This window comes from Caretta caretta, chromosome 1, assembly GCF_965140235.1.
Source record: "Caretta caretta isolate rCarCar2 chromosome 1, rCarCar1.hap1, whole genome shotgun sequence".
NCBI lineage: Eukaryota > Metazoa > Chordata > Testudines > Cheloniidae > Caretta > Caretta caretta.
The window spans coordinates 138,259,061-138,403,239 of record NC_134206.1 but is presented as its reverse complement, the minus strand read 5'-3'; the positions used below and the strand labels follow the sequence as shown (position 1 = coordinate 138,403,239).

Here is a 144,179-nt window from a genome sequence, read left to right as displayed (position 1 = left end):
AATCTGACCCCTCAGGTATGGTGAAAAGCTTGAAAAGGTGACCTGAGCATAACATCAAGGCTCAAAAGCCAGAAAGCAAATAAAAGGCACCCTATATTTATTATTTTTTTTAAATCTCCTAGTTTTTATGCCATCTCATGATATATTAATGCTTGAGGTTGGCAGTACAGTTTTTTCAGTAATGGAGACCAGATTTGACGAAGTCACACATTAGATTTAATAAAACATGTATGACAACCCTTTCCGCTCTTAAAAAGGATGTAGATACAGTAAATGGACTGTGTAGAAAATAAACTACAGGCTAGAAGAAGGTAGATTTGAATCTGTCTGTACTTTCCTCTAAAAGCTGGTGTTTACTGCTTGTCTGACATGGGCAGTATGTAAAGCATTATTTCAGCACTCTAAAGAATATAACAAATGAAACACATGGAAAAAAACCTAATATAATTTTTTTAAAAGACCACAGCGGTTAGGGAATGATACCTTTACTCTTTGATGGAAATACATGTTGAGTCTGGGGCTAGTTATGCCCTTTGCAATTTGAATACATTATACAGCAGTTATGGCAAGGGTTTACTATATTTCAGTCTTATTGAATATGTGATGGAATTTTACTGTAATTGATTTCCTCTGTCAGATTGTGACAAACTACCTTTTGGTTAGTCTCTAAGGTGCCACAAGTCCTCCTTTTCTTTTTGTGAATACAGACTAACACAGCTGCTACTCTGATACCTTTGAATAAGAGCTGTAAATTACAGTCCTGGTATGTATGCAGCTGGTTGTTAACAAAACACCTTAATGATTTTGTCCTAATTTCTCAATTTCAATTTTGAGATAAAGGTGGGAAGATGATGCACTTTGAAATCTGTTAAGAATATTTAACAAACTGACCACAGTTTGCCTACTACTTTTTTAGAATTTCTTAAAATGAAAAAGAATTTGCAAAATCTTTCCCATGAATTCCCAGGATGAAAATAAGAGAGTAGAGGGACAAGGGCATAGGAACACTTCCCTCACCCCTGCTCAATGGTCATACCATTCTACCAGCAGATGCCCAGGGTGAGAGAGAGTACTTGTTAGTGCACTTCCAGATGGTGCTTCAGTGGTTGACATAAGATGAATGTGAACTGTTTTTGGCCTCATGCTTTTCTTTCCAGAATCCTCAAAGGTGAAAGCCCATGGTACTCCTCTTGTACTCACAGAGTACTCAATATGTACTGTACAGTCGATCTGTTGCTCTCTGAAAAAAGACTGGGGAGGAAAATGTAAAGATAGCCACACATAGGAACATGCAGAAAATTCTGAATTCTACTTCCTCTGCTCTGTCGTGGGGCTTTGTGCTGTCTGACTAGTTCAGGTTTCAGAGCTGCCTATTCTCCTTCTTTATAGATTCCAAGGCCAGAAGGGACCATTGTGACCATCTAATCTGACCTGCTGTGTAACCCAGACCATAGAACTTCTCCAAAAGAATTCCTAGAGCACATCTTTTAGAAAAACATCCAATCTTGGATTAAAAATGGCCAGTGATGGAGAATCCACTATGACCCTTAGTAAATTGCTCTCATGGTTAATTACCCTCACTGTTAAAAAATGTATGCCTTCTTTCCAGTCTGAATTTGTCTAGCTTCAACTTCCAGCCATTGGATTGTGTCCTACGGTCCGCCGCTAGATTGAAGAGCCAATTATTAAATACTTGTTCCCCAGGTAGGTATTTGGTATTGGTGAATTTGCAGTTCCAACATTAGCCTGGTCTTTCACAGTATCCTGTGGGATTTAAAATGATTGTGGTTAAAAAAGGCTTTATGTAGTTAAAAGAGAGTATTATGGTAAGTGCATTGAGCACAACACAGACCGGTGAATGAGACTAACAGAGAAGTGTAACAATTATTTGGCAGCATCTACATTTTATTTTATGTGAGGCAGATATTGAATACAAAATCTTTACAAAATCTTTATTTAAAGTAAAAACAGTGGAAGGCATTACGTGCTCTCTGCTTTGGCAGTGATATTCAAAAAGAAATAAACAGAACCATCTACACTAGATCAGGGGTTCTTAGAGTACTTTCACTCTAGTATCGATATAGTTGCAAGAGTTTTCTGGGTGCTTTGACAGACAAAGTTCCGGCCCCAGGAGTTTACAATCTAAATTTCAAAAGATACTGCTTAAGTTTATCCCTATTCAAGGGAGCCCTTAAGCATGTGCTTAACTCTCATGGACTTAATGGGACTAAAGAATGTGCTTAAAATTAAATACATGTCTCTGTGCTTTTCCAAATAGGGATGCTTTCCTGAATTAGTAACAATAAGGAACAGCTTAGAGCCACCCCTGCGTTAGGGTTAGGATGGTGGAAGAGTGTGCAGGGAGACATGGCCCAGCCCAACATCAGGCCTGAAGAGCTGAGCCAGCGCAAGGGAATGAGTGTTGTGCTCCATAAAAGGGTAGGTGTCCCACTCTGGTGTGTACGTCAACAGAACCCCCCTGGACTCTGGCTTAAGATCCACTGAATGTGAAAATGGTTGTAGTGTAATACATAGCTTGGTAGTCTTAAAATATATGTGACTAACCTAAGTTAAGTACTTTATAACTATTGATTATACTAATTAGTTTCTTATTGTCTCATATTTAGCTTGTAAACCCTTCAAGTGGAAAGTACCTCATTTATTTGGGAAGAAGCTAGTACATTTAGGGCATGAAAATATAATTTGGAAGGACAGAAAATAAAGAAAATAAGAGAGAAGATCGAGTTGAGGACTCAAACCATCATCCACCTTTAAAACAACCCTCCACTAACATATCTTGTCACAAAGTGACAGTATCTCTCCAGTGAAGTTTCCTTAGCTGAAGTTAAATGCTGGAAGATAATCTTGCGGTATGCCTATCCTTGTATGAAGGTATTTATGCAAATTCTGTATGCTGCCCTCTGACTGCTGATAGTTCAACTTTGTAATAGAAGTATTTTAACACAGGACAGCGTTACTGACACCCGCTTACAATGTACAGAATATCCATTTCAGGGTTAATTGAAGTCTGTGTGGTAATTAATACCTCCAGAACAAAGTAACCCTATCAGTTTTTCTTCTCTAGGATGTACAATTTTTAAGATTATAGGATGCATGTGACTGCTGCCACCTTCTGGCCTATCACATCTCCAACACTTAGGGCTAAACCCCTACTCTACACAGGGAGAACGATTTAATTTCTTGCAGATTCAATCATGGCAAAAGTATGCAGCTGTGAACAGGCTGGAGAGTAGGGTTACATGTGGTTGGGAACAGGCAGAGCTTAAAGTGTTCTGGGTCACCAGAGATCAAGGACCCAGGAGAAAAATGCTAAGAATCAAGCAGGGTTGCTGAGAGGTCACACATTGCAGCCCTTCCTGGGGGAAAGCTCTCTCTGACTGGCTGCTTTCCCTACTTCCCTGCCTGTTAGGGAAGAGCAGCTAATTGGAGCCGCTGCAGGAAGCAGACAGAACTCTACCCACCTCCCCTCAGGAGCCAACAGAACTGATGTGGGGGCAGAATTGATCTGCGGGTTGGGGGCAGAATGAAGTGCTGGGCAGGGGGTGGGCAGCTGTGGGGGTGATGACAGACCCCAACCACTTTAAGCACTGGGGACAGGTGCCACAACCCCAGCTACATGGGATACTAAACACACTAATCAGTCAATAGGTCACTGTGACTATAAACTTCTTTGGCAAGCTTCACACCAGACCAGGCAGCCAGGGCTTCCTGCCGTGGTGTAGTACATGTGCATACATCCTCAGCCAGAGAACTACATTTGAGTGTCCCAGTGTATTATTAAGCAACTTTACCAGCAGTAGTGTTTTACAAACGTGTGACGGCACAAAATGCTTGTTGTAGCTCCAATGGTTCATGCATCACAGCTTCTGGAAGGGGTGGTCCCATTTCCCCTGGAGTACATCTGGTTTTTAATATGGTGGGTGGACAAGCAGTAACATGGACACATGAAGCATGGGATGGAGTATATACAGTGAGCAATAATGAGATAAGTCTAAGTGAGCTGCAATATTTGGAGGCACAGAGGGCCTGGAAATCGAAAGACAGGTCTTGGGGACACCCACACAGAAGCTGGGTGGGAGAAGAGAAGACCCTGTGAGGCTGGGAGCAGAAACAGGAAGAATGAGTAGTGGGTGAATCCCAAAAGGATCGGAGGTTCATTATGAATAAGCACCAAAATGTTTGGGCACTTATTAGAACTACTCAGGTTTCTGGGGTCTGCAAAATGGAGCTGAAAAATCTCAGAAGAACAGGCTTCTGTGTGAGACTATTTCCTGCTTCTCACTGGGATGAAAATATTGCAGAAGTTTTTCCTGCCCTTGGTTTGTCACTTTCATTAGCCATCTGAGGTGGAGGTGCAGAGGCATGCAAAAATATTTTATTTACTCTCTCTCTCTCGATGTGGAAAAAAACCTTTCTGAGATGTCAAATAGCCATTTGATATAGGATTGATTTCCATGAAGGTTTGGAGCAGTGGCTCTTTTATCTGAGAAAGTTTGCCTGCTGTGATGGAGCAAGGCCAGATGGCTATAGAAAAGTAGTGGGAGATAGATATATTAGCTCCAGGCTAAACAAATCCCTGGTACCAGGATAAGTGAAATGGCAGTTGCTCCAGGTCAATTAAGACACCTGGGGCCAATTAAGAACTTTCCAGAAGGCAGGGAGAAGGCTAGGTTGATTGGGACACCTGAAGCCAATCAGGGGCTGGCTGAAAGTAGTTAAAAGCCTCCCAGTTGGTCAGGTGGGTGTGCATGTCAGGAGCTGTGGGAGGAAGTTGTGCTGTTGGAGAGGCTGAGTAGTACACACCATATCAGGCACAAGGAAGGAGACCCTGAGGTAAAGGTGAAGTGGAGCTTGAGGAAGTGAGGGCTGCTGTGGGGGAAGTAGCCCAGGGAATTGTACATGTCATGTTTCTAAAAGGTCAGCTACCATAGCTGATACTATTCAGGTCCCTGGGCTGGAGCCCGGAGTAGAGAGTGGGCCCGGGCTTTCCCCCCCACCTTTGCCCCCTGATTAATCACTGAGACTGGGAGACAACAGAGACTGTGCAAGGAAGAATAACTTCTCCTCACCTCCCTTGCTGGCTTATGATGAAAATGGCTCAGTAGACTGTGACCCTTGTCTCGAGAGAAAGAAGGGTTACGTGGAGGGTCACAGTGGGCCTCTGAGGCTAGCGAAATCCGCCAGGAAACGCGGGACCCACGGAGGCAAGGACAGAGCTTTGTCACACCGCTCACACCATTGCTTAGATAAAACATCTGAGAAGCAGAGACTCAGAGCAGGCACCTAACAAGAAAAGTGCATTGGAGGTGAGTGAGTGAGAGAGGGGAAGAAGCCATAGGAAAAGAACACCAGTTAGCTGCCGCCATGGGAGCATTGTAGTGGGATCCAGCCATCCCAAGGAGAGGTATGGATGCAAAAGACTGGTCTGGCTTATTTTCCATATGTTATACCAATAAAATAAAAACCAGCAGGATCTTATTAAAGGGAAAAAGGCAAAATACCACATTTATTGTGAATACAGAAAGAATCATAGTAAGCAGTTAGTTATAGCTATAACATTCCATTCAATCTCATATTTATTCACACATTCATTCATACAAACACACACACACACACACACACACACACACACACACACACACAGGTTCTGCAAGGTTGTTATCATAGTTACCAGCCTTAGAGTTGCTCATGCCAAGCCACTGGCCAGGTGGCCAGGACATGAGGAGGGAGCAGGGCCTTGTCAGATGCTCATCTGATGCTCCTGGAAGTTGGTTTGCAGAATCAGACCCCAAAGTTCTCACTTTTTAGAGTCTATTTTTATAGGAATTTCTTCCTATGCCAGTCTATGGGAATTGCTTCATCATGCTGTTGCTGAATCAATCAGCAGATAGCACATTCCTGACGGCTCCAAGATGTTATCTTGTTCTTTGGTTCTCCCATTCTTGAGGCTGTTGGGTGGATTCCAGTCTGCCCTCCGGGGGGGTGGGGGGGTCCTCTGGTTATTTCCACTTGACACCTTCTTCAGCCGATGGACACTGGATTCTTAGGCTGGCACCTCCCTGATCATTCAGTTATTATCCACACCAAGCATCCATCCACATGCATCCTCTATCTCTATTTTAATCACAATTGTTAATACAACAAAAGGGCGGGGAGTCTCTGGGTGCTGTTTCTGTTGTTAGAGTATTGCTTTGAGTCTCTCTCTCTGTGAATTGCTTTGAGAATAGACTCTGTCTTAGAATGTACTAACACAATTAGCAGCTTGCAAGTTTCACACATAGAGGGAGAGAAACAGTACCAAAAACCAAGAGACCTCTTAATTAGTAATACCCTGGAATTTAAACTCTGGGGAATCAAACTCATTTGTGATTTTAATACAGAACTTCTTTAATATGATCCAACACATAGGGCTGCTGCAGGTCAAGGAAAGCATGTGGCAACATGTTGCCTATGTTTGGACAATGCAGTTGAGTGGTACAATGCGGATCTCTTGAAAGCTATGAAGAAAACAGGTTTTTTCCTCTATAGCATATGGGAGGGGATGAAGCCATGGGCCATAGTACATCATAGCATATATTAATGATTTCTCTTTGTTCTTGGCCAACAAACTTTTTAGTCTGATCTTACACACCTCAAAATAAATACTTGTAGATGGAAGTGACTGGAGTGCTAAGAGGACAAAGGAAGACATGTAGCAAAAAAGAAACAAAGTGATTATTCAAAAAATGGATTTGAATTAGAGTGAACTAAATGAGCACAAACAGTGCACTAATTAGAAAAAAGGATATCCCTACCACCTCCCTGGCTGTTTGAATATATTCCACAGCAACAATCAAATACTCCACCACTAACATTGGCAGACACTGGTCAGCTTGAAGATGCCAGATTGCGTCTGTACCTTAAAAAGTGAAGGTACATACTGCAGTGCATCAAAGCACTCAGTATGAGCAATACTCTGACATCTTTCTTTGATCGATTTGGGAAGAAAGCAATAGAATTCAGTCATCAGCTGCTTATTTTCTGGTATTCTGTACTTCAGTCAGGCCTTCCTGAATTGTATTAAGCTGTCTGGATGTTGCTGTGTGCTGTTGCTGTGTGCTGTGTTGCCCGTGCAGCTCCTGAGATACGTTTTGAGTACTTTTATACCCCAGCATAACATCTATACAGCCCTGTTAGCGCCTTTTATGTAAATGTGAAAAGAGAATACACTAATTGGAACATATTTCATTTGCGTCGTTTCTCACTCAAGTGTTCAAGAGAATGACATTTTCAGAGTACATTCCTGAGACATTAATTGCACTTTCCAAGCTAGCCACACAGGCAGTACGTTTACTTTAATACTGGAGCTCTGATACAAGGTCAGTTGATGAGAATACTTTATCCAAAGACAGTCATCATATGTGGAAGGAAGGGTACTTTTTGTGTTTAAGTCTCAGGCCTGGGTGCCATTGGATTTGGGCTATCCACTTAGCTAGTCTAATCCATTGATGAACATTATTTCCAACACACCTAGCACAGTGGAATTTTAGGCTATGTCTACACTATGAGCTAGAGGTGTGATTCCCAACTCCTGTAGACTTACTCATGCTAATTGTCATTTGATAATAACGGTGTCGCTTCTGTAGCACGGGCAGCAGCCGCAGCACAGGCTAGCCACTGGTGCTATGTACCGTGGGGTTCGGGCAGGTTTGTACGTGGGGTGGTTAGCCTGTGCCACCGCTGCCCATGTTACCGCGGCTACACTACTGGTTTTAGCCTGCTAGCTCGGATGAGAGATAGCACAAGTCTGTCTGCAGGAGCTGGGGATCACATCCTCATCTCGTCGTGTAGACAGAGTCTAAGTGCTGATTCTAAGTGTCTCTTCCCAGCTTGACTCACTATGTGATCTTTTGACAAACCACTTGATTTCTCTGTGCCTCAGTTTCCTCATCTACACAAATCCCACCCTTGCTGAAGTCCCACATCTGCTGCAATATCCTAAGGAAAGGAGTTGGGGCATTAATTCATTTATGCAAGTCTCATCTTTGCTGTATTGTACTGTGTACTTTTGCTGTGTAACCACGTAGCCTCATTAATGTAACCACGGTTCTGACTCCCTTAGTCCATCCTATTGTTATCTTCCTTCCTGCATCGCGTCTTCAGTTAGGCCTTCACCCTGCAAGTTGTTCTGCACCGGTAGACCACTGTATCTTTGGAGCCCCAGTGACATCATGAGTCAGCCTGCATGGAACAACTTGCAGGATCAACATGCTGGAGTGTGACGATCCCATACACAGTTCTCAAGTTTAATTACTTCTTTAAATCCGCCCCAATCCAAAGAGAATCACTAGACACAATTTGCTCTCCATTTCATATAATAATCAGGAGATTACCAGTATGCTTTAGCTTTGAGAAAAATTGAATATGCAGAGCCTTACAGAATGTTGAGATCAGTGGAAAAACCTCTTCTGTATCCCACTATTTGCAGGTATTTGAGCTGTATATCTTGGCAAGAAGACTTTGCCAAAGGACCAAAAGAACTTGGAAGCCTCTATTTTTAAACCTCAGTCTTAAAAGGGTTATTATCTAGAATGGTCTGAACTAGAAAAGACCAAACTATATTACCTAATTATGGGAGATTTCCATTTAACTGATGCAGGCACTGATATGATTTGGAAATTCATGTCCAGATGTTTGCAACCACTGCTGTCACAAGAAACCGAGTTTAAATTTTTATTCTGATCTTTCATTATGCCCAATCTATTAAAAAAAACATCAAAAAGGAATTTCCTTTAGACTGTCTCAAAGGCAGTGCTGATTGGCATACCTATGGTGAACACATCCTGTTGTTCAGTATGATCTAATATAAACAGATTCTATAATCACTGGCTCAAACCTGCATTTCATTCCCTTAGTTTCTTCACCTGGTCACTACCCAACTTGAACCTTATGGACAACTATAAAGATCTATGTGTTCATGTGGTCCTGGCTGACAACAACATTATTGTTTTTGTCTTGGAAATTGAGCACTGTTCTGACAAGGAGTCTCTGATCATCAGGGACAAACTTGCTCTTATGCTGCAGGGCAAACTGCAGGAATGTATTGCCATGTGACCTCTCTATCAATGAGGTTCTGAGGAGCTATTTGAATTCTGACAAGCCAAAAATCCTTAATAATTTGGCCTTGGTATAAAAACTATGCTCTTGATGTTCTGCTCTCACAGATATAACTCTCTTTTAAAAAAATTAATCAAGCGCAAACAGTTGTTGAGCAAGCACAGAAGGGAATGCAATAACAATTAAGATAGGCTGGAGTTTGCATTTGTTTCGATGGGATTTAGACTTATGTTCACTTGTTTACGTGGATCTCTGCCAATTAGAAACCAGACAGATACTCTGATGTTCATGTTTCCATCTTGTCTCCCACTTCGTTAAGCTGAATTAATTTTTTATATGGCTTTTGGATAATTGGCAAGTAAAATAATTGGGTATTAAAACAATGAAGCGCTAGGTCCTTTTTTTCCTTTTGTCATGGGCATGACAGTGTTTTGAATATATTTATTGTTAATTCATGGAAATGCTTAAGCTATTTAATGTACTATGTCCATTTGCTTCTCAGTAATATCCTATGGATTAAAAAAATAATCCAAAAAGCCTTACCTTCAGAACAGGGCCGACTCTAGGAATTTTGCCGCCCCAAGCAAAAAAATTTTTGCTGCCCACACTTTTCTTTTTTGCCCCCCCTGCCCCCAGCTCTGCCCCAACTCCGCCCCTTCCCAACCCCTTCCCCAAATCCTCAGCTCCACCGCCTCCCCTGGGTGTGCTGCATTCCCCCCACATTGCTTCCAGCGGCTCCCCCTCACAACCCCCCACCCTAGCTCACCTCCGCTCCGCCTGCTCCCCTGAACACGCCGTCTCGGCTTCTCCTCCCTCCCTCCCAGGCTTGCCGTGCCAAACAGCTGTTTCACGCACGGCAAGCCTGGGAGGGGGGAGAAGCGGAGCAGCGGTGGCGCGCTCAGGGGAGCAGGCGGAGGGGGAACGGAGGCGAGCTGGAGCGGCATGGCCAGTGCCGGGATGCTGCCCCTAGAAACGTGCCGCCCCAAGCACCTGCTTGTTTTGCTGGTGCCGAGAGCCGGCCCTGCTTCAGAACCACAAAGGGACCTAGGTAGTGTGTTGCCGAGTGTCACAATACCTAATTTTCAGGCACTTAGAAATCACAAGAACAGCAAGCCTGAGTTAGACACACAGGCTCTCTATACAATGAATGGGGGGCAAGAGAGATACACCTTAGAGTAAAAAGAAAAGGAGGACTTGTGGCACCTTAGAGACTAACCAATTTATTTGAGCATGAGCTTTCGTGAGCTACAGCTCACTTCATCGGATGCATACCGTGGAAACTGCAGCAGACTTTATATACACACAGAGAATATGAAACAATACCTCCTCCCACCCCACTGTCCTGCTGGTAATAGCTTATCTAAAGTGATCATCAAGTTGGGCCATTTCCAGCACAAATCCAGGTTTTCTCACCCCCCACCCCTCCCCACACAAACTCACTCTCCTGCTGGTGATAGCCCATCCAAAGTGACAACTCTCTACACAATGTGCATGATAATCAAGTTGGGCCATTTCCTGCACAAATCCAGGTTCTCTCACCCCCTCATCCCCCTCCCAAAAACCACACACACAAACTCACTATCCTGCTGGTAATAGCTCATCCAAAGTGACCACTCTCCCTACAATGTGCATGATAATCAAGGTGGGCCATTTCCAACACAAATCCAGGTTTTCTCACCCCCCCACCCCCATACACACACAAACTCACTCTCCTGCTGGTAATAGCTCATCCAAACTGACCACTCTCCAAGTTTAAATCCAAGTTAAACCAGAACATCTGGGGGGGGGGGTAGGAAATCCACAAAAGTCAGCAAGCTAAGCAGGGAGCCAGCTACACTAGCCAATGGGAGGGTCTGTTTTAAGCCCTGCCCCCCTCATGAAGATAGGCAACTAAGTCTGGGCTTCAGGGAGGTGTCTGTCTCTGCTAGCAATCCACAACTCAGTGCCCCTCTCCTAGCGTCCGGTGGCTAATTCATGTCTTGTGCGAATGAATGAGGATAGGTCCCATGCTGCATTGATGTCACAATGAGCAAGGATAATTGTCATTCATGGTTTATTTTGGGAGGTAGTTATCTCTAAAGTAAGTAAACCTTGTGGGATTATATCTACTGATCAGAGCAGGTGACTGAGGTTCTTGACTCATGGGGTGAAATCTTGGCCCTGGTGAAGTCAAGAGGAATTTTGCCATTGACTTAAATGGGGTCATGATTTCACCCCGCAGGCTAGTCCCGGCTGTGCCAGTGTCCTTGGGCATATAACTTAACTACTCTGTACCTCGTGTCTCTCATCTGTTAAAGTGGTAAACTGTCAGGGTTAATTAATGAAGGTCTATATTGTCAGATGTTCTTAGCTGCACAAATACCCATACAAGCAGTTATTTCAGCAGGAATATGGGAGAGAAGCACATATGACATTTTCAGCATGTGGTGCCAGGGTACCCATTCAGGGCTCTGTTTTCATGCATGAGGTGGTCTAGACTGGGGTATAATATATGTAAAGCTATGCATAATCATGATTCTCCTCTCAATACCCTCAAAGTCTTATTAAAATGATCCTTTTACTGTATTTTGAGGTCCCTGTTCTGTCACCATGGGAAAACTGGGATATTATCCAGGGGGAAGTGTGAGAATTCAGGAGAAAGACACAGCGTAAGGAGTCACTCAGCCAGCCGAGTTATCTCCTGCACATACTAAGAGTTGCAATGTTTGCCCGCTGCTTGGGGATACAGTTGGTCAGAAGGGCCTAATGTCCCCCGCTGTGCTCATGTGAAGAGTTGATGGACCCATTTCAATGTATGGTACCCTGTAATAACTTGAGAATGGTGATGAAATGCTACTTGACCCACTTGTCCACTGAAGGTAGGGCACGAAGTAATGGGTTTAATTTGCAGCAAGAGAGATTTAAGTTAGATATTAGGAAAAACTTTCTAACTATAAGGGTAGCTAAACTCTGGAATAGGCTTCCAAGGGAGGTTGTAGAGTTCTCATCATTGGAGGTTTTTAAAAACAAGTTGGACAAACACCTGTGAGGGACAGTCAAGGTTGACTGTCTCAGTGCAGGGGGCTGGACTTGACAACTTCTTGAGGTCCCTTCCCACCCTACATTTCTATGATTCTGTGATTTTGACTTTGAGCAACAAAACAAGATGTTTTAATTCATCTTAATTTCTACTTAGAAGCATCTTACACTGTTTCAGCATTTTGGACAGGCCTGCCTCTGTCCACATGTCAGCTGCCAGGGTGCATTAAGTTTAGCAAATGCCTGGTCTTATGTTCCACCTAGTAATGGCCAACATCTTGCTTTGTTCCATTCAGTCTCAAAGTGGTGTTCAATACTGTTTTAAACTAGGAATGTAATTGAACAAGTACTGCAGAACCTCTGTGATTTGATACAACTAAGACTGAGAGACCCATGGTGAATGACTGGAACTTTGTGAATTAGAAAGTAAATAAATGCAAAATGAAAAAAGAAGAATTCATTTCAGTATTTATTTGTGAAAGGTAATTTAATTTTAAATTGTGATAAAATATCCTCTTATATTAATTAAATTTATTTCAGCAAACAATTGAAAACTGTAGCTTCACTCATGCATGGAGTGAGTGGGGGCATATTTGAAGGGGAGACCGAAATAGGAGATATGAATGTGGAGAGGCTTGCCGGGGGGGGGGGGGGGGGCGCAGAGCCAAAGCCCCACCAACGTCCCTACTTCACAGCTCTGACCTCCTCCTTTTCTCCTCCCCACACGCTCCTGCATTGCCCTGACCATTTGCCATCCTCTGCTTCTTAGGGATGTACTCGGGCACAGCTACTGAGGGGCCAGCACACACCTAGATGACAACCCTTATTAGTGTAAGGGTCCATATAAATGGCAAAAGTCACAGGTCTGTGACCGTGGTGACCTTTTGTGGTAGAATTAAAATCAATGGCAAAATTCATGGTTCCGTGACAGTGCTGACCACCATGACAGAATTGTATCATTATTCATTAGCATCAGCGGGGCTGTACAAGATATAAAGATTCAATCTGCCCTTCCCTGAAGTGAATGGAACTTTTGGCTTCAGTGGGAATTAGATTGAGTCGTAAGTGAGTATAGAATTTGGCCTGCCCTTCTCCTTCCATTGATCTAGGAGGGAAATTGTAAAGAGAGGGATTTTAGACTGTCTGTGTTCTTTTATGAATAAGTATCTTTTAAGTGGTTTGTACATTTTTATCCGGGTATAAATATCAGCCTTCCAGCAAGGCGAATGCCTGAGAGAAGATCTACCAGCTGTAAACGAAGATTAAACCCAATACACACAGATATGAGTAGTTATACACTTAATCTGATGAAAACAGAACAACAAATTGCTCTGAATTTATAAACTTCTTCATCTGGTGGTTTGACAGATGAGGGTTTCATTAACTAGCTGGTTGCCAGCATTTCCTTTTCTCATAGATCTGAATTAATGGTTTGAATGTGCCTGTAACAGAACACAATGCAGTGTGTTGTTAGATTTGACAATGCAGATGGGGGTTGGACTAGATGACCTTCTGGGGTCCCTTCCAACCCTGATATTCTATGATTCGTCATCTTTTTTGGTAGTATAGGGGAGGGGCAGCTCTGCTATAATTAAAGGTTGAGACTCACTTACTGTTTAAAAGATTACTATTGTAAGTGCTCCAAAAGCCACATGCTCACTTGGATTCTCTTGAAATTTGCTGAGTTTCTTAACGGTGTAGGGTAGTTACTTGTCCTGATTTTGGGGTCATTTCAGCAAGGGTTTCCCAAGCTACAGCTCTTTCCAAAAATCACATTTACAAAAATCAGCTGGTTCTTAAGCTGTTGTTTTTTTTGTTTTTGTTTTGCCCACACCTGGGGCTCAAGCTGATGATCTGACCCTCCCCAAACTGATCCTACCCTGTTGGGATTTATCTCAGCTAGTCCATGGTATCCATTGTCTTTTTTGGGAAGGAATATTGAAAAGGTTATTGAGAGTAAAGCTTCCCCTCAGTGGGTCAACCCAAACCACTGAACCAAAGAGTGAAATGTGCATGTGGACCACAACTAGGGCCCTGTTGAAGCTAGAAGGTTTGCAGACAATCTGTTGCACTGAATAAGTGGCTCAAGGTAGTGTGCTGTTGCTATTGAACCTGGACTACACTCATGCACGGGGATCTGAAGTCCTACATTTGGCATTTAGAGAATGGGGGTTATGCATGTTCTTTGCTCTCTGCCTAGGTTGTTCTGCAGTGGCTCCTTTTGGAACTTTTGCCCTGACACCCACATTTTTGCTTTAAGACTGATATTTCCAAGTGCTCTAAAACCCACAAGCAGGCTCTGATTTTACTTTTGAAGTATTGTCAAGGAATTTAGCATTACAGTGGGAATAAGCACAAACAAAGGAAAGAAATTCACTGGGTATGATGAGGTGTGGTCCCCACACTGGCCCTGCAAAAGTTGAATTGGGCCAGGTGGGCAAAATCAGCTAATTAGATGGCAAGGGGGGAGGGCGAGCTTTAGGCTCGAGGCAGCTAATTTGAGAGAAGCTCACCTGTGAGGGACAGGTGGGGCATGTACAAAAGACAGGAAATTGGAAGCAGAAGAGGCAGCAGGAAGAAGTCTGCAATCACTCCCTGGGAGAAGCAAGCAAGCAAGCAAGCAAGCGGCGGGGGTGGGGGGCTGCAGAGACAAGTTGCTTAAAGATACTCTCTGGGAGGAGGGATTGAAGAGACTGGCAAACCCAGAGGAGTGGGAAGGGCTATAGGAGGTATAGAGGTGGCTCAGGGAAAGGTAGCAAGGTGCAGGAAACAACCTTGGCTGCTGTGTAGAGGGTCCCTGAGCTGGAACCCGGAGTAGAGGATGGGCCCAGATTACCCTGCCAGCCACTGTGGGAGTGCACTGTGAGGCAGTGGGGAAGGGGAAACCACAACGGTGACCTGGCTGGAGACCTGAGTCATGAAGAGGATGCTGCCATTCCTGAAGCGAGAGAGGGGCTGCAGAGGAGAAACTGATGGGGTGTACCTGCTGGAAGGAGTGTCAGCCTGACTGAGCTAATCCCCAGCACCGTCAGGAGGTGTCGTCGCTCAATGGTGAGCAGAGCAACCCATCACATTGGGTCCATTGGCCAGGGATACATGGACCCTAACACGAGCTGCTTGTAACATTTTCAGATTGCTATAACTCTTGGTGCAGAGGTAGAGAATGGGAAGGTTGGAGCAGTCCAGGGGGATTTGGGAGGTGTTGAAGCAGTGTGTGTGTGTGTGTGTGCAGGGACTGGGTGACAGTTGGGGGGGTGTGGAGAGGGGGGTAATTCTTGTGATTTTTATTTTGAGATATTTGGTGTTTTTATTAAAGCGTGAGCTCCTGGAATCCTCTGATTATGTGAGAATCTCCACAAGTTTCTAGCTCTCATGGCTATTGAGAAGAAATTGAATCCATGATTCAAGTTTACCCCAAAGGCTCAAAACAGCTTTTAAAACTACGGCAAGGTACCCATAGAACCTAGAAATGAAGAGATTGGTTCAGTGAAGTATGCCCCTGTCTATGCAAGATTGTTCCCAATTGTACATTTGTTAGTGTTATGGCCAATCCAATTTTAAAAATTCCACACAATGGAAGACTTCACCACTTCCTTTGGAAAATATTCTCCAATCGAATAGATGTCAGAGTGAGGTAGCTTTTCTGATACGTGGCCTACATTCAATCCCCTTATTCCTAGTTAAATCCCCTTTTCCTCTCTCTCTTTGATGCCATACCCTTAAAATATGCGTACGCTGTTATGAGTTGGTGGATTCCATCACTTGCCATCATTAAATCAAGACTGGGTATAATTTTGGAGTTATAAATATTCACATGAGAGTTGGACCTGGATTCATAGAAATATGGTCTGAAAGTATGCTAGCCTATTATGAATTAAAATATGAGATATGTAGTCTTCCTTCCACATACAGTTTTTCCATCTGTGCAGTCTAGCACAATGCATAATAAAATACGTTATTTGATCTAAATCTCTTTGAGAAGAGACTCCTTCCATTAGCAACATTTCATGGTGAAGAAAAAAATAGCCTGCCTGTATACTTTCAGTCCTTTCGAATGCTCAACAGTAGGGTGGTATTTGCATTTCAGTTTTCTTTTGGCTGACTGTGAAACGAAAACTACTAACTGCACGAGTGAAGTGATCAGTTACCTCGATGTCCGCAATCGAGTGAGCAATCTGTGCACAGGCATCTACCAGAAAAAAAGCTCCCTAATGAGTAAATCTGCCACTTTTGTTTGGGCATGACAGCACTGCAGATCGAACATCAGCTGCTTTGGTCTGGGGGTTCTCATTTCTATGAAGAAAAGGAGTACTTGTGGCACCTTAGAGACTAACCAATTTATTTAAGCATAAGCTCCTGTTGGTAATAGATTGTGTTGTTAAATAAAAGAATGAATGATGAATGCATGGGATTGAGAGACTGAAGCAGGGAAATAATTGGTTAGTAAATGGTGCCAGCCTAATCCTAAGAATTTCAACCTTGATATCGATGGGCCGAAGAATATGCAAAGTGGAGATAACCGGATGACCCCCGGAGGGCGAACCAGAATCCACCCAAAACACATCAAGGAAGAACAAGAGGATAACATCTAGCCATCATGGAGCCGTCATGGATGTACCACCTGCTGATTGAGCTGATTGATGGTCATCTCAATTGTAAATTCAACATGATGAAGCAACTTCCATAGACTTGTATTGAACCAGAGACCTATAAAAATTGGGTCCAGGGACTGTGTTCTTTGAGTCTGGTTCTACGACCATCCTCCAGAAGCATCGGATGCGCATCTGACAACAACTCGGCTCCACTCTCGTGTCCAGGCCGCCTGGCCAGTGACTTGGCACAAGCAACATCTAGGCTGGTAACTATAACAACCTTTGTGTAGAACCTGTGTGTGAATGTCTGTGTGTGTGAATGGATCTATATAGGAATATTTTGTTGTATTTACAATAAACGTGGCAATTTGCCTTGTCCCTCTTACACTAATAAAAATGATACCAACAGGATCTTGTAACAGGGTTGGCCCCAGCAACTGGGGAGCAAGAGCCCGTGACAGAGCAAAGTGCAGCAGATTTGTCACATCTCCTTTAACTGCTTTGAAGCAAGATGCATTAACACCTTATGTGAAAAATGAGAACAACGCAAAGCAAGGATACCACAGCCTGCAATTGTCATGGACAGTCTTGTCTTCCCCACATGAAACCAGGTTTGTGGTTCTTGCATTGGTCTGACCTTGCATATAGTGTTCGCTGAATCCACATACCTTGAGATCGGCGTGAGATTCTAGCATCATTCTTTGCATAGCCCAAATTTCCACCGACTGCAGTGGGAGCTTGAGGTACACAAGAAATATAGACTTGGGCCCATCAATGTATTCTGGAGACAAGTACTCAGATTCTGAAGTGACTGCTACTGTTTATTTCTACATAGCACTTATATGTCTCAATCAGGATCAGCACTGCACTGGGATCGGCTTTGTTCAAACGCACCTGATACAGTCCTCTGCCTCAAAGAGCTTACAAACAAAGAACAAAATGCACAGAGTATAACAACATTAGCAGTGAGGGTAATGGTCATGTTTAAGATAATGCTGTCACACAGGGTAATATGCCTTATTTGACTTGTATAGTTAAGGTTGCACAACATTCTCTATTATGAAAAAGAGGAGGTTATAACATGCTGTGAACTTCCTAAAATGCTCGTGTTTTGGGGCTGAACTTTTTTCTGTGCTTGATCTTTGCTTGAAGTTGAATTTGACTGAAAAGCGTGAGGGGAAAATTCTGTTAGCCTTTGGCATTAGAAAGTGAATAAACTATAATTTTTTGCATTATAAATTCTAACTACACTGAAGTGTGTAGTGATGTGTTTGGGGAGGTAGAAGGGGAAGTACAAATAAAGACCTGGCTCCTTCAACAATTTACACAAACGCTTAATTTGGTGCACTGTCAGTAATCCCATTGCAGGAAATGGGATTACTGCTCACAGCATACAAAATGAAGTGTGTAAAATCTTTGCAGGATCAGATCCAAAATGTTTAAGTCCTTGAAAAATCACTGCTGTGCATTCTTGGTGTAAATCTATTGAGATTTTATCAGATCTTTAACTTCAGTGCCCGTTCTTACCAACCAGCCTGGCAGGCTTAGGGAGTAACCACTGCTGGGATAATTTCATAAGGGAAGATTGGAAGTGCATACACAGATACTATGCTATTAGGATCTTCCTGCAATTCTGGCAGCATTCTGCCATATGTTTTTAAAGTAATTAAGGTCCATAATATTTAAGGCCATACCATTTTCATTGCACAGCTCTGCTTGAAAACTGATGAGCATGACAGAACCTGAAGTTTACATTCTTCTCTGTTACAAGCTGTCATAAACATAAAGGGAAGGGTAAACCCCTTTGAAATCCCTCCTGGCCAGGGGAAAGCTCCTCTCACCTGTAAAGGGTTAAGAAGCTAAAGGTAACCTCGCTGGCACCTGACCAAAATGACCAATGAGGCGACAAGATACTTTCAAAAGCTGGGAGGAGGGAGACAAACAAAGGGTTTGTGTCTGTCTGTATGCTGCTCTTGCCAGAGACAGAACAGGAATGGTGTCTTAGAACTTTTAGTAAGTAATCTAGCTAGGTATGTGTTAGATTATGATTCCTTTAAATGGCTGAGAAAAGCATTGTGCTGAATAGAATAACTATTTCTGTCTGTGCATCTTTTTTGTAACTTAAGGTTTTGCCTAGAGGGGTTCTCTATGTTTTTGAATCTAATTACCCTGTAAGATATCTACCATCCTGATTTTACAGGGGGGATTTCTTTATTTCTATTTACTTCTATTTTTTATTAAAAGTCTTCTTGTAAAAACTGAATGCTTTTTCATTGTTCTCAGATCCAAGGGTTTGGGTCTGTGGTCACCTATGCAAATTGGTGAGGCTTTTTATCCAACATTTCCCAGGAAAGGGGGGGTGCAAGTGTTGGGAGGATTGTTCATTGTTCTTAAGATCCAAGGGTCTGGGTCTGTAGTCACCTAGGCAAATTGGTGAGGCTTTTTACCAAACCTTGTCCAGGAAGTGGGGTGCAAGGTTTTGGGAAGTATTTTGGGGGGACAGACGCGTCCAAACAGCTCTTCCCCAGTAACCAGTAATTGTTTGGTGGTGGTAGCGGCCATTCCAAGGATAACGGGTGTAATATTTTGTACCTTGGGGAAGTTTTGACCTAAGCTGGTAAAGATAAGCTTAGGAGGTTTTTCATGCAGGTCCCCACATCTGTACCCTAGAGTTCAGAGTGGGGGAGGAACCTTGACACAAGCCTATAGCCATCAGTGTAAATGGTATTATGCTGGTGTAACTTCCCTGATTTTTAAACTGAGTTACAGTGGCTTAAAACAGGGGAAATGCAGTGGGGAATCAGGCAAAGCACATTTCAAAAAATAAAGATAACATGAACATTTAGGCAATGTTAAATTTGGGTGGAGTGAGAATCTTAGAGGTAAGTGGACAAGGAATTAAAAAACAAGCTCTTTGTCTATTATGTAGAATTTTACAAAAAATAAAGAGGGTTCAAAGGTGCTTAAGTGCCTTAGGATATAAAGTTCCATTTTCAAAAATGACTCAGGCACTTAGGGTCAGATTTTCAAAGATATTTAGGTGCCTAAAGATGCAGACAGGCTCTTGTGGGATTTTCAAAAGCGCCTAAGTGCCTAACTCGACTCCAATGCGAGTTTGGTGCCTCGCATCTGAAGGACAGGTTTTACAGTTTGTGTACACAATAAATGCCTGGAAACAGTGGGCTCTCATTGGTAGAGAATGACATTCTTCCAATTTTAATATTGATATTATACCAGAGCTAATTTGTACCAGACTGAAGGGAAAAATGATATATATCACAAACAATGTCTTATTTTATGATATTGTGGTTATCTATCAAGTGTTCGTGTCTATCAAGGTAATAAACTGCCTGGTGTTTGAGAATACTGGGTTTCTTTATCTGCAGAAAGGAAACTTTGACCTTATGTTCTACCACTGAAATGAATAATGGATACCACCATTATCCACCAACAATAATCCTCTTTCATCCACCCTACCAAAAGTGCATGGACCTATAGACAAGACAACTAGATGTGATTACTAGCTAAACTTAGCTATTTGAAATTTTTATATGAGATGAGATGCTTATTGTTCATCTCAATTCTTTTGTTCTGACAGTCTTACAATTGTCCTTTACCTCATCTTTCTGTACCCCATTTAGTTAGTAAAAGAGCTGTCTTATTTGGGGAGGGTTTTTTAATGATTATTTCTGTTCTTGGCTGATAGCATGGCTCTTCAATCAGTAATACCGAAGTCTCAGATACACAGGCCTGATTTGCCACAGGAGTAGAACTGGAGTAACAAAGTGGTGAGTCAGCCGAATGTGTTATTGTAGGAATTACTTAGGGCTTATTGCTAAATAAGTCTAATTTAAGTGTCATCATTTATTATTTTTTACTAAATAAAGTGACTAAGTTACACATAGCTTTAGCATGAAAAAAATATTCTCTGACTGTTAACGTTCACCTAACGTTGTTAAATCTAAGCTCAGCACATTGAACTAAGCGGAAATAAACCTTACACACGTATTAACATTTGAAAGGAAAAAGTTGGAAATTGATTTTAAAAGGCTCACAGGATATAAAAAACACCTTTTCAGCTCCAGGTGCCTGGGTCAAAAAGGTACTTCAAGGGCTTGAACAAAATGCTGTTTAGGTAATTTAAGATAGCAGCTGCTATCTTAGGACAAAGATTTTCCTTTGCCAGAAAAGAGATCACATTCTGATATGACTCTCAGAGCCGATAAAATTCATTTATAACAACACTGGAGAAAGTACAAGCAGTAGGTGTCAAACCAGAACCTCAAATTGAATCTTTATAATCTCCTCATACTTGTGTTTGTCCAGAGCTATTTTACTTTTTCCATAGAGAAAGGGAATTACTCATACACAAAGCCACATGAAGATAAAATGACAGTATTTGTTTGGGAAAAAAAGCTGGATTGAAAAAGGTATCATAGTTATCCAGTTAAGATAGCCTAAATAGTGATCCAGAATCTATAAAATATGAAAAAATCCTTTAAAGGGACAATTATTAAGAAGTCAAAAGGGAGTACCCACTTCTCCAGATTAATGATCGTTTTACCATTATCACATCAGTCCTTCACAACAGACTATTCCTTACACAAGTGTGTCTGGAGTCCAATATCTTAGCTCAAAATGGTGAAGCACTGTCTGAGGGATCTTTGACCCTTCACCACTCAAGTCTTCCAAGATGATCAGATACAGCCAACACCTTTATACTCTCTTGAGAAACATTAAAAGGAAAGCTAATCCAGCCAGCACTTAAGCATTTGCATAACTTTAAGTATGCCAATAGTCAAATGATATGACTGGGTCACAGATGGGTCACCTTTGTCTGGCTTGTCCTCATCTGTCTCTCCATGAACACAAGTCAATGCCATACCTTTCATTTTGTTGCAAGCACATTCTTTCAATTTCTGGCCAAAGAGTTTTATCGTGGGATTGGCCCAGCGAGTTTTTGGTCTGCCCATTGGTCATTTGTGGTCTCTGGGGATCCAGTCACTGATGTGAGTTGCCACCTTTTGTCTTGCCTGTGGACTACATGACCTGCCCATCTCTGCTTCGCATCGTACATTGCCTGCACTACATTGGTCACCTCTGTACACCTTCTGATCTCCTCATTCAGTATATGATCATGGAGCCATATCTTACACATTCGCCATTCCGTTGCTCTCTGGGTGACAGTGAATTTTTCTTCCTCCACTTTCGTTGTTGACTAGCTTTCCGCTCCGTTCTTCCACATTGCTGGCAGAACAGTAGAGTTAGGCAGTTCTTTCCTTTTCTTCCCGGGCAGTTCGTCATCCGATAGAGACGTCTTTATTTTGTTAAACCTTGCCCACCCTGCCTTTCTTGTCCTACTGCATTCCCCTTTGAATGAGTTGTCGCTGTTCAGCTGCTGACCCAGGTAAATATATTTGTCAACCTCCTCGATTACTTTCCCATTTACAGTGATAATTCCTGCTGCACAATGCTCATTCCACATCCACTTCATCTCTGACTTGTTCACTTCCAACCTGATATCCTGTGAGAGTGTTTGCAGTTGCCGCAATTTGTTCTCCAGTTCTGCTGTGTCCTTTTCCAATATTACACAGTTGTCAGCGAAGAGAAGATGCGTTAACTGTTTTCCGTCAATTCTAATTCCTTCTTCCCAGTTCAATTTCTTGAACAGCAACTCCAGTACTGCTGCAAACAGCTTCGGTGAAATTGTGTCGCCTCATCTGGCTCCTTTACGTAGAATAATAGTGCATAGGACACTGAATAATGTTATCTCTGTCGAACAATTGCGGTTAATTTCTTCCAGCAGGTCAATGTACCTCGGGTCAATTCTGATTTCATTGAGTACAGCGTTAATCCACTGATTAGAATGCTTTTTTTGTAGTCAACAAATGCAAGGCACAATGGTACTTTGTATTCCTTGCATTTTTAGATGAGCTGCCAAACTAAATGGATGCAATCAATTTTCAAATACCCTGAGCGGAAACCAGCTTGTTCTCTACTTTCATGCATTTCAAGATCCTTCTTAATCTGAGTATGATGCGGGTGAAGACCTTATACACTTGTGAGAGGAGTGTAATCAAGTGGTAGTTGCTCAATTCTTCTGGATCGCCTTTCTTCATCAGTAGTATTTTTGATTTCTTCCATGCCTCTGTAACACACTTGCTATTGATGTAGATGGTGAACCGTTGTGCCAGCGCTTTGAAGAGAGTATCTTCCCCTGCTCTGAGATATTCTGGCCAAATATCATCCCCTCCTGGGCTCTTCCCTTTCTTTATATTACAAACTGCATATTCGATTTCTTCCCACATAACATTGGGAACTTCTTCCGCAGCCTGCTGCTTTGACAGTGTATGCTGGACATTGATATGTGAGGAGTAGAGATCATTGTAGAATTTTGTACATATTTCGTTCATCTTAATGATGTAGTGACAATAGCAGAATGCATTATTTGCACAGGCTCCGACCATTGTATGTTGCGCTCAAAACTATGTGACAATGGCTACAAAGACTGAGTCAAGAGAAGCCAGAAACAGAGGCGAAAATGGCAGAGATGGATGACCATGGTCATATTACTGGTGTCAACTCTATAGTAGAAATCAGGTTCTCAGGTTGGCTTTTAAATCATGCTAGTTATCCAGAGGAAAGTCTTGTGAGTTAGCACCTGGGTTACCATTGAAAGTTCTCTTGCTGATCAACTTCTAATTGTGCATTTTCCCTTTTGTGGATGTTTTAAGAAACACAAAATGATCAGCATTACAAACATCATCTGGGGGCCTGGTTGGTTTTTTGACAATGGGATATAGAGCTTTTCACCTCAAGGGCTGCAGCTTAAATATGGTACACATTGTTGGTGTTGGAATGATAACCTGTTGCCACCATCTTGTGGCTTTTCAGTGGTCTTTGTTGAATTAAGTCCATGGGAGTTTTTCTATCAACTTGAATAGGACCAGGCTGTTGGTGCTCCAGTCTAGTTCGTTGTGGGACAGGATTCCACCTCACAAAATCATCACTGCAAACAACACTCTTTTTGACAGTAGGGAGACCAAAATTTGAATAGGCATGGACTTGTGACTACCTGCTCCCCTCAGATGTGGTCACCTGAGATCGGGGCTGGTGGGGGGTAGAAGGAGGAAACAGTGTTGGAGGGCAGTGTGGGGAAGCTTGCATGATTACTCTCTTGTACTCGTTCTGTGGATAAATAAAGGATTTCATTCTCTAAAGCTGTCAGGCCAGAACTTTTCATTAGCTCTAAATTTACCTTAAGATGTTTTTACAAGATTTTCTTTTGCTAACAGTCTTCCCACTGGCATGAGTCAAGAGCCACATATAAAGCATTCTCATTTCTATGTTGTGTAATGTAAAGAGCTTCCAAGTTAAGCCACTTATTTAAAAGACAGACAAACCATTGTACATAATGTACAATCAATTATATTAGTGTGGGAAGGAGCACAGTATCTTCATGTGGTTATATCCTCCCTGAAGGACTGAATCTGACTTAGCTTAAGCCTCAGTAGTCTATTTCTCAGAATACACTCTTTCATAATGCTGGGAGAACATTTTCAGGTCCCTTTTAAATCCTTCATAACCACACAGGTTTAAATGAAATTGGAGTTGGCACTTCTTTCCTTTTGAATTGATCATTAAATGAGATTCTTTTCAGTCCTCAGCCATTAACAGCTCTTACTGATGGGTAAGATATCCCATTATTGACTCCAAGCATACAGCAGTTCTGAGATACTCTTGCTGATATGCTTGTTGAAATCCTGTTCAGGTTTCTAAAGAAAATTCTTTGAAAGTCAACTTGTGGAATTAAAGTTACACTGGTAATGTCGATAAATCAGACAAAGGGAGTTCTAGAGCTCAGTGATTAGAGATACAGAAAAAGCAAATGAGCTTTCTTATAGCCTATAACTCCCATGATCTTTCTGGGAGCTACACCCCTCTAAATGCCTTGATGCTGGGCTGAAAGAGTAACGTCTGCATGCTGGCCCTAGAGACTGTCCTTAAAAGGGCCATCATAGGAAAGGCGAATGAATAATAAATAGTATGAGGAGGCAGAGCAATGGAAGAATTACTGTTTTAAGGCTATTTTTCGTGTTCGTATATATGCAGAAAACATGTAGAAAATGAGATTTATGTAATATTATGTAGTCCTAAAGCCTATGGGCCCGACCTCCTCTCAGACCTGTATCACCCAAGAATAAGAGACTTAACAATTCAGTGGTTAATCAGTATATAATTTTTAGAGGTAGCCTGTGTTTGTTTGAATTTTCCTGTAAGGCAGCAATCCTTCTATTCTGCTTTAGATTTCACAGAAGAAAAGTTTTGGAAGATTATCATTTGTTTTTTTTACTGTTGCTACTTCCTGCAACTAGCTGTGAGAAATGATGTATATTTAACTTTGTTTGAGTTGATAAATATGTCAGAAGTCTAGAAACATGTGCTGTGCAAGTGGAATTAAGATTGCTTTCTGAGTAGTATCTTGGCTGAGGTACCATTCATCACTTTCTTGAAAGTACAAAATATGTGTATTTTAGATCTCACCTCCATGTATTATCCAATTGACCATTTTCCTCTTTGCTATTCTTTGTTCTCTAAATACTAGATAGATCACTTCTCAGCCTTTAACAAGGAAAGTTCTAGGGATTGATAGATTAAATCCTATTTCTTGTCTCACTGAAAAGAAAATATTTAGTTGTTCATCACAAAAGACATATCAGCCAGAGAATTTTACATAGGCAGATAAGTATTCTCATAAGATTTAAACCAATGACATATACTAGATTTATTGTAATCTCTTCCAAGGTTGCACCTAAAACGTAGTAAGCACAGAAATTGGCCTCTCTCTCTCTGACACACACATCCACACCGAGTGTGTGTGCGTGTGTGTGTCAGAGATATCCACACCGTGTGTGTATCTCTCTCTGACACACACACACACACACACACACACACACACACACACACACACTCGGTGTGGTTACCACTTCAGGTACTTACCTACCTGACCAATGGGAGGTGATATATTTTAATATGCCTGTAAAAGGGCTTGCCAGGGTTCGACCCTCTCTGGGTCACTGCACATAGCTGAGGATTGGGGAATTAGTTTGGCCATGGAAGTCTTCCCTGGCCGCTCTTGTGGAGGCAGAAAATAAGTACAGTTACACCGGGGCCTAGGTGGGGGGGGGGGGCAATAATGAGTCAGGAGCTCAGGCCCTCAGGCAGGGCTGAGCAGTGACCGTATAAACAGTAGTGAGCCCAGGCCTCCAAACAGTCTGGGAGAGGGGGAGCCTGCCACCCACGAGTTGGGTGGCAGGGGGGACACAGGCCCTGCCACTCCACTGTGTCCCAGCCTGGGTCCCTAACAGTTGTAGAAGATCCGCTGTTGTGTCAGTGGGGATCCTGGCCACAACACACTGACATGGGCTCTGGCAATGCTACAGCCAGATTAGGGTAGGCTGCCCCCGGGCTACTTCCTGACTCCCCCTCTTGTGGTGCCTGAGTCACGGCGGTGTACTCTGGGGGGTCCAGCATCATGGGTTTCTTGGGGTAGCGGGTGAGTGGCAGGCCTGGCAACTCCTCCAGGTAGCGGGCACAGGGCAGGTCGGGCCAGTCCTGGCGTGCACCTTGGGCCGCAGGGGCTTCCCAGTTGCGGGCTAGGCTGGAGGTGTCTGGCTGGCCCTCTAGTGAGCTTTGAGGGCAAGCCTTTATACTGTTGGATCATATTAAAGAAGTTCTGTATTAAAATCACAAATGAGTTTGATACCCTGGAATTTAAACTATGGGGAATTACTAATTAAGAGGCCTCTTGGTTTTTGGTATCTTATTTTTACTGTTTCTCTCCCTTTCTGTGTGAAACTTGCAAGCTGCTAATTGTGTTAGTACGTCCTAAGACAGAGTCTGTTCTCAAAGCAATACTTTGTAACAACAACTACTCACAGAGAGACTCAAAGCAATACTCTAACAGAAACAGCGCCCAGAGACTCCCCGCCCTTTTGTTGTATTTATCTTACTTTGTTAACAATTGTGATTAAAATAGAGATAGAGGGTGTATGTGGATGGATGCTTGGTGTGGATAATAACTGAATGATCAGGGAGGTGCCAGCCTACGAATCCAGTGTCGATCGGCCGACGAAGGCGTCAAATGGAAACAACCAGAGGACCCCCGGAGGGCAGACTGCAATCCACCCAACAGCCTCAAGGATGGGAGAACTGAAGAACAAGATAACCTCTGGCAGCACGGAGCCATCAGGCATGTGCCATCTGCTGACTGATTCAGCAACAGCATGATGAAGCAATTCCCATAGACTGGCATAGGAAGAAATTCCTGTAAAAATGGACTCTAGAAAGTGAGAACTTTGGGGTCTGATTCTGCAAACCAACTTCCAGGAGCCTCAGATGTGCATCTGACAAGGCCCTGCTCCCTCCTCATGTCCAGGCCACCTGGCCAGTGGCTTGGCAAGAGCAACTCTAAGGCTGGTAACCATGATAACAACCTTGCAGAACCTGTGTGTGTGTGTGTGTGTGTGTGTATGAATGAATGTGTGAATAAATATGGAATGTTATAGCTATAACTAACTGTTTACTATGATTCTTTCTGTATTCACAATAAATGTGGCATTTTGCCTTTTTCCCCTTTAATAAGATCCTGCTGGTTTTTATTTTATTGGTATAACAATACTTCTGGGTCACCACCTGACCCTCTGAGGGGCGGGCTCAGAGCTCCCTAGCTCTGCTCATCCCGGCCTCCGGATGGGCTCACCCCTCTCCGGGGTGGCAGGTAGCCACACCGGCTGACTACACACCCTGCCCCCAAGTCTGGCTCCCGCTCGTTGGGGCCAGGCTCTTCCGTCCCTCCTAGACGGGACAGGAAGTCTGCGTTCGCATGGTCCTTACCAGCCCTATCCCGGATGGTGAAAGCATAGGGCTGTAAGGCCAGATACCACTGCAGTAATCGATTGTTGTTTTTCATTCTTGTTAACCATTGGAGGGGGGCATGGTCCATGACTAGTGTAAACAGAGCCCCAAGGAGGTAGTACCGTAGGGCGTCACAGGCACCCACTTCACGGCGAGTGCTTCCTTCTCGATTACAGCGTAGTTCTTCTTGCGGGGGAATAATTTTCGGCTGAGGTATAAGACCGGGTGGAAGTGACTGTGGTGTATTAAAAACTGTTAAAATTGTAGTCTATCACTTTAAATTTTCATGATATTTTCCTGGTCCTACCTCAAGCTAGGGAGCTCTGCAGGGAAGCGCATGATCTGGGTGTAGCAGCAATCAGTCTGCAAAAAGCCAGCCTAAAGCAAGGTGGGGTGAGTGTTGCCTTTCTGCTTTAGAGATCAACTGCTGGTTTTGGCTCTTCTGTGTTAAGGCTCTGGAATCTAAGAAATAGAGCAGTGTTACATTGCAACCTTCTAGACAGATGGAAACATAAAATACTCTAACTTCTGTTTGTGTGCCATGAACATAAGTGATGAGGAGCTGAGGAAACCGCAGCGGGGACCTAAACACCCATGTGGTGTGGAGCACAGCTCTGGGTGGGTTTGTTGTGCATAGACATAGTTGGAATTTCAGAATAGGTTATGGTGGTGGATCTTTGACATGTAATCGTCCATGGAGAGGCATGCACTGAGATTACTGCAACCCAGGGAAGAGCTTTCCTCCTCTACAGAACCCAGATGATGCAGTTCATTTACTTGGATTGTGTTCATGGATAAGTATTTGCCCCCTAAAATTATGTTCTGTTACTGAATTCTCTAATCACAAGGTTTGAGATTATTGCAGTTCTCTATATTTTAGCTTGAACTTTAATGGAGTTTTTTCCTGTAACTTTAAGAATTGGTTTCTCAGTTTTATCTCCATTTCTAATATTGTTTTCTGGTCTATGCGGGTACTGCAGAAAACACTTTCTATATAATCCAGTGTATTTCTTGGTGAATGGAACACTTTTTTAGTTCTGTTAGACTTTATGTACTGTACCATAGTTTCTTCAAATTAGAGTAACCATGATGTACTCTATTGGCTAGCCCTGGGAGAGTATGGGGCTAATTAAACATCACAAGACTACTGAACTTAGTAAAATAATCAGCCAGAAGAAAACATGCTGCCCATCTATTACTGTGCGTTTGCTCCATCCACTTCAACTCTAAATGTACAAACACTGACCATGTGAACTGGAGACTACTAGTATGAATGTCTGCACACAGGTCTCCCTTGTCCTTGGTCTGTGAAGTCAGTGGGATTCCACATGGGAGCAGGGGGTCTGCACCAGCAAATTCCAGTGCTGTAGTAGGGCAACAGCATAAACCAAAGGCTTGATCCAGTGCCCACCAAAGTCAAAGGAGACTTCAATTGAATTCAATGGCCATTGGATTAGGTCCAAGTGGATGTGATATAAATAGTAAACCCCTCTTGATGGGAAGATTTCACCACTGAGCATCCTGTCTCATTTCAAATTCTTTCCTGGCTGACTAACCTACAGACAACCACAAAAAATCTTGCTTGCTATGTCAGGAGGATACTGAGTGGGGAGCACACTGAGCATGCTCATTTCTTCCTCTTAGCTAATGGAGGAATAATGCTACCTCCCTCATATCTGGCTGGGCTTTCCCTCTGGGAAGAGGCACTCTTTGCTGATCACATAATGCTGCTTTGCATCACTGCTATGGAGAGAAAAGTACATACCTGGAGTGGTGAGTAAACTCCTTACCTATGTGGACTGGCATGGGGAAGCTATAAACAATCACTGGAGTCCATTCATGCTCTGCTGTGTTTGAGCTTGTTGTTCTCTAGAACAGTTTTAAGGTATCTGAAGTATCATCTAGCCATGTCCCCACTTAATCGCCATGCAGAGAGCCTTAAACATCCTACCACCTGAATTCTAGCAGAGGCCCATCCTGACTTTCCCTTTTCCACCAGCAATGCTGTTGCTGCAAACAACTGGACACTTTCCCTATCTCTTGGATATCTATAACGCAGCCAGAGGGATGTGTAAGTAACTGAATTGTGGATGTGGAGAAGGAGTAGGGGCTTTGTAGGAGTACTGTGGCTACTTTCTACTTTCTATATTGAATTCTTGCGTATTTGTCCTCTGAGCCACTCCCTAGGTATGATCTCACCTGCCCTTTACAGGAGTCATAAAATGTCATGCCAAGTTTATCATCTCTTTTACATAATCAAGGACCTTTGATTTTAAAATTCAACATTTTGATTATTTCAGTTGATATATTACAGTGAATTAAATGTCAAGTACTCTAGGTCTCATAATAGCACCTGAAAGGAGCTGGCAGACGGGTAGCCACTTAATAAGCACAGGGCCGGCTTGTTTGTAATTACTGTTTTAATGCGTACTATCTAAGGAATTAAATGCTATGGTGATGGGTGCTATGGGAACCCTTGGTGATACAAAGATTAAAATTCCAGTTAAGGCCAGATCCTCAGTTGGTGTCGTTTCACTGAAGTCAGTGGAGCTTTGCTATTTACAGCAGCTGAGGATCTGCCGCTTGGGGTTTTTGTTTTTGTTTGGTTTAATAGTTAACCTGCCACCAGTGCCGAAGAATGCTCTTTTTCCTTTTTTGGCAATCTGTTCCAGAAAGTGTCTAATCAAAGTCTTCAGTCTTGCAAAAGAGAGTTAACAGAGTCAGCTTCAGCCCCTGAGTTGCCACATGACGCCAAGCTATTTTCTTTTTCCAGTTGCTTAGAGCACCTATGCTATCTCCCATAGCTCTTTCCATTAGTCAAGTAGTTGTGGCTTCCTCTTACCTACCCTGAACGGACACTGAAACTGGGACTACAGAGGCAGTTGCTCCTGAGTAGGGAAAACAAGCAGTGCCTGCCCTCTCTGGGTTGCCTGCGGGAGTCCAGTCATTGAGAGCAGGTTGGTGAGGGCAAGGAAGGTGAGAACTTGGGAAACATGGCCCTGCCTCCTCACAAAAGTACTAACTGTAACAGTATATTTCTCTAGGAGGAAGAGGAATACATAGGGTACTCTTCTTCCCCCACCATCCCGGGAAAGTTTACAGGTTCATTCCCTTCTCCTTCCTCCTGAGCCTGCAGGCCAGAGAAAATGACGAAATGAGGCCAAGTGCAGCCCCGCTCCTGGAGAGGCTCTGCCTCTGTGCTGCCCCCTGCCTTTCTTGTATTGCCTCCAGCAGCATTAAGATCATCAAGAGAAGACACAGCAATCTGAATTTAGGTTGGCAGGAGGGTGGCAACCCAATCTGGGGCTGAGAGGGGAAACAAGGAAGAGGAAACCACTCTAAGAGCTTGTCTTCAGTGACTTATTAGCTCATGGTATAGCTCAAGTTTGACCGCTAACCTGGCTCCCACCCACGCACACAAATCTCTAGCTCAGGGTAAGTGGAGATTTAAGTTTGAGCTACATTGCCTGCTGGGGGGAGGGGGTTAGAGCACAAGTGCTGCTGATGCTCCTGCTAGTCATTAGAACTGGTCGGAAAAATTCCCATGAGATAGTTTTTCATCAGAATTTACTGAATCGTTGAAATCAAAATGTTCTGTGGAGACTATTCGCTGCTGATGAAGTTTCCTGAGACGCAGGCAGCTTTCGAAACTTCGAATGGAAACCTGCCTGGTTTCCTGCCAGTTTACCCACCCAGCTCCTTAGCAGCCTGAGTGTATCTGAGCCTGGGACCCCGGGGTTTCCAGAGTCTGGCTCCAGGGTAGACACCCAGCCAGACTGCTCAGGAGTCATGGATCCTATGGCTTTCCCTTTCTGGAGAATTTTGAAGGTTTTGGTTTTTGTTCCTAATTGGAGTGAAACCAAATTTCAAAGTCCTGAAACCCGCCATGAAGCAGAATGACCTGTCTCTGCCCAGGTCTAGTATTAATGCACTGGGGGTGTGGCATCTTGAGTTACAACAACTCATCAGCGGCTAAGTCAGTCTCTGGGTATAGCTTGAATGTTATTTCGCAGTAAATATCACTCTCACTTGAGCTAGGGGAGATCCAGCAGAGTACTAACTTGAACAGATGGTTGCAGTGAAGACAAGTCCTAAGTGCAGGAGGAAGAGAAGAATATAGGAGTAGAAGCAAGGGAGAGGAGGAGCACAGCAATAAAACAGCTGTATACAAGAAATAGGAGATAAATCCCCATTCAGATCATCGTTTGGGCCCAGATTTTAAACTTCCCACTGAACTGAGGGTTACTGGAGTTTGGACGTCTGACTTGGACCTTTATAGCGAGAAGCCCTAGATACAAAATTTTGATCTGCATTTTGAACCTTAGCTCAAAATATTGCAGATAATTTCTAGCCCTATAAAGAAAATCTTATGGCTTCAGAAACAGGCTTGAGTAGAAAATTTGGCATTCTGCCTTCTGGAGTCTACATTCTCTTGTGTCTGCTATCTTCTGTAGATTTGCCACAGACCCCAACCATTTTAGGCTCTCTTTGGCTTTCTTTCTATCTCCCTATCTGCCTGTGTCAATTTCTCTAGTTCTTTGTTAGGCATCAAATCATTACTTGGGTTTAAGAGAAAAAGAAAAAAAAAAGAGAGGACATATGAGCCATATCCATCCCTGGAGAAACTTCACTAAGGTCGGTGGAGTTAAACAACTGCTGAATTTGGCCATATGGGTTGTCATAAATATAAAGGGAAGGGTAAACCCCTTTGAAATCCCTCCTGGCCAGGGGAAAGCTCCTCTCACCTGTAAAGGGTTAAGAAGCTAAAGGTAACCTCGCTGGCACCTGACCAAAATGACCAATGAGGAGACAAGATACTTTCAAAAGCTGGGAGGAGGGAGAGGGACAAAGGGTCTGTGTCTGTCTGTGTGCTGCTCTTGCCAGAGACAGAACAGGAATGGAGTCTTAGAACTTTTAGTAAGTAATCTAGCTAGGTATGTGTTAGATTATGATTTCTTTAAATGGCTGAGAAAAGAATTGTGCTGAATAGAATAACTATTTCTGTCTGTATATCTTTTTTGTAACTTAAGGTTTTGCCTAGAGGGGTTCTCTATGTTTTGAATCTAATTACCCTGTAAGATATCTACCATCCTGATTTTACAGGGGGGATTTCTTTATTTCTATTTACTTCTATTTTTTATTAAAAGTCTTCTTGTAAAAACTGAATGCTTTTTCATTGTTCTCAGATCCAAGGGTTTGGGTCTGTGGTCACCTATGCAAATTGGTGAGGCTTTTTATCCAACATTTCCCAGGAAAGGGGGGGTGCAAGTGTTGGGAGGATTGTTCATTGTTCTTAAGATCCAAGGGTCTTTTAAAAAGGAAAAGGAAATTTTTTTTCTTTGGAAAGAAAGTCCAGAAAGCAGCTTTGAAACTGAAAGCAGCTTGGTTTCTCTCTCCTTTGTGGCCAAGCAGAGACAAAAGGGGATTATCTTGTGAATTGCAGGTTTTTTTGCCTGGAGGCAGGGTACTTAACTCCTGCAGGGAAATTCACAGTCTTCCAACCCATTGTTTTTTTTTTCTTTTCTTCCTAAAAGTAAATAGGGGGTGTGTGTTCTACCCATTTGCTTTTTCTTTGGGCTGGGTAAGCAGGTTTCCAAGCAGTTGGAGGTTTTTTGCTTTAATTTGGGCCCAGAGCAGAGACAAGGGAATTGTCTTTTTCTATAGGCTGACAATCACTATCAGAGAATAGGTATTCTATTCCAGCACAGCAAAATTTTACAGCCAAGTTTTGTTTGTTTATTTCTAAACCTCGGGTGTAAAGTTAGTTAAAAACAGAGAGGTTAGAATGACCAAATCCTCAGCTCGACTACAGCTGGAATTAGCCAAATTTCAGGCTGAGGAAAGACAAAGGGAACATGAAAGACAGATAGAACTCATGCAGCTGAAGAAGGAACAAGAAATGGAGGCAAGGAAGCATGTGGAGGAGGAGAGGGAAAAAGAGAGGAAGCATGTGGAGGAGATGGAGAGGATAAAGGCCCAGCAGAATATACCAACAAACCCTAGCAATCCTTCTCCAGGTACCACTTCCCATCCCAGAAAGTTCCCCACCTACAAGGCAGGTGATGATACTGAGGCCTTCTTAGAAAACTTCGAAAGGGCCTGCCTTGGGTACAACATCTCTACTGACCAATACATGGTAGAGCTGAGGCCGCAGCTCAGTGGACCCTTAGCTGAGGTGGCAGCTGAAATGCCTAAAGAACACATGAACAAGTATGAACTGTTTAAATCCAAGGCGAGAGTCAGAATGGGGATAACACCCGAGCAGTCTCGTCGGAGGTTCAGAGCCCTAAGGTGGAAACCAGACATGTCATTTACCCGACATGCCTACCACATTGTGAAACATTGGGATGGCTGGATATCAGGAGCAAGTGTTGAATCTCCAGTAAATTTGCCCTTCCTAATGCAAATGGAACAATTCTTAGAGGGTGTTCCTGAGGAAATAGAAAGATACATCCTAGATGGGAAACCCAAAACTGTAATTGAGGCAGGAGAGATTGGAGCCAGATGGGTGGAGGTGGCAGAGAAGAAGAAAACTGGTCGCAGTTGGAGCGGAGACCAGAAGGGACCACCCCAGACCACACCCTATTACCGGGGGCCGCCCAAAGCCCCACCTACCTCCCAAAGAGCCCTCCAGACCCCTTATCGTCCCACCACCCCGTTCTCCAGCAACCCTCCTCGCCCCAGTGACCCGTCAGCTGGACGATGTTTTAAGTGTAACGAGCTGGGGCATGTAAAGGCCAACTGCCCCAAGAACCCCAACAGATTACAGTTCATTGCACCGGAATCACACCAGAGGTCCACAGGCCCAGATACCTCCCAGATACCCTTGGAGCGGAGGGAAACTGTGAGTGTGGGCGGGAAGAAGGTCACCGCGTGGAGGGACACCGGAGCACAAGTGTCAGCTATCCATGCTTCCTTAGTGGACCCCAATTTAATCAACCCAGAGATCCAAGTGACGATTCAACCCTTCAAGTCCAACTCTTTCAATTTGCCTACAGCCAAGTTGCCTGTCCAGTACAAGGGCTGGTCAGGAATGTGGACTTTTGCAGTCTATGATGATTATCCCATCCCCATGCTGTTGGGGGAAGACTTGGCCAATCATGTGAAGCAGGCCAAGAGGGTGGGAATGGTCACCCGCAGCCAGGCTAAACAAGCCGTGAGGCCTAGCTCTGTTCCGGAAACTTCTATCAGGACCCAGTCAGAGGTGATGGACCTGGACCCCAGGCCAATGTCTGCAACAGCAGTAGTGGATCCAGTCCCAGAGACCCAGACGGAACCAGTCCCAGAACCGGAACCAGCCGAACAACCAACACCAGACCCCGTGTCAGCACTGAATCCAGTACTTGCAACCTCAACACCAGAGGGCCCCACCGAACCTGAACTGGCAGCAGCCGATAACCCGACCCAAGAGGCTCAGCCGGAGCCTGAATCCCAACATAGTGCACCAGCGGAGAGCGGTTCACAGTCAACAGAAACAGCTCCATCCCCTATATCGCTTCCAGAGGGACCAAGCCTAGGTCCACAATCCCATGAGGAACTGATGTCTCCAGCATCAAGGGAACAGTTCCAGACCGAACAGGAAGCAGATGAAAGCCTCCAGAGAGCTTGGACGGCGGCACGGAGCAACCCACCGCCTCTCAGCTCTTCTAATCGATCCAGGTTTGTTGTAGAAAGAGGACTTTTATACAAGGAAACTCTTTCTGGTGGACACCAGGAAGACTGGCATCCTCAGAGACAGTTGGTAGTTCCAACTAAATACCGGGCCAAGCTCTTGAGCTTAGCCCATGATCACCCTAGTGGCCATGCTGGGGTGAACAGGACCAAAGACCGTTTGGGGGGGTCATTCCACTGGGAGGGAATGGGCAAGGATGTTTCTACCTATGTCCAGTCTTGTGAGGTGTGCCAAAGAGTGGGAAAACCCCAAGACCAGGTCAAAGCCCCTCTCCAGCCACTCCCCATCATTGAAGTTCCATTTCAGCGAGTAGCTGTGGATATTCTGGGTCCTTTTCCGAAAAAGACACCCAGAGGAAAGCAGTACATACTGACTTTCATGGATTTTGCCACCCGATGGCCGGAAGCAGTAGCTCTAAGCAACACCAGGGCTAAAAGTGTGTGCCAGGCACTAGCAGACATTTTTGCCAGGGTAGGTTGGCCCTCCGACATCCTCACCGATGCAGGGACTAATTTCCTGGCAGGAACTATGAAAAACCTTTGGGAAGCTCATGGGGTAAATCACTTGGTTGCCACTCCTTACCATCATCAAACAAATGGCATGGTGGAGAAGTTTAATGGAACTTTGGGGGCCATGATACGTAAATTCGTAAATGAGCACTCCAATGATTGGGACCTAGTGTTGCAGCAGTTGCTCTTTGCCTACAGAGCTGTACCACATCCCCGTTTAGGGTTTTCCCCATTTGAACTTGTATATGGCCGTGAGGTTAAGGGGCCATTGCAGTTGGTGAAGCAGCAATGGGAGGGATTTACACCTTCTCCAGGAACTAACATTCTGGACTTTGTAACCAACCTACAGAACACCCTCCGAACCTCTTTAGCCCTTGCTAGAGAAAACTTACAGGATGCTCAAAAAGAGCAAAAAGCCTGGTATGATAAACATGCCAGAGAGCGTTCCTTCAAAGTAGGAGACCAGGTCATGGTCTTAAGGGCGCTCCAGGCCCATAAAATGGAAGCATCGTGGGAAGGGCCATTCACGGTCCAGGAGCGCCTGGGAGCTGTTAATTATCTCATAGCATTCCCCACCTCCAACCGGAAGCCTAAGGTGTACCATATTAATTCTCTAAAGCCCTTTTATTCCAGAGAATTAAAGGTTTGTCAGTTTACAGCCCAGGGAGGAGACGACGCTGAGTGGCCTGAAGGTGTTTACTACGAAGGGAAATGTGCTGGTGGTGTGGAAGAGGTGAACCTCTCCATGACCCTTGGGCGTATGCAGCGACAGCAGATTCAGGAGCTGTGCACTAGCTACGCGCCAACGTTCTCAGCCACCCCAGGACTGACTGAACGGGCATACCACTCCATTGACACAGGTAATGCTCACCCAATTAGGGTCCAACCTTACCGGGTGTCTCCTCAAGCTAAAACTGCTATAGAACGGGAGATCCAGGATATGTTACAGATGGGTGTAATCCGCCCCTCTGAAAGTGCATGGGCATCTCCAGTGGTTCTAGTTCCCAAACCAGATGGGGAAATACGTTTTTGCGTGGACTACCGTAAGATAAATGCTGTAACTCGCCCAGACAACTATCCCATGCCACGCACAGATGAACTATTAGAGAAACTGGGACGAGCCCAGTTCATCTCTACCTTGGACTTAACCAAGGGGTACTGGCAGGTACCGCTAGATGAATCTGCCAAGGAAAGGTCAGCCTTCATCACACATCTCGGGCTGTATGAATTTAATGTACTCCCTTTTGGGCTGCGAAATGCACCCGCCACTTTCCAAAGACTTGTAGATGGTCTCCTAGCGGGATTAGGAGAATATGCAGTCGCCTACCTTGACGATGTGGCCATATTTTCGGATTCCTGGGCAGACCACCTGGAACATCTACAAAAAGTCCTTGAGCGCATAAGGGAGGCAGGACTGACTGTTAAGGCTAAGAAGTGTCAAATAGGCCTAAACAGAGTGACTTACCTTGGACACCAGGTGGGTCAAGGAACTATCAGCCCCCTACAGGCCAAAGTGGATGCTATCCAAAAGTGGCCTGTCCCAAAGTCAAAGAAACAGGTTCAATCCTTCTTAGGCTTGGCCGGTTATTACATAGAATCATAGAATCATAGAATATAAGGGTTGGAAGGGACCCCAGAAGGTCATCTAGTCCAACCCCCTGCTCAAAGCAGGACCAATTCCCAGTTAAATCATCCCAGCCAGGGCTTTGTCAAGCCTGACCTTAAAAACCTCTAAGGAAGGAGATTCTACCACCTCCCTAGGTAACGCATTCCAGTGTTTCACCACCCTCTTAGTGAAAAAGTTTTTCCTAATATCCAATCTAAACCTCCCCCACTGTAACTTGAGACCATTACTCCTCGTTCTGTCATCTGATACCATTGAGAACAGTCTAGAGCCATCCTCTTTGGAACCCCCTTTCAGGTAGTTGAAAACAGCTATCAAATCCCCCCTCATTCTTCTCTTCTGCAGGCTAAACAATCCCAGCTCCCTCAGCCTCTCCTCATAACTCATATGTTCCAGACCCCTAATCATTTTTGTTGCCCTTCGCTGGACTCTCTCCAATTTATCCACATCCTTCTTGAAGTGTGGGGCCCAAAACTGGACACAGTACTCCAGATGAGGCCTCACCAATGTCGAATAGAGGGGAACGATCACGTCCCTCGATCTGCTCGCTATGCCCCTACTTATACATCCCAAAATGCCATTGGCCTTCTTGGCAACAAGGGCACACTGCTGACTCATATCCAGCTTCTCGTCCACTGTCACCCCTAGGTCCTTTTCCGCAGAACTGCTGCCTAGACATTCGGTCCCTAGTCTGTAGCTGTGCATTGGGTTCTTCCGTCCTAAGTGCAGGACCCTGCACTTATCCTTATTGAACCTCATCAGATTTCTTTTGGCCCAATCCTCCAATTTGTCTAGGTCCTTCTGTATCCTATCCCTCCCCTCCAGCGTATCTACCACTCCTCCCAGTTTAGTATCATCCGCAAATTTGCTGAGAGTGCAATCCACACCATCCTCCAGATCATTTATGAAGATATTGAACAAAACCGGCCCCAGGACCGACCCTTGGGGCACACCACTTGATACCGGCTGCCAACTAGACATGGAGCCATTGATCACTACCCGTTGAGCCCGACAATCTAGCCAGCTTTCTACCCACCTTGTAGTGCATTCATCCAGCCCATACTTCCTTAACTTGCTGACAAGAATACTGTGGGAGACCGTGTCAAAAGCTTTGCTAAAGTCAAGAAACAATACATCCACTGCTTTCCCTTCATCCACAGAACCAGTAATCTCATCATAGAAGGCGATTAGATTAGTCAGGCATGACCTTCCCTTGGTGAATCCATGCTGGCTGTTCCTGATCACTTTCCTCTCATGTAAGTGCTTCAGGATTGATTCTTTGAGGACCTGCTCCATGATTTTTCCAGGGACTGAAGTGAGGCTGACTGGCCTGTAGTTCCCAGGATCCTCCTTCTTCCCTTTTTTAAAGATTGGCACTACATTAGCCTTTTTCCAGTCATCCGGGACTTCCCCGGTTCGCCACGAGTTTTCAAAGATAATGGCCAATGGCTCTGCAATCACAGCCGCCAGTTCCTTCAGCACTCTCGGATGCAACTCGTCCGGCCCCATGGACTTGTGCACGTCCAGCTTTTCTAAAAAGTCCCTAACCACCACCTCTATCTCCACAGAGGGCTGGCCATCTCTTCCCCATTTTGTGATGCCCAGCGTAGCAGTCTGGGAGCTGACCTTGTTAGTGAAAACAGAGGCAAAAAAAGCATCGAGTACATTAGCTTTTTCCACATCCTCTGTCACTAGTTTGCCTCCCTCATTCAGTAAGGGGCCCACACATTCCTTGGCTTTCTTCTTGTTGCCAACATACCTGAAGAAACCCTTCTTGTTACTCTTGACATCTCTGGCTAGCTGCAGCTCCAGGTGCGATTTGGCCCTCCTGATAACATTCCTACATGCCCGAGCAATATTTTTATACTCTTCCCTGGTCATATGTCCAACCTTCCACTTCTTGTAAGCTTCTTTTTTATGTTTAAGATCCGCTAAGATTTCACCATTAAGCCAAGCTGGTCGCCTGCCATATTTACTATTCTTTCGACTCATCGGGATGGTTTGTACCGCACTACAGCCAAATCGCTGCCCCACTGACAGACCTAACCAAAAAGAAACAGCCAAATGCTGTTCAGTGGACCGGAAAGTGTCAGAAGGCCTTTAACAAGCTTAAAGCGACACTCATGTCTGACCCTGTACTAAGGGCCCCAGACTTTGACAAACCGTTCCTAGTAACCACAGATGCGTCCGAGCGTGGTGTGGGAGCAGTTTTAATGCAGAAAGGACCTGATCAAGAATTCCACCCTGTAGTGTTTCTCAGCAAAAAACTGTCTGAGAGGGAAAGCAACTGGTCAGTCACTGAAAAAGAATGTTACGCCATTGTCTACGCTCTGGAAAAGCTACGCCCATATGTTTGGGGACGGCGTTTCCACCTGCAAACCGACCATGCTGCACTGAAGTGGCTTCACACCGTCAAGGAAACTAACAAAAAACTTCTTCGGTGGAGTTTAGCTCTCCAAGATTTTGATTTCGACATCCAACACATCTCAGGAGCTTCTAACAAAGTGGCTGATGCACTCTCCCGTGAAAGTTTCCCAGAATCAACTGGTTAAAATCGTCCTTGAGATGTGGAAAATATTGTTAGTCTTTATGTACTTGGTAGTATATTTAGAGATGCATGTGTCTTATTAACTCTGTTTTCCTAGAGCTCCAGGAAGAAATCCCAGCCAGTGTTTCACCCTAGCTGAGATTTGGGGGGCGTGTCATAAATATAAAGGGAGGGTAAACCCCTTTGAAATCCCTCCTGGCCAGGGGAAAGCTCCTCTCACCTGTAAAGGGTTAAGAAGCTAAAGGTAACCTCGCTGGCACCTGACCAAAATGACCAATGAGGAGACAAGATACTTTCAAAAGCTGGGAGGAGGGAGAGGGACAAAGGGTCTGTGTCTGTCTGTGTGCTGCTCTTGCCAGAGACAGAACAGGAATGGAGTCTTAGAACTTTTAGTAAGTAATCTAGCTAGGTATGTGTTAGATTATGATTTCTTTAAATGGCTGAGAAAAGAATTGTGCTGAATAGAATAACTATTTCTGTCTGTATATCTTTTTTGTAACTTAAGGTTTTGCCTAGAGGGGTTCTCTATGTTTTGAATCTAATTACCCTGTAAGATATCTACCATCCTGATTTTACAGGGGGGATTTCTTTATTTCTATTTACTTCTATTTTTTATTAAAAGTCTTCTTGTAAAAACTGAATGCTTTTTCATTGTTCTCAGATCCAAGGGTTTGGGTCTGTGGTCACCTATGCAAATTGGTGAGGCTTTTTATCCAACATTTCCCAGGAAAGGGGGGGTGCAAGTGTTGGGAGGATTGTTCATTGTTCTTAAGATCCAAGGGTCTGGGTCTGTAGTCACCTAGGCAAATTGGTGAGGCTTTTTACCAAACCTTGTCCAGGAAGTGGGGTGCAAGGTTTTGGGAAGTATTTTGGGGGGAAAGACGCGTCCAAACAGCTCTTCCCCAGTAACCAGTATTAGTTTGGTGGTGGTAGCGGCCATTCCAAGGATAACGGGTGTAATATTTTGTACCTTGGGGAAGTTTTGACCTAAGCTGGTAAAGATAAGCTTAGGAGGTTTTTCATGCAGGTCCCCACATCTGTACCCTAGAGTTCAGAGTGGGGGAGGAACCTTGACATGGGTTTTAAGCCTGGGTTGTTTCTTGCACCTCCTAATGCCCACAAAATATCTGTTCCAACTGAGCTCTAAGAATGTCTCATGCCTAAGAATGCCATTCTTCCCCACTCCCCATCAGGAGTCCTCAAAATTTCTTTTTGGGAAGAGTTGGAATCTAAACAATGTCCAGAAGGCAGATAGAGGGCCTTCTTGCAAGATAGCACATATGGTACTCCTGAGGGAATACTGTCCCGCCCCCCCTTGAAAAATTCTGCACACAATATTTTAAAATTCTGCAAATTTTCCTTGTCAGATTAATGTGGCAGCTTCAGGATGGCATTGGGAGCACAGACTGGCTGCACAGAGATGGGAGATCAACCTGCAGCCTCCTGTCCCAGCACATGGATTCAGCAGTGAGGCTGCACCGAGCCCTGACACAGCGTAAGGGCCAGGCCTGCCCCAGAAACACCCCGGGTCCCTGCCCATCCATACCAGGTGTGGACAGGCAGGCTCAGCACAGCAGGATCCACATGTGGAGGGGCTTAGTGTAGGGGGATCCAAGTGTGAGTTGAGAGGGTTCTCTGTGGGGCAATCTGGGCTTGGGTGGCTGAGTGGGGGGTCCAGGTGTGTGGGGGATCCGGATGCACAGGGGCTTGTTGGTGGGGGTTCCGAATGCAGGGTGAATGGGACTCTGCATGGGGATCCAGGTAAAGGTGCTTGGAGCTCAGCCAGGGGGTTCTGGATGTGGAGGTATAGGGCTTGGCGGGGGGGTTGGGGGGGTTAGTTGTGGAGGACTCAGTGTGGGGGTCCAGTTACTGGGTGAGTGGGGCTTGGTGGGGTGGGGGGCTCATCAAGGTGGTGCAGGGGGAGTGGGACTTGTTGGGGTGGGGGTTCAAGTGTGGGGTCTCAGCAGGCACTGGGCGGGGTAGGAGCCACCAGTCGGGGCATCCCCAGCCTTGCCCCCACAGTGATTTACCTCTCTGCCAGCTGCTCCTGGTGCCTGAAACAACGTGCCTGTGCTGTTCAGGGGAGGCTCATGACTGCTCTTTCAGCTTCCCCTTGCTTCCCCGCCCATCATTTTTCTGAGGGGAAGCAAAGAAATCTGCAGGGGACATGAATTCTGTGAAGACGCAGTGGCGCAGAATTCCCCCAGGAATAATATTTAGTTCTGAGATTTGGCCAGCAGGAAGCACTTATATACAGCTGTCACATTACGAATATTGATAATTTGATTTATAATTTGATAATCAATAAATCAATATTGATTTATAATTAAGAGTACTTAGTACTTATATAGTGCTTATTGTCTGCAGATCTCAAAGCCCTTAACAATATCTAAAAGATATACTTTGTGAATTATTCTGGGGAAGTTCTATGGCCTATGTTACACAGGAGGTCAAACTAGATGATCAAACAGTCCCTTCTGGCTTTGGAATCTGTGAAAAAGTTGGCTAAGCATTATTATCCCTGGGATCTGGTCTACATTACACAGTTAGGTCAATATAAGGCAGCTTCTCCACAAGAGGCATAGGGCTTATATGGGTGTAGTTAGAGAGAAGCAGGGTCTGTGTAGACACTATTACTTACATCAGAGCTGTGAAATTGACAAGAAAGCCGGGCAGCTAGAGCCCAACTGCCCCCCGAACTGCTCCCCTGGAGAGTTGGGTGTCTGGATCCCACTCTGGGCTGGGAGCTAGGGTGAGAATGGTCCCCACCCAAGGCAGCTGGTCCCTGCTCCTGATGGGAGGCCGGGGGGAGAAGTCTGGGGGGGCTTCACATCTCCACACCTTTCTGGGAAGGTTGGAAGGTTGTCTGCCTTGTCCATTTTATGGCTCCAGCATAGAGCCATAAAATAGACAAGGTTGCCTGGCTCCCAGCGGGGGCCGGTGGGGAAGCCAGGGCTGCTGGACCCCATACCCCGGGGGCAAGAAGCCCCTCAGTGGCTTCTGCCCCTGCTCCCAGCTGGGGCTGTGGGGAGAAGCCGGGATCTCAGCTCTCTACATTGCCCCTCTTAGGACAGTGGAAGCGCTCCTGGTGAGGACGTGCACCACCGACCCAAGGAGGGTAGTGTGGGCACGCATCATCGCAGTAATTAAGTTAACCTAATATTAAGTTGACTTAAGTTTTTAGTGTAGACATGCCCCCAGTTTTACAGACGGAGAAACAGGTGAACAGGATCTATAATTTGTCTAGGGTCACACAGTGAATCCATGGCTGATCATTTATGCGCATGTTGGAGAATAAAGGGCATTATTTAAATATAAATAATAAAGCAACATCTTCAGGGATGTCTGTACCTTTTTTTTCCCCCTTCAGACAACGTCATGATCAAATAATTGTATCCAAGTGTTTTTAACACCGTGGGTTGCCCTATGTGTCATTTTAAGATAAGATTTTACAGCAACTTCCTTCATTTCTCTCAAAAGCACTGTTACTTTGAAGACAAATCAGCTGTTATTACTCTGATCCCCTCACAACCAAAAATTCGATAACATGATTTTCTTCTCTTCCTCTAAACAGAAGAAAACTCTCATTTTAACTTTCTGACTTGCCCCCCCTAGTGTCAACTCATGTTCATATCCCCCATGTTCGGAATACAAAGCCTGACCATGACCGTAACTTAGCAGTTGTGATTTAACCTAGAAGTGTCTCTGCTATGTATTAATCCTATTTTACCCTCTAAAGAGAAATAATTAAAAAAAAGGGAGCTGTCCCTTTTTAAAATGGGCCAAATTTTGCTCTGAGCTGCACCCCAACTTTACTTTAGTCAGTGTAGTTGCATCATTGTCAATGAGGGCTTGATCCAATGAGCACTGAAGTCAGTGGAAAGATGTTGAGTTTGGATTGTTCCCTGAGGGCAGGACCTGAGCCTGGTAGCTTCTCGTCTGTAGGTCCTTTTCATGTACGGAGTGTTCGTTGAGGTCAGTGGGAGTCCTTGACACAGACTGAGAATAGATTATGTCTGAAACTAGGTTATGGCTCACACAGGAATTGTTTTAACCACCAATCAGGGACAGGCACATATCATCTAGGAAACAGATCAGAGCAGGCCAGTGCCCTAATGTGCTGAAGGAAGCTGAAGCTCTCCAAGTGCAGATGCTTAACTTGGTTACTATGAGAGCCCAGCATTCAATTTTCCTGACTAGGCAATGGCTGTTTGAATTCAGTAACAAGTCTAGCCCCAATTATGCAAGCATTTAACTTTAAACATATGACTTTTCAGTTCCATGTAAGTCAATGGGACTGCTCTTGCAAGTAACGTTAAGCGTGTAAGTAACTGCTTGCAGGATCAGGGCCTTAGTTGCTTGCTGATGAGACGTTAAGTCCTCTGTTTCATGATCACAGTCTGGATTTGGTAGTTACAGCTAGGTTACCCACAGAAATAAAATGACAACAATTATCAAAGGTTTTATGGTCTGTACAAAAGTAAGAAAAACCAGGATGTAGCCTCAGCAGGGATTAGGGAAAATGTGTGTGTTCCCCAAGCAGGAAGGAGAGAGTGCTTCAAAATCAAAGAGGGAAGATAGAGAGGTAAAATCTGTTGTGGCAAGGAAAAGTAGCCAAGGTCCCTGAAGACTATTTGAGGGTGACAGACTGAAATTTAAAGCTCTGTACTTGTGTTTGTGAGCTGGAGAAAATAGCATGACTGGTGTGATGGAAATTAGAGCTGGTAGGGAGATTTTTATGACAAAACATCTTTTAATCAGAAAATGTTGATTTGTCAAAACCCAAAACTTTTCACGGAAGTGTATCACTTTTAACCAAAATTTTGTTGGGAAGGTCTTCTGGTGGAGGATGGAATTTTGGGTCAAAAACAGAGGCTGTCTACACTGCACAGTTAACCTGGTTGAATGGCACCTGGGCTAGCCTATCTCAGGTGTGAGCGTTCCCATAGCAAAGCACCACCTGTGAACTCTGTCCTCAATGATTCTGCACTTCTCTGTGCATCTGGGGATGTATTAAATCTTCTTCTTTTTGCCAGGTGCTCTAGGATTTTTTCCCAGTCAACTGTCAATTGCAGGAAACCTTGTCTGTGCTTCAAGGGGAATTATGGGAAAGAGATTGGCACTCAAGTGAGTTGGCTTGTCTCACTGCCTAATGGGTGGATTCCATCCACTTCTAAAGTGGAACCTGCATGCTAACCCACTGCCACATCTGGGCCAGCTAGCTAGGCCAGCTAGCTTACCTCCAAACCCAGGTCAGAGGTTTTTCCTGTGTGGATAGGTTCAACTTATCCTTGTTGAACCTCATCAGATTTCTTTTGTCCCATTCCTCCAATTTGTCTAGGTCACTCTGGATCCTATCCCTACCCTCCAGTGTATCTACGTCTCCCCCCAGCTTAGTGTCATTCACAAACGTGATGAGGGTGCAATTAATCCCATCATCCAGATCATTAATAAAGAGGTTGTACAAAACCAACTCCAGGACTGGCACTCCCCTCCAAGTGGGGCACTCCACTTGATACTGGCTGCCAATTAGACATTGAGCCTTTGATCACTACCTTTTGAGTCCGATGATCTGGCCAGCTTTCTATCCACCTTATACTCCATTCATCCAGCCCATACTTCTTTAACTTGCTGGCAAGAATACTGTGGGAGACTGTATCAAAAGCTTTGCTGAAGTCAAGGTACATCATGTCCACTGCTTTTCCCATATCCTCAGAGCCAGTTATCTCATCACAGAAGGCAATTGGGTTGGTCAGGCATGAATTGCCCTTGGTGAATCCATGTTGACTGTTCCTGATCATCTTCCTCTCTTCCAAGTGCTTCAAAATGGATTCCTTGAGGACCCACTCCATGATTTTTCTGGGGACAGAGGTGAGGCTGACCAGTCTGTAGTTCCCCAGATTCTCCTTTTCCCCTTTTTTTTGTATTTGCCTTTTTCCAAATGTCTGGAACCTCCCTTGATTGCCACGAATTTTCAAAGATAATGGCCAATGGCTCTGCAATCACATCAGCCAACTCCCTCAGCACCCTCGGATGCATTGCATCTCGCCCCCTGGACTTGTGCATGTCCAGCTTTTCTAAATAGTCCTTAACCTGTTCTTTCACCACTGAGGGCTGCTCACCTCCTCCCCATACTGTGCTGCCCAGTGCAGCAGTCTGGGAGCTGAGCTTGTCTGTGAAGACCGAGGCAAAAAAAGCATTGAGTACTTCAGCTTTTTCCACATCATCTGTCACTAAGTTGCCTCCCCCATTCAGGAAGGGGCCCACACTTTCCCTGACTTTCTTGTTGCTAACATACCTGTTACCCTTCACATCCCTTGCTAGCTGCAACTCCAATTGTGCTTTGGCCTTCCTGATTACATCCCTGCATGCTTGAGCAATATTTTTATACTCCTCCCTAGTCATCGGTCCAAATTTCCACTTCTTGTAAGCTTTCTTTTTGTGTTTAAGCTCACTGAAGATTTCACTGTTAAGCCAAGCTGGTCGCCTGCCATATTTGCTATTCTTTCTGCACATCAGGATGGTTTGTTCCTGTGCCCTCAATAAGGCTTCTTTAAAATACAGCCAGCTCTCTTGGACTCCTTTCCCCCTCATATTAGCCTCCCAGGGGATCCTGCCCATCAGTTCCCTGAGGGAGTCAGTCTGCTTTTCTGAAGTCCAGGGTTCATATTCAGCTGCTCTCCTTTTTTCCTTTTTTCAGGATCCTGAACTCTACCATCTCATGACAGGTTTCAGAGGAACAGCCGTGTTAGTCTGTATTCGCAAAAAGAAAAGGAGTACTTGTGGCACCTTAGAGACTAACCAATTTATTTGAGCATGAGCTTTCGTGAGCTACAGCTCACTTCATCAGATGTTTACCATGGAAACTGCAGCAGACTTTATATACACACAGAGAATATGAAACAATACCTCCTCCCACCCCACTGTCCTGCTGGTAATAGCTTATCTAAAGTGATCAGCAGGTGGGCCATTTCCAGCACAAATCCAGGTTTTCTCACCCTCCACCCCCCCACACACAAACTCACTCTCCTGCTGGTGCTAGCCCATCCAAAGTGACAACTCTTTACATAGTCAAGTCGGGCTATTTCCTGCATAGATCCAGGTTTTCTCACATCCCCCCCCACCCCCATACACACACAAACTCACTCTCCTGCTGGTAATAGCTCATCTAAACTGACCACTCTCCAAGTTTAAATCCAAGTTAAACCAGAACATATGGGGGGGGGGGGGTTAGGAAAAAACAAGAGGAAACAGGCTACCTTGCATAATGACTTAGCCACTCCCAGTCTCTATTTAAGCCTAAATTAATAGTATCCAATTTGCAAATGAATTCCAATTCAGCAGTTTCTCGCTGGAGTCTGGATTTGAAGTTTTTTTGTTTTAAGATAGCGACCTTCATGTCTGTGATTGCGTGACCAGAGAGATTGAAGTGTTCTCCGACTGGTTTATGAATGTTATAATTCTTGACATCTGATTTGTGTCCATTTATTCTTTTACGTAGAGACTGTCCAGTTTGACCAATGTACATGGCAGAGGGGCATTGCTGGCACATGATGGCATATATCACATTGGTGGATGTGCAGGTGAACGAGCCTCTGATAGTGTGGCTGATGTTATTAGGCCCTGTGATGGTGTCCCCTGAATAGATATGTGGGCACAGTTGGCAACGGGCTTTGTTGCAAGGATAAGTTCCTGGGTTAGTGGTTCTGTTGTGTGGTATGTGGTTGTTGGTGAGTATTTGCTTCAGGTTGCGGGGCTGTCTGTAGGCAAGGACTGGCCTGTCTCCCAAGACTTGTGAGAGTGTTGGGTCATCCTTTAGGATAGGTTGTAGATCCTTAATAATGCGTTGGAGGGGTTTTAGTTGGGGGCTGAAGGTGACCGCTAGTGGCGTTCTGTTATTTTCTTTGTTAGGCCTGTCCTGTAGTAGGTAACTTCTGGGAACTCTTCTGGCTCTATCAATCTGTTTCTTTACTTCTGCAGGTGGGTATTGTAGTTGTAAGAAAGCTTGACAGAGATCTTGTAGGTGTTTGTCTCTGTCTGAGGGGTTGGAGCAAATGCGGTTGTATCGCAGAGCTTGGCTGTAGACGATGGATCGTGTGGTATGGTCAGGGTGAAAGCTGGAGGCATGCAGGTAGGAATAGCGGTCAGTAGGTTTCCGGTATAGGGTGGTGTTTATGTGGCCATTGTTTATTAGCACTGTAGTGTCCAGGAAGTGGATCTCTTGTGTGGACTGGACCAGGCTGAGGTTGGTGGTGGGATGGAAATTGTTGAAATCATGGTGGAATTCCTCAAGGGCTTCTTTTCCATGGGTCCAGATGATGAAGATGTCATCAATATAGCGCAAGTAGAGCAGGGGCTTTAGGGGACGAGAGCTGAGGAAGCGTTGTTCTAAATCAGCCATAAAAATGTTGGCATACTGTGGGGCCATGCGGGTACCCATAGCAGTGCCGCTGATCTGAAGGTATACATTGTCCCCAAATGTGAAATAGTTATGGGTAAGGACAAAGTCACAAAGTTCAGCCACCAGGTTAGCCGTGACATTATCGGGGATAGTGTTCTTCCGCCGACGTGCACGGGCTGAAATTGTGGAAAAGCAGCATCACTTGCCCCATAACCTCAGCCATGCGGAACGCAATGCCATCCACAGCCTCAGAAACAACTCTGACATCATAATCAAAAAGGCTGACAAAGGAGGTGCTGTTGTCATCATGAATAGGTCGGAATATGAACAAGAGGCTGCTCGGCAGCTCTCCAACACGAGTTTCTACAAGCCATTACCCTATGATCCCACTGAGAGTTACCAAAAGCAACTACAGCATTTGCTCAAGAAACTTCCTGAAAAAGCACAAGATCAAATCCGCACAGACACACCCCTGGAACCCCGACCTGGGATATTCTATCTACTACCCAAGATCCATAAACCTGGAAATCCTGGGCGCCCCATCATCTCAGGCATTGGCACCCTGACAGCAGGATTGTCTGGCTATGTAGACTCCCTCCTCAGGCCCTACGCTACCAGCACTCCCAGCTACCTTCGAGACACCACTGACTTCCTGAGGAAACTTCAATCCATCGGTGATCTTCCTGATAACACCATCCTGGCTACTATGGATGTAGAAGCCCTCTACACCAACATTCCACACAAAGATGGACTACAAGCCGTCAAGAACACTATCCCCGATAGCACTACAGTGCTAATAAACAATGGCCACATAAACACCACCCTATACCGGAAACCTACTGACCGCTATTCCTACCTGCATGCCTCCAGCTTTCACCCTGACCATACCACACGATCCATCGTCTACAGCCAAGCTCTGCGATACAACCGCATTTGCTCCAACCCCTCAGACAGAGACAAACACCTACAAGATCTCTGTCAAGCTTTCTTACAACTACAATACCCACCTGCAGAAGTAAAGAAACAGATTGATAGAGCCAGAAGAGTTCCCAGAAGTTACCTACTACAGGACAGGCCTAACAAAGAAAATAACAGAACGCCACTAGCGGTCACCTTCAGCCCCCAACTAAAACCCCTCCAACGCATTATTAAGGATCTACAACCTATCCTAAAGGATGACCCAACACTCTCACAAGTCTTGGGAGACAGGCCAGTCCTTGCCTACAGACAGCCCCGCAACCTGAAGCAAATACTCACCAACAACCACATACCACACAACAGAACCACTAACCCAGGAACTTATCCTTGCAACAAAGCCCGTTGCCAACTGTGCCCACATATCTATTCAGGGGACACCATCACAGGGCCTAATAACATCAGCCACACTATCAGAGGCTCGTTCACCTGCACATCCACCAATGTGATATATGCCATCATGTGCCAGCAATGCCCCTCTGCCATGTACATTGGTCAAACTGGACAGTCTCTACGTAAAAGAATAAATGGACACAAATCAGATGTCAAGAATTATAACATTCATAAACCAGTCGGAGAACACTTCAATCTCTCTGGTCACGCAATCACAGACATGAAGGTCGCTATCTTAAAACAAAAAAACTTCAAATCCAGACTCCAGCGAGAAACTGCTGAATTGGAATTCATTTGCAAATTGGATACTATTAATTTAGGCTTAAATAGAAACTGGGAGTGGCTAAGTCATTATGCAAGGTAGCCTGTTTCCTCTTGTTTTTTCCTAACCCCCCCCCCCCCCCCCCCCATATGTTCTGGTTTAACTTGGATTTAAACTTGGAGAGTGGTCAGTTTAGATGAGCTATTACCAGCAGGAGAGTGAGTTTGTGTGTGTATGGGGGTGGGGGGGATGTGAGAGAACCTGGATCTATGCAGGAAATAGCCCGACTTGACTATGTAAAGAGTTGTCACTTTGGATGGGCTAGCACCAGCAGGAGAGTGAATTTGTGTGGGGGGGTGGAGGGTGAGAAAACCTGGATTTGTGCTGGAAATGGCCCACCTGCTGATCACTTTAGATAAGCTATTACCAGCAGGACAGTGGGGTGGGAGGAGGTATTGTTTCATATTCTCTGTGTGTATATAAAGTCTGCTACAGTTTCCATGGTAAACATCTGATGAAGTGAGCTGTAGCTCACGAAAGCTCATGCTCAAATAAATTGGTTAGTCTCTAAGGTGCCACAAGTACTCCTTTTCTTTTTACCATCTCATGGTCACTCTACCCAAGTTGCCATTCACTTCTACTTCCCTGTTTGTGAGCAGCAGGTCAAGAGGAGCACGGCCCCTAGTTGGTTCCTCCTGCACTTGCACCAGGAAGTTGTCCGCAACACTCTCCAAAAACTTCCTGAATTGTCTGTGCACTGCTGTATTGCTCTCCCAGCAGATGTCAGGGTGATTGAAGTCTCCCATGAGAACCAGGGCCTGTGATCTGGAAACTTCTGTTAGTTGTCCAAAGAAAGCCTCATCTACCTCATCCTCCTGGTCTGGTGGTCTATAGCAGAGACCCACCACGACACCACCCTTGTTGCTCTTACTTCAAAACTTAACCCAAAGACTCTCAACAGGCTTTTCACCCGTTTCATACTGGAGCTCTGTGCAGTCATACTGCTCTCATACAGTGCAACTCCTCCACCTTTTCTCCCGTGCCTGTCCTTTCTGAGCAGTTTATACCCCTCCAGTGACAGTGCACCAAGTCTCTGTTATTCCGATCACATCATAGTTACTTGATTGTTCCAGGACTTCCAATTCTTCCTGCTTGTTTCCCATGCTGCTTGCATTTGTGTACAGGCACCTAAGATAACTAGCTGATTGCCCTACTTTCTCAGGACTAATCAGGAGGCCTCCACTGTTGCACCCTCCTCCTTGTGTTTCCTCCCGGTATCCCAATTCCCACAGGGCTTAGGTCTCCATCTCCCAGTAAACCTAGTTTAAAGCCCTCTTCAGTAGGTTAGCAAGCCTGCCTGTGAAGATGCTCTTCCCTCTCTTTGTTAGGTGGATCCCATCTCTCCTTAGCAAACCTTCTTCCTGGAACATCATCCCATGGTCAAAGAATCCAAAGCCCTCTCTCCAACACCACCAGTGTAACCACACATTTACTTCCACAATTCGAGGGTCCCTACCTGGCCCTTTTCCTTCATCAGGAAGGATGGACGAGAACATGACTTGTGCCTCAGACTCCTTTATCCTTCTTCCCAGAGCCACATAGTCTGCAGTTATGTTGTGGGCAGGGGAAAAGACTGGCTATTACCTAACCACCAATAATTTGGGGATGTTGCCTTAATTGGCATCAGAGCTGTCGTGTCAATGTTGGGTGTGATTTGATCCTCCCTACATTAGCCATTTGGCTGTAACATAAATACATCAGTTGGCATTGAAACTGATAATGCCCTGTTGATTGGGGGCTCATATCTAAACAAGACTCCTGCCTTTCCAAATTATTACATAGAGCCTGTAAGGAATTGTTGGTTTATTTGACATGGTTTATCAACCTGATAATTAGATTCATTTGATTTGATATTAACTCTTAATTTGATTTATATATTTTTTTTATGCATTTGCTTAGTTATTTAATTTAATTAGATATAAACAGATGCCTTTGTGGTTTGGATATTTCTTCCCCAGGCATCAGGGTTCTAGATCTGAGGAATCCTGAAGGAAATAGAAAAGGCAATTCTGTGACTCACCTAGGGTGGTTCATAAAAATGCCCTATAGTCCTTCCATGACTGGTGCCTCAACAGGAACACTTTTTTCCCCAAAAGCAGACTTCTGCATTGATTATTTCTTTCCATAAGCAAAGTGAGTTCCAGCACCTCTGAGGGCTCGGGGGTATATTCCAGTTGTCCAACCTAAAGGTTGATCAATTCTAAGTAGAGCTGGCTGATAGTTTTTTTTTTTTTTTTGGCGGAGGGGGGAGGGTGTTGGTGGTGGTGGTGGTTTGGGTTGAAATCCCAAATTGGGACAGAAATCCAGCAGTTTGAATTTTTTCATATAACTGCAATATTTCATTTTGGAAATACGGAAATGTTCCTGAAGTCTGAATGCTTCAGTATTTCAGAAACAAAGTGTGCTTCCATACTCCCTGGGAGTCCCAGCTGTGCAGCAGCCCATCTGGTGAGCTGCTAAGGAGCTGACAAGCTGGGGGAGACCCTGTCTTCTAAGCTGCCTTCTGCCAAGGAGCCTGGAAAGCCCTAGCTTCCCACCAGGAGAGCTGCAGGGAAAGTGGGCGGGCAAGAGACTAGGCATGTTTCCTATGAAATTTCATCAAAGTGACATATTTTCATCAAAATTGAAACATTTTGTGGGATCAGAATTTTCTGAGGGGAAAACATTTAGTTGGGAAATTTCCAACCAGCTCTAAGTTGATACTGCTCAGATAGGTCTTCTTCATTTTCAGTTACTTATAAAATGGTATCTGCTAATGTGCAACTTTTGGTGCTCAACGTCCAATGAAGCTATTCACATGCTTGAGTACCTTACAGAACTGTGGCCTTTTCTAGCAGCCTAAATATAGATTTAGGGCCTAATTTTAGACACCAAGTTTTGAAAATTTTATTTGTCATCTGCAGTGTTTAAATATCAACATCTCAACAGTGACCCTAATAGAAGCTAGTGGCTGGCAAAGGTGTGTGGGTTGATTAGGACAGTGAGTCACTAATCAGCCAAACTAATCCTTTAATAGCTTAGCAACAATCCCAGGTGCTAACTCTTAGAAATGCCACTGATTCAGTGAGAATGAAAAATGAGCCAATTCTCATTTCAGTCTGAGGGCTGAAGGGATGTGTACCTCCCCCCCCTCCCCCGGAACGCTATCTGTAACAAATACAAATACTGACGACTGTTTACCCAGGCATATTAAAGCTTGTCAAATGTCATAGAAATAATATTAAAAACAGTAAAACAACAAGTTAAGTTTACATTGATACCATCAGGTACAAAGTCATATCACTATTTCTTTGCAGTCTTTTGGTCAAAATTTCTGCTTTATTTTGCCTGTGGTTGCTGTGTTACATAGAAGTTTCACATCATATTAGTTTTTGCTTGTATATAGGGAGATTGTGAGTTAGTTAGAGATGGGTGGGATCTGGAGGAGAGGCAAAAGAGGGAGGCAGGCCATCAATGGGGAGAGAAGACGCATAGGGGAAGAATGGCAGCTTTCAAGGCACAAGGAATTTTGCATCTAGGAAACAAGGGAAGGATAGGGGGAAATAAAGCCCCAATATTTTCTGGATTTTTAAAAGTTTTCAGTTTCATTTTTTGTCAAAAACAAACAAACTTTTTTTGATAGAAAATGTAGAAAAATGAAGAAAATTCCACAAAAAATGATTATCATTTTTCAATCACCTGCTTCCTTACTTCCATGCAGGGGTTAGACCTTTTTCTTTCATTCTGAAATCTCGCAGCAGCAGGTGAGGGAGCTGGGGAGTCTCTCAGTTTTTGCTGAAGTCTCTGCAGGTCATGTGTGCGTTCAAGGAGAACTTTTCAACAAAAATCCAGACTCTTTAAAAGGTGTTTATTTTACTTTTTCATAGTTTTGTACACTTTCAGGATTATAATATCCTCAAATTATTTTTATATATACTATTGCCTAGGTCATTCATGACTAATATGCTTAGATACCATGGTACCCAGTCTAGATAAGACAAGAAGCACTCTATAGAAAGCAAGCCAGATAGATGATTTCTCCAATAAAGAAGTAATGGTTCTTTCCCTGATGATTTCCCTGTCTTCTGTGTCATCAGCTCTTTTGCTTATTATTCTACCTTCTCATCAGTCTTAGCAATTAAATCTGGTTTTGTCCCTTGAAAATTTTTAAGGCATCTGCAGATTCCTTTTGGTAATCACTGGGCCAAATTCTACCTACCTTTAAAACACTAGACCCAATGGCTTTACTGAATTGGTGCCTACACGTCTTAGGTTCTGGGGCGGAAATACACCCTTCAGTTCTTGAGTCGGTGTTCCAATTATGTTTTTATTAACTAGAGATGGGCAGGAAAGGGTTTTTCTGGCCTGGGGAAATTAAAAATTTGTTGAAGCTGACCCTTTCCCCTTGAAAGTTTCAGTTTTGAAGAATCAGCATTTTTGACAGAAAATCTCTAGTCAAAAAATTCCTGACCAGTTATAGTTTTCTTTATGCCACATAAATTTTACTGCTTCAGAAACTGTATAGCTAAAGGGATTTAAACTTCATCTCATATTTATATTGTGTATTGAATTAATACAAAACTCAGTCCAGACTGGTTTATTGTGTGAAAGCTTCAACAAGGTGTCCCTTTGTTGCATTTGTAGATGAGCTTGATTGTTTTTCCAGTTGGGTAACTATTGTACTGTAACTCGGTGTGAAAGAAATAATAATAAATAAACGTTTTATTTATTATATTTATAACTGTGATTTGAGCTTCTGAGGACAGTTATCTGCCCAGTTTCTCTGATAAGAAATGAAAGGCTGATACTACAAAACATACCCTAAAGCTATTTTCTTATATCAGCCAATGTTTATCTAGCAAGTTTACACATTTGTATGACACTATGAACAGTTACTATCTGCTATCTAATTGCTTTCCTAGAACACACATTCATCAAAACAGATGTAGACATGAGAAGATGTGATGTACTCTAACTCTCAGTGACATTGCCAGTAATCATTTATCAGAGAGAATGGTCTTGGGTGTTTTTTTTTTTTTAAAGAGTGTCAGCCCAAAGACGGGGGGGGGGGGGGGGAAGGGGGCCTCAGGGGGAAGAGGAGGGGAGTCTCTTTATGCACTATTCTTTCTACAACAGCTAACCAGTACACTGAGACATGGAAAAGGTCTGAAAAATCTTTAATGTAACTTGCAAACAACTTATTTTTTTAAAGTCATGCCCCTTTTACTTCTTTATGACATAAATAAGTCATGATGTGAAGACCTAAAAGGGGATTATTTGCTTAGAAGTATCTGGAATGTCAAGTTTGTTTGTTTTTCTGTTTTTTCTGGTGGACCTTGAAGTCTCAGGGATGTTTATGGTGCCTGCAAACTTCCTTATTGAAAGAGCGAAGGTGTTGCGTCTTTAAGTCTTCCTGTATTCAAAGTGTTACTGGGTCACTGAAATTAAGCCGGTGCTGATAAATACAAAACCAACTGTTTATGGAATCTGACTATAAAATCCCTTCCAGGGGTGCTGGGGTGCTGCCACACCAGCTGGCTTGAAGTGGTTTCCATTGTATACAGGGTTTACAATTTGGTTCAGTGGCTGTCAGCATCCCCACTATAAAAATTGTTCCAAGGCCACTGATCCCTTCCCCTCTGAACTGCTCTGTCTTTTACTCTCTTGGGTCTTATGTCATTGTGCTAATTGTCCAGTTATCACAGTCTTTCAGATTAGATAGGACCTGAATTTTTAATGTAAAAACTAAACAAATCAATCCCTCACCCCATCACCTCTTAAAAACAATAACAAAAAGAATCTCTTAAATCAGTTAAGACAGAAATGTGAACAGCCACAAAATCTGCTTTTTTGGGGGGCAATGAGCCTAGGATACAAAAAGGTCATTTCCAAAAATCATAGTTATTGGAAACATTTCGGCACCTGGGAAAACAAAGAAATGTCACCTCCCTGCAGCCTCACGGGTGGTGGTGGTGGGGAGAGAGCCTTTGTCTTGGCCAGCAGTGGAAAGAAAACCCTTGGTCACTTTAAGGAATGCACTGTCTTCAGGTGCACTCCACCTCCCAGTGGGCTTCAGGAGGGGGGCTCTCTGGTTGATTATTTGGTCAGAAAGTACGGCATAAGTCTGTTGGCTCCTGTGCCTCCAAGGTGAGGGCTGATGAACTCCCCCCTGTGCCTGGGGGCTCCAGTCAGCCTCAGGAAGAAAAGTTTCCCCTCCCCCTTTGGGGCTAAAGTGGGACCAGGTTTGGGGGCCGTGCTGTGGACATCATGCTAGTCATCTTTTGGGAGGTTGGGAAGGAATTTTTCCCTCACTACCCGATTGACCTGGGCAGAGTGGGGTTATTTGCCTTCCTCTCAGCAGCCCAGGGACCCAGTGAGTACGTTAAGCTGTAAAAATCATGTTGTTGCAAGTTGGCAGGTGCTCAGTGCAGGTGCTTTGTTCAGTAGCGGTCCAGTTCCCTCTTAAACTAGAATTGGAAGGGGATTAGGAGAAGGCATCTCCTAAAGGATGGGAATGGAGTTGGGGCTCCTAATGTCTGGTACAGTGAAGAGACAATCCCACACCCCAACCCTTTAACCTTCAGAAAAGGGGAGTAGGACCTCAGTGACCATGTACGTACCAGGTTAATGGGGTGTGGGGCTGATGCCAGCCCTCCACCAGGTGGAATGGATTACAATAGGAAAGATGATCTGCACTGCATGAGTTATTGATGGATAGTTCCCAGATGTTACTTAACAGACTTGCGGCCTAGTTTAAACCACAGTTCTAGTGTCTTGTTGTATTGTCATGGAAGTTTTCTCCCTATCCACTCTATGTATTTAGTGGCTTACAAGTGGTTAGGGGCCAGAAGTTACCTTTGCAATTCAATCTCTACCATGACTTCATATTCTGTAGTCTAATGGGATAGCAGACAAGGAATTACGGATGATTCTCTTGACCTGAGTCTCTGAACTTTGTGTAGTCACTTGCACACCATAAAGGAGGTGTAAAACATTAGCATTCAGGGCTGGTATGGTCAGGGGTGTGGTGGGGTGCACACACAGAGTGCAGGCCCTTGGAATCAGGAAACAAAAATTATGTAAAAATGAAGACATATTCCATGGAAATAATAAGCATATTAAAATAATTGGGCATATAATTTTTTTTTAATATTAGTGTTATTCACCCTACAGAAATACATCATGTACAGACTGTAAATGTAATCAGAAATGCAGACTTGGTCAGATCAAGGGACACTGGTCAAAAAAAGGTTTGATTTTACGTTTTGAAATATCTTTCTAATAATAAAATGCTACAGGTAAAATCATACTTAGCATAGTACTGTGTGTCAGCCTGTACCTCATCTTTAAACCAACTGAAGTACATTAGCACACAGAAGGGTTATAAGAGCTCTGTATAATTAAAACAGCCGTTAGTAGCTCAAGGAAGAGAACAAGACTGAGATTACAATTCTTGGATAAAAACAAAACAATTCCCTTCAGTGACTCATATGATTCCCAGCCCAGCTACTGGTCAATGGGGACACTGTGATCATAAAGACAGGTTTCAGAGTAACAGCCGTGTTAGTCTGTATTCGCAAAAAGAAAAGGAGTACTTGTGGCACCTTAGAGACTAACCAATTTATTTGATCATAAGCTTTCGTGAGCTACAGCTCACTTATGCTCAAATAAATTGGTTAGTCTCTAAGGTGCCACAAGTACTCCTTTTCTTTTTGTGATCATAAAAACATTTATTTAAAATACGGAAAAGCCACAAACCAATTTCATCAAGGTGATTCAGATATGAAAATAAGAATTACTTTTAAACACTCCCAGGGACCCCAGCTAGTATTCCACAATGTTCTGGGCAAAAATGACATGGTTACAGGGAACACAAGTGACTGCAAAAACTGATTGTTTTTCATTTATTCATGTGATCATAATTTCTGACACAGTTCACCTGCTGGCTAAGAAACACATTAACCTGTGACTTTTGAATTTAGAAGCTTAGCCGATGACAACCAAATTAACAGCATATTTGGAGCCAAAAAGTATTGTCCAGAGCATAATAAAATTTGAGTTTTATAGTGATAATTTTATGTCTGTGTTCAGAAAATGACCTCCAGCCTGTGGAAAAAACAATAACTGCCACCAGTCACTTTTCAAGAAATTAAAAATAAAAGTTATTTTTGTGCAATACTGTACATCAAAATATTTATAGTAACAATGAAATACTGAAAATGTCTCTCAGACGTGTGCACGTTTCTGCTAACATCAGCATCCTTCCTGCAGAATTTTTTTAAATGGCCATATTGATTCTTCCTCATTAGAGACAAAAAGGAGAAAAATCAAAATTGGTAGGAAAATAAATATTTTTTTCAAGTTTGAGCGTTGCACACAGTAAAGGGTAAGAGAAAAACTTTAAAAATTGAATTCAGTTCTGAAATCCTCTTTCTACTTCCTAAGTCAATGCAATGAGAGTTTTGTATGAGTAAGGAATGAGTAAGCACTTTTGAATTGGACCTGTAGTTTGTTTATTCCTTTAAATTTCTGCCAGTAAGGGGATATTTTGTCTAGTTGCTGCTGAATTGTCATTGTCAAAAATAAAATGAGTGGTTCAAAACATACTTAAATGGATGAGAACTCCTTTTTTTAAAAAAAGTTAAGGATCTATCTCTATAGAAACACCTTTGAATTTTTCAAGATTTTCCAATAGAATTTAAAGGGGTTTATTGACAGTTTGAATTTGGGGGGGGAAAAATTTGTTGCAGCTTTCAAGGATTTCTGCAGGAGTTTAGCAGCATAAAGATACACTCAAGTGTCTTGGTAAGTGAACAGAAATCAAAGCATTTCTGCTTTGAATCTCTTTCTTTCTTTCTTTCTTTCTTTCTTTCAGCTTCCACTCAGTTTTGATCCTAAGCTCACTGGTGCAGGTGATTTTTATTCCCAGGTCCGCCATAGACTCGCTAAATGACCTTAAGAAAGGTCACTCAATCTCTTTGTGCCTCAGCTTTCCCCATCAGTACATGATGTCTCCCTGGAAATAGGTCAGAAGTAAAAGACAACATTGGATAAAATTTTCAAAAAGCACCCAGGTGACTTAGAAGCCCAAGTTCCATTTTCCAAAGGTGACTATTTAAGAAATACATTGTTTCTCCAGTAGTTGTAACTCTTCTTCCATGCCTATATTCTTTATTTTGAGCATAAATTATTGGCTAACCATGTCAATCTTCAAATTTGTTTTACCTCTAGCTTTATCCCTCAACAGAATCTTCACAGACCCACTGGCTTATGTAATACTTTCTTCTTACAATGACATTATTGAACAGTCTTCAAACCAGTTGAGTGAGGGAAACCACCAAACACCATACGTATTCCTCTGGCACTAAACCTCCTATTTGCCTCTTTAACATTAATAAGCAGCTCTCTCATTGAGTTCTCCCTCAGAGGTTTTAGCCTTGAGATTGTTTGTAAGCTTTGGTAACTTATGTGAAGTCTATAATTTCTCTGCAGCAGAAGCAAAACATTTAAGATGGATAAACTAGTGGTTCTTCCTAAATGTGACCCCAAATTATCTTCTCACCAAATACACAATCATTCTCTATGTGCTTTGCATGAGGGGACTAAGTCCCAAACCACTACTTAGGCATCATCAGTGTTTATGCAGTTCATCTGGCAGAGAACCCAGCAGACAAGGTCTCTTTCCCTGAATCAAAAAGAAAAGGAGTACTTGTGGCACCTTAGAGACTAACCAATTTATTTGAGCATGAGCTTTCGTGAGCTACAGCTCACTTCATCAGATGTATACCGTGGAAACTGCAGCAGACTTTATATACACACAGAGAATATGAAACAATACCTTCTCCCACCCCACTGTCCTGCTGGTAATAGCTTATCTAAAGTGATCAACAGGTGGGCCATTTCCAGCACAAATCCAGGTTTTCTCACCCTCCACCCCCCCACACAAATTCACTCTGTGGAGGGTGAGAAAACCTGGATTTGTGCTGGAAATGGCCCACCTGTTGATCACTTTAGATAAGCTATTACCAGCAGGACAGTGGGGTGGGAGGAGGTATTGTTTCATATTCTCTGTGTGTATATAAAGTCTGCTGCAGTTTCCACGGTATACATCTGATGAAGTGAGCTGTAGCTCACGAAAGCTCATGCTCAAATAAATTGGTTAGTCTCTAAGGTGCCACAAGTACTCCTTTTCTTTTTGCGAATACAGACTAACACGGCTGTTCCTCTGAAACCTTTCCCTGAATCAATTACTAGCCATTGTAATTCATAATGACAAGTCATAGGCATTCATGAGAATGTCTCTGAAGCCTGGTGCTTAGGGCATTCACTTAGGCTGCAGAAAACCCAACTTCAAATCCCTGCTCCAATGACTATTTATACAAGGTGGAACATCTTCACCAGGAGACACTAAGAGAGACCCCCACCTGAATAGCTCTGGGGTTGGGACACTCTCCTGCAATACAGGAGACCCAGGCATAAGTCCCTTCTCCACATCAGGCAGAAAGGCAGGGTGGGATTAAACATGCATCTTCCAGATGACTGCTCTAACCACTGGGCTAAAGGATATAAAGGAAATCATGCTAATAACCTCCCCTGCCCTCCCCTGGTGTTTTGTGAATGTGGTCCTTTGTTTTTGTAAAAAAGTCCAAAATCATAACAAAAAAAAATCAGGTTAGATTAAAACAAAATGTTTTGTTTCAACCCTAGTCAGAAAGTTTATGACTTTTTGATTCACCAAAAAAATTCATTTTCAGTTTGACTTGAAACAAAGCTTTTGTTTTTCATTGACAGCGAACCAAAAACCCTATTATTCACCTAGTTCTACATTCCATGCATTCAGACAGTTATTTTGCCTTAATGATCTCAGCAGTATTAATGTTGTGAGCTAGAGTGCAGGTTTGATGAAGCTGGGATACATATTGTTGGTGGGTCTGTCTTTTTTTTTTCTCTTTTTTTCTTCAAAGCCTCAACTGGAAGTGAGTGATGATGTTTGGGCCATGGCAGATCTGTAGTCAAATTACAATTCAGTGGGTTTGCCTTTGCACACATTTTCTGTGATGGCTAAAAAATTATAAAATATTTCTTTAAAAGCACTCCCAGTGTACAACTGATATTCTTGGACTTTGGCATATGAGGAGAAACTGTGTAGGCCAAAGGACAGATCCCAGCATGTCTTAGATTTCTTGCAAGAGGAAGTGAGACAATCTAATGGGGGGCAGGAAATAGCCCCAAAGCAGTGATTTTTAAACTCTGATTTGCTCTGTGTCAAAGCACAATGAAAAATTCAAATAGTGTGCAAGGGTTATATTCTGTGTTTTGATTTTTGCCATTTCAATGAGATTTTTACAAAATAAAGCTTTAAATTTCATGTTAAAATTGAGCTCTATATCACAACCGAAGCTGTAGTGCAGTTATCACTGTACCACAAGCACAATTATAAACAGACAGATGAATGTGATTTGCTTAATTCTGGACCCATTCAGGCATACCAAATTTAATAATAGGAGCAGAACTTTTGAGATTCACATCCAGTTTAGGGCTGGCAAAACTCCAGCTCTGCACTCTTGCTGAAAATGTCAGCAGCTGATCTCAGAATATTACACATTTGTTTTTTTTCCTGTCAGGAGTCAAAATGTTAATGAAGTAGACTCAATTTGGGATAGCATGGCACCAACCCCCGCCTCCCCCGCCCTACCCCAGAGCCAAACATCCTTTGAATCTTAAGAACATAAGAATGGCCATACTGGATCAAACCAATGGTCCATCTAGCCCAGTATCCTGTCTTCCGACAGTGGCCAGGGCCAGATGCTTCACAGGTGCTTCTTGTCCAGTTTTGTTCATCATTCAGCCAGGGTTGAATCCTGAAATGCTTTCTCAGGCCAGATTCTGCCTCACTCCTTTTGTGTCAACAGCATGAGGAACCTCTTTGCCTTTGTGGCCTGCGGAAGGGCCAGGCAAAATTGGGGAGCAGAGGAACTGCTCCGTCTCTACTGTCTCCTGAGGCATCACACGGCCCCAGAAGAAGTGGAACCACCACTCTGCCTCCCCCTTCTACAGCAGGACTACAGAGCTGGCCAGCCATCTGTGCATGGGGTATGAGGTGCACCCCAAGAAAGAATGGGGCAGTGGGTGTTCAGCCTCAGTGCACTTATCTTTGCTCCCCAGGAGATGGGGCAATTATTCACTACCCCTTACTAGGGGCCATGTCTAAAAGGTTCAATCAAGCCATAAGTTTTTATTTTCCGAAACTTCTTTTGTTTCAGTTAGAATTGCCTCAATAAGGACTGAGTAAGGATTTTAGAATTCAGTTAATAGTTTTTAATGTCTGTGAAAGATCCAAGTAGTAAAAGAAGAATCAACAGCTGTCTTCAGAGACAGACAGTTTGCATTTGGATTGCATCAAAATAGAGAAGGATTTTCCCCCTGACTGTGGTTAACTTGCCCAGTGACATAAATATAATGAGGCTTGCAGCAATGCACAATGAAAATGGGGTGGAAAAGCCATACCCAAAACACAACTACTCATTGAAACAAATGAATCTGCTAAGAAACATGTCTGAATGAAAGAAGTTTAGAACATTGTATGTTAATCAGCCAAAACATTATTTTAGATCATTAAGACCTGATGGCTCCTGTATGAGAAGTGGCACTTAATTCTACTTCAGTCCATATGTTTGAAGCAGCATAGCATCGCACCAGATGGTACATCCATTGTTAAGTATTCTCTAACAAGGACACTGTCAGTGCTAGAATGGGCTGAATGCCAGATTGAAACCACTCATGGAATTTTTTATCAATATTAATGAATGAGAAATGGTTCAAGCAACTGGACTGGCTAATTCACGAGGCAAGATGTGTCCCCTACATATTAATTGAAACTTACTTATTTTTCTCAACACTCCCATTTATCTTTGGCCCAACCATGAAGTACTCGCTCTAGGAAAACTCACTGAAGGGAAGGCTGTGTGGTATAGAAATAAGGTACTGGACAGAGGGTCATGGCTTGTCTACACTGGACCTTTACAGTGCTGCAACTTTCTCGTGCCGGGGTGTGAAAAAACACCCCCCTGAGCACTGCAAGTTTCTGTGCTGTCAAGCACCAGTGCAGACCGTGCACCAGCGCTGAGAGCTGGGAGAGAGCTTCTCCTCGCGCTCTGCCGTAGCTACGCAAGCCACGTTAAAGCGCTACTGTGGCACCACTTTACCGTTGCCAGTGTAGACGTGCCCTCAGTGGAGCTCTGTTCCCAGCTGTACCACTGACATACGGTGTGTGTGCCTTTGGGTAAGTCACTTCATACATCTCTGTTCAGCCAGAGCACTTCAAGTCACTTCTTTTGAACAATACGTATTTTCATATGCCAGTCATCTCAGTATTAGAGCTGTTCCCAAAAAGGATGGACAGATTTTTATCTTGAAAAAAAGTGTTTCCATGCTTTCCACTTCAGCCATCCTCAGTTATTTTACACTATTTAAAAAGACAGTCCATCTATTGTCTGTGATTCTGTATTAAAAAAAAGATGACAATATTTACATGAATCACCACTGATGTATCAACACTGTAGACCGTTGTGATAAATCTTATGCAAAGTATGCCTCCTAAAATATCATTGTTCAATAGATTATAACTTTTCCAGTGGTATTCTGTTCATATGCATGTATTATCATTGTATCTGAAGTTATGAATATTTCCTATGGTTTGTATCTCAAAGGTGTTGGGTTCCTGAATAACACTCACAAGACAGATTTATATCAAGACAATCAGTCGTGCTGATGGCCCTTTAAGGTGAATCAATTAACCTAAGCTGGTAGGAATAAGCTTAGGGGGTTTTTCATGCAGGTCCCCACATCGGTACCCTAGAGTTCAGAGTGGGGAAGGAACCTAGACAGGACTCATGCCCACAAGCTTTTATTAGGATTCCAGTCTTGCATGACATGGCTTATCTTCTCAGGCACTCCAGTAGGCTGTTATTAACACTTGGATCAATACATGCTTTGCCTTCACTGACACAAAGCTGGTGGTTTCAATTTTTTTAAAATAAACACAGTGAGATACTAATGCTGGCTAGCTCTCAGTCTGTAACATCCTAGGTGGAGACAACACACTTGGAATGTTTACCATGAGATAGCTTAGGTGGGTCAGTGCTATAGCCCCATCCTGTGGTTCACCTTACCTCATTTACCTCATGGTAAAACTGCAGTGCCTTGTCTCCATTAGACTTTTACAGCAGGAGAGCTAACCCCCCATTAATTATCCCATAATAAAACAACAACGACAACAACAAAATGCGGACCAAAAGCTACACCCCTTTTTTGTCAGTGAAGATAGCCACAGAAGATAAGTTGTTTGTCATGGCTATAACTTCAGTTGCAAGGCTCGTAACATGATACACTCCCACTTTTAATAGCCGTATGAAAATAGCATTTTTTGAGAACCTGGAGTTTGCTACTCTACTGTGTAAGAGTTTTGCATTTTGACTTCAATAGAGTTACACCAGTGTAAGGCAGTAGAGAATCAGGACCCCTGCTTCTTTGTGAAACTAATCATAATCCTTTGGAAGAGCTATGCAGTAACTGCAGTTATGTGCTCTTTGTTGTACATATGTGACAAAATAATAAGGGGGAAACATGCAAACTTATACTTTGGACATGAGTAGAAAGCCTCGTTAGCCACCTGTATTCAGTTGTGTCCTACGTACCCTTACCTCTGCCACTAGACACCAGGAGGGACTCGCCAGGGGGTAGGATAGTCTCCCCTCACTCTGTCTGTGAAAGAGGGGATTGAAGATATTGTAGTGACCATACCCAATTCTTACACCACCGTAACTCTGGACTTCAGTGGAGTCACTCCTGATTTACAGGAATGGAGGTGAGATGAGAATCAAAGCCTCTCACTCCAGTTAGGAAAGAAAAAATGATAAGGTAAACTAGAATATATGGTTTTAAACCACAAATACTTATATAGACACATCTTACTACCCCATTCACTGTCGCACAATGGGTGTGACAAGTAAGTGGAGGGCTTTCTGTCTGTCTAGATTGATATACATCACAGTGTTTGAACACCTTGCCAACGTAAAGAAGTGTAGACAGAAAATTTTCTCTCTCCCACTTCCCTCCAGTTGATCGAGTCTCTTACTTTGTCCTGGTCACGTGTAGCTCTATTAGGAATCGGCACAGGCAATGGTATGACAAATGTAACAATCGCCAGATCTTGGTTTTCAGTGCTCAGGCAGCTAGTGACAATACCCTGAGCATTCACACGGGTTGGCTTGCGAGATGAAAAGGCTCAGAGCTTTTATTTGCTGTTGTTTGTTCCCAGGATCAATACTTGGGGTCTGTCTTCTTGTTTTGCCTGTATGATTTTGGTACTCCTAGTTCCAGTCCTAGCTGAGCATAAGGAAGTTTTATCTTGTGTTAAAACCCAGTGAATGTTCCTGACAAAAAAAAGAGTTTGACAGATTTTCATTTAATATTCAGGAAAGAGTTACATTGATTCTTAATTTATCTAAACCAGTCCACAAAAAAAAAAAGCAGGTATTTTTCATTTCTTGCATCATTCAAAATTTGCAATAGTGACACTCCATAGTCAGTAGGCTTAACAGAGTTAATGAGAAGGCACATGCTTGGAGATGTTTTGGAAATTTCTGATGTGTAGGGAGTATTGGATTCAGCTATTTATTTTTGTTTTCATTGCAGGAAGAGAAGTCATTTGCCCTGAGAGCAGTCATCTGTTTTAGACTTGATAAACACGAACAGTAGTGATGAATTATTTTGGGTTTAATCATTGTGTAAAATCTAGTCTTATTGAGGCACTAATGTATCACCTCGCAGCGAGCGACTTCACTTGTCCCACTAACTAGCTATCAGTGGAGTTTTCCATCTCAATTTTTCATACAGTTACAGGCATTCTATACAGGATCTTCTCATCTCATCAGCCCACTATCAGAGATTAATCGTCAGAAACAAAACTTAACCTCAGAAATGTCAAACACAAATAAAAAGAAAGTTAAGGTGTAAGGCAGAGCAGATTTCTCAGACTCAGAAGGTCTGAGGCCTGATTCTTCTCTCACACGAGGTAGAAATCTATTGGCCTTAGTGGATTTACTCCAGTGTCAATGAGAGGAGAATCAGACCTTTCCTTGTTCATAAACCAAATAGGAGTTTGAGGGATCTCTTCTGCTATCAGTGTTTGAACTGATGTAACTCAGATCCAATACCCACAGAAGTCAGTGAAAAGACTCTCAATGGCACTGCTTATATTCTTAAGTGCTTTGGTGGACTGAGGGCACTGCGAGTGCTGGTTGCTGGTCTTAAACATGGAACATGAGAATCTTTGCAAGTTTTATTACCCATTAATAGCTTCCATATCAAATTTGCTCCGTTTTTACAGGAAAGGCTTGCTAGGGTTCTCATGGACCTAAAGTCTGAACATGAAGCTCTGCATATTCTGCATTTTACAGCTTCACCAATATAAATATCATGCAATCAGAATTCACTGGCAAATGTGGGCCCAAATCAGCATACTCCTTGTCTTGCAAGTCTCAAAGGTTTCTCTGTGCTAGGCTTACTGGTTTGGGCTACTTGTTGATGCATGAGACAGCATCAAGCATAGCTTCACTATTCCAAACTTTAACTAGCTCTGCAATGTGAATACTAAAAAAATCATTTTGTCATTAAATATTTAGGACCTGATTCCCCTCTCTGGCATTAATTGGTATAATGGAGTGATGATGAATTGGGTCCATAATGTGTCTGATTGACAAAACAAGGAAATCAATTGGTGCAGAAACAAATTGCTATATTTACAGCTCCCTTTCTGAGCAAAGATACATTTTAAAGGACTGAGACCAACACCTGGCAGTGAAGTTCTGATTAGCAGGGGATATAATCTACGGTATTCTCTGTGTCAAATTTCACCTCAGGTTGTCTGCCAGTTAGATGAGGGAAGGGTCAAGAATCTTTTGAATGCCTTAGGGTGTTATGACCTTCCAAGGCGCAATCCAGATCAGTGAGGGGTTGTCACCACCTGCCCTGCAAGCTGGGGTGCCTCACAATTCTTTGCTGCTGCAGCTCCCAATGTAGGCTTTGCACAAACAGTCAAACAGCATGCAGGTCACACCCTGAGCAGTGCTTAATTTGTGCCAGGGCTTGTCAGGGCTGAGCCCCTGCACCTCCAGTCTTGGCAGTTCATAGCCCCCACACCTCTGGTCTTGCCGTGTCAGTTATGAAAGTAAAAATATTGCTTGAGCCCTGGCACCTCTTTCATTACAAATTAAGCACTGACCTTGAGCGTCTATGTGTAGCTGCAGCCTGCCAGCACACTCCAGTCACACTGCCTGGCTTCCACCAGCCTTGGTTACTACTTGCAGGATGACCCCAACACACTCCAGTCCCAGATTCCCCCCCAAAATGTGTTCTGCACTGTCCAGCCCTTTTGCGGATAGTTCAGATATTTTAGGTCTGTTGGCCCTGTAAGGGGTCAATGTCCACCAGTTTGCTACTTTAAATAGCGTGACCACGCAGCCCAGTTTAACCACAACACTGGATTAGTTTTGATTAAAGAATAAAACAAGTTTATTTAACTACACAGAGAGATTTTAAGTGAGTACACATACAAGGCATTAACCTCAGAAATGGTTACAAGAGAAAGAAAGATGAAACACTTTCCAGTGCCAAAGCTTAACTAACTAGACTTGCTTCAAGATACAATTCCTACCACATGCCCCCAGCAACAGGGTGGACCAAATTTAAGGTCAGGATCTCCCCCAAAGTCAAATGGCTACTTCTTTTGTTGTCTTAGGTGAAAAAGAAAGAGAGACAGATAGGGAGAGATACTTGAGGTGTTTTGCCCCTCACTTTATAGTCTAGTCCCCCTTTGAAATAATTATCTAGGGGTAACCCTGAGAACAATGTTCATTCCCACTGTGAGGATGAAGACAAGGAGTCTCATAGCTGAAAGAGGTTTCATGCTGCTGTTTGCTAAAATGCAGATCAGTTTCTTCCTGCCCTTCTTCCTTGCCAAAGAATGGTGACTTGATAGGTGATTGCCCATCACCTTTGACACCCGGCTAGAGGCATCAGCTCATCCTTTGTATTTGAGAAAGTATTATTTACTCCCCAGACTTGTCTGGTAATCACATTTCAGCTTATGTTCATAACTTTTCCTAAAATGTTTCTACATATATTTCACCATGATATTATTGGCCAGTGAGTTATTAGTTTTCAAACGATACCCTCACAAGGTGTATTTTATACAAAGATTATTACAATGGTGTGTAGGGTGTAAATACAGGGGTCCATTCAGTCACAGATGTAAGTTTTAATTCCTTTGGCTCCATATCTGTTTATACAAAACTGTATAAGCCAACTTGCATACTTTGCACATATGCACATGTATGTGTTAGCATTTGCACCCACAAAACACACTAGTCTCAATGGTTCCAAATTGAGAGTGTGACTTTTTGAAGAGTGGGCTCAGGTATCTGCATCTGCAAAGTGCTGCTTGTGATAGTCTATATCCCTATGTTCACCTTTTTTTTTTACAAGACTATGATAAATTTAGTACAATGTATGTCTAGGGAGGTATCATCTGAAAACTCATATTCCACTGAACATTATTGCCCTGGTCAAATATGTGTGGCAAAATTGTATGTAATGTTAAAAAGTTCTGCTGGATAAGACATGTTCCAAGTCTGTGGAAACAGCTTCAAACCAGTTCCTCAGAGACAAAATGCAAACTGACGCCTCAGCGAGGTGTCAACAAAATCAAATGGTTAAGTGGCCATTCTTTGGCAGGAAGAAGGGTGTGAGTGAGAAATTTACATCTTGGCAAAGGAACAGCTGGAAGATCATTCTCCAAGAGGAAGAAAATTATAAAAAATGGGAACATATGCCCCAAATTATTCCTCCCTTTCTCTATATCCATGTCAGCCACAACACCTGAAGAAAAGAGACAGCTTTGAAGTGGGGGGAGGGGTCCTTGCTGAAAAGATTCCAGCCAGCGGGACTGCAAAAGCACATGGTGAGATTGAGTGAGACATTTTACTTTGAATTCACCCAGCTTGTTAAGTTAAATATTAATTGCATTTTTATTTTTTATTTTCTTGTAACCAAATCCTGACTTTTATGCCTCATTACTTGTCATCACTTAAAATCTTTTTTCCTATAGTAAACTTGTTTTATTGTTTTATCTAAACCAGTGTGTTTTGTTGAAGTGGTTGGGAACCTCCATTTGAGATAACAGGATTTGTGCATATTATTTTCTATTAAGATAATGACAGACTTTCTAAGAGCTTGTATTGTCCAGAAGAAAGAGCTGGGTAGTACGAAATGCACATTTCTGGGGGAAATGTCTGGGACTGAGAGTTTGCTTGTGTTGCTCTGTAATGTAATTCATGAGTGGCTGGTTATAACACACATATAATGCAGCTGGGAGTAATTTACAGGCTCATGACTGTGTGTGAGCAGACCAGGAGTAGTTGTTCTCGCAGTGAAGCAGTGTAAAAGGCACCCCAGGGTGGAGAATTGAGAGGAGACAGCTGTTCAACAGTCTAGATTGTACCTTGGTTAATGTCAGACTGCTGAATCCATGTGTGCCCACCATTTGCAGGGGTACCTGTGGAGACTGCAGGGAAGCCCCAATAAAAAGTTGTCTTTTGGGATTAGGCAGAAGGTGCGAGTAGTAGCTTTGGTGCATGCACTGTGACTGTTATGGTGAAAATTAGAATATAATTAGTGTCTTTGAACTCAGATATTACTCTTTCTAACAAGCTTTTCTGCATAATCTGGTCCTGCTTCCCAATTCACCAGACTCACCCAGTAACATAAAGTCTGGTTACTGATTGTTTGGAACTAAATATAAGCATAAAGTTGACCATCAAAAATGGACCCCTGTGCTGCAAAGCTGTCGATCTGTTTACAGAATGCACTATGTCCATTCTTTGATTTAAGTTGGTTGGAGAGAGGAGAATCCATTGGAAAGGAAAAGTCAATATCACTGTTCAGACACCTTTTGTCCCTGCTATTCTTTTTATTTTCTTCCTTTAGGTTTTTATTCTCTACCATTATACAGCAGTAGGGCCAAACAAACAGCTTGTCTGCTTCATTGTCTTCAAAGAGACTACTACTGTGAATGAGTCAATCAGGATTTGGCCTGCAAGATCCAGCTAACCCCCATATATATCTCAAGGAATTCAGAGTGTCTGTTTCCAGTACTGGATATTTACTCTTAATATGCATTAAGAGTTATTGAACTTTGCTTCCCTCCATTTTTACAGGTGGGGAACTGACGTAGAGAGACTAAGGGCTTGTGTACACACTGTGTGTGACAGGGTCGGGCCAGATGGCTACAGGAGAGTAATAGAAGGCAGGTATATTAGCCCCAGGTTAAGTAGGTCCCTTTTTCCTGGGTAAGGTAACAGGGAAGGTTCCAGAACAATCAGGAACCTTCTGGAGACATTTAAGACAGATTGGCTGCAGGTGTTCTAATCAGCCTATCAAGAAGCTGCTAGAATCAATTGAGGCAGGCTAATTAGGGCACCTGGGTTTAAAAAAGAAGCTCACTTCAGTTTGTGGTGCGCGTGTAAGGAGCTGGGAGCAAGAGGTGCTTGGAGCTGAGAGCGAGAACGCATACTGTTGGAGGACTGAGGAGTACAAGCATTATCAGACACCAGGAGGAAGGTCCCATGTTGAGGATAAAGAAGGTGTTGGGAGGAGGCCATGGGGAAGTAGCCCAGGGAGTTGTAGCTGTCGCACAGCTGTTCCAGGAGTTACTCTAGACAACTGCATTCCACAGGGCCCTGGGCTGGAACCCGGAGTAGAGGGCGGGCCCTGGTTCCCGCCAAACCTCCCAACTCCTGGTCAGATACAGGAGGAGTTGACCTGGACTGTGGGTTCATGAAAACGGCCACACTGAGGGCTACCATGAAGCTCGAAGGCGAGCAAATCCGCCAATAAGTGCAAGACCCACCAAGGTAGAGGAGGAACTTTGTCACATGTGCTACATCAGCGCAGCTGCACCATGTCTGGTGAACATGTGCTATGCCAACAGGAGAGCTCTCCCATTGGCATAATTACTCCACCTCAGCGATAGGTGGAAACTCTGTTGGCGGGAGAGCATCTCCCGCTGACTTAGCACTGGTGTGGACAGCACTTAGGTTGGTGGCTTTTTCACATCCCTGAGTGACATAAGTTACATAGACTTAAGCGGTAGTGTAAACAAGCCCTCTGTGACTTGTCTAAGGTTACAGAGGAAATCTGTGGCATTGCAGTGAATTGACCTTGAGTCTCCCACGTCCCAGGTTAACACCCTAACCACATGATCATCCTTCATCTCTCTAGATACCTGACACAAGTGAAATAAAAACTACAATCTGGGAGGAGGCCCCTTTAATTTTTAGTACCAAGAAACATCGCAGATAAAGAAAAAATGACAGTTGCAATAATGTATTATAAAATATGACATAATCATTATTTAACAGGATAAGCAGGGCAATAAGTATTTTTCAAATATTCAATGAACTAAATTCAATGAACAAACACTTCAGCTCAATATCCTGTATACAGTTGTCAATCAAAGTGATTTCTCATTAAATAGAAGCACTGGTAGTCACAACAGAGAAGTTAATGTTTCTTCAAATGAGAAGATAGTAGGATTTTCTCTCCTTGCTATGATTGTAATGGCAACATTCATTTCACTAGCAGGAATATTTATACCAATGCTGAAACAATCTCTTATGTGAAAATGAAAATCTCTAGTCATGTTGGGATTAAGTGTCTCTGGGTATCATGGGGAAAAAGTAATGATTTTGTTGGCAAAGCAGCTAATGTAAAAGTTGTTCTGTATCATTTTTGGACAAAGTTTTTAAGCACGAAGATATGATTTGCCATGTCAGCTCTTATGGGCTTAGACTTTTTATTATGCTTTTAACACAAAATGTGTGAGGTGAGGGGGATTACATTCAGGTAATATTAAGGTAGTGAAGCAGAAAAACAGGAACTTTGGTGTTAACAGTGAAAGTCAGGGACCATCACTGGGGATTATATTGAGTACTTGGAGGCAAAATCTGGCTCCCTGTTTTGAAATAATTTTGTATTTGCAGAGGTTGGTCTGAGAGCAGCATTTGATTAAGCACCACATGGGATGCAGTTCTTACAAAAGAGCTATTTTAGGGCTTGTCTACACATGAAAGACAATCTGGAATAAAGTAGGGCGTGAATATAAAGCAGATTAACTATTCCTAACTCATTCCAGGTGTGGATTCTCTTATTCCAGAGTAAGAGTGCCTTATCCTAATTAGCTTAATCCTCAAAAAGGATTAAGATAATTCAGAATAAGACCCTCTTATTGGCACGCTAATTCCATGTATGGACGTACTTATTCCAAAATAAATCAGAAATAGTGAATTAGGAATGATTTCACTGTAGACAAGCCTTTATTAAATGGTGTCAACCTTAATATTCCTTCCAGTGGTTCCAAGAAAGATTAATATGTAGGGTGGACAGTATGAATAATAAGAAAGCTTAAAAAAGCAGCTACAGCATGAATCCTCTTGTTTCAGGGCATATGATAAACCACTAATTAAGAGGATTAAGAAACTGGCATTTGATCACTTATCCTGCAATTGTCAATTATATTGTTTCTTGCACCATCCCCTGAAGCATCTAGTACCAGGCTCTCCCTTCTTTCACAAGCATGGCCATATCCACTAGTTTATACTCCCCTCTGCTTGTAGAAGGGAAGATCATTATTTAGGCTTAACACAGGAGTGTTAAATCTAGCTTTCTGAAGTTAGCAATAAAACTGTTCATGCTTTGAAATTGAATCCCTTCAGGACATCATATAATATAAACTCCTAGATTTTATCTGAGCTCCATTTATGAGATATTACTGCAGAAAGTGTAATTTTAGGCTTAGACATCAGGTAGCAAATGTCCAAATTACTGGGTGTTTTTTCTTTTATTTTAGCAGATACCTCCCCATAGAGGTAAGTGTAAGTCAACATCACAACTGACCAGTGGTTTAATTTAGCTACATACAAAGGTGGTGGATAAAAAGGAATAAAGTCTGTTGTGGACTGCACTGAAATGAAGCATCTAGAGGAAAAAAAACAAATCCATTAAATGTAGGTTTAATGCCAGAACTGTGACTCATGTGGATTTAATGTTAGAACTGTGAAGCTGCATCATATAGCATATAAAAACCACCTTTTAAATTGGTTGACCTTCCTTAACTAGTTACAGAGGTGTATAATTTACTTCATTTGGCCAGCATATTTGACAGTAATCCCAATGGTGATAAACTGAACACAATACCGAATGTTTGTCAGTGTTCCTGTGATCAGGAGTTTGGCAATAAATTCAAGTTAGATGGACTATAAAGAACCAAACAGAGAATACATTTTACCTGTGCTTAGGGCTTGAAGTCTGTGCTTTTTGGGAGAGCCAGCTCAGAAACACCTGTTAAATTTTCATGGGTCAGAGTCCACCTAAAAATTCCACCATCCACCCCAAAAAAAGGTATTGGTCCATATCATCCTTACTTCTATAGAAAGTGTAGGTCAACACCAGAAGTACTTCAGGATGTCTGAGGAGAGCATATTCCACTTTACCTCAACAAAACTTACCTCAGTTCTAGGCATCCTTGCCATCCCCATGGCTTCATCTATGAGGGCAGAAATAACTGCATTGAAAAGATAACAAAACCTATATTAGGTACAGTTACTTTGTCATACACACATTGTAGAGTGTGATTGGTGGTGGTGGGGCAGGGCGCCATGCATATGTAGAGAACCACTGCCGAATGCATACCTGTTCCAAGTCACCTGTCAATGCTAGCCGTGTTCTCTTTCTACTGCCACAGTGTACACTGAAGTCAAACTGCATACCGGCCAACACAGGCCTCCCTATCTTTCAGCCACTCTTGTTTATTGTGCCCAGCCCCTATCTATTCTGGGAGAGGTTCCCGCTTCCCTCTGCCATAACTACATGAGGAACGTGAATTCTCCTAGTACATAACTATGAAAATGCTCAGTTGCCCCTGCTGCTCTGCTTCCTCTTGTGATGTTAATGGCTGTCCTCATTCCTCTGCTGAGCATTACCCACCGTTTGGCCTTAATCGCTCCATTTTAAAATTTACCTGCATAAACCTACATAAATAGCAGGTTCCCTGAATCTGAACATTTCACTGTTTGCAGATGCCAGTAAAGAGGACAGAAAACTAAGAACATAACCTATGTAAGCAGGGTCTGAATGAGGTTTCCGCTGACATCTAGTGATGAGGCAGGGGAAAATACCTCAGGACCAGACGTATTTTGCATAGACACACTTACTGTGCCCAGGTGATCAGCAGACAGACGTGCTTTGTCAAAGTGCTCAATTTTGGCTGTTTTGGGTTGAAATTCACTTTAAATGCAGGGGTAATGAAATGTTTTTATCCTTACTGTATGAGTAAAAGGCAGCAGAACTGTACTTAGAATTCCCTGATTGAGGGGGCCACCCTAAATTTAACCTCACTTGCTAAACGGGGTTGGGATGCCAAATCCAAATAGAGGTTGGACTTTTGTTTAGAGTCCTAGGTACTGCCGGTGTTTAAAGCCAGAGCTGATCAGACTCGGTTGAGAGTCCTCATTTCTGCCCATTGATTACTGGAGCTGAAGTCACTCATGACCAGGGCTAGGGGCTGAGCCTAGTGCTGGTGTGGGGACAGTGATGCAATGAAAGGCAGTGCAGAGGTAGTAGTGAGGTTCCCTATTGCCTGGTGAAACCAGTAAGAACTGGCCTAAGTGGTGGAATCTCAGAACACAGCATTGTGGTGGCACATGGAAAGCAGTGCCAAAGGCAGCAGAGATAACGGCAGCACCAGCAGAGGCTTTGCTTGACCCTTTCTTTTTTAAGGATGGGAAGTGAACCCACGTGAACACACTCCTGAATGCTGGGACTTCACTGACTTTGGACAACCCAACTGTGAGTGGCAGAGGGAAAGTGGAGCACTCTGTTAAAGGGACATTTGTACACTGGACTTTTGCACTGCCAGGTGGGAAACTGAGGCAAAGGACACTGCCCAGTGTGCTGTGAGGTGGGTGTTTAATGATGGTTTGCATGCTTTTGAATCATTGTTGCAGTGTTTTTCCAAATTAATAAACGTTTTCTTCTGTTATACACAGATGCAATGCTTGTGAGTGAGGAAGTATTGCCTCTGAGAGGCACCCATGGTTGGTGTTTAATTTTCCCAGATGGCTCGGTGGGGGCTCGAACTAGTTCTATTTTGTAATGTTAAGAGGACCCTTTAGATATTGAACCCAGCCCTTGTTGCTGCTGCCACCCCCTGGCAGAAAAGTTACATGTATTACAGATCAAAGGTAAATTCAGCAACAAAAATCTAAATGAAAAATAACAGCTCTGTGTATCTTTCTCACAGCAATAGAATTATTAAAATATTCATCTTCCCAAGCTTCTGTTTTCAATTAAAAACCTTATTCAAAGCCCACTCAGGTCAAAATGGCCCAGTTCCTCAAAAAATTTAGGCACCGAACTCTCATGAATTTCAAAGTAACCTAGGTGCCTAAATACCTTTGAGGATCTGGGCCTATGAGTCTTTCTGTATCTTTTCACCTATAATTACTTTGGTTTTGCTAAAAAGAATTATCTAAGTATTCTTTTATGAAACACCAGGACTTTGAGTGTGTCCCTTCCCACCTCCTCCCCCCACCCGTTTAGATAAACCAAATTCATTTTTAGTGACACTGCATTGAAGGCACAGGCCTTATATTTGAATAGATGACAAATACTGCAAGCCTCACAGCATCCTATCAAATAACTCAATCTTACCTTTCCTTCTCAACAGTTAAGCTGATTTTGTGTCATGCTACCTAAGCATGAGACTTTTACAGTCCAAAGAGTGACAATTATTGTGTCAAACTGTACGTAAAAACATTGTAGATTAATGATTTCCTGGGCCAGGACTATGATTATCAGAGTCTTTTCAATGACATGGAGCACTCAGAGCATGTCAAAAGGAAAAATTACATGGTCTTTTATTCACGAACATCAAAGAAAAATTACCCCTATTGTAGGTGGAAAAATAGCTGCATAGTCCCAAGTGACAGATTTCAATATTCATCTGGTAGATTCAGTTGCTTTGGTGGCACTTCTGGAAGCAATAGTATGTGTTTCAAGTGTCTAATTTTTGGGAAGTATTAAAAGAAATGAGATCCATGACCATTTTCATATATAATCTTCTCATTTCACCTTTTCAAAGGAAAGGTGACCCTTTGACTCTTTCCTGCATTACATTCTCTTGTAGTACAAAGATTATCACCAGCTATTCATTTATATTTGACACAGATCATGAAATATTAAAGAGGTACATTACTTTGTTACTGTAGGTGAATATATTCTTTGCTACTGTACTGAAACCTGACATTTAAAAGTGTCACGCTAGGTAATGTAATTACTTATTGTTAGTATTACAGTAGTGCCTAGAGGCCAGGGCCCCATCATGCTAACAAAGAAATTGATTGCAAGCTCTTGAGGAGAGGGACAAGATATACAAATATAGACAACAGGTGGATACAGACAGACCGAGACTGAGACATGATCACAAGGAAACAGTGAGACATAATACTGGTCATCATGAAAAACAGTGGCCACAGCAAACTGGCTGCCTATCCAGTCACAACTTTTGTATGCATCTTGGCAGAGAAGAAATTTAAAGGAGGAATTTTAAGGAGAACAATGAAGTGGCTATGTGGATAGTTATGGGGATCTTCTGCCAGGGGAGGCAGGGGAGAAAGCACCAATGTGCTAGTAGGAAAAATTTTAAGTAGGTGATCAAACCTGGCATCACTGGTGGAACAAGGTGGGCTTGATGTCTTGAAAGCATAAGAGATGTTAGGTAGGGTAGAGATAAGCCACAAAGGGCCTTAAAAAGCAAGACAAGTAGTATGAGTTTAATGTGGAGGAAAAGGGGTAGTAGTGGAGGGATGCAAAGACAGGTGATGTGGTTGAAGCAGCAAGCCAGGAAAATGATAAAATGCAACATCATTTTAAATGGATATAGGTGTGGGAAGATGCGATTTGTCAAGGCCAGAAAGGAGAACGTGACAATAACTGTGATGAAAGATGAAGGTCTAGACAGATTTTGCTGTGTGAATGAAGGAGAAAGAAGAGAAGAAAGGCTGGATCTTAGAAATCTTACACAGGAAGAAGTGCCAGGATTTATACATGGTCAGGATGTGAGGATCTAGACAGAGGGCAGACTTGATGATGATGATGCCCAGGTTATGAGCCTGAGTGACAGGGAGGATGGTCTACAGCAACTGAGAAAAGAGGAAAGGGAGAGGTCTTGCAGAGGGAAATGTTAAGAGCTCTGCTTGTTGAGTTTCAGAGTAGCAGCCGTGTTAATCTGTATCCGCAAAAAGAAAAGGAGTACTTGTGGCACCTTAGAGACTAAGAAATTTATTTGCGCATAAGCTTTTGTGAGCTACAGCTCACTTCATCGGATGCATTCAGTGGAAAATACAGTGGGGAGATTTATATACACAGAGAACATGATACAATGGGTGTTACCATACACACTGTAACAAGAGTGATCAGATAAGGTGAGCTACTACCAGCAGGAGAGTGGGGGGGCGGGAAGGGGAAAGAAACGTTTTGTAGTGATAATCAAGGTGGGCCATTTCACAAGTTGACAAGAATGTCTGAGGAACAGTGGGGAGTGGAGGGGGGAAATAAACAAGGGAAATAGTTTTATTTTATGTAATGACCCATCCACTCCCAGTCTTTATTCAAGCCTAAGTTAATTGTATCCAGTTTGCAAATTAATTCCAATTCAGCAGTCTCTCTTTGGAGCCTGTTTTTGAAGTTTTTTTGTTGAAGAATTGCCACTTTTAGGTCTGTAATCGAGTGACCAAAGAGATTGAAGTGTTCTCCGACTGGTTTTTGAATGTTATAATTCTTGACGTCTGATTTGTGTCCATTTATTCTTTTACGAAGAGACTGTCCGGTTTGGCCAATGTACATGGCAGAGGGGCATTGCTGGCACATGATGGCATACATCACATTGGTAGATGTGCAGGTGAAAGAGCCTCTGATAGTGTGGCTGATGTGATTAGGCCCTATGATGGTGTCCCCTGAATAGATATGTGGATACAGTTGTCAACGGGCTTTATTGCAAGGATAGGTTCCTGGGTTAGTGGGTCTGTTGCATGGTGTATGGTTGCTGGTGAGTATTTGCTTCAGGTTGGGGGGCTGTCTGTAAGCAAGGACTGGCCTGTCTCCCAAGATCTGTGAGAGTGATGGGTCGTCCTTCAGGATAGGTTGTAGATCCTTGATGATGCATTGGAGAGGTTTTAGTTGGGGCTGAAGGTGATGGCTAGTGGCATTCTGTTATTTTCTTTGTTGGGCCTGTCCTGTAGTAGGTAACTTCTGGGTACTCTTCTGGCTCTGTCAATCTGTTTCTTCACTTCAGCAGGTGGGTATTGTAGTTCTAAGAATGCTTGATAGAGATCTTGTAGGTGTTTGTCTCTGTCTGAGGGGTTGGAGCAAATGCGGTTGTATCGTAGAGCTTGGCTGTAGACAATGGATCATGTGGTGTGGTCTGGGTGAAAGCTGGAGGCATGTAGGTAGGAATAGCGGTCAGTAGGTTTCCGGTATAGGGTGGTGTTTATGTGACCATCGCTTATTAGCACTGTGAAAAGAAAAGGAGTACTTGTGGCACCTTAGAGACTAACCAATTTATTTGAGCATGAGCTTTCGTGAGCTACAGCTCACTTCAAACCTATTAGCACTGTAGTGTCCAGGAAGTGGATCTCTTGTGTGGACTGGACCAGGCTGAGGTTGATGGTGGGATGGAAATTGTTGAAATCATGGTGGAATTCCTCAAGGGCTTCTTTTCCATGGGTCCAGATGATGAAGAAGTCATCGATGTAGTGCAAGTAGAGTAGGGGCATTAGGGGACGAGAACTGAGGAAGCGTTGTTCTAAGTCAGCCATAAAAATGTTGGCATGCTGTGGGGCCATGCAGGTACCCATAGCAGTGCCGCTGATTTGAAGGTATACATTGTCCCCAAATGTGAAATAGTTGTGGGTGAGGACAAAGTCACAAAGTTCAGCCACCAGGTTTGCTGTGACATTATCGGGGATACTGTTCCTGATGGCTTGCAATCCATCTTTGTGTGGAATGTTGGTGTAGAGGGCTTCTACATCCAGTGGCCAGGATGGTGTTTTCAGGAAGATCACTGAGGGACTGTAGTTTCCTCAGGAAGTCAGTGGTGTCTCGAAGATAGCTGGGAGTGCTGGTAGTGTAGGGCCTGAGGAAATACTGCTGTGACCTTTTGCAGCCACTGCTTGTTTTCCCTAACCTACGTCACAATGCATTCCCATCAGTCAGTGCAGGTCTCTTGGGCCCAGAAGAAATGTTCCACCATCTGCAGCTACTCCATTAATGCCACCCACCACCTTGAATTATTTTTCACGGTGCCTCTCAGCAGACTGTCCATGAAGGAATCATCATTTACCCCATTGTTGAGGGTCTGCAAATACAGGAAAATCATGTCTTGCATTTACAACATTCATGAGAATAGTACAGAGCTCTGCTGGCTCCATGCTTCTGCCAGAGATAGCAGAGATCAAAAAGTGCCATGCAGATTTGTGGGATTTTTTTTTTAAAAAAAGGCATGAAAATTATGGGCTGGAGATCCTTGACTAGTCATTTCTATCTCACAACACATTGCAAAAATTTCCCCAAAGGCCTTGTGCTGGACAGTGGCACATGGAACCTTGGGATACCTACTTGTGGCGCACAGCACTTGGTGGTGACAGAAGTACTCCTGGTGAGTACATGCAGTGCCAACAGAAGCAGCCACGTATGCATGTGCCTGAGTGACATACAAACTTCAGTGGCTGTATGTGAACATAACTTGTGTTGTCACACTCCTACGGCCCACCCCCCTCAGCGGATTCCCTGGGAAAGCAGATCAGCACTGCATGTTGCTAACGCTGTTGCAAGCATCACAAAGCATTTTGGGGAAGGTGAGAAGTGTGAGCGGATAGTGGAAGATTCCTTTGCAGGCTGCGAGATCCCAAAGGGGGAAGGAGGAAGAGAGCAGAGAACGGGTTAACTCAACACTGCAGCTAGCAAACTCAGTCCGATGATAAGATGCTGGCCCTAGTCCAAGGTCACGGCACTAGACAAAAAGTCTGCAGCGGTGTTTATCTCACCCAGCCACAGCCAGCCATGAGAAAAGAAAAAGTACACTGACCCAGGGTTGCCCATTCTTGAGAGTGTGTTCCTTTTTTCAGTCTTGCCACTCCTGATCCCTCATTCTCACAGTTCTTGGAAGACAGACCAGTCCTTGCTTACAGACAGCCCCCCAACCTGAAGCAAATACTCTCCAGCAACCACACACCACACAACAAAAACACTAACCCAGGAACCTATCCTTGCAACAAAGCCCGATGCCAACTCTGTCCACATATTTATTCAGGTGACACCATCATAGGACCTAATCACATTAGCCACGCCATCAGAGGCTCGTTCACCTGTGCATCTACCAATGTGATATATGCCATCATGTGCCAGCAATGCCCCTCTGCCATGTACATTGGCCAAACCGGACAGTCTCTACGCAAAAGAATAAATGGACACAAATCTGACATCAGGAATCATAACATTCAAAAACCGGTAGGAGAACACTTCAACCTTTCTGGCCACTCAGTAAAAGACTTAAGGGTGGCAATTTTGCAACAGAAAAGCTTCAAAAACATTCTTCAACGAGAAACTGGTGGGCTTCAATTAATATGCAAACTAGATACAATTAATTTGAGACTGGGAGTGGCTGGGTGATTACGCATATTGAATCTGTTTTCCCATGTTAAGTATCCTCACACCTTCTTGTCAACTGTCTAAATGGGCCATCTTTATTATCACTACAAAAGTGTTTTTCTCCTGCTGATAACAGCTCATCTTAATTAATTAGGCTCTTACAGTTTGTATGGCAACTTCCACCTTCTCTGTATGTATATATCTTCTTACTATATGTTCCATTCTATGCATCTGATGAAGTGGGCTGTAGTCTCTAAGGTGCCACAAGTACTCCTCTTCTATTTCTGGATCTGTGGGCTGAGCTCAGCCCAGCCCTCCAGCACAGGAACACCAGAATGAGAGCTGCACTGACAATAGAGAAGCAGGTGGCAATCACTCTCTGGCAACTTGCAATGCTGAATTGCTGCTGCTTAGTGAGAAATCCTCTTGGAATTGGAAAATCCACACTGAAGACCCCTGTCATACAAGTGTGTAGGGCCATGAATTGCATAAATAGCAAATTATGTAGCATGAATACACCCAGCAGAAGTCATGGCAAACTAGTTTGCAAGCAACGCATGAGCTAAACATTCTTCAAATAAACTCTAAATCAGATAATTTCAGATGAATGACTTTTTGGAAATATCAAACTTTTGGAAGATAGTTCTTGAATTAAGTATTCCCCAGTTGTGGTGCTCCTAAGATGCTTTAGAGTAGGGCTCCAGCTTGCTCCTAAGGCGCTCATAAACATGTGTACTCAACGGTTCATTGTGCAGCTAAGTTAGCCATGCAAGCATACGCAGCATCACCTTTCCTAGCTGCATTCTTTACAAGCTGAGTGAAAAAAGTCCGCTGTGCTTGCACCTCATGGAGATGTTCAACTCATAATTTGACCGATTCTAGTAAAAACTAGAGTATTGAGAAGCATGTCTGAATGAGGGCTATTGCTACTCCAAAATTCATTTTTCATGTCTCACTGCGTTTTTTTTACAATGGGAAAGCTCTCCTTTCTTTTCACTCCCTTCATCCTCAAGAAAGGCTGAGCACTTTATTTTTCATATAACACCTTTGGGAAGAGACCGGCTGAAAAATCTTTCAAAACTTTCACCTTTTGGGCAAATTATTGGTAACTGAGAGCTAGAATCAAAATAGTTGCAGCTTCTATTGTAATACCTGAGGCAATATGCATAAACCAGAAATCTTGTCAGCTGCGAGATGTGAAATGTTCAGAAAGAGAAAACCATCTCTCCCGTACTGTAATTTACACACATCAGTCTCTCTCCAGATGAGTGTTGATGGGATATATATTAGGTGTTCAGATATTTTTCCTTTCCATCTTCTGCTAGCACATTCACACTGCATAACATAACAGAGGAAAAAAACTTGAAGGGGCAGAAATGATTGTGGTTGACGTTATGCATTTTTCATCGTGGAAATATAATGATTCTGTGAGATGCTTGATTGTGAAGAGCCACAATATTACATACCCTCGTTGTAAATCTGATCTACGTCAGCCGACCCAAAGAGGTGTGAAGCTTGTGTCAGACCATTTCTTGAAGAGAGGCAGAAGATACGGTATGTTCACATGCAGGTGGATTTACAAAACAGAATGAGGAAAAAGAGCGTTCTGATAGTGCTTTACATTTTTATCATTAGGCCCAGTAATCAATGACACAGATATAATATAAAGCTAACCTTTAGTACACATTCTTTGAAGTCATTTGAGTTTGTGCCATTTCATATTTAACCATTTACTTTGATCTTGCTACCACATTCTTGATGTGCCCGAAACTCCCATTTAAGTCGATGGAAGTTTGGAGTGTGCAAGCAATACAGGACTGGACCCTTTGAAGGTTAGGGATTAAAGACCAGCTTTTGAGTAATGTATTTGTGCAGGCAGAATAACTGGGCATTTGAAGTCTAAACTTACACTATAAGAAAATGAATATTAACAGAAGCATTTTCACTGCTCTCTCGATAAGTGACTGCTTTAACACTGTTTAAGTGATGAACTTGTTAGTACTTAAACTTACTTGATTTCGATGGAAGTTAGGAGCCTGAATACCTTTGTGGATCTTGGCCTCACTATTTTTTTAAATGAAAACATAGATTTGCATGTAATTACAGGACTCCAGGACCAGATGCTTCAGAGGGAATGAACAGAACAGGGCAGTTTACTGAGTGATCCATCCCCTGTAGTCTAGTCCCAGCTTCTGGCAGTCAGAGGTTTAGGGGCATCCAGAGCAGGGGTTGTGTCCCTGACCAGCTTGGCTAATAGCCATTCATGGCCCTATCCACGAACTTATCTAATTCTGTTATACTTCACAACGCCCCCTGGCAATGAGTTCCACAGATTGACTGGGTGTTATATGAAGAAGTACTTCCTTATATTTGTTTTAAACCTGCTGCCTATTAATTTCACTGGGTGACTTGTGGTTTGTGTGTAATGTGAACGTGTAAATAACACTTCCCTATTCACTTTCTCCACACCATTCATGATTTTATAAATCTCTATCATATCCTCCGTTAGTCATCTCTTTTCTAAGAGGAACAGCCCCAGTCTTTTAAATCGGTCCTCATATATAAGCTGTTCTAGCCCCCTAATTATTTTTGTTGCCATTGTCTGTACTTTTCCCAATTCTAATGTCTTTTTGTGATAGGGCGACCAGAACTGCATGCAGTACTCATGCTTCGAGGTGTGTGAAAAGCATGGATTTATATAATGGCATTATGATAGTTTCTGTTTTATTATCTATCCCTTTCCTAATGGGTAATGTTTTTAGTTTTTTTGACTCCTGCTGCACAATGAACAGATATTTTTAGAGAACTATCCACAATGACCCCAAGATCTCTTTCTTGAGTGGTAACAGCTAATTTAGACCCCATCATTTTGTATGTATAGTTGGGATTATCTTTTCCACTGTCCAAGTAGATTATATTAAGCTTTTCTGAACCGTGAACATTCATCTGAAAATTGTTTGATCAAAGTAGAAATTCCATAAACAGGAAATAAAGAGTCCAAACCAATTCCTACAGACAATTTGCTATTTATTTGTTACTAGTCACTAGACAGTTTATTTTTCTTTTCTTCTTCTTCTATTATGGCATTTAATTTAGAAAAATTAAATCCTTCAATACAAACATTACTGAAAGATACTCTCAGGTTGTGAATCAAATAGAAATAGAGTTTTAATAAAGCAAATGTAACATAAAGTATAAAACTGTTGCTGTGTTATAACACAAATAATTACATATTTTACTATTATTTATTAAATGTTAGCTTCCAGAGGTGTGGTAGGCTCTTCACAGAAAACAGCGAAGTTAGGATCCCTACCTCAGTGAGCTTCCAATCTGCCAACACTTAACTTTAAGCATGAGCATAATCTCATTTACTTACTTCCAGTGTTTATTTTCCAGCTTTATTTGTTCATCAAAGTGTTTTCTGAATCAGGGCATAAGGCTCAGATCTGGCAAAGACTTATGTACATGATAGACTTTAAACACATGAATTCCCTAGAGTACAACACCTCACAGGTGCCTATGCACAGCATAGTATTGTTAGCTGGGCATAGGTAGATTTATAGGAGAATGCCTCCCTCTTCCTCTTAAACACTTCCTCCACCCTTGCTAGTAACCTGCTCCAACCTTGAGGTATTCAAAGCCTTAGCAGCATCTGGTCTGGATTTATACTGGGGCCACAGTCTGAGTGGGTGAAGTGCCGGCAAGTTGCCCAATGGTGCTGGCCATCTGGGCTTGCCCCTCTTGAAGGAGATGAATTTTTATGAGAAATTCCCTCTTACTCAGCTGAGAAAGCCAGATATTAGGCTGCCCAAGTAGCTTGCAGGATTTCAGAAGCTGAACTGGATTTAATTGGTGTTGGTTCTGCTTTGAGCAGAGATCTCTTCCAACCCTAATCTTCTATGATTCTATGAGGTCTGGCCTTGATTTGTCTTTGCATTAGATCCCCAAACTCTACCCTAAACATAACCTGAATACAGCCTTCTCAACCCATCTCTAATTTTGATTCCATTTTAGAGCATGCAACAGGCTGCAATTCTGTCAGTCAGGATCCCAGCCCTTCTACTGACAAAGCTATTATCATATGCAAGGAACATTTGGAAGACAAAGGCGTAGCTTATCAGTGTTCTTCAATTTCATAGCCTCATGAGATGTTGAGAGAATACTGGTGTCCCTAGTCACTCAGTGGGCTGGTAGCAAGTTGTCTGGGTGAGAGCTGGTGATTTTACATAAATAATATTTTTCTTTTTAAAAATAAACTTGGATTATGGCCCAGCATTTCCCAGTAGTTAGTGAGTCCCAGTGCCTTAATCTTTTGGTGTCTCAGAGGGTGTGCCTACGAAGCATACAGCAGCCTGGGACAGGGAGTTTCAGATCCCGGGTCTACAGACGAGGGCTCACGATAAAAATAGCAGGGTAGACATTTGGGCTTGTGCTGCAGCTTGGGCTCTGAAGCCCATCCCTCACTCTAGGCTTTAGAGCCCAACCCTGAACACCGGCTCAGCTATTTTTAGCACCACAGCATGAGCCCCACGAACCAGAGTCTGTAGACCCAGGCTCTGAGACCTGCTGCTCCCCGGCAGGAGCGCCGGGCGGATGGGAGTGGGTCAAGCCCCCGCGCCCTGACCCCATTTCCCTGGCAGGAGCACCGGGGTAGGGAGGAGGACTGCAGGCAGAAGAGGTGAGAAGGGCCCCCCACTTGCTCTGGCCCAAGGGCCCTGAAAGACCCTAATCCGCCCCTGCTCAGGGCAGTGATTGCTGTGACTTATTTTTTTCCCTGTACTGAACGTTGCAGGTGACAAATGGCAGTAGAAAAGGCCCGAGCTCTCAGCTGCTAACAGCTACCCAGAGGCTATCATAGGAGGATAATTTCAAATAGCTGATAAGCTATCCTGTGCCTAAAGTATGATCAGATAGTACTGTTGTAAGCACTTGGGGAATTACAAACTCAGGGCTCGTCTATGCTGGCAATGTTAAAGTGCTGGTGCGGCAACACTCTAATGCGGCTTGTGTAGTCGCGGCCGAGCGCTGTGGGGGGGCACTGTCCACACTGGCGCTGTACTGTGCTGAAACTTGCTGCCCTCAGGGGGGTGTTTTTTCACGCCCCTGAGCGAGCAAGTTGCAGCGCTGTAAAGTGCCAGAGTAGAGAAGCCGTTAGTCCGAGGGCATCATTCAGAGCTTCTGGTGCTACCACCTGGGAGGCAGCATTACGGTGGGGGCGAGCGGGAGAAGAGAGAAACTATTTATTCAGGGAATACTTGTAATAAAGAAAGATGTCTCTTTCCCCATGCAAGGAACCGACTTTAGTTTGCTTTGGTTAGAAATTAGTGCTATTACTTAACTATGTGGAGCCAAGAGGATTTGCCTGAGTCCATACAGCAGGTCAATAGCAGAGGTAGGAGTAGAACCCAGGTCTCCTGATACCCAGTCCCCTGCCGTGAATGCTAACCTATCCTGACCCCACTATAAACTGGAAAAGTTACAGAATCCCATCCGGCCACATCTGTGGGTAGCTCTTTTCATTTCATGTTATTTCTTTAATGAGGTGCTGGACACATTTTAAACACTGTTATAGACTTTGAGAAGAAATCGGGAGAGCGAAAAAAGCTGTTCTGTACTGCTGCCTTTTTTTAACTAGATGGATACGCCTTGGGAAGTTAACACGACTTGACATATTATCTTGAAAGATTATGGAGAAACATTACATTCCCCGTGGTATGACTCAAAAGACTTATTTCAATCCTGATTTTGACCTCACTTCAGTCAACTTGCCAGCTTTAAACTGCTCACTTTGACAAATCTAGATACAATCTGCCTGAGGTTACACTGCAGTGATTTCGTGCTTGAGTAGAATGTTTCTGTACAGGCAAATCACATGAGGCATGTGGGTGATACAATGGCTCAGATGTGAAATGATCTTACTACTTTAACATTTTCCTAATTTTTTTAAAATGTATCATTTCTGTAAGTCAGATTGGCCTAGATGCTCCAAATTTGGTTTGATCATGGGGAGAACTGGTGTCCTTGGGTACTTTTTGGGGAAGTGGGACAGGGCAATATTTAGAATTTCACCCACCCATACATTATGAACCCCAAGGATTTTGTAACTCCACATGGACCTCAACAGGGAGTTTGCAAAGTCATCATGACCCCAGTGCAGGAAGTAATAGGCCAAGGAAGCACATGGAAAGGCCTCAATAGACTGGGAAGGAGAAAGAAACAGGGGAGGCTGAGCTGGAGAGGGAGAGGGAGAAGCCACACAGCAAAAAGAACAATTCAACCTGATGCATTTTGTAGTCTCTCCTGTTATTTCCACACAGTCTGCAAGTTCTGGCCATGCTAACAGCAATACTATTAAACTAAAAAAATTCCCAAGGAGAAAATGCTTCACGAAGCGGTAGTTTTGAACATCTATCAGTCACTTATGAGGAACGTCACTTGAGAGAACATTGCATTTTTTTCAAAAAAAAGTCACAAATGTTGCTAGTAAGCATTAGATTAGGATGGCACAGACATCCCCCTGCACAGGCAATTCCACTCTGTGGCCTAATGGAGAAAGGAAAGAGCCCATGGCCCCACCTCTTACCTGCCCCTTATAGACTCCGTTTTCTTGCTCTTTCGTCTTTTTCAATCAATCACCTGCGGTGTGGTTTCTGCTCACACTTCAATTTTAACAGTCCTGGAAGGAAAAAGAAACCCACTATCCATGAAAGGAAGCCAGCTGGGAGCAATACTTACAAAATAAAAGCAAGTTAAGATGATTCATTTCAAACAAGCCATACACAAGAGAGCTCACTGGAGAGTCTGAGCAAACAACTCAAGTTGAAATATTATCTTTGCCAGTTACACGTCTGCCTCCAGATGCCTTGGCAGCATTCTCAGGCCACCTCATAGTTTCTTGTTCACATTTATCCCTTGAAGGGGTTTTAGGTTGGAGGAAAGGGGATCCTGCTTCAAATAGCAATGAAGCTAAAGTTGATGCTACGCCTGATCAGGTGCCTTTGCAAACAACTTGCTCCTTAGACTATGCAGGAATGGCATCTTTTTACTTCCAGCTGTGCCCAGCCCCAGTGTGCAATCAGAGCCAAGCTGCAAGGGCATCAGTTAGGTAGGGCAGAGGGTGGCTGCCACCTGCCTCGGAGTTTCATACAGGAGGTGGGCTCCCAGGCTTAACTGCTCAGCATTAGTGTGGAATGTGAGTTCTGCAGAGAGGTGCTTCTCCCAGGTTGTGTCCTTGGGGCAGGGAGTCAGTGTTTTGTTTACAAACAGAGGCAGGGTGATTAAGATAAGAAAAGGCTGGTAATTAAATTTAAGGATCTGGAAGTCCTTACATCAGTGGTGGGCAACCAGCTCCCATTGGCTGGGAAAGGGGAACCGCAGCCACTGGGAGTTGCGGGGGGCTGTGCCTGCAGAGAGTCAATGTCAACAAAATGACTTCTGGCTCACAATCAGATTACCCTGATGGGCTGCAGGTTGCCCACTACTGCCTTAGATGAACCTGTAAAATAGGAACCCCTCAGGGTAAGGGGGTTTGAAGAGAGAACACAGGGGACTAAGAAGAAATACAGCCAAGCCCGCTGAGCCAACGTTACATTCAGAAAAGAGGAAGATGTGAGGGGCATAAGTGAAGTAAGGGGCCAAAACCCAGGGAAGGGTTAGCAGTGGTACAGAGACATTCCCACTCTGCCTGTGGTACTCATGTGGCCCCATCACTGTCGTATCTGAGCACCTCACATCACAGCCCTTTGGCGAGGTAGAGCAGTGCTGTTATCCCCATTGTACAGATGGGGCACTGAGGCACAGAGAGACTAACAGCCAGATTTTCAAAGGTATTTAGGCACCTCATGGGATTTTCAAAAGCACTTAGAAGTTTGGTGCTTTGTAAACCACATTAGATGCCCAGCTGCATCTTTGGGTGCCTAAAAACCTTTGAAACTCTGTCCCTAAGGCACTGACCTGAGGTCATACAGGAAGTCCATGGGAGAGGGGAAGTAGAACCCAGGTTTCTCAGGGCTAGCTCCCTATTAACTGAACCAGCCTTTCTCTTGGCTTTCATGCTGCAAAAAAGAGGCCTCTGATGAATGGGAGCAAAACCAAGAAGGCCAGTTCTCTGAGACTCTAGCACACGGTCCCAGATGACTGGGAACAATGTCATGATTGACAGTATCAAAAGCAGCACAGAGGTCAGGCAGGATGAAGAAAGAAAGAGAATGTGAGTCAGATGAGAGGAGAGCACTTAATCGCCAAGGGGTGGCAGGTTCTGCCCCAGGCTGAGTTGTACAGCAATGCCTGCCATGCAATTTTAGATTTTAACTGAAAACCATTTTTTTTTCTGAATTTGAGAAAGGAAGGAATGAGAAAGTGTCATACGAGTATCAGATATGATTATACATCCAATTCTTAGGGTTTCAGCTGTACACAGGCCAATTCCAGAACAAAGAACAGAAATTGCATCCACAGAGCCCACAAAGTCGACCATTATTGTCATGATTTGTGTTATTCACTGCGCACAATCTGTGCGCTCAGCACTGTTCAGAATATGCCAGAAAATATAGTCCTTGAGCCAATGCATATAAGATGTGTAACTCTGGATAAGATGGCTCAGATACTTAAGTATGAAGTGTATAGTTATTGACCACACATGTTATGACATGTTCACTGTGATGTTAATATCTAGACTTTGACAGGTGTGGCTCCACTAATTCGGTGCCTGGACCCTGGAGAAGATGCACATGTAAGGTGAGGTGGTGGCCTTGGGGGGAATAGGGGTAGGTGGGAGGGGGCAGTGGGGTGAGAAGAGGGGGTGAGGGGAATTTGGGACGTACAGGGCTGCGGTGGCCAGAGAAAGAGGTGACTTTCCCCAGCTCCGGGGCTGCGGCTGCCGGGGAGAGATGGCCCTCCTTCCCAGCCTCTCCCCCGTCACAGCAGCTGCTTCCCCACAGAGGGGTGGGGGGAAAACCTCCTTCCTCTTGCTGTTAGTGGCTAACTATGAATGTCCCAGCCATTGGGGTTTCCCTTGTTTTTCAGGATCCTCCACTGATACGGGTCAGTTTCACCCAGCCCTTTATTGACCCCATTCATCCAACTTCAGACAGTTACATGACAACCTCCTCATGTCCCCTGCTCTGCCCCAAGAACAGCTTTTAATCCTTTACACCCTGTTCATAAGAATGCAAAGCACAGAAGGAAACTGAGGCACTCATGGGAATCATAAAAATATTACCAAAATCCGCACTTTGACACATGGCAAAGGCAGGGCATCCAGGAAGAGGGAAGATTGGAAGAGGGGGGAGACAAGGGAGAAATGGAGCGGGTCTGAGAGTCACTGGTGTAAAGGCAGAAGGTGAAGCTGTGTGATTAGATGAGATCATCCAGGGAGAAGAGGAGAGAGCCAAGGAGTGAGCCCCATGGAAAGAGCCAGGAAGAGGAGGACACTGAGGAATCACTGAAAGATGCTAGTCCATGGATCATTCACACAGTATTACCATTGGAAAGAAGTTAGGGCAAAAGCATTGCAGTACAGCGTACCAGAACAGCTTGGCCAATACCACATGGGAGATAGTTAGTGACGTCTGTCCTGAAAGTCTCTGGGTAGTGAGATGAAGTGTGAGTGAACAGCATGGGTTACACAACCCCCCCATTAGACCCACAAAGCATAAGTCTGCAACAGCCATGACCTAGCGGTCTTTGCTCTGTACCTCAAGCTGTAGCGGTCAATGCTTCAGTCCTGGAGATCTCAGGTTCAGTCCCAACCAAGGCTGTTTGAGATCATTGCAGGTCAGCAACCGCCTTAAGACGTGGAAGGAAAGCCTGAGCTTCTGTTTAGGTCTTGCCTTTACCTTGGCATACAATGATGTACACAGACAGAAGAGTGCCTTGGTTACCTCACTCCATGAGTCTGGCTTTTCTGAGCAGTTCCCCATTCCATACATTGCTTGCTGACAGTCTTGCTATTGATAGAGTAGCTAGATAAACAGGACTGCTGGGGTGTGAGTCAATTCACGACCAAAGTACCCTAGTGGTGTCAAGTAGTTGATACCTATTCAGAGCCAAATACTGCAGAATGTCCTGCTAACTGGAGGGAAAAAAAAACATCAAAACATCGTAAGAGGCAGAAAGTGAGGTATGTCAGCGCTGCCTGAGTTGGAGTTAGTGGCCTTTCCCTTTGCAGCCTCACAGAGAGTCCAAGCTTGCTTCATTTGAAATTAGTGGCAAAGCTCCTATTGACTTCAAACCGTGCAATATCAGGCCAGCGCTCTGCTAAAGGTGGGGAGATGGGCTAGCCCTATTATAAATTAGCATGTATGTTAAGAGGTATAAAATGATTCAGAGGGCTAAATATTCAAGCATGGCCTGAGCAAATCAAGTCTGGAGCATGCAAATGGATTTGGAAGTGTGAAAGAAAGCTCTCTCATTTTCACACTCATTTAAGTGGGTTCTAACTCACGAAAGCTTATGCCCAAATAAATTTGTTAGTCTCTAAGGTGCCACAAGGACTCCTTGTTATAATCACCCAGAGTACTCCCAGGCATAGATTGGCAGATATTGAGTACTTTGATTGCGTTTATTTGATGCTCAGGAGCAAATTTTCCAAGTGGTGGCCTTCCTTTTGTAAGGTCAGGTTGGCCAGCAAAATTTGTGTCTGCATTCTTGCACCTGCAGTTAATTTGTGAGTACAAAGCCAAGTACATTTATCTCTAAGTACCCAGCTGATAATAAAAACCAGATTGTTAATGGTGCAGATATTTAGATTTTACAACTGCAATTCTTTTGCGGGTATTTAAAACTATCCTGGAAAAAACATTAACTAATGTACAATAGAGAGCAAGCGTGCATGGGCACAGAGATATAAAAGATCTACAGTATTTAGAATCCAGAGTGTCCAACACCTATGATTCTATGTGCTTTTTTAATATTCCATTTTTCAGTAACTTTATATGGACAAGTTTTAGTTGCTCTATTTATAAATCCAAAATGCTTTTTTATTGCATGGAATTTTTCTCTCTATAGTGTAACTGAAATTGTCTGAAAGACCTCAAATTATACCTTGATTTACAATGTTTATTTCACTTTGTCCATATTTTCCAGAGTTCACCTTCCACTTCCACTCCCCCCCCTCCATCCCCCTCACACACACACGAAGGAGGAAAACAGAATGATGAGCCAAAAGGAAAATTTAATCCAGGGTAGGATTGCGTGCCTCCAGTTGGTTAACACTAACTGAAATGTAAATAACTAGAGCTGGGTGAGAAAAGATTTTCCCATCCCATGAAAATTTTTGAGATTTCAAAAGATTTCCTATTCCGCATCGGGACAAAACCAAGACTTTTCCATATTTTTCATGGGGGCAAGAGGCAGCCCCACCCCAAAACAGGTCAGGGCACTCAGCTGAGATGTAGGTTTCAGAGTAGCAGCCGTGTTAGTCTGTATCCACAAAAAGAACAGGAGTACTTGTGCCACCTTAGATACTAACAAATTTATTAGAGCATAAGCTTTCGTGGGCTACAGCCCACTTCATCTGATCCATAGAATGGAACATATAGTAAGAAGATTATATATATACATATACATACAGAGAAGGTGGAAGTTGCCATACAAACAGTAGGAGGCTAATTAATTAAGATGAGCTATTATCAGCAGGAGGAAAAAAACTTTTGTAGTGATAATCAAGATGGCCCATTTAGACAGTTGACAAGAAGGTGTGAGGATACTTAACATGGGGAAATGGATTCAATATTTGTAATGACCCAGCCGATCCCAGTCTTTATTCAAACCCAAGTGAATGGTGTCTAGTTTGCATATTAATTCAAGCTCAGCATTTTCTCAAAAACTCAGAAACTGCTGAGCTATTTCCCCATGTTAAGTATCCTCACACCTTTTTGTCAACTGTCTAAATGGGCCATCTTGATTATCACTACAAAAGTTTTTTTCTCCTGCTGATAATAGCTCATCTTAATGAATTAGCCTCTTACTCCACCTTTTCTTGTTCTCTGTATATGTATATGTATATATATATATATATATCTTCTTACTATATGTTCCATTCTATGCATCCGATGAAGTGGGCTGTAGCCCACGAAAGCTTATGCTCAAATACATGTGTTAGTCTCTAAGGTGCCACAAGAACTCCTGTTCTTTTAGCTGAGATGTAGAAGTCTCCTGGGTTCAATTCCCTGCTCTGCCTGATATGGGAAAGGAACTTGAACCCAGGTCTTTCACATCCCAGCTTGAGCCCTAATAACTGAGCTGGTGGCAGTTCTAGGGAATCTTTCTCTCTCCAAGACCAGACCTGAGAAAGTTTCCCACCAAAAGTTTAATTGAAACTCACCATTTCCTGCCAAAAGTTCGATTTTTTACAAACAACCATTTTGTCCTAAAAAACAACAACCTTCCAACCAACTCTAACAAGGACCCATTTTAAATAAAGTTTGGCAGCTGAGGAGAGCTTAAATAATTCCTACAAGACTGCTTCAGAATTCCTTTTCCCTGTGTGCATAATCTCCAGAAGTCATTGCATTTCTTGACATTTTCCATGCTTCATTATGGGCTTAATCACAATCCAAACACACATCTGATTTTTAATACACTGCGTGTTTGCTGATAATCAGAGCTCAGACCTTTCCATAGGAAATGAGCCATCATTTACAATTTTGTTAAATTTTAGGTGGAGGGGGAGAGGGAATAATCCTCAAAGTACTAGACTGCAACTGACCCTTCCACATGTGCATTGGGTGGGGAAGGGAGAGCCTTCCACCCTGGCGTGGAGTATGTAGGACTCAGCCACAACTGCAGCTGCAAAACTCATGAAACAGCAATGCAAAATAGTTTCTCTTTTGCCCTATGAGAGAAGCCAGCAAAAGATGAACTTAACTCTTTGCTTTTTGTATTAATCTTCTCTGAGTAGCTAAACAAGACTCATGAGAGCACAGCCCACCCCTCCCCCCCCACCCCGGGTTCAGTCCTCAGCGGCAATGTTTGTGCTCAGTGCAGTTGAAACGGGGTCAGGAAAAGTGCCTCTAAGCCCTATTGCAGAACTCCTCATCCAGGACCAGGCAGTGTGCTGTGTGCTGCCCGTCGTACCCTCTCTCTCTGACACACTACATCCACAGAACAGGGGGAAATGGGTGGCATAGATTCTTCTGCTTCCTTGGGTGTCCCTTTAAGGGTGCTTTTTTGCCCTGTCATTGCATCAGCCCAGGGACTTAAGGGTCTGGCCCTCACTTTGCCGCATGGATAAAAATCAGTCGGCAAAAAAGAAAAGAAAGGCTGTTGTACAGGTGTCTTTGTAGTCCCTAGTGGAGCTTGTCAGTGAAGTGATTCGGCTTAAGCGTTTGCTGATGAAGCAGTTTTATGAACAACGAACAAGCTGCATATTAACAAAAAGCCTTTTCGATACCCATGTTCTAAACGTTCTGAAATTCTACCAAACCATTCAGTGAACAATAGTTTTATCACTTCCCTTACATCAAAACCGGGTTATCAGCATTATTCTCTCTCCAATGGCATCGCAACATTATCTACAGCCCTCCCAGGTCAGCAGCTTAAAGCCAGCACTGTTTCCTCTGGACTGATCGCATGCCAAGAGGGGGCCTATTACTTCCACTGAGTCTCAGCATGACCGCAAGAGCCTATTTGTAAGACTGCCTGAAGCAACAGGTGTAGAAAATAAAGTATTGGACGTCCTTTCCCGTACATGTGGAAGTGTTGTGTACAGTCCAGCTTTACAGTTTGTTTTCTCATTTCTCAGATCTTGCTTCGCTCATTTTTATGTTAGACTTTACGAATACAGTTTTTGCTATTGCTGCCTCACCTTATGCCCCCTCTTTATAACTCCAAGGCCCGGTCTATGCTACAAGCTTAGGTTGATGTAAGCTGCTTTCTACCAGTCGCCCCTGCGTGACTTGTTTCTGCCCCACCATACATTGCCAAAGCTTCTCCAAAGACAGGGCTTTGGACAGTGGCGGGTTGCAGACTGGGATACCTACGCACTGTGCATCGACACAAGCACTCCTGGTGAGTAGGTGCAGCGCCGACGCAAGGAGCCAAGTGTGCACGTGCACAAGTGATACACTAACTGCTGCAGCTTTATGCGGGCATAATGTGTGTCGGTCAAAGTCTGTAGTGTGGACGTGGCGTCAGGAACAGCAGCGGAGTCAGGAATGTTGCCTTATATGAACACTGTGGCAAAGCCAAGGTCTGAGCAACCAGAGAGAAAGTTCACAGGAGGTCCAGGTAAAATGAGGGCAGCCTCTCTGAGGTCTGATCTGTTTACAAGGTTCTAGTTCAGTCAGAAGAACCCTACCCAGCAGAGAGTCTGGCTACATTCTTCTCATAGAGTCTGTAAGCTCCAGACAAGCAGGATGAAATCCAGCGAAGGCAGACAACTCAGAAAAGGCAGCTCCTATGGGTGGTTCAGGCTTCTGGTTAAAATTCAGAACCCCTCTTTAAGGTTCTGAGCCTAACTAGATTCAGTCACACCTGATTTCTTCATCTCAAGGAGGCACTCCCAGCAGCAACCTCTTGCTGACATGTTACCCCTCAAAAGAAGCTTGCTGATGTCTAGCTTGGCAGTACCTCTTCCTCAGGGAAGTCACTAGAGTGGAGTACAGCATTGCTGCAAACACCTCGCCAAGGATCATGGAATGACTTTTATATCCAGTCACAATGACCGTCCAAATTTTTACTAATGCCCACCACCATCCAAAATTCATGTACTGACCCACACTCCTTGGCTTGGTGCATTCCATCCTGTCACCAGAGGATCCCCCTTCTCTGTGCTATTATTTGCCTTCATTCTTACTGGACTCAAGTCAACTACTGTTTGGTTTGGACAGCACAGATATCATTTTAAATGGACAGTCTCATCTTAATTTCCTCTGTGCACAATTTCTCCTTCTCTTCATTAGTTTACTGCATTCCTGCAAATTCTGTTCAATAACCAGTAGAATCAATTTATATTGCTCTTTAGTGGCAACCTTCAGTTTCCTTCATCTACTCCCTTTCTCTGTTCTTCATCCCACTTTGGCTGAAAGGTTACAATTCACAGAATCAGTGTAATTAATTCTGAATATTCATTTGCTGCTTGGTAGGCACTACTAATTTTCACAATTTATTATCACCTTAACCTGACAAACAAACAATGATACATTACTGACTTCAAATGTAATTTCTGCCTTTTGCCAGGCAAATCAAGTTCTAGATTGCATTTCTGGGCAGTGTGAATTGTTTTGACTTTGCTGTTCAAAGTAAGCAAGGGTGAACTTATTTTGCTAGATGCAGAATCCACTCACAAAATGTGGATGTGTGATTTAGAGCAGAACAGAAGACTCTCAAAGGTTGAGTTCTGCTTGGGTTTTGGAAAAACACAAGTTATAGATTGCTGCTTGTTTATTTTAGTCCCCTGGTAATCTTGGAAACAGTTAAGAGTTACCTTCAAACAAGAATTTTTAGGTTCAATTTCTGCACTGCCTTAAACCCTGTAATATCCCATTGCCATGTTTGCTTTGCACATGCTTTCATTCTTAGTTAGAAATTAGAAGAGCTGGTTGAAAAATGCTGAAAAACAAATCATGAAAAATGTCAAAGTTGATTTCATTCCACTAGGTTTGAAAAGGAACAATTTAAAAATTTTTTGGTGGAAAACAATGTATCAAAAATGTTTGTTTCTTCAGAAGTTTTGGAAGTTTTCTAGAGGGATATGTAGATATTTCTACATATGCTCCAATCACACATCGAACTGTAGCGTAGGCTGAGCGAAGAGGTATAGGACTGGCTCAGATTACTTCCCCTGGCCTAGAACAAGGGCAAATCAGGGACCTGATTGTGTCTCTCAATAATCCTCTTCCTACTCTGTTCCTGAGACAGTCTCTAACTACAGATTGCCCCTTACCCAGAACCTCCAGCAAAGCCATGGCCCTATAGAATACAGTTTTCAATAGGAAAAAGAAGTTTTCTTTTTAAGCACTTCAAGTTGTATAGGTCCTGAAATGCTGATTTAAGATGGTATTTGAATTGTTAAACACCAGTTTAAATTACTCATTTAGCAAGATGGGGGCTGGAGTCTCCCACAAGTGGGTAATTCCCCTGACCTGCAAATATTACCCCACTCCTATTTAATAATGAACAAGATGGATAATCAAGTTTGAATCAAAAGCCCTGACATGTGATGAGGTTTGGCTTGATCAACCATTTCTTATGAAGAAGCCATATTTATTTAAAAGATTTGTTGGTGGGAGGAGATTGAATCATTCATTTGTCAAGTTAAATTCAAGTATCTAGCAAAGCATCTTATTTAATATCTCCTTCCTACTTATCTTTTAAATGAATGGCTTACAAGCCTATCCCCAATAGACTTGAAAACTGATTAAAAATAATGAGGAATATTATTGCTTCACTCTACAGTTGGATTAAATCCAGTCTACTATTTCTCTAACCCTAGAGGAGCATCTGGACTTGTACTGCTGGCTTCAATCAAGAAGACACAGAGCATGTTATTCTTGCGATGGAACTGAATGCAGCTCAGAAATATCACCATCAAAATATTCATACCTTATAAAATATACGTAAAGTCAGCAACCACAGACAACATTTATGTTCTGATCCTGTAATGGTTCCACACCCCAGTGCCCATGTGGAGCCCTATTGTCATCCGGGCTATGCATGGGCACAGGAGTCACACACAGCTTGCAGGATCAGGGCCTGAAATGTGTAGTTTGGGTTCTGCCAGGAGCAGTGGGAGAGTTCCAGTTGCTGTGTGCGTCTCCTCACTCTCAGGACTTGGCGACACTTGTGAGTTACAGCGCATTAAAGGAGCCCCGGGTGCACTAGCTCACTACCTGTCCTCACTGGCAAGGCACGTAGAGCGCTCTGACTCCGCAGCTAGAGCGCTCCTGGTACTCCACCTCAGCGAGTGGAATAATGTTTTGTGCACCCCTGCTGGAGTGCTGCAGGGCCAGTGTGGACGCCCTGGTCTGTTAGTGTGCTCTGATCGACCTCCAGAAGTGTCCCACAATGCCTGTTCTAGCCACTCTGGTCATCACTTTGAACTCTACTGCCCTGCCCTCAGGTGACCAACCGTCAGACCTGCCCTTTAAATTCTCTGGGAATTTTGAAAATCCCCTTCCTGTTTGCTCAGCCAGGCGTGGAGTGCTTTCAGCGAATCTTTCCAGGTGACCATGCCTCCACGCGCCAGGCGATCCCCAGTGTAGAGCAATGGTGAGATGCTGGACCTCATCAGTGTTTGTGGGGGGAAGCTGTCCAGTTCCAGCTGCGCTCCAGCTGGAGGAATTACGATACCTTCAGGCAGATATCAAGGGACATGATGGAAAGAGGCCATGACCGTGCAGGGTTAAAGTGAAGGAGCTGAGGAATGTGTACCGCAAAGCCCGCGAGGCAAACAGCCACTCCAGTGCTGCCCCTGCGACCTGCCGTTTCTACAAAGAGCTGGATGTGATATTTGGGGGCGACCCCACCTCCACTCCAAGTACCACCATGGACACTTCAGAGCCCAGTTCAACAAGGCGGGAGGAGGAGGAGCAGCAGCAAAGCGGGAGCAAGGGTGCTGAGGCGGAGTAAGACACCTTGGAATCCCTAGATGCATGCAGCCAGGAGCTGTTCTCAAGCTGGGTGGAAGGTAGCCAGTCGTGGCGGCCGGTGCTTGGGGAAGGACAAACACCAGAAGAGGTTCCTGGTAAGTGGCTTTTATTTTGGGAAGGAAGTTATTCGGCGCGGGCTCTTGGGGTGAGGAGGATTAGGGCTGCATGCAGATGCGGAATAGGGCACTGATGTGCTCTCTCACATTGTGGTAATTGGCCTCAATGATCTCTTCAGAGGTCTCATCCAGAACTTGGGCAATATGCTTGCGCAGATTTCTCGGGAGAGCACTGTGGTCCTTGTCCCAGTAAGGCTAACTTGTCCACGCCACTGTGCCATGAGAGGCGCAGGGACCATTGCTGCACACAGGCAAGCTGCATATGGGCCAGGCGGAATCCGCATTGCAGTAGAAGACCCTCCCTTGCTTCTCTGGTCACCCTCAGCAGTGAGATATCTTCCAGGATGAACTCCTGTGGAAAATGTGGGGACAGTGTTCAGTATAGGGGCCCCCTGCCACTGTTGGCTCTCCCCAAAGCACAGAAACCCAGAGGACAGTACAGCCGTGAAACAGTCAGTCACGCTTGACCCTGTGCTTACTCACCATTTTGGGGCTCCCATGGGTTATGTGCGCTTGCTTTGGGATGGGCAAATTATGCTATTGTGTAGACTGTGGTTGGCCTTAAGTACAGGGGAATCATTGCTCTGTCTGGTGTGAACAATGCTGCCTCTGTTAAGTGTTGCATTTTGCCTTTACAGATGCAACCTTGAGATCTGAGCCGTCCGTGTTATCACCGGCCTGAAAGACTCCAAAGAATCAGAAAAAAGGCCACGTAGAAGCAAGGGAGACATGTTGCATGAAGTAATGCAGCATTCAAAGTAATTAAAATCGAAAAGTGCAGGAGGACAGTGAAAGGAGGATCCGCCAGCAGAATGAGGAGTGCCGGCACAAAAGCGCGGTGCTCCGGCAGGAAAGCACGGATCAGCTGATAAGCACAATGGAGCGCCAAGTGGATTCTATCCAGGTGCTCATAGCCATGCAGGCGGAGCACTACCGTGCCCGTCCCCCCACCTCCGCAGCCCTTGTCCCAAAACTCTTTCCCTTGTGCCCCCATGTCACCTCCAACCCACTTTCCCCAACATCCGGGTTCTTGCCACCACCAGCTGCCTCCAACACCTGTGGCTTCACCACCCAGCCCTGAAAACTACAACCCTTACCCACTGCACTCACCCCCCATCACCATGCAGTATAGCCATCCTGAAGTGCAGCACTCATTGCACAGCACTCCAGACAGGAAGGCTGAGTATGATAACAGGACAGACGCAAATCTGTGATTGTACTGTTCCCCACCCCACCCCGTTGCCCCTTCTGTGTCCCAAGCAGTTGTGTTTCTTTTCAATAAATGAATTTTTTGGTGAAAGCATTCTTTATTATTGCATAAAGTAAAATATAGCTTAGCCCAGGAAAGAAACAGGCACTGCAAGTCAGCGTAGCAAACACAGATTCCTACTAGCATTGGAACCACTGCACTTCACTCCCATGCAGGGCACCAGACATTACTGGTTAATGTAGTCGGAGGCTAGGTGGGCTGGTGCCAGAATTGGAATAGCTGTGCCATCTATCGCCCCTCTGCAGTTAGGGAAACCCATTTGTGCAAAGCCATCCACAAGGTCACACACATTACCCAGAGTAACGGTTCTTCTGAGCAGGATGTGATTAATGGCCCTGCAAACTTGCATTAGCATGATTCCAACAGTCGACTTTCCCACTCCAAACTGGTTAGTGACCTATCGCTAGCTGTCTGGAGTTGCCAGCTTCCAGATTGCAATAGCCACCCGCTTCTCCACCATCAGGGCATCTCTCAATCTCATGCCCTTGCGCCACAGGGTGTGGGCGAGCTCCTCACACAGTCCCATGAAAGTGGCTTTTCTCATCCGAAAGTTCTGCAGCCACTGTTCGCCATCCCAGACTTGCATGACGATGTGATCCCACCGCTCAGTGCTCGTTTCCCGAGCCCAAAAGCAGCGTTCCACGGTGGTGAGCATGTCCGTGAGTGCCACAAGCAAACTCGTGTCATATGCGTTACTTGAGTCGATATCATCGTCTGAGCCCTCACTGTCACTTTGGATCATAAGGAATAACTCGACTGCCAAACGTGACGTGCTGGTGAGACTTGTCAGCATACTCCTCAGCAGTTCAGGCTCCATTCCCACAGACCGAAAGGGAAGACAGAGCTCGCAGTACAAAAACGTTGAAAGATGGCACCAAATGTGGACGGAAGCACAGGGATTGCTGGGATGCGAACCCATGCATCACAGGGCATTGGGACAGGACCCAGAATGCCCCGTACCCCCCACCCCCTTCCCACAAGCCATAGCACCAGAATGGGAAGAGGTGCTCTGTGGGATAGCTGCCCATAATGCACCGCTCCCAGTGCCGCTGCAAGTGCTGCAAATGTGGCCACGCCAGCGCACTTGTTCCTGTCAGTGTGGACAGACGGCAGCGCTTTCCCTACTGCGCTCTCTGAAGGCTGGTTTAACTCAAAGCGCTCTACATCTGCAAGTGTAGCCATGCCCTATGATAGCCTACAGCATAGCAGGAACTGGGGGCAGCTTGCCTTCTCCTTTCTGTACTTGAATCAAGGGCTACTGAAAAATTTAGACTGTAGGGAAAAAAGGGGGGAGGGAATGAAGAAGACAGACCCCACAAAACCCAAACAACCCCCAGTGCTTCAACAAATTGGTATAGAAAGTGTGTGCTCAGGTCTGTTCTGTTCTTGGGATAATAGCCCTGGTTCAGCCATCAGGAGGAAGCAACCAGTGTAGCTGCATTATTGCAATGCCCAAGGACAGGCAAGGAAAGACATGATTTGCACCAGTTGAGCATACCCCGTTTTGAGCAGGCACAATTTGGCACACAAAGAAGGTGCTTCTTCAGGGATTGTTTAGGTTTCCAGACAGAATTCTTGATTCAGCATGTGGTGTTGATGTTTCTTTATTGTATAATAAAGGGAGTTCTTTTTGCAAGTAATTGTCTATTTTCCCTAGACCTAATCTGAACAGATTCCATTAGTGAATCCCGTGGCTTCTCTTTTTTATTATTGTATCTGCAGAATACAAAAATGCTAATAATATTCAGGAAACATTCCTTTGGTTCCTTCTCACTCCCCCAACAAAAACCAGTGTTCCCCACAAAAATAATTTGTTTCTGATTTTAATTTTGGAGTGCATTCAGTCATTATAGCTAGAAATAGTCAAAATGGCAATGCGTACACTTCTCCTCACAGCTCTGCCAGTGTGTCTCAATGCATGAATCATAAAATATCAGGGTTGGAAGGGACCTCAGGAGGTCATCTAGTCCAACCCCTGCTCAAAGCAGGACCAATCCCCAAATAAAACCATCCCAGCCAGGCTTTGTCAAGTCTGACCTTGAAAACCTCTAAGGAAGGAGATTCCACCACCTCCCTAGGTAACGCATTCCAGTGCTTCATCACCCTCCTAGTGAAAAAGTTTTTCCCTAACATCCAACCTAAACCTCCCCCACTGCAACTTGAGACCATTACTCCTTGTTCTGTCATCAGCTACCACTGAGAACAGTCTAGATCCATCCTCTTTGGAACCCCCTTTCAGGTAGTTGAAAGCAGCTATCAAATTCAATCCTTCTTGTAGTGTGTGGCCCAAAACTGGACACAGTACTCTAGATGAGGCCTCACCAATGTCGAATAGAGGGGAATGATCACGTCTCTCGACTTGCTGGCAATGCTCTTACTTATACAGCCCAAAATGCTGTTAGCCTTCCTGGCAGCAAGGGCACACTGTTGACTCATATCCAGCTTCTCGTCCACTGTAACCCCGAGGTCCTTTTCTGAAGAACTGCTGCTGAGCCATTCGGTCCCTAGTCTGTAGCAGTGCATGGGGTTCTTCTGTCCTAAGTGCAGGACTCTGCACTTGTCCTTGTTGAACCTCATCAGATTTCTTTTGGCCCAATCCTCTAATTTGTCTAGGTCCCTCTGTATCCTATCCCTACCCTCCAGCATCTCTACCTCTCCTCCCAGTTTAGCGTCATCTGCAAACTTGCTGAGGGTGCAGTCCACGCCATCCTCCAGATCATTAATGAAGATATTGAACAAAACTGGCCCCAGGACTGACCCTTGGGGCACTCCGCTTGATATCGGCTGCCAACTAGACATGGAGCCATTGATCACTACCTGTTGAGCCCGACAATCTAGCCAACTTTCTACCCACCTTATAGTGCATTCATCCAGCCCATACTTCTTTAACTTGCTGACAAGAATACTGTGGGAGACAGTCAAAAGCTTTGCTAAAGTCAAGGAATAACATGTCCCCTGCTTTCCCCGCATCCACAGAGCCAGTTATCTCATCATAAAAGGCAATCAGGTTAGTTAGGCATGACTTGCCCTTCGTGAATCCATGCTGACTGTTCCTGATCACTTTCCTCTCCTCTAAGTGCTTCAGAATTGATTCTTTGAAGACCTGCTCCATGATTTTTCCAGGGACTGAGGTGAGGCTGACTGGCCTGTAGTTCCCTGGATCCTCCTCTTCCCTTTTTTAAAGATGGGCACTACATTAGCCTTTGTCCAGTCTTCCGGGACCTCCCCCAATCGCCCTGAGTTTTCAAAGATAATGGCCAATGGCTCCGCAATCACATCCACCAACTCCTTTAGCACTCTCGGATGCAACGCATCCAGCCCCATGGACTTGTGCTTGTCCAGCTTTTCTAAATAGTCCCAAACCACTTCTTTCTCCACAGAGGACTGGTCACCTCCTCCCCATGCTGTGCTGCCCAGTGCAGTAGTTTGGGATCTGACCTTGTTCGTGAAGACAGAGGCAAAAAAAGCATTGAGTACATTAGCTTTTTCCACATCCTCTGTCACTAGATTGCCTCCATCATTCAGTAAGGGGCTCACACTTTCCTTGACTTTCTTCATGTTGCTAACATACCTGAAGAAACCCTTCTTGTTACTCTTAACATCTCTTGCTAGCTGCAACTCCAAGTGTAATTTGGCCTTCCTAATTTCACTCCTGCATGCCTGAGCAATATTTTTATACTCCTCCCTGGTCATTTTTCCAATCTGCCACTTCTTGTAAACTTCCTTTTTGACGTGCTTCTTTTGACATGCAGTACATCTGCTATTCCATTACTAGGCCTTTCCTTTCATGACAGAACAGTTACTTTCTTATTTGTTAGTTCTTTTGCCTTGTTCTATTTGTTGTTTGGAATCAGTGAACAATTTATATAAATTGCACACTCAGCTTATGCATGTTGGGGAAAATTTTCAAGAGCACCCATGTTCCACAAGTCATTTATGCGAGAAATTAGCTATCATCATGAAAATTAAATCTGAAACCCTCATTCACATTAATATCTCTGCTCAGTATACACACAAACACACCAGAGCCAGATTATGACATTCTGAGGCCCTAAACTATGTCAAGGGTAAGAGACCCCATACCATAAAAAAGTAATTTATTATTTTCACAGAAAGGACATTGAATATATAAACACAAAAGCTTTATATTTGCATATATACAAAGGCAAAATTGTAAAAATAGAATAATAATCTAAATAAAACACATCTTGCAAGCCTGTCTGCATTATAAATTTTTTCAAATTAACATATTTTCATCTATGATTTCTTAATTAGTAGATATGAAAATTGTATATCTATAGCAACACAAAAGCAGTTACAGTTACACAGACCAGCTTACTTAATGGAAGCAGTACAACCGGCAGTATGTCTGTTTGCACATCACATTAATTTTAACACTGAAATTTAAACCATTTTCTATTGTGATTTTTGGAGAGCAAAGTCATTGATGATGTCCTCAAATGATAAGCTATGTAGTTTGTCACATTCGATGCACAGGATGCTTAAGGCAGATGGCTTTTCTTGCAGCATTTTCTAGGCAGACATCTCTCTTCGTGTTCTCTTCTCTATCCTCTGTCTTCCCCAGGACCACTAATTAATCTCAAGTAAACACCTTGGACACATAGAGTGACAACAAGCTATATGCACGAAAGAGAAAGAAAGAATTTACCAGAAAAAAGACTGGCAATCTCTAGACAGGCATTGTGAAAGTGAGAAAAACTAGCCTATGTTCAAGCAAATATAATGCATATTATAGGCTTTAATAGCCTATAAATCATATATGCACATGGTGAGCAAGTTATTTCAAACTGAGTACTCAGAATATTTTGATATATATGTATATCTTTCTTCACTTCTCTCAAAACCCTCTATTCTTTCATCAGCACGCTCTGATATTTACTATGAAGGTTCCCGAAACTGATGGAGGAAAGATAACACAAATTTATCCTCCTCAAGATCCACTTGACCCAAGTCCATAAGACGATCACCTGCAAATTGAATCATGTGAAGCATGGATAGTGCATGAAGCAGAAAGCGGTGAGCACACTAAAATATACAATTGTACGTATGTACAGATCAAAAGGAGAAAGAACACACTAGCACTTAAGAAAATGAAGAAAAACAGGAGCGAAGGCACTATACAGCTGAGCGTGCTGGACCGTAACCGAAAGATGGCAGCCTTCTGGCTTTTACCAGCCAAGGACATCAATCTATGCATGACATCACTCTTAGGATGAGTCCCATACTATGAATATGAGTGTGGCAGGATTGCTTCACGACACTGCCGTTTCCGACCTCACATTTTCCCCAGTTTTATCGGCAGCGAGATTATTTATTTATTTTAAAAAGTTAGGAAGGCACAGTCAGAATTTTATTAATTAGGCCAGTAGTAGCTGGCCAACAAAACGCTGCCTCAGGAGACTGATAGCAGACTTACTCTTAGAAATACTAATTTTAAAAGTGCAATTATTGTTTTTTTCTCAGCCCTGGCCTCCTGCCTGTCAATAACAAACAATTAGTGAAGGGTAAGTGTATTTGTGTAGCCAGATATGTATATTTTTGTCATATTTGAATGAACATGTCTATATTTAGAGAGCATCTTCTTTTTCCCATCTCTCCTTTATTTATTAACCGATTTTGATAAAATTTGAAATGGAGTCAGTTTTTCCTTTTTTAGCATCCCCTCATATTGCGAGGCCCTAAACTGTAGCTTAGTTAGTTTATGCCTTAATCTGGCCCTGACACACACACACATCCTGGCATAACGTTCAGGATAAACGCAAATGAAAGAAGCTCTTCCTTTTCTCCTTTGGATCCCGTTCAAGCTTATCTGGTAGTCTTAACTTAAGTAGACTTTGGGTTACTGCAGTATGAATAATATAATTAAGGTTTCATTTATTTATTGCATAGTGAGGTGGAGGGTTTATTTTTGGCTACACTTTGGCAGCAAACAAAATTGCCTGGTTTCATATCTCTCTGAAACACCACTGGTAGTGTACAAAATTAAAGCACCAGAAATAACTTTCTGCTATACTAACAAGCACCTTAAATTCCACTCAACACACTCTGAACATAACAATTTGCATGCTATTAACACTTCAGATGAAGCAGCCTGCCAGAATTTGAAAAAACAGTCATCTCTCAGCAGAACGATCTGTTGCCACTTTGGGTCAGATTTTCACAAGTGCGAAGCACCCACAGGTGGGGCCAGGTTTTCAAAAGAAGCTCAGCTCTTAGGACTTGTCCACGCTGGTACTTTACAGCACGGCAACTTTCTCACTCAGGGGTGTGAAAAAACACCCCCCTGAGCGCAGCAAGTTTCAGCGCGGTAAAGCGCCAGTGTGGACAGTGCACTCGTGCTGGGAGCCGCGCCCCTCATGGGGGTGGTTTTTTTAGAGTGCTGGGAGCGCTCTCTCCCAGCGCTCTCTCCCAGCAGCAGGGCTTTAACGTTGCCAGTGTAGACTAGCCCTTACTCAGAACAGATTTCACGCATGGAGCTCTTTTGAATGTTCACTCAAGGGGTGGGTGCTAACCACATGAAAACCCAGCCCCACGTGTTTAACAAAGCCATGCTGCTCTCTTTGGTCTTAATTCACCTGTGTGTTGCTCCAGTAACTCCACTGATTTCAGTAGAGTTAACTAGCACATAAGTGGAGTGAGTCAGGTCCTTTATTAGCAAAGCATAGCTTTCCGTTTCAGGCGTGTGTGTCGGTGCTGAGCGCATAAATACTTGTAAGTGTTGAATAGAAGAGCAAGTCATTTCAGTTAATTCAAACAGCTAAAAACCAGCTTGGTTAATTGATTAGCTCTCTTCTATTCTGTAGCATTGCTTGCATCATATGATACAATCCTGTGATGTACAAATACTTGACTTGCTGCAGAGCATCTCCACAAAGAAAAACATTTTTAATGGCATCCACTGATAAAGGCTGTATTCAGCAGAAGCCCACCTGATTTCTACTAATAAATTAAGCACCAAGAATTGGCTCACTGTAGAGTACACTCCACAGCCCACTCAATGCTTGTGTGTCTAGGAAGATAAAACCTCATTCTGTGAGGAGGATAGCAGCAGCCTGCAGCCATCCAGATTACTGCAGCCCTGACTTGTGCCTTCCCCACTGAGTCAACCTTGGCCTCTAGAGAGCATGCCTGTCACCACTCCTAGATTTCCACCGTGCAGTGGCTGTGTGGAACTGAGGCCAGAGCATTTCTTTCATGGTGTTTGCTCCAGATAGGACACTTAGCCAAACCAATCAGTAGATAGGCCAGAAAATCCAACTCACAAGAAGTCCTTCCCTGGGCCAAGGTAGGCTTGTCAAGACCAAGGCTCCTTCTTTGCACAACACTGCCTTCTCCCAGGAGTCCACCCAGAAGGACTGCAATTATCATTCATAATTATCAGAACTAAAAGTGGAAAGAAAAAATGGAGCTCTGAACCCAGTAGATTAGACCTTCTGATCCAGTGCTCTTTTGTTCTAGCTTTTTCAGTTTGCTCTCTTTAATTTCCGATTGTATTCTGTCAATCTTTGTGTTTTTTCCAGTACCAAATTAGAAACTTTATTTTAATGCTGATACTTAGGATAAGAATGAATTAGTGGGGACCTCACACAGACCAAAATAGTCATCTATACTTCAGCAGTCTGTGGAAATGTTGGCAAATAATCAACTTGATCAGAATAAGATTTATTATACGTATCACTGACGTGCACTTGGTGGGCATTTTATGCCACCCGTAACTGTGATAGGCGCTTCACAGAAAGTCAGGCAAACACTCAGACCCTAACAACTCTCAACCAGTCAGTCAAACAAACTGAACAATATAGAGGAGAAAAGAAAAATATACTTGAGTTTGTAAACTGGGTTGGGGGAGAGGGAGGGTGGCTGACCTGAGTGGGTTAGATTTTTACTTAAATGGGGAAGAAAAGTTATGGAGGTTCTGGAATTTGGGGCAGTTGACCATTCCATTTCAGAATATATATGAAATGGAGGCTATGCTGTCATACATTTAGCATGTTCTGTAAGCCTGCAGTTTCTTACTTATATACATTCTAATGTTCCAAATATATTGATAAAAGTCCAATATGGAGTGAGAGCTGGAAGTTTCCACTTATAGGCAATGTAATTTCTAGACACTTTGATTTGATTCCCAGATCAAAAGGAACAAATAGTCCAACATTCCAAACAGAAAATCTTGTGTGCATGAGGGGGATTTGTATGCCCATTGTCTATTTTTTTGTGTGCGATCAGCAGTTAAACTTATATCTTGGGGTACAGCTACTCCATGTGAAGCAATGACTCACAATCCTTTCCAGCCACAAGACAATAATTGCATGAAGCAGAGCTGGGGAGATGTGGATCCTATGGCAGATTTTCATCTGTAACAGAAACACACTGTCTTCATACATTTAATAGCAAATTTGATCTGCCTCTGTAAATTTAATTGTAAAGTCTCTCGAATGAAGTCAAATGTAAATTGATCTTTCTTGCGAGAGTAACCAGACCGAACGATACATCTGAGAGATAAAGCCCTACGTACACGAATGCTGGCATCTTTAGGTGTAGTGACACAGGTCAGGCTGATTTTATTTTGTGCTTAGCACTTAGTGCCTTGGCCAATATTGGCCAAAGAGGAAGCAGTTTCTGTGAGTGATTCACAGTGTTCTCCCTGCTTGTAAAGCTTTTCCTTTTGTACAGCTAGGATAATTTAGTTATATCACATCCACTGAGATCAGCAATGAGACGAGCTTCACACCGAGACCTTCTGAGATCATAGCTCTTAAGGAGTGAGTGGGGAGAGACAAACAAAATTCTACTGATGACCTTTCCATTACTTTATAAAAAAAAAATGATAGAGAATTACAATTAAACCTAATTGGCCAGTGTTCAGTTAAAATACTTTACCCACCAGGATTCCATCATTCTGACTGGAATCATTCTCTTAGGCCTTGTGTATGCTACAAAAATGGAACGGTTACTGGGTCTGGGTATCAGCAATCAGTTATACCAAACTGGTCCCGAGTATGGTTAAGCCTCAAATAAAGAGAAGGAACACTCACATTCAGCATTGTTTCAATTTACTGGTCCTGAGGAGAGAGGGAGATTTTCAAAGGTACAGTTGTCATGTAGGTGACTAACTCCCCCTTAATCTCTGGTTTGAGCAAGGTTTAAGACTGTCATTTTACGTGGGATTTTTTGTGTTTCTCTCAATCTCAGCACAATTTGTTTTGGCTGAGCTAATAGCAAGTGTCAGATCCTTAGATTCACACCCACCAAGGAAGTCCTTTGTTGGCTTTTTTGGGGTAGTATTCTGTTCTGCTTTGATCTGAGAATATATCCTGCATTTTAACAGGCCTGATGATAAATATTCCAACTTGTATGAACCACAGCTACAATTTTGCAGCTGTTCAACAAGCACACAGTAGCTGCAGGCAGTTCCTTCCTGCATGTTGGAGTAACTGCTCTAGTACTACTGTAGAAGATGTTCATAATGAAGATTCATGGCCAGATCCTCAGCCAGGATCAGTCACCATAGCTCTGTGTACTTCAACAGTTATGCCACTTTACACCAAAGGAACTGGCTTTGGCTAATGTGGGCTAACCAGCCCAAGTCTGAATGTCTACATTTATTTTTAGCCCTGTAGCATGAGCCATACCTGCCCAAATCAGTTGTCCTGGGCAGACATGCCAAACCTGCAGGAAAAAAAAAAAAAGCAGAAATTGGGCTTGTTTTTGACTTAATTGGCTTGTGAGTTGCTTGTTGGCTAGTTTTTGGCTTGTCGCTTGTTTGGCTTGTAGCAGTTTGTTGTTCCTTTTTTTTTTTTTTGATTGGCTCCCAGCAAGCAGGGGCAAGGGAGGGGGAGAGTCAGAAGTGCACAGCGGGCCCACCACAGTCCCAGACTGCATGCCGGGGAGTGGGGTGGGGGGGTCTAGTCACATAGAGTGTGGGGGTTCTTAGAGATTGGCTTGTTTTGAAATGAGGTTAGCTTGATTTTTGGCTTATTGTGAAAGTCGGGGTGTTTATTTACCACGTGAAAGTTGGCAATTATGGTCCTGGGCTCTGAGACTCACTGGATTCTTGTTGTTTTTGCACTGTGCAGATGTACCCATAAATACAACTTGTCTTGTCATTGGGATACTGATCCCTAGCATGTCATGACAAGGCAGGCTTGTTGACCTGTGTGGACAAATGTAATGTTTCTTAAGCCTTGATCAGGGAGAGGGGAAACATTGCAGCAGGCAATGTGAATCAAAGAAAGTGAATTTGAGAAGCTGTGTAGAAGTAACCAAAATTCTAAATTATCTTTTAACTAAAGCTTAGATTCTGCAGATATCAAATCTCATAAGTGAAGGGGAGCTGTCTCCCCTCCACCCCCCAACTGCTACATCAAGCTTTTGTTCCCAGGAAGAAATTAAGCAATATGCAATGAAGATCTGCTGTCCTACCTAACATTCCTGTCCTCACCAATTAACTGGCATAAATGTTGCAGTCTGCGTGGGATTTTGCAGAATTTATAGATACTGCAGTTTGCCTGCCTCGTCTCTCTAGTTCAGGCATTTCTCTGCATAGTTTAACAAATTTGTTTACAAGAAGGCACTTGGCATTTGTGAAACCTTATTATTTCTGTGTGCATGGAGAAAGATTGCACCAGTATTGTTATTAATCTTGTTTATTATACTAGTGGCTAAGGGACAACAAAGAATGGGGCCCTCATTGTGCTAGGCATTGGGCAAATGCAGAAGTAGACAATCCCTGCCCTGAAGAGTTTATTGTCTAAATAGACAAGATGGGCAGGCTGGAGGAAGGGCTATAACACAACAGAATGAACAATATAATGGCAGCAAACATTATGTTAGTTTCACAGTGTCAAGGTTCCTCCCCCACTCTGAACTCTAGGGTACAGATGTGGGGACCTGCATGAAAAACCTCCTAAGCTTATCTTTACCAGCTTAGGTCAAAACTTCCCCAAGGTACAAAATATTCCACCCTTTGTCCTTGGATTGGCTGCTACCACCAAACTAATACTGGTTACTGGGGAAGAGCTGTTTGGACGCGTCTTTCCCCCCAAAATACTTCCCAAAACCTTGCACTCCACTTCCTGGACAAGGTTTGGTAAAAAGCCTCACCAATTTGCCTAGGTGACTACAGACCCAGACCCTTGGATCTTAAGAACAATGAACAATCCTTCCAACACTTGCACCCCCCCTTTCCTGGGAAATGTTGGATAAAAAGCCTCACCAATTTGCCTAGGTGACTACAGACCCAGACCCTTGGATCTGAGAACAATGAAAAAGCATTCAGTTTTCTTACAAGAAGACTTTTAATAAAAATAGAAGTAAATAGAAATAAAGAAATCCCCCCTGTAAAATCAGGGTGGTAGATACCTTACAGGGTCATTAGATTCAAAACATAGAGAACCCCTCTAGGCAAAACCTTAAGTTACAAAAAAGATACACAGACAGAAATAGTTATTCTATTCAGCACAGTTCTTTTCTCAGCCATTTAAAGAAATCATAATCTAACACGTACCTAGCTAGATTACTTACTAAAAGTTCTAAGACTCCATTCCTGGTCTATCCCCGGCCAAGACAGAATATAGACAGACACACAGACCCTTTGTTTCTCTCTCTCCTCCCAGCTTTTGAAAGTATCTTGTCTCCTCATTGGTCATTTTGGTCAGGTGCCAGCGAGGTTACCTTTAGCTTCTTAAGCCTTTACAGGTGAGAGGAGCTTTCCCCTGGCCAGGAGGGATTTCAAAGGGGTTTACCCTTCCCTTTATATTTATGACACACAGTTTTTGGGGATGATGGCTTAGTTAAGAGGGGATCAGCTAAATGGAACGAAAAGGGGCGGTGGGAGGGATACAGAGCAGGTGAGAAGATGATAAGATGTGGAGTGACACTGAGGTGAAAAGACTGGAGGGAGAGGGAGGACTAGCTGTTTGCTCAAATCAGCACGAGGCAGAGGAAGTCCAATCAGAACTGTATGAAGTTCTCTGAATCTCTGGAGGGCCCTGCTGTGGCTGCTTCTGCTCCTACCAGCTGGACACTCTGGCTGGCTACTGTCTTAAGTTTCCCCTCTTTTTCCCCTCCAAGGTCACATGGTGGGAGGGATGGGTGATGCCATATAGGATCTAGTGCCCCCAGAGTTGGGGCCATCTATCCTACATAGTTCTGGGGAACTGGAGAAGGGGTGGCAGCAGCTGGGTCCCATTTTACCCTCTTTCTTCTCCCCTTCACTTTCTCCAAGTGCAGCAATCCCTGCTTTGGCTGCTTCTGCGTCTACTGGCTGGAGTCTACTTCTGTTTGCAGAAAAACAACATATGATCAAAACAGGTTAGTCGGAGAGCTTCTTAAGTAATGACAGGTAATATTAAATGAAAGTGGTAGTAGTAATATACAAATATCCTTCATATAGCACTAACAGACATCCAGAGAGATGTAGGAAATCTCGCTCTTAAAGAGCCTGGAATCCTGAGAATAATTATAAATGAATGCTTCGCCCTTTCCCCCTTCCAAGTGTTTTAACATAGATAAACACCTGTTCATGCAGACTTGCAAATCTAGCCTGTCTAAATCTAGGTGTTTCTTCTTCCATAACATCTCTGCAATCCAGTCTTTTCTCTGTCCACACTGGCAAATTTCCTGCCCAGGCCTCTTCATCTCTCGTCTAGGCTACTGCAACCTCATCCTCCTCTATGGACTTTCTGACAGCTATCATGTTCCTCTCAGATCCGTTCAAAAATGCAGCTACTCGGATAGTCTTCTTGGCCCATTGCTCTGATCCTGTCACACTCCTTAACTGCCCATTCTCTTCAGCATCAAACACAACTTTGTCCTTTACTCCAAGGCTCATCCTCATTCAGCCCTCCCTATTTATCTACTCTTGTAGCTTATTTAATCCATTTCAAGCCCTCCAATCCGCCAACGATGCCAGATCATCATAAATTCACTCCTGCCACAAGTGCCTTCACCTGTTCCACATGCTCTTTATTCATGTGAGACTGTCCCCAAAGAAGCCTGTCGAGTCATGGTCCTGTCCTCCTAAAGATTTACTTGTACAATAGGGCCTGCAGGAAATGGATAACAGCTAGACGGGACTTCAGATATTCTAGTCTTAGACTGTAAATTCTGCAGGGCAAGCACCAAGATATTGTATAAGCACTTACAAAGACAATTATAACGGGGCCCTGATCCTCATTGAGGCCTCTGGACCCAATTGCTACATCCATATTAACAATAGAGCATGTGGAAGGGATATCTAGAGATGAGAGAGAATTAAATTACTAACCTAAACTTCTCATATTCTGTCTTTTGTAGGTATATGATACATTTAATTTCTAATATACATATATATTAAAACATTTTTAATCTAACAACCTGAAAATCGTGAGTTCCTATTTCTATCTTTCCAGAGCCCTTTGAGTGATTTGCATTGTAGAATTAAACTATGAAGAGAAATAAGGATTCCATAGCAACCTACATCTCACAAGAAATGCAATCTCATATACATATTACAGTCTTGTGACATGCAGCTACAGATAGCATGATTTTTTTTAAACTCAAGGTTTTAGTGCAAAGTCCTCTCTCTTTCATTAGAGTGCCCAGAACCAGCTACCTAAGCATAATTGTAAGGGACAAAGAAAGATGTATTTTTCTCACTTGTCTCCAGTCAACAGGGAATACTTTGGGTGCAATCCTGGCTGTACCGTAAACAGTGGCAGAACTCCCAATGACTTCAATGGAGCCCAGATTGCACCCAGAATTTCAGAGTTTCATGATTTCCCCTCACCCCCCTTTAATTACTTTTCTCTTATAATTATGAGGGGCTTGGTTATGCAAAGGCACAGAAGTGGCTGGAGGATAATCTGAGTGCAGAAGCTACTAAGTATACTTACCCATTCCTGTTTCAATAGGCTGTCTCTGAGCATGCACATTCTAGGCTTTCAGACATCTTCCACCTAAACCGCAGCGCAATCCGCAACCTGGGGGAAAATAGGCAGGTGAACACCCATCTTTCACGCAAAGACCCATTTGGTAGGCATGCTCAGAGGCTTCCTACCAGATCGGATCCCATTCAAAATCTGTCTGGAGGAGCTGGTGCCTGGTGTAGAACTTTTAGCCGAGTGGTTAAGCCACTCACCTGGGATGTGAAAGACCCAGGTTCTATTCCCCCCTCTGCAAGCAGGAGACAAAGGATTTGACCAGGCATCCCCAGAAGAGTGCTCTGACCACTGAGCTATGGGATATTCTGATGTAGCATGCCCTCAGTCTCTCCTGTAGAAGCTGTTCCCCTGTAAGTAAATAATGAAAGAGTGACTGGAGCAGCAGAGTGACTGGACCCAGGGTATCTCACCTCCCAGATGAGTGCCCTAAACTCCGGACTACAGTCTCTGTCTCTGGCCCAGTGATGCTCCACTGTGGATAAATACTTAAATAACCATTGGGCCAGAGAAACAGAACAAATGACTCTGTAGCCTGATGGTTTAGGGCACTGACCTGGGAGGTGAAAGACCCCCAGATCCTGACCCCCTGCTCCAGTTACTCTATTATTCACCCAGAGTGGAACAGCTTCACCAGGAGAGACTGGGGGAGCACCCACATCAGAATATCCCCATAGCCCAGTGGTTAGAGCCGGTGGTGTAGTGGTTAAAAAAAAAGTGTCACCTAAATTAAACTCCATATTCCCCAAATCAGCGTTAGAGCCCCCTCCTGAGCGGTGGGATATCCCAAAACTCCTTCTCCCCCTCCAGCATGGGGGAATTGAAATTGGGTCTCCCGCATCCCTGGTGAGTGCACTAACCCCAGCTAAAGTTTTGGGTGTGTGCTACCACCTCCTCCAGCCATTTTTTGTGGAGTGTGGCAAGTGCCTAACTCATTCCCACAAGAAACTACTTAGGCACCTGAGCCTCCTGAATCCAGGACAGGGGTTCCTGGTAGTGGATTGCTAAATAGAAATAGGCACCTCCTTGCAGATTGGCCTGAATAGGCACCTATAGCTGAGAAAGGGGAGGGGCTTAAGACACATCCCTTTCAGTGGCATCTCCCATTGGCTAGCTTAGGCAGCACCCCTCACCAGTGTATTGTTTTTGGAGGATTACCTTCTAAAGCACTTATCTGTCCCCATTCATTGTATAGGGAGCCAGGGCACTGAGCTCAGGCTTACTGGGTTGCAGTGTTGCTCCTGTGATTTTCTAGGAGCCTGAAAGTTAGGTGCCGTGATGCTCAGTGTTGCAATGCCTAAGTGCCTTTTTCGATTCAGGCCTCTGGGCCCAAAGTACTTGAAAAAAAAAAAAGCCTCTTTATTCAATGACATAGTTCCAACTGCCTCTGTATAACACAACATGGACTTCTGAAGTGCCCCTCCCCAGATTTCCCGTCTGGGAAGCTACACCCATTAAAGGTACGGTTCCCAATATCACAATTAGTAGTATAACATAACCCACTGATGAATAAGTAAGCATGTGTGAGTTACCAGACCTACCTAACAGCTTATGAGTACCACAGTTTGGTAATACATGATGCATTTTGACTGTTTATTCTCTCAGCGATGACAGGAAGTGGCTGGGGGGGGGGGAGGGTCTGGAGGAACTGTTCAGAGCATTGACAAATTCCAGCCAGTGATGTTGTGAGAGAGAAAAAGCCCCTTACTGGCAATCTGAAGAAACAGATATTGATAGAAACAATAAGAAGACTAACAGACACAATTATAAGCAAAGCTGCCCCTCCTATAAGATTAATAAGTCTTGACATTTTCCAGATTCAAGTAGAGGAGCTCAGAGGAGTCGTAAACAATGGTAATTTATGAGCACTTAGCCTTTTGCAGGTGTTCAAGGCATCCAATTCAATTTTGACAGTCTCTAGGAATGAGCCTTATTCCTCTTGCCTCCTATTAGGGATGTTGAAAAATGGAAACTCAAATGTTTAGACTATTAACATATGCAATTTTTAAAGTGAGAACAAAAGTCTTTGCAGAAATGGCTAAAGACCAGCCAGTATATCCCACCAACCATGCTGCAGCCCTTCATATGTTGGTTCACTAGAATTAGCACTGGAAGTTTATAACCTGATTTTGTGCACAGTACCATATCATAAAAAAACCCTAGCAGTTGCTACATAGAGTTGGAAGATTGTGAACAATTGCTGCTAAGTGAGTTGGAAACTACATTATGGCTCAAGGACTCTAGATGCAACATTCTGGAAAAGACACTGAATAAGATGTGGGATCAATCGTGAGCAACTGTAAACACTGCTGCCTGGTTTATGTTATCATAACTATCACTGAAGTAAGGCTGAATCATTACATTGAATTCAGAACATTTTTCCTTGGGTCATTTGTCTATTCAAATTTCTATTTTTAGTGTTCTTGGAAATGAAAGCAAAGGTAAATGTTTTCAGTGTCAAGTCCCACATGTTGCTAGGATATTTAATACCACCAGATTCCTCCAAACCTTTCAGTCTATAAGAAAAGAAATGTTAAAATATCAGTCAAATGACTTCCAATATGAAGTCCAAGTTTCTGATGTCAGGAATCTGAGACTAAATAATGGGAATCACAGATCAGTTTCAGAAAGAACTGTAATGAGGAAGAAGTTGCTACCATTGTTGTCAGAGAACAAAGTTTTTGATAACAGGATTTTAATCACTATTTTCTGCAATGTTGTATATAATGTGCCCAAACTTTGTGACATCAAGGGACATACTGATGTCTTGCCAATAGCCTGAGGGCAGTAACTTGTGTATATACACTGTCATATTTTAGAAATAAAACTAGATGCACACAACTGGAAAATTGCCTGTATAAAAATTGTCTTTGATAAATAGTAACCCTGCTGCTAATGGACCTTGTTCTGGGAGGAATAGTGTGAACTCCCATGGCAGCAGGAGGCTCAATGAAAGAGGCAGACAATACATCACAAAGACCACTGGAAAAGAATGATATTCTCAATACGCTGGCCTGTCCAAGTCATTACTCTTCTTCACGGGCTGTGCTTGCATAGCTAAGTTACAGATACAGTGTACCAGAAAGTTGGGCATGAGCTACATTTTAGGGTTCAGTGCATTTGGATCTCAGGCTTTTGTTGGGTATAAAGTACAAAGAGGGAGGATGATCATGTCATAAATATTACAGCTCTGTCAATCCTTCTTCAAACATTCACAGTATCAATTTTTCTTCAAACATTCTCAAGTAGTATAGGCATGCTCTTTATGAATTTACAGATTGTTAGTTTCATCATCATTTCCTTGGAGTTCCCCTAGTCTGTCCTTAGGCGGTCTGAATATCTTCCATATTACTGAAGTTTGTTCACCAGTTTGGAAACTTCCATCCAGTCAATGGTTGTCAGTATACATAACACTACATTATATGTGAATGGCTTCCCTTTGTTGTTTACATAATTATGGAATGGATCCTACCTGATTCTAGAGTTTTGTCATCAGCTGTTGCTTAATGGCCTTAAAGTGATTGCCTTCTGTCTTGATTGTCCAAGGTATATTCTGGATTGATTTTCTTTGCTTTTACTGTACTTGAATATACTCTTATTTTCAAAGTAAAAAACTGCTTTATGCTTAGGGCCATAACAAATTTACGGCCATGAAAAACGTGTCATGGACTGTGAAATCTGGTCTCCCCTACAATAGCCAGATTTCATGGGGGAGATCAGATTTCACAGAGTTGGGCAGCCAGAGAGTGACAGTTGCTGGCCGGGAGCCAAGCTCTGAAGGCAATGCCACCACCAGCAGCACAGAAGTAAGGGTGGCATGGTATGGGTGGTAGTAATCACTTTTGTGGGGGCAGGGCTGGCCTTACAGGTGGGTGAGAGTGGGTGACTGCTGAGAGCACCGGGGTTGGGGGCTGCTGTGTTCACACCTCCCGCCCCAGCCAGCTCAAGGCCCCTTTAACTCCCAAGGGCTGGGCCTGGAGCCAAGGAGAGGCAGGGCTGGAGGTGCCCCAGCCAGGGGCTCCTACTGTTTGCTGGGCTCCAGCTGCTAGTCCTGCATGGGCTGGGGAGGGATAGGACTTCATTTTCTTCTGCACAGTCTGCTCTTGAGGCTGAGTCAGACCCATCTCTGGGAACTATGGTTGCCAATTTTTGTTGGATGTATTCCTGGAGGTTTCATCACATGACATTATCTTTAATTCAATCTTTAATTCTTGGAGACTCCAGAACAATCCTGGACGGTTAGCAACCCTACCAGGAGCCTCCCCAGGCTGCAGGAAGCTCCACGGCTGTCGTCTGGGAGTCCACCTCTGAAGGCAGCCAGCCACACTGCAGAAGTGAGGTGCCATGGTATAGTGTTGCCACCCTTAACTTTGCTCTGCTGCTGGTGCTGCTGCCTTCAGAGCTGGGTTCCCACCCAGCAGCTGCCCTCTGGCTGCCCAGCTCTCAAGGCAGCAGCACAGAAGTAAGGGTAGCAATACTGAGACACCCCCCCCCCCACAATAGCATTGCCACGATCCCGTTTTGGGTTGGGACCCCCACAATTCCAATACTGTGAAATTTCAGATTTAAATATCTGACACCATGAAATTTATGATTTTAAAAATCCTATGACCGTGAAATTGAACAAAACAGACCATGACTTTGGTAAGGCCCTATTTACACTGTATTGATTAAGGGAGAAAGAAACTAAATTGTCTCATGAGGAACTGGGTAGGTCATGTAGTTCCAACTCTCCAAGAGCTATTTAAACGTTCATATGTCTGTCCCCACTCCAGTACTACAGAGAGCATGGTATAGATACCTAAGCAAACAGATAAACAGACACACAGGCCTAGTATTCAAGGAGATTTTTTAAAATGTTTATTGATGCTCTTTAGGAGAGTTTGTTAAACACACTAACCTGCTGATATTTTGCATCACCGACCAATGTTTAGAACAAACAGGTAAACAGAGCAATTAAAGAGACAGACCTCTTACATGAATACACAACAATTATCTAGCAAGTCTGCCAAAGCATAAATAAACTACACACCCCTGGATTAAAAAGGTATATCCCCTCTATTTAAAACTGGGCAAACAAGAAGGTACATTATACTACAAGTCAAAATCCAAAACTTAGTAGCCAAGATTTTAAAAAATGGGTCTCCAAAGTCAAGCTTCTATAATTATGGGAGCTGCAGAGTAGAAAAGTCAGGCCACTTGAGGTGCCTAAAGATGGACTCAGGAGCCTAACCTTAGGTACCAATTAAAAAACAAAACAAAACACTTAAGACCATACAATTTGAAAAAGTTACATTTTTAAGAAACTTAATGAAATCAAGCAACACAATGGGACAAACTTCAAAAAAAAAAAAAAGATTAGCAATAGGCAAAGTTCAGAAAATGTATCCTGCCCAGCCCCATTCTAGGGTATGTCTACAGTAGAGATGGTACACATTTCCATGCATGGACTTGTTCCATAACCTCCCCATTGTTCACACTGGAACCTCTGAAGCACATGTCTCAAGGTAAGCAGGGGGCAAGCAAGCTAGCATGCCTGAGGCATGTGGGTAAGTTCACATGCTAGCTGTGGCCTGGCCCCATCCTGTGCCAGTTTGCAGTATGAATGGGGGCAAGGGATATGTATATCTTGAGTTTCAATAGTCCTCCACCCCCATTCCCACAATGTACTGAACCCTTTTTTCCTGACCCTGTCCCCCCCCTCTATGCACTGGTAGCTGTCTGCTGCACTTATCACATCAGAACTGTCCCCTCTCCCTGAGATCCCAAGAGGGAACTGGCTCCTCTGCCCTGCAGCTCTCTTTATATATGGGCCTGCCCTGATTGGTTGCCTGCTGTGCAGCCTCCCCAGGGCAGCTTTTAACCCTTTCTTCACCAATGTGGGGCAGAGGCCCCATCACACACCCTCCCCCTTAAGACAATTCCCGGTGGGGGCGGTGTGCATTCTATCTCCCAAGCTTTCCTCTCAGCTGGGCCCTCAGGGAATCCCTCTGCTGCTGCAGGTTATCCACCGACTGTAGCAACCTGCTTCCCTCTTCCAGGGTTTGGGTCCCTGCTGTAGCCTTCTCAGCTTCTGTGTGGGTTCCCTCTTCTGTTTGTTTTCCCACCATAGTCCATCCCACGCCAGTGTGGGTTCCCCTTTTTATCTGGGGCCACTCTGCCCCAGCTGATCTTTCTCTGAGGGTCCCAGTCCTCACTGCCACTTTCTTTTGGCCAATCTCAGCCCGAGCCCATGTCTCAGACATCCCCCCATTCTGTCTCGGGGGAAATGACATTTTCTATGGCCCTCTTGGTGGCATTGGAAGCACCCCTCATGCTTTCCCTTGGCCACGGCCTTCTCCACCCCTATCCCTGGCGTAGCTCCTCCCTTGGGGTTAGCCTGGGCCCTGCAAGTCCCATACAGGCACTGCCTCTTCAGGTGCCCTGGCTTCCTACAGGCCCAACATGTCCATTGCCCTCCTGTTTGCTTCACGGAGAGGCCTCTATCAGGCTTCTCCCCCTTAGTCTCTGGGTGGGGCCTCCACGCTCCATCCCGGTATGGGCACTCCCTTCTGAAGAGTCTAGGTCGCCCACAGGCAAAACAATTTCTTGGCCCAGACACTGGCCTCCAGCCCATGGTGCCTGGCCTCCAGTAAGTACCGTGGAACCCCTTCCACAGCAGCGAGTACAACCCCCATTGCTGCTCGACAAGCCAGACCAGGCTCTCCAATAAGAGTCCATCCCCATGGTCTCCACTCTGAGCCTCTTAAACGGGCAATAGTCCACAGTCCTTTCCCTTCCTCATGTATCAGGGGTGACCATGTGCCCACATTCTCTACCACGTGTAACAGTTCCAACTCACCACTGTGGCACCTTCTGCTAGTTGTTCTCGGAATTAGCTCAGTCTTTTTGCAGGGCGCTCTCCTCCGGTGGTGTATCACCTGCTGTTACTTCTGCTCTAGACCCTTGTTGCCTCAAGGATCACGGTGTCCTCTTCAGGATACAGCCCTCCAGCCGTGCCCATTCCATTCTCCCCCCTTCCGAGCGAACAGCAGTCCTCTGTCCAGCCACTCACTTCCATGGCCGACTGCAACCCAAGATTCTAGCCGTTTGCCTCAGTGGCAAACTGCAGACCTTTACTGGCCACTCCCCTCAGGGGCAAGTGGGGGTGAGAGGCAGGGGGAGAAAGACCCAGGCCTGCCCACTGCTCTGGGTCCCGATCCAAGGACACTCTAGGTGGCAGCCACACACTACATATCCTTCAACCCCCACAGTCCAATTCCTGGGTCAGTTCAAGGTAGCCCTAGCATGCTCCCTGCCCCTGTATCAGGGCTTCATTCTTTCAGCCAGTGAGACAGGAGCTCACCTGGCCTGCGGTTCCCTCAGCCCTTTAGGGACCAAGTCCCTTCTCCCCTGGGCTCCCAAAAGGGAACTGACTCCTCTGTCCTGAAGCTCTCTTTATATATGTGCCTGCTTTGCCCTGATTGGCTGCCTGCTGAATAGGCTCCCCGGGGCTTTTAACCCTTTCTTCACCAGAGTGGGGCAGACGCCCCATCACAATGCCAATCACCTGTGGGTAAACTACAGTCTTCATTGCCTCACAAATCTCCACAGCCATGACTCCAACAGCTCAGCTCTACCGTCAAACCTAAAAATTTGTGGTCAGAATACAGCATATATTTTATAACATTGGTTTTTAACCTTTTTTCATTTGCGGGCCCTTAAAAATTTCAAATGGAAGTGCAAACCTCTTTGGAAACTTTAGCCATGATCTGCAGACCCCCAGTGGTCCATGGACCATCGGTTGAAAACCACTATTCTAGAAAGACAGCCAATCTTGATTTAAAGATTCCAAATCATGGGTAATCTACCACATTTGTAGGCAAGTTGTTATCTCACTATTAGAAATTTGTGCTTTATTTCTAGTTTAATTTGTCTAGTTATAACCAGGGTGAGTAAATATTGATATTAAAAATCAGATTGTTTTTATTGAAATTGGACTTTATTTTTTTATTATTTAAATTAAATACAGATTTATTAAAAAGAACCTGTTTAAAATAAAATTTGAAATTGACAACCGATGTTAAGCCTTGATCTTATTATAATCTATCAAAATTATTTAAATTAAATACAAAAAATAAGAGCAGACTTGAAAGGCGGGATTAATATCGATGGTGAGTGGCTAAACCATCTCAGGTTCGCAGATGATATAGTGCTGATAGCTGAAAATACAGCCCAGCTTGAGAGAATGCTTAAAAAACTGAATGTGAAAAGTAGTTAAGTCAGATTAAAAATGAACCGGTTGAAAACAAAACACATGAGATCAGATGTTCTGCCAAGAACCCAAATAACGCTTGGAAGAGAGCAGATCCAAGAGGTTAATAAATACATTTATTTGGGCCAGGAAGTCAATATGTGCCACGATCAGAAAGGCGAACTGTCGCTCAGAAAAAAAGTTGGACGGTGCGCATTTAATGATATTAAGGACACTCTCCAAGGAAAGATCAACAAAACAACTCATGCAAATCTTTTTAACTCAACCGTGCTTCCAGCGATGTTATATGACAGCGAAACATGGTTGCTGACAAAGATTGAAGAACATCAACTGTCTGTCACACAGACGGCAATGGAACGAACATTTTTGGGCATTTCGCGCCGCGATCACATCCCCAACGAAATAATTAGGCAGCAGTCTGGAGTGCAAGACATTGTTTTTGAAAGCAGGCTCAGCAAAATGTGGTGGGCGGGACATGTGGCCTGACTCAGCGACAACAGATGGACCACAGCTATATCCGAGTGGTATCCGTGAGAACAGAAACGGCCACACGGTCGGCCTCCAAAGAGGTGGGATGATTTCCTAACAAGGAGATATGGACAAGCATGGCGAAGGATGGCCAGAGAGAGAGAAGATCGGAAGACGTGTTGTCTACACAAAATAATATAAACAGTACATGTTTGCTGCCAAGTTTTAAAGAAAGTCATACCACTGAACTGATAGTAATCATTGGCTAAGCATCTGGAACCAGAGTTTGTTGAGGTGCTAAACCGGGTCTTGATAGCAGTACCCTCTTCTGTAGGTGCAGAGATATTTTTTTTTCAGTTCAGTTCATTCAACTAGTTCACTTCAATGACTAGTTCATTCAAAGTGGAGAAACCAATTGGGAGCTGAAAAAGCATGAAAGCTTGTCTATGACTTCGACCAGTCTATGAATGAAAACTAAGTGTGAGAGGATGAGGTCTCCTAGTTCTAAAATGTTGAAGGACACAATGACCAGAAAAAATCAGTTCAATTCACTAACAGATAATACATCCTTTGTTTGATAAAGCAGTCGTTTTAAATGCAAAACATGTTTTGATAAACTTACTTTTTTATGTATCCAGCATATTTAAGGTAGATTTAGTTAATAAAAAAAATTAAAATGCTGTTCTGTGCATTTTTAATTGAATTTGAATTTCCATCCATGTTGTGATACTGGCAGACCAGATGCCAGCTCTTGCTAAGGTTTTAGGTCTCAGACAAGTCCTGAAAAAATCATTGCTGGAAACCAGTTTGTTTGACCTGTGTGTTAGTATGGTTAAGATGAGTATTGAACTTATAAAAATGTGTTTAGTGTTTAGACTTTATGGAATTCTTGTAAAATGCTGCATTCATTAATCTCATTTATAATTTCTTTATCACCTGCTATATGGTAATATTTAAGTTTTTGCTTTGTTACTGTAAAAAAATCTTTGCTCTGAAACTGTGAATCCAGTCAGGAGGGATCATGTCCTGCCCATCAAGAAGGCCTATCAGAACTAAATGGGCCATTGTTGGGCATCACAATACAAAGATTTTGTTAATGGCCCCTTGGACCCATGAAGAGGCTAAGTGCAAAAGGGCTCATCCCAGCACCTTGAATTCTAGAAGAAGGAAATAAAAATAACTGAAAAGAAAATTTTTCATTTCTGTTGCTGTTTGGACTCTCGCAGGTCTGAGTTATAAAACAGAAGCAGAGATCTCCAAGGTCAACCTGGGTTAGCCCTAAAAGAGATTCAGAGCTGATAATTGCTACAACTCTGTCACCTTTTGGAACTACAGACTGTAACTCATTTGTGTCTATATGCTTGCCTGCTTTAACCTTGTAATAACTCTCATTTCTTTTCTTAGTTAATAAATCCTTAGATAGTTTACTATAGGATTGGCTACAATCATTTTCTTTGGTATGAAATCTAAGGTGCAAATTGACCTGGGGTAAGTGACTGGTCCTTTTGGACTGGGAATAACCTGAATATTTTATTGTCTTTGGTGTATAGCAACTATCTATCACTAAGTCCAGCTTGCCTGGGTGGCAAGATAGATTGGAATTCCCAAGAGAACTGTCCATGGTAAGACTGTTACAGTGCTTTAAGTGTTCATTCTTGTTACTGGGTTGGTGAAATCTAATTATAGAACATACAACCAGTTTGGGGTCTGTGCCCTGCTTCTTGACAGTCTGCTCTGAGGTTGGCACTCATGGTCATGAGCCACTCCAGACAGGATGACACAAATTGCAAGTAAAAAATTAATCATCTAGTAAAATGTTTAAGCTGTACAATTGCCTAAATAAATGTAAGGATATAGTGTACCCTCCTGGTTATCAAAAAGAAGCCCCAAATTTAGAGTAAACACTAAATTTAGTTGCAAATCAATATAATGTCATCATTACAAACCAATGAAAATCATCTTTTCTTTAGGAAAATAACTAAAAATACAAATGTAAACACAATTAAAATCAATTATTTAAATCAAGGTTTCCTGCTTGCTGATTTAAATCATGATTAAAATTGATTATTTAAATAGTTTTGGTTTAAATCAACCCACCCCGTGTTTCAACTTCCAGCCACTGGATCTTGGTAACTGGAAAATATAATTCTCCATTCCATTAATTAAATTTGAATATTTAGTGGAAAAGGTCAGGAAAGTATGTGCATACAGAAAGAAAAAAGTTTTAAACTGAGTTTCTGTCTGTATATCTTGATCTAAATCAGATTGAAATGGATAGAAAGACTTGCACTGGCAGTCACTCATCTTCTACACGGAGATCTTGTTTGTAACAAAATACTTCAAATCCTTCCCACGGGGTGTCTCTCTTGGTCACAGTGTCATCAGTTCCTGGATCAACCAACAGTGACCTCCCTCACCATGCCAGGCTGGTCACTTTCTAATAGTTCTCAGTTCTTAGTTAGCCTACTTCAGCAAATTCAAATCAGTCTATGCAATTTATCCTAGGGGGCAAGTCTTCTCCAGACTTGTTTACCTGCCTAGGGATTTGCATTAACTATCCCCCAGTGATTTTAGTTCCTGTGAGAAACCCCTGTAACTCCTCCGTAGAGTTAAAATATAAAGTCTAGCCCATACAGATACATGTAAAATGTATACAGGTGATCCAATAGTCTCAAAGAAAGCCCCTGTGTCCCTAATATCTGTCACAGTCTGTTCTTATATTCAAGCAGCATCAAAGAATATAAAGGAGATGTGCACAAGGATCTTTCCTTGCACTCCCTTTCAGCCTTGTTATCAAATCTACTCATCCATCACTTTGATCCACACAGCAAACAATGTAGCACACGACTACTTTTGCTTTTTAAGACCTGCACAGTGGTAGTCCTTTAAAACTGGCTAATTACCTTATAAAAGTAAGGGCTAGATTGTGCCCAGCTGCTCCATGGTTGTGCAATGGGATGTATCCTCTTCTACCCCTTCTTGTGCTGCTGTGTATATATATTGAGAAGGGGATATATTCCCCTTCTCAATTCTGCAAGGTGCTGAGCACTCTGGTCCCATTCCAGCAAAGCATTTAACATGTGCTTAGTTAAGCAAGTTAATAATCTTATTTTTAGCACTACCTGAGCACAGCTATAGTCCTTGTGCTTCCTGGGCTATAAACCAAAAAAACCCCTCCTGCAAAGGGTGTGAGAATGGGCAGCAGGACAGCCATCTAACTACCTACTGTAGTGCTAGTTTTTGCATATGCACCATGAAGGATAGAAATGGTGTCAGACCATATTTTGAATCCACAGGATTCCAGATTTGCCAAGTTTAGTAATTGAATTATTAATAAATAATTTCCTGGGTCAATCTATTTGTATGTATGTATTTAAAACAGTTGTCCTAGCAGAGTTTTTGCTTTCATCAATCCAATGATTCGACTGCAAAGCTCAAATCCTGCCAATAATTGCTAATCATTGCTCAGTTTAATAGTTTGTTAATAGTTAATAGTTAATAGCTTCTAATGTTTGGGAGTTCCAAGACTCTTGGTTATTTCCATTGAATTAAAAAATTCCTTTGGATCATCAACAAAGTCTTTGCATTCCCTTCCATTGAATGGAGTGATTCTTCCTAACCATGAAACAAATACATCCATCCAACTTTCTACGTCATCTTTAAGATGAAGAAGTAGAATATAAATCCATTCAAATAAATATTCTAATTGGGGTGGGATATCTATATTCCCAACCCCCTATGAGAATTTTTATCTTATGTAAATTAGAATTAATGTTTCATACTAACCTTATCACTAGCTGCTATATCTGTTCTCATAGCTTCTTTTATATATATGTATTTTAAACTCCAAACTCATTCCAAATTTTTCTTCTTCATTCAGGGCATTAGTATTTCAAAAATTTGGTGTTCTAATGCTAAGCATAACATCATTAGTATAGAGGGTTACCTGAAGTTCCATCTAGTGTAGCACAAACCTCAGATGGCTTTGTTCTTTCTAATCATTATGCCCTAGGTTCTACAATGATTGTAAAGAGGACAAACAAAATTGGACTCCTGGTCTTGTTCCTTGTAATATGGAGAAAGAATATAAACCTAACAGACAACCTTCCAGCATTCTGTAACCACCTGTTCTGGACTTTACCTGGCTTCATTTATACACAAGACTAAAAAAGTCCTGGAAAATGTTTCTGTCCGATTAGGGGATTTGAAATAAATTACAATCTTATAGTTTCAGATATCCCTGTCTTTGGATTACTGAAATATGTTCTGTTTCAGTGAGTGTGGAATAAGGCAGCCTACCTGCTCAGGGTGCAAGCCAATTTGAGCATAATGTATCTGTAGTTTGTACGCTGCACTTTTTTCCTTTTTGTTTCCAAGTGCATAGTGTGACAGGGTGTATCAACCCCTCACTGAGCAAATGAGGGCTGACCAATTACTGTGGGCCCAGGAGATCATGCCCCCTTGCCCCTCCTGTGCGTGCTGCAGGTGGAGGAGACCGATAAAAGGAGGCAGCCCAGCTCAGTCAGGGCTGGCTGAGGAGGAGGAAGGATGTGTGCTGCAGGCTGCTGCAGAGGAACTGTCGACTTTCCAGGCCATTGGGACCGTGGACCCGTACTACACAGCCGACAACCAGTGGATCACAGAGACAACCCCAGCACAAGACCATGAGTGTGATGAAACCCCACCCAATGGGCCTGGATTGTCATGATGGAACTCCACAATGGAGACAATGAGAGACAGGTGTTACGAGTGTGGCCAGGAGGGGCACTTCAGAAGTGATTGCCCCTTCATGGATTGTAGTTATGGCCAGGCCTGTGTGGCAAGCTCGCGGGTCCAGAAGAGAGGCCAGCCAAAGCTTCTGATCACTGTACAGGTAAATGGAACCCTGGTAACGTGTCTGGTCAACTCGGGGTGCAGCCAGATAATTGTACATGCCAAACTAGTGAATCATTTGGCTGGACAGAGGCTCCGATATATCTGCAGTGCATCCACGGGGATGTATAGCCATATCTCACCCCCAGGATAAAGCTAGATGTTGGTCATCGTGAGGAAACATGCCAGGGCAGCAGCAGAGATGCTAGCATACCCCTTGGTCCTGGGACATGACAGCATGGTTTGGGGAGGTCATGGAGGAGTGGAGAATCTGACTACCAGTGGAAACAAACCCAAGACCATGGCTGAGGGCGCTCCTAGGCCAAAGCAGAATGAACAGCCAGAAGGAGAGCCCCCTGACCTGTTCGAAGGCCCTGGACCACACTCCGTAGAGAGCGATGCACCGGAGGAAGTGGGACACGATTGTCTGATGGTCAATGGAGATTTCATGAGGGAGCAGAGGGAAGACCCAACACTTAGTTGTGCGTGGGAACAAATGACCAACACCAAGGAGGAAGGGGGCAACGATCAACAGAGGGCCCCACTTCAAGGGCCCTACTTCAAAGTCCACAATGACCGCTTATACCAGATGACCAAGGATCTGCAAACCCAAGAGGTACTGCAACAGCTACTGGTATCCCGGAAGTTCCAATGGGATCTGATGCATTTATCTCACTCAGTGCCATGGGCTGGACACCTGGGGCAGGAGAAGACTTTACAGAGGGTGGCCCTTAAAGTTTTCTGGCCCTGCATTCACAAGGAAGTGAGTTATTTTTGTGCCTCCTATCTAAAATGCCAATGTGCTGGCCCTAAATGGATAAATAAAGGCATCACTGATCCCCCTCCCAGTGGTGGGAGTGCCTTTTGAAAGGAACAGTATGGACCTGATGGGAATCCTTAGAGAAATGAGGGTCAGGGTTCCACCACACATTGGTAGTGGTAGACTACACGACCCAATACCCTGAAGCCATCCTGTTGCATTCAATAACTGTGACTGCCATAGCGACAGAACTCCTGAAAATATTCACCTGTGTCAGGATGCCAAAGGAGATACTAATGGATTGGGGGGGCCAACTTTTCATCTTGAATAATGGTGGAGTTGTGCAGGCTGTTGAACATTCGTGCCCTAAAGAAATCCATCTACCACCCATAAACTGATGGTTAAATGGACAGGTTTAATGGGAACTTGATAAAAGCCCAGGAGACCCAGGAGCAAAGATACAACCAGGGGATCTAGCTACAGACCTTTGGCCTCCATGATCAGGTACTATTGTTGCTCCCCTTGTCCGAGTTCAAGATGTTGGCCAACTGGCAGGGGTGATCCAAAAGGTCAGGCCAGTAGACTATGAAGTTTGGTTACCCAGGTGGTGACGAAGCACCTGAGTGTACCATGTCAACCTCTTAAAGGCCTGGAAGGCTCAGAAGGGCTTGTTGATTGCTCTCTACCCCGCTGAACTAGAATTGGGGCCAGTAGCATTGAACCCCTCCCACTCAACAACTGTATCCATCGGACAGGAGCTCAGTGGACAGCAACAGCAGCAACTGGGCTCCTGTCCGATAGATACAGGCGTACTATTATCTCACCCTGGACAGACAAATATGACTAACTTCATATAGCCACCAGCCCAGGGCAGAAGGTGCAAGACCATCACCGGCCACTGCCCAGGATGATGGGGGGAGCCATCCAGGAAGAGATTGAGGCAATGCTGGGGGTCATGAAAGAATCACACAGTGAGTGGAGGAGCCTCATTGTCCTCCTTCCAAAACCTGACCGATCCATGAGCTTCTGCATAGAGTTCCAGAAAGTCAATGTGATCTTCCGATTCAATGCCTACTCTATGCCCCAGATAGATGAGCTGTTTGAGAAGTTAGGGAATGTTGAGTTTATATCTACTCTGTATCTGAGAAAAGGGTACTGGCAAATTCCCCTGACCCCGGCCTCCTGGGAGAAGACGGCCTTCACCATGCTGCCTTTTCCAGTTTACAACTATGCCTTTCAGATTACATGGGGCCATGGCTACCTTCCATTGGTTTATGGATCAGTTGTTGCAACCACATGACCAATACACAGCATCTTATATTGATGACATAGTGATATACAGCACCAGCTGGGAAGACCATCAAAGACACCTCACCATGGTGTTGCAAGCCCTTGGGGAATCAGGCCAACTGTGAAACTATCCAAATGCTACCTAGGATAGAGGGAGGTAACGTACTTGTGATACAGGATGGGACTGGGTCGGTTGCATCCACTCATGAATAAGGTCCGAGCACGCAGGGACTTCCTGACAAACTCAACCAAGAAGCTGGCGAGGTAGTTTCTTGGGCTGGCCGGTTACTATGGGTGCTTTGTGCCTGATTTTGCAACCCTAGCAGTTCCCCTTTTGGACATGATAGAAAAACTCCAAGCCTAGGAGGGAACAGTGGTCTAGGGACTGCAAAAACGCTTTCCAGACCTGGACGGATTGATTAAGTCAAGAACCAGTCCTTTTCTGTCCAGACTTTTTGAAGTGGTTTATATTTCAGACCAACACCTCAGAGATAGGCCTTGGAGTGATGCTTTCTCAGGAGCAGAAAAGAGAAGAACACCCGATACTCTACCTAATCAGGAAGCTATTTCCCTGTGAAATGAGGTATTCAATGATAGAAAAAGAGGGGAAAGAAGAAGAGGGAGGGCTGCTATCTGGTCCTGACTTGCAGGGATGTGTGTGTGATGGGTGTGTCAACCCCGCATTGGGCAAACAGGGGTGACCCCACTCAACACCCCAACCCTCCATGACACATAATCCGAATTTGGGCTACCTAGGAGACCACCTTTCATCCTTCCCTGACAGTCCATGGATATGAACTCCATGGGACTGGAGGCAGGGCTCCACCAGAGTGAGGACTTCTGCTCTGCAATTCACTCCTCTGCTTAGTCCCCATAACCAAAATTTATTGACCGTCGAAGCACAGTGCAAGGTCCATCTATTTACTCAAAAATCTGTTTGAGGGTGGGTAAGATAGGAGAGGAATTTCTCATAGGAAGGCTGCAGAGGTACTTGGTCATTCTGCCTTCTCTTGGGGTATTTTTGCTGCTATTTCCTGGGATTCAGAAAGAGGGATGTTTTTTGAGATTGCCTACTGAAAGTTTTAAAAGTCATTCTGCATTTGTTCAGCTGATCATTGTGTAACTACTATGTTCACATAATAATCTGCTATGTCTTGTCTCAGGCCATGAGCTCATTTACTGTTTGATGGTGACCTTCCAAAGTTCCATCTCTACTGATTTCTTATTTCGTATTTGGTGACAGTTTTTCTTCATCTGCTCCATATATATATCTTCCCTGTCATTTTGTACTCTCCACTTTAAATATAATACAGGAAGCCTCAAAGTCATGCCTTCCAGCACGATTGTCAAACTTGTGTTGCAAGATAAATCATGTTTTGACATCTGTCTTTTGTTGCTCCCTTAGCTCAGCCCCAGTGCGAATCAGAATTTCTTCATTCCTGTTGTCACCAAGTCAGCACTTTCTCCACCCATGCTGGCAAGCCTGGTGCAGCCTGCGTAATACACAGCTTCTCCGAAGGGTCCTGGTGATGCCTTTATATCTGTAGCTGATTCTTTCTTTCACCTATTTGTCAGCAGTGCTCCCCCCACTAAAATGTACCAGTGGTGCTTAGTACTTAATTGGGGGACTTGCTGAGCTGCGAATGGCACATTACCTCAGTGTCTCCTCTAAAATGAAATAGACGCAAACACCAGCCCCTAACGTTCATCAGCATTCGAGGCTTGATGGTGGCCGCTAATAACTGCTCCCATTGGAATACCATGGTGTCATAAATATAAAGGGATGGGTAACCACCTTTCTGTAGACAGAACTATAAAATCTCTCCTGGCGAGAGCCCAAACCCTTTCACCTGTAAAGGGTTAAGAAGCTAAGATAACCTCGCTGGCACCTGATGAAAATGACCAATGAGGAGACAAGATACTTTCAAAGCTGGCGGGGTGGGGGAGAACAAAGGGTCTGTCTGTCTGTGTGATGCTTTTGCCGGGAACAGAACAGGAATGGAGTATTAGAACTTGTTAGTAAGTAATCTAGCTAGAAATTCTCTAGATTTCCTTTTGTTTAAATGGCTAGTAAATAAGCTGTGCTGAATGGAATGTATATTCCTGTTTTTGTGTCTTTTTGTAACTTAAGGTTTTGCCTAGAGGGATTCTCTATGTTTTCAATTTGATTACCCTGTAAGGTATTTACCATCCTGATTTTACAGAGGTGATTCTTTTACTTTTTCTTTAATTAAAATTCTTCTTTTAAGATTCTGATTGCTTTTTCATTGTTATTAAGATCCAAGGGTTTGGGTCTGTGTTCACCTATGCAAATTGGTGAGGATTTTTATCAAGCCTTCCCCAGGAGAGGGGGTGTAGCGCTTGGGGGGATATTTTGGGGGAAGACGTTTCCAAGTGGACTCTTTCCCTGTTCTTTGTTTAACATGCTTGGTGGTGGCAGCATACGGTTCAAGGACAAGGCAAAGTTTGTACCTTGAGGAAGTTTTAACCTAAGCTGGTAAGAATAAGCTTAGGGGGTCTTTCATGCAGGTCCCAACATCTGTACCCTAGACTTCAGACTGGGGAAGGAACCTTGACACATGGCGTTATGTTGTCCTAGGTGGAGCCCCAAGAAGTATTGGTCCTCACAAGGCCTCCTGGAGTCTTCCATTGCACAGAAAGAGCATCCTATCGGAGTAGCATGCCGAAGCAGCATTCAGCATGCACCCTGTCCTTTAGACGGCTGTAGAGTGTGGATGTTCATGGCTCCAGTTCTCCTCTGACTTCCTTTTCTGGGGTTGCTTGCTGAATTGTGTCTAGCTCAGGAGTGGCTGCACACATATACACAGGGGTGCTTGCTTGTGGCCTCTGCTTTGTGGACTCCTCTAGTCCAAGGCTAGGTGTGCCAGGAAGGATGCCAGTGGCTGAGTGGGCGATCAGATTATAAGAGAGCAGTAGAACTCTGTTAACTCTGTTGTATCCCAGTACTCTATGCTGCACTCTGAGAGGTAATGCTATTCAGGAGAGCAGAGCGATTGCACTAGGCTAGCTCCTACATGAGGGTGAAAGGGGAATGAAGGGTCCTGGAGACATAATGTGGTTACTGACTGAGGTCCAAATCGTGTTGGAGGTTGTGACACTCTGTACCTCAGGGGAACACCCTGCACCCCCATGTTCATCCTTATAATATGATTGTGTGGTATCCAATGCAAAGTTTGTCATGTCAGGTGTCTTTGGAAGGCTCATGATGCACTGAGCATAGTTGTTATAGTGATGTTATAGTAATGTTATAGGTTGTAATTTCATGTGTATGGTTATGAGGCTGAAAATGTGTCCTCATGGCTTAAAACAAGCCCAGGCAAAACTCTCCAGGAACAGAGGGGCAGTTCACACATCATCAGGGCATGTATGGGACAAACCCAGTCCAGCCTCACAGGAACAAAGGACACTGGCCTAGGCAGCAACAAAGGGTCTGTTGAACTCTGGAGTGAGTCATCCCCCCCTTCCCTTGGTCAGTCAGGGACTACGATGAGGTATGTTCACCTGATCCTGAAAGGTGGGGGGCAAAGCCAAGAGAGAAGAAAGAACATGATAAAAGGGAGAGACATTTGCCATGCTCTTCCTCTCTCTCTTCCACCTCCATCTACAGACATCACTACCAAGCGACTGAAGCACTGATCAAAGGGGAGAGCCTAGCTGAAGGGCAACCAGCCAGCCTGTGGTGAGAAGCATCTAAGTTTGCAAGAACACCGAAAGTGTTAAGATCAGCTTAGAATGTGTTTTGCTTTTATTTCATTTGACAAAATCCGACTTGTTATGCTTTGACTTATTATCACTTAAATCTACCTTTTGTAGTCAATAAATCCATTTGTTTATTCTACCTGAAGCAGTGCATTTGGTTTGAAGCATGTCAAAAACTCCCCTTGGGATAACAAACCTGATGCATATAAATGTATTTGTTAAATTGACGAACTCACATAAGCTTGCAGCGTCCAGCGGGCATAACTGGACACCGCAAGGCGGAGGTTCCTAGGGTTGTGTCTGGGATTGGAGATATTGGCTAGTGTCATTCGGTTGCACAATCCAAGCAGCTCACATGCTAGAGGCTGTGCGTGAACAGCTTGGGAGTGGGGGTTCTCACAGCAGAGCAGGGTAAGGCTGGCTCCCAGAGTTGAGGATTGGAGTGACCTCGCAGATCATCAGTCCAGATAACACCACAGGAACATCACAGAGGTGCTCTCCCAGGAGCTCATCAGTGAACCAGACCCTGCAGTCCAGTCTTTCTTTGTGACCAATAGCGGATTACTGACCTTCTTCTGGGTCCCAAAATAAGTAGGGGTGGGGGGTGTTTTCTCTTTTTTATGAATGGATCCTTTTGACTTTGCCATGGCAGCATTGTGAAAATTGCAGAAAAGACAAAATACAACTTATTTTCTATGTTAAATGGCCTAGATCCCTCTGCTCCATGCACTGAGACATTGAAGACATTAAAAACATATAAAAAAAGAGCCAAAAGGACCCTGAACCCAGAGAAGGAGAAAGTAGACGTAGCTAAGATATGCTACTCTTTCCTTTCACTCGTAGAAACACCAGTCAGTATCTCTGTATGGATAGGACTCGAACATATTTCAGGGGCTTCTTGGGGATGAGAAGTGGAGTTGGGGAGCAGACGCTCTGTATGGCATGTTCCCTTCAGATTTCAGCTAGCATACATGTAAATTAATGCTGTTCCAGTCAGCATCAATTTCTGCTCCATAGAGAACAGGCACACAGGAATGAGCTGTGCTGCCTGTGAGAAATGGGGCCTAAGGAGCAATACAGAGCTTCAGGTGCCAGAGGGAAGAGCCTGCAAAATGGATAGACTCCACCTCACACCCTCTCCAGAAATCAGCAAACTTTTTCCCATTACATGCAGAATTCAACTCAGAGTTTCTCAAGTACTTTCCCCCTCCTGTTGTTTTCTCTTTCATTATAGTTAATATCCCTAGAGATTAAATTCCGTGTGAAGCCTTGTGTAGTTAACTTTGCAAAATAGTTTCAGTTGCACTGCTTGCAGTTCCCTCCTTTGGGGTATGGATGAGTGTGCGAGACCATTACTGAGCCACCAGGAGGGCTGCTTCTCATAATCTAACCTGGAGGAGACTACAGGCTGGGGCTGGCAAGAACTCTGTGTCCAGTACATGTCATGCAGCACTGACCACCTGCCTGTGAAATAGAATGTTTTATTAGAACTTTTCTCTCCTACGGTCCAGCCCTCCTGGCTGCCCCTGCTCATAGGCGTGCTCAGAGGAGCCACTACTCCCAGATGACGAGCAAGAGTAAGTAATTTCAAAACCTTAATAACTTCAATCCGGTGCTTTCAGAGAGCCAGATCTGCTGCAGCTAGCAGAAATCCTTCACAGTTCCACTGAAAGCAGTGGCATTACGCCAATTTACATCAGTTGACCCATAATTTGCATTCACTGAATTGCACTGATCCAACTCTGCCCCCTGCCATTGCAGAGGCTGCGCAAGCCAATTTGTTGCCCTCAGCAATGTTTCAGTGTGCTGCCCCCCACTCCACTCAAATATGGTCCAACTATCTCCGCCAGGCCAAATGTGAGCGAGTCGCATTGCAACCTGCTGCACAGAGTCACAGCACCAACTTTGTCAGCTTTGGCCCAACTGCCTCTCCAGCATGGCTGAGAAGTGGCTGGGTCAAATCTGCTGCCCAGAAATCTGCCACCCGAGGCAGTTTTCTAGCTTACCTATAGCTAAAGCAGCCTTTGCCGCCATGCCCGCTTTCCTCAACACTCAGCAGTGCTTATCTTGAATACAAGAAGAATGGTGTGTTGACACTGCTGTGAACTGGACCTATTTCTCTGCACTATTCAGAAACCACTCTGCATTGGTGCTCAGCAGCCACTCAGTGCTAGCCATTTTGTTCTCTGTGCTTCTTTCAGCTGCACACAGGAGCCCGCAGGGTCAAATATCTGATCTTTTCAATGTCAATTTCTTTTATGCTCACCCTGTTCTCTTTTGTTTACGGGGCATCCGTAAACTGCAGGAAAAAGTTAGCATAGGCAGACAATCAAAATAATATTTAAAAGTCTTACTGTTTTTCCAAAAGTATATAGGAGAGCTAAGTACTAGTTTAATATCCTTATGAGAAAGTACTGTACAATGATGACACAAAAGGTCTATTTTCATGATAGTGTGTCACAAATAGATATAATGGCCAAACAGTAATATTTCCTATTGATCATTATTGTAAATGGAGTAGAAACAGAGCACATTCTCAATACATTTGAAGATTGCAATCTTGTACTGTCGTAGGATGTGGTGCTATTGAATTGTGAAGAGACGGTGAGTTTGTTCTAGTGGTATTTATAGCAAAGAGTGTGTTCATAGAAGCACTGAAACATTCTAATGTTTTCAATATGTTTTGATTGTTCTTTTCAGAATTCTGATCTCTCCGTCGGATTTTCCAGTATTAGCTGCTGTTTTAGAGAAATCGTTACTGCTTCTGGTTAAAAAAAACTGTTCACACCCCTTCTAAATTGGATTATCTTGTATCAGTACAGTAGGATCTATTATGTTGAAGAAACTACTTAACTTTCCGACTAATTCACAGTTACTGCTGCCCCTAGCTATCTTAATAACTAATTTCGTAATTATTTTGCCATGGTGATGCACACTAATGAAGTAGTTATGGAGAGATAATTAACACATCTCTGAAAACTCCAACCATCACTCAGCACTGGTTTGACGGAGCACAGCTTATTACTAGATTTTGCAAGAAACTATGGGTCTGATCCAAAGGGCATTGAAACCAATGGAGATTTTTCCATTAGCTACAATCGGTTTTGGATCAGGCTCGTATAGTCTGATTCAATTCCCCTTGAAGCTGTTGAGAAGATTCCTATTGATTTCAGTGGGCACTGGATCCAGGCTTAAATGGAGAAAACCTCACTGGAAAATATGTCACCCATGTAAAAAGGGTCCTTTTTATTATGGAGAGTTTTGCCAGGATATAACTATGTAAAATGTAGTAGCTTGTAGGCTCTTCCATGGGGTTCTGCAAAAAGTAAAACATTAAAAATACTGCAGTCATTCCAACGTACCGCAGAATGTAAACATTGCAACAAATTTTGCAGTTGCCTAATCAGAGGTTGCTAGAGACCTTGTTATAGGATACATTCTATCTCATCCAGCATGGATAAAAAACACAGTACTATGTCACGTATAGTGAATTAAACCTCACTTCATGGATATTAGAACCATTTTCATTGATGTTTTGCAAAGACATTAATTCCATTGTCTGATTTCCTAAAGGGCAGGTGGGACTAGAGAAAAGTCCGTTTTGCTTTTGCTGGCCCTCCATCTGTGAGGATGGAACGTTGAATTGACCCTTCCATCATTTGCCATTAGTAATGACTGAAACCAAGATCTGATAAATGAAAGCAGAACACAAGTGATTAACTCCCATTTCTGCCCGAACCACAGAGTTCACTGTTGATTAGTACACCTGCAGAGATGTCAGCACAGCAGATAATTAAGATAATGAACAGCAATCCTAAATGTTTTTCTGACAGTTATATCAGATAAGTATTCCAGCTCATTATCCTGGCTCAGGTCCTAGCTTCTGTTGCAGCATATTGCATCCCAGCCTCATCTCCTGCATCCACGTGGACACATTTTACTTAGGAAGTATAGATTAAAATTTTATTTTAATGAAATCTTTATGTCTGGGGAACTAAAATCTCCCCCAGACTTTCCAGAATAAAATGAGACCTATGTAGTTTTTGACCAATATAAAAGAGTAGCAAGCCAAAAATATAATTTAGAGAAATGAATACATTTTGTCTCTGGAGAGATTCAAAATGACATGATGAAGAGTTCTGGAAAGACACAGAAGACAGATGAACAATAAGTGTGTCATTCAAATCTGAGTAATGAGCAACTCAGAGATACTTGATGAGTTTTATTTACGCCGACATGTTGGAAGGCGGTACCCAGTGGTTGTGACATGCACGAATGTATTTCTCATCTCAGGGTCTCACAATAGATACATAGCAGCATGTCTTATCACAATTATCCATTTAATCTAGTGGAAATTGCAAGCATTGGAGTTTACACTAAGAACAGTTATGCAAAGGGCAATGAGAGCTCTGTTAATTAAGGTTGAAATAGACCTGTATTATCATAGGAATTTTAGCCTACATACAGTGTTGGCTCTAACAGAATTTTATCTATAAGTCTTCTTAGATGACCTCATTCATTAGTTAAGGAATCTTTCAAAAGTGCCCCTCACTGCTCCACTGTGACTGCTAAGCAGCTCAGTGAAAGGCTGGCACCTTTGCGAATGGGTCAGGTTCTTAGAGCCTTTTTTAGAATGTGCTGAGGCAGGCTAGGATTAGCCATTGCCTATTCATTGTGGAGTGCTACGCTGCCAGCAGGACACAAGAAGTAGCATACAAGTGGGAAACGTTATGTGGCGGGGCAGATAAGTGCCCTGGGGAACCAAGTAGTGAGCCTCTAGAGGCAATATGGACATATACTACAAAGCCACGTCATGCGCAAAATGCATATTGTGAGGCACGAAAAGGACGTTAGAAAGACAGAAATGTAGCTAACCAGTGTAAATGGTCAAGTGTAGACTATACAACAGAGTAGCTAAGCAGGAGTTCTGCTCCCCTGCTCTATAAACATTAACAAAAAGACACAAACACACTCCATACATTTATTGAAAAGGACAGAGATTTGAACCTGGGAACACACATTAGGATAGAACCTCAGAGTTACGAACACCTTGGGAATGGAGATTGTTCATAACTCTGAAATGTTTGTAACTCTGAACAAAAGCGTTACGGTTGTTCTTGCAAAAGTTCGCAACTGAACATTGACTTAATACAGCTTTGAAACTTTACTGTGCAGAAGAAAAATGCTGCTTTGAACCATCTTAAAGCAAATGAAACAAGCACAGAAACAGTTTCCTTACCTTGGCAAATCTTACTTTCATCTTTCCCTTTATTTTTTTAGTAGTTTACGTTTAACGCAGTTCTGTGCTGTATTTGCTTTTATTTTGGTCTCTGCTGCTGCCTGATTGCGTACTCCCGGTTCCAAATGAGGTGTGTAGTTGACGGGTCAGTTCATAACTCTGAGGTTCGACTGTTGTCAGCTGGCTAGAGAGCCTAGTTACTAAGAGGAAGCTGCAGCTTCTGGAGCGAGAGAGGGGCTGCAGCATGAGAAAGAGGATGATGGGGGGTGGAGGTGGGGGGTGGGGAGAGACTGCAAGGGGAGGTGTTAGACCAGGAAGACAGACAATCCCCAGAACAGCCAGGAGGAGGCGCCACCTGTGTTGAGTGAGTACCCCATGAGACTGCACTTTCCCTTCTTCACATCTGCACATCACAGATCTTCACATTTTTATATGTGGCACCTTCAAGAAATCAGCCAACCATTGACTGATGATAGACTGACAAGCAGCCAGGGATAGCTGATATTTTTATTTTAAGATAAACTTTCAAATGATTTGGAGCGATCAAACTGTACATATATGGAACCTCTTGACCTTATTGTGCTCATTTTCCCTTGCCTGTTTCCTGCCATTATTTGTTATTCACTTGTTTCAAATTAGATCGGAAGCTCTACGTGGTAGGTACAATATCTACTTGTGTGTTTGGACAGTTCAGAGCACAATGGGGCCCTGCTCTACAAAGTAAGCATAAAATAATAAAATGAATAATAATTGGACCACTATAGGCTCCTGGGCCCAGCTCTTCAAAGATATTTAGGTGCCTAACTGCCACTGAACTCAAAGGGAGTTAGGCTCCTAAATGCCTTTGAGGATCGGGGCCCTAACCTGTTGCCAAGTGTGGGCCCAGCTCCAATTGACTCTACTCGGAAAAGAATCAGAGCCTATGTGAGCAATGCAATGGCATTGGTTAGTGCTTCCATTTATGTTTTTACTCAGATTTTTGCTTGTCCTATTTTACATTGAACTGAAAAATAATTAAGTGCATTGTTCCTTTCCAAAGTTTTTTAATCACTGGTCTGCTGCTGCAGCCCTGGACTTGACAAGAAGGTGATTGATGGGTTATTTTAAATGAAATTATATTTAGTTATTGTTGGAGGTATTTTTTCATTGGCTCTTTTTAAGAGTGAATGTTCCTTACCTAAGACATTTGAAATGTAATCACTCATGTACTGGTACACTGCAACTAGCTGTAGTGACAGTAATTTAGTCATTGCCATGTAAGACTACTTTGTTGGTTAAAGGAAAGTAGTATTTATAAGTCAGTCTTTGTGCAATTTTATTATAAACCCTATTTGCAGAGACTAAAATAACATCTTTCTGGGCTGAAAAATTGAATGTAGAGAAAATTTCTAGTGATATCTGTTAAAAATTGATGTAATCATTTTGGCTAGAAACAGCTAATTTCCTGTTTCTAAAATAATAATTATTTTAACCAAAATGTTACTGGATAATGGGGGTTAACTCATTTCTATGCATCAAATCTACTTTAGGTATTTCTAGATTGCCTGTCACCACAATGTCTAAGTGCTTAATCCAATGGTTTTGTTTGGTGCAGGAAGATGTTCGTGGATTCTGCTTTTTGCTCCTCTCATGTTCTCGGAAGCTTTGATTTTCGTAAGGAGCTTATTTTATTTTTGTGTGCAATGGCTTCTTTCCAAAAGTTTTTACTTTCAATGGATAAAAGACCCAATTCCAGTTTCACTGGAGTTCTCATGGGATTTCAGTAGTTTTAGATACAGTCTCTGTTAATAAATTCATATTTTTTGGGAGGAAAATAATCTGTCTAGGTAGAAGCCCAGTTTTGCAAGCTGTCAAGTGCTCTCCTCTCAGCTCACACAGAATTCAACAGGAGTTGAGGGCACACAGTACTTTGCAGGACCACACCTTATAATAAGGGGGATTTAGGAAAACATAAGAATCTGATCTAGATCATATTCATGAAATAGAATTGATTAACTAGCCTGAAGCATCGTAGTATAACTCCTAGGAAAAAATTAATGCAGCCATTATTTAAATAGCCATGAATCAGGGCCCTGTTAGTACTAATTAATGGAGAGCTTAATGCAGATCATGTTGAAAAATAAATATCACTAGATCTAGATTCTATTTAATATTTGTTTTAAGCTTCTGGCAGAAATCTAATCTGAGGACTGCTAGATTGACATTTTAAATATCAAATCCAAATCCCATCAACTAAAATCATAATATACCCCAAATTTTGTTGCAGAAAATACCTACATTTAACAAATTATTTTAGCTTTGAATCCAGGCCTTGTTACCTGGAAAGAGTTCACAATACCTATCATACAGAAATAAATGCATGTGTACTACTAACTAATGTTAACTGAACTCCAACATATTCCCCAGTAGATCAGCTGCACATCAAGATTCAGTTATGCTTAGTGAATAAGTTATTAAGTGTTCTGCTTTTAGGGTCAGTTCCCTAGCTTTTGTGCATTTCTAGTGTCACAAAGTAATTTAACCTGAGCTCAGGCAATTCTTATTTTATTTATTATCTCTATAGATATATTAATTCCAGAATAGTTTACCTATGTTATGGATCAAAGACTTTTCATAAGATTGTTCAATAGTCAATCTAATTTTATCTGCTGTAATCTATCAGGATATTTCTAATGGACCAATCATCACAGTATCTAGGGGCCAGCTTTCAATGACTTCAATAGATGTTAGCTACCTAGATGCTTTTAAAAATCCCACTAGGCACGTATCTGCACCTTTAGGCATCTAAATACCTGTTTAAAAATCTAGCCATAGGTGACTGTTCATTTAATTCCAAGAAGATAGTTGTTCACAAGATCATCAAAACACTATCATAATGACACAACTTTTGCTTGTCTCAGTAGAAAGGAACAAGATGGAATAAGCTTAGAATCTAATCTTCCTCTACAGTTCCAAAGATCGACTTTCTTCAAGTGCTGTGTTATGAGGAAGCTTGCAACACCTCTGTGCAGAAAGTAAGTGTTCCATGGAGTAAAAGGGGCTTTCTGTTTTGTGCAATCCACTGAATTAAATTTGCGTTTAAAAAGATACTGGAATCTGTGACTATCAAGTTTCATATTCCCTCACATCACACACACATTGAAATATCTTAGTTTGGGTGCATATGCTGACTGAAAACTCCACTCCAAATATAGTACTCTTCTTATATATTGTAGCACTTATTAATTTGAAAGCACCCCTGATTAGTATCAAAATGCAGTATAAAAGAGTAGCAATACAGCGCACACAACAGTAATGCTCACTGTTCAAAGGTAAAAAATTAGGTAAACTAGCTAGCGTGAATACTGTATTGAAGAGAATGCCTTCAATAAACAAACCTGGTATCTGGATACTGTATATGATACAAATGGAATGACTAGGTTAGAAATGGAACGAAGTGTATGAGCTGGAATATAAACATGAATCATACCATGCCAAAGAGAAGGGACTGAAATCGGCAGGACTTGAACGAACAGTATTGTTACTTTGATACTCTACTGCCATACAGCCTCCTTCACTCTTTATTTCTGAGTCCAGTTGACAGTGTTGTTTTGTATCAAGTGTGGGAAGTGTTTAGTGAAGGACATTATTGCATCCTGGATCATCAGGGGTCAACAGGGACTCTCTTAAACACAATCTGTCATTGATTCTACAAAAGCCGAAATTGCTATGCAATGGATGCTCAGTCAAAGCAGAATAAAAGTTAAACCAAGGCTGATCGATTTCTTTCAGTAGACCTGATCCAAAGCCCACTGAAGTCAATGGAAAGACTCCCATTGGTGTAGCTGCTGACAATTTCCCTAATGTAGAATGATGCCTTGTCCATTAATCAAGCAGACTAATTCAGTTGAACTCTGCTACCTGAAACTGATTATCATGAAAATTCAATTGTTCTAATGAATGCCATTCTTCTGACTAGATGCCAGCCACAGCTGTCAGAGATTTGGTAGCCAACTGGACCCCACCTAAGGAGCACTTTCCTGCTTAGTTTGCTTAGTTTGCTTACTGCCAGCAAAGTAAAACATTTAAGGACCAGATCCTCAGCTGATATAAATGAGCATCATAGATAAAATGGACACATGGACCAAATTCACCCCAATGTAAGAACTCCCAGTGACAAAGGAAAACTTAAGGATTTTATGTGATGCCACCTTTAACTTCCACATTTGATCAATATTGGAAAAGCGGCTGAAATGCTTGACAGCTGATGTCAATTGAACAGAATACACACTTAGCAAACAGGAGATTTGTTCTAAACCAAGAAGATACATTTTTATTTCATCTGTCATGCTTTATTAGCTACCGGGGTGCTGTTCAGTCAAACCTTCATGTAAATCAATATTTATCTTTTGATAGAGTGCATTTGATTTGAGCCCACATTTACGTACAGGCTGTTCATGAGCATTTAAAAGCACATTTAAAACTAGAAAATATTTCAGAAACATACAGATGAAATTAAGGACACATATTTTAGCATTTGTTTTTCCTAAAAATTGGCTTCTGAGTCTTATTTTAAAGGAGTTGAAACATTACAATCAATGCAAGTTTTCTTTTTATAAGAAAAATAGTTGGTCAACAGATTTCACATCTAACTACACAGCATTCTGGAAAAGAGAAAGCGATGCGTGTTTCAAATAAAATAAATGTCATTATCTCTGTACACAATAACTAAAATACGGTAATCCTAGCCAGATGGTTTAATAATGCATATATTACTTTATAAGGCAATAAATATTCAAAGTAGATATTAAAATCATACACACCTGGAGACAGGTACGGGTTTTGTTCAGCACTTGTACATCTAAACTCAGAAAATGACACAAAGGATGGCTGTGTCTTTGAACCACCTAAGTGTGAAGTGTTAATAAATCTAGTCTAGAAGGGTTTTAGAGTGGTAGCTGTGTTAGTCTGTATCAGCAAAAATAATGGGGAGTCCTTGTGGCACCTTAGAGACTAACAAATTTACTGATCACCATCATAATACTTCTGTAGAAAAACAAATACTAAATGGTCTTTTTATGAGACAATTTTAAAGTGCATGGATTGCCATCCATCCAACCCAATTCTATATAGTACCCAACTGGTTCCGAATGCCCATCCAGAGCAGTTATAGTAACACATTTATTTTTCCTCCATGGATGGGAAGGTGGCTCTGGATTAGTGTTGGAGTCCTGCTTTCAATCACCATCTCAAGGCCCTGCCTTGTGTCCACTAGATGGAATCCCCTTTGACACTTATTGGTGCTGCTTATAAATTGGACAGAGGGGCTGCATTGCTGTTGAACAGTGTGAGGGGACCCCTCCCCCAAAACAATCTCTGCACCACAGGTAAAATGCAGAGCTTTTGCAGCAATCCCAGTTCCTGCCTGTATCAGGAATATGGCACCCAGACTGAGAATAAATTCAGGTTTACCACAGTGCAGAATATTCCTGGTAGGCCACCAACCTGGCCCAGCCTCCTTTGTGCATCCACAACTAATATACACCAGATGAAGGGCCATATTTAGTCACTGGCCTAAGGCAAGATGTTGCAGCCTGCTTTTCACCCCCAGCCTTTGGTGCAGAGGTTAAAGATATAAGCACTGTGGGACTGAGGTAGGCATGAGGTAGACACCACAGTTATCTAGCCTCATGTTTCTAATCCCCTCAATGTGTCTGTAGGAATGATGAGTGCTCACTCCAGAGTTCTCCCCCTACCCAACCTTTTGGCAGCCCTGGCAGAGCGGGGGTGG

General features: G+C 43.4%; 1 long non-coding RNA gene across 2 annotated transcripts; it reads left to right on the top strand.

Annotated features, from left to right (window-relative positions):
* The first annotated feature begins 29,222 nt into the window (after positions 1-29,222).
* On the top strand, positions 29,223-99,850 carry LOC142070527 (uncharacterized). 2 transcript variants are annotated; one of them, XR_012666387.1, is made up of 5 exons: positions 29,223-29,417; positions 74,962-75,142; positions 89,574-89,625; positions 97,325-98,575; positions 99,235-99,850. It is a non-coding gene; the product is annotated as an uncharacterized LOC142070527 (long non-coding RNA). The 2 variants fall into 2 exon arrangements; XR_012666388.1 differs by lacking the exon at positions 74,962-75,142.
* Positions 99,851-144,179: the final 44,329 nt, after the last annotated feature.